At 33.7% G+C, this 144,179-nt stretch overlaps 2 long non-coding RNA genes and 6 pseudogenes across 2 annotated transcripts; 1 reads left to right on the top strand and 7 right to left on the bottom strand.

Moving 5' to 3' along the window:
- Window positions 1-23,921: 23,921 nt before the first annotated feature.
- LOC145662232 (uncharacterized) lies at window positions 23,922-40,946 on the bottom strand. The gene is made up of 2 exons (XR_014127015.1): window positions 40,593-40,946; window positions 23,922-25,520 (listed from the first exon to the last, which is right to left on the bottom strand). It is a non-coding gene; the product is annotated as an uncharacterized LOC145662232 (long non-coding RNA).
- LOC145662712 (NADH-ubiquinone oxidoreductase chain 5 pseudogene) lies at window positions 32,355-34,045 on the bottom strand (annotated as a pseudogene).
- Window positions 34,143-50,700, bottom strand: LOC145662091 (NADH-ubiquinone oxidoreductase chain 4 pseudogene; annotated as a pseudogene).
- Window positions 47,483-49,197, bottom strand: LOC145662812 (NADH-ubiquinone oxidoreductase chain 5 pseudogene; annotated as a pseudogene).
- On the bottom strand, window positions 49,222-50,636 carry LOC145662231 (NADH-ubiquinone oxidoreductase chain 4 pseudogene; annotated as a pseudogene).
- An 11,934-nt stretch (window positions 50,701-62,634) lies between the features above and the next one.
- LOC145662807 (NADH-ubiquinone oxidoreductase chain 5 pseudogene) lies at window positions 62,635-64,349 on the bottom strand (annotated as a pseudogene).
- A 69-nt stretch (window positions 64,350-64,418) lies between these two features.
- LOC145662800 (NADH-ubiquinone oxidoreductase chain 4 pseudogene) lies at window positions 64,419-65,866 on the bottom strand (annotated as a pseudogene).
- Window positions 65,867-79,987: 14,121 nt separating this feature from the next.
- Window positions 79,988-87,935, top strand: LOC145661933 (uncharacterized). Its single transcript, XR_014126909.1, has 3 exons — window positions 79,988-80,592; window positions 84,666-84,804; window positions 87,143-87,935. It is a non-coding gene; the product is annotated as an uncharacterized LOC145661933 (long non-coding RNA).
- The last annotated feature ends 56,244 nt before the right edge of the window (window positions 87,936-144,179 follow it).

The following is a 144,179-nucleotide window of genomic DNA, read 5'->3' as shown; positions in this document are numbered from 1 at the left end:
GAGAAATAAATGTAATTTTCTATTTGTTAAGGAAACCTTTCAAACAGTGATGATTTCAGGGCATGACCTGTGGGAGAATTTGAGACTCTGTCGACATAAATTTCCCCCTTCGTGGCCATAAGTTATCTTCGATCATGCTCAAAGTGGACTAATAATGTTTTATCAGTTTTCTCTCATTCATATATTGACCATTACTGGGGGAGAATCTTCTGAAATCGTCAATGCTTATAATTAGTTTTTCATTACAAATCAAAGGATAATAATGAAATATTGAACATAATATTTTGTTCTCAGCTGTGGATTTTAGATTTGCAATTCATATAATGATCCCTTCTAATGGAATTTGAGAGAAAAGTAGTTGCCAAAGTTTTATTTAAAGAAATGTTCTCAGTCCTCTGATGAAAATAGGAACACACTTTTTAAAAAACAAAAAAACTAATACTTCCTTCAGGGTTTAAACCCATAAACTTCTAATTGAAAGACGAATGACCCAAACCGCTCGACCAGTTCGTATGTTTTCAGTGCGTCTCTTTTGACTTTTGGGTAAAGTAGTTTCCTGCTTCACATTTCTTTTTGTTTATGTCGATACGACTATAAGTTTGTGCTGAATATTTGGCAGTTACAGGTCTTGCAATGCATAAAAGTCTTTTTCGTATAAATTATGTTCAATTTTACGTATTAATAATTTATATACAACAGGTTGAATCTGTGAAATGATTGGGGTTAGAGTGATCGTAAATGTTTTCATAGTTAGTAGCCTAGATATGCAAACCCGCTTAACGTGGGGATTTACTTTTGAGAAATTTGGTACGGATTTAACATTAATATCGTTCATTTTCGGTTATTTTTACATGTTCCTGTCTCTCCCATAATAGAACTAGAGGTGATACGGGTTTCGATTCTCGTCAGGAGTCGTGTGGTTCGGGTTTCACGTTAAGTCGTAGATGCACGTCTTGTATAGAGTAGTAGCTGAAAGACACGCTGAACTCTATATCACCTCACCTCGTGAGATATTCTACGTTTGCATAATTTCTAAACCACTTTTCTTTCTTTGAATCTCCTCCTTCCTCTTAGGACACGCATAGGTTCAAACCGAAACATTCTTCACGGTTGGAGGACGCAAGGCTACTGTATAATACAACCCTTATGGGACTACGGTAGTGAGTTGCGCAGTTTGAGTAGCACGCACGAATAAACCACTCTTACATTTATTATATATTTAATATAATTAATAAATCTCATATTAGGACTTACTCTGCACGTCAAACTTTTAACATATGCAACTTTTTAAATTCTGTTCTTCTTCTTCTGCTTTATTATTATTATTATTATTATTATTATTATTATTATTGCAATAGCTATATGAAGCAATTATCTCGGCCAACTTGGTTAATACACACCATTCAGCAATCGATAGTTGTAGAAATCATTCTTTTCCTGCAGAAGTTGTTAGCTCAATCGGTAGAGCGCTGATCTATGGATTCAAGGGTTGCGAGTTCGAAACTAGTCTAAGTCAATAGATTTTTTTCCTGATATAATTCTTGAAATGGAAATGTTTCTCTCTTCACCTATATCTCGTAATTCTGAATAGAGATGTTTGGATGTGAAAGATAAAGTATACTAGAATATAAGAAAGGAAGTTACTTAGTGAATCACATATACATATATTACAGATGTCGTATCTCTTTCTCTTCTCTCTACATCATGTCTGGAGATGAATGTTTTGACAATAGGTTACAAACACGATTTTAAAAATAATACGATCTGCGATATCAGTGATACATATTGTGGTGTTTAACTTAACATATAAAACAATAAATAGAAAAACTGAGAATACGAATCTTTTCGTGCACTGATGCTTCAATAACAGTGCACTGATGCTTCAAATCTGTGTCTTTTCTCCCTTCACCTATGTTAATTCCCTAGTCAAAATAAAAACTCTTCAAAATTAATCACAATTTCTTATGCAACTATCCCTTCCTTGCAGTACTGCGCGATCACATACCCGTCACAGCGATGTAAAGGCACTTTTGGCGACGAGGATACATAAAATATTATGGTTTCGTCAATCTAAATGGCTTGCATCTTATATTCAAGAAAATACTCAACGCCGTGCAAATGCTACAATTGAATTTGAAAAAGATTTCTATAAGTTATTAAATAATTCTGTATACGGAAAGACAATGAAGAATGTACGAAAACGAATTGATATAAAATTAATTAACAATGAAAAAAGTGTAAAAAATTAGTAGCGCAAAATCAGTTTCAAAATTGGGTAAAATTGGCTGATAATTTGGCATTGTTTCATATGGTAAAAAAATCTGTAACCCTAAATAAACCAATTTACGTAGGAGCGACAGTTTTAGAATTATCCAAATTAGCAATATATAACTTCCATTATAATATAATGAAACCTCAATATGGAGATAAAATTAGAATTGCGTATATGGATACTGACTCTTTCATTTACTATATTAAAACTAACAATATTTATAACGATATAAAAAATATGAATGAATATTTTGATACCTCAAATTATCCTGAAAATAATTCTTTATATAGCACAAAAAATAAACACGTTTTGGGTAAAATGAAAGACGAATTAGGTGGAGTTCCTATGATTGAATATGTGGGGTTACGAGCAAAAAATTATGCAATAAAAACTGGTGAAAATAAAGAATTGAAAAAATGTAAAGGGATCAAGAAAAATGTAGTTAAAGAACAAATTACGTTTAACGATTATAAATCATGTCTATTTGATAACGAAACGATCCACAAAACACAATTTGAAATTAAAAGCAAATACCATAATTTAACAACAAATCAGGTGACAAAATTAGCGTTAGATCCGTATGATGACAAGCGATGTATTCTTAATTGTAACATTCATACATTGCCATGGGGACATTATCAGTTACCATTGAAATATTGTAATAAGTGTAAAATGTAAAATAATTCTTTATTTTTAAAGAAAGTTTTTCAATCGAAAACAGCATAATGATAATCAATGTAAAATATGTAAATAATATTTTAGGAGAAATATATATAAATGATGTCACAATCAGTTCGAGAACAAATAGTTGCAGAATTACATAAAAGTGCAAAACGAAACTATCCTCGAATACCCGTTATAACGAAAGGGATTCGTGATTTATGGCAAGCTGATTTAGTTGAAATGAATAGTGGAAAATTGAAAGGTCTAGCAAAAATTAATCGAAATTACAAATATTTATTAACTGTGATAGATACATTCTCTAAATATGCTTGGGCTATTCCTGTGAAAAATAAAACTGGGAAAGAAATTACACAAGCATTTATAACAGTACTGAGAAAAGCAAACAAAAGCCCTAAATTTTTACAAACTGACAGGGGTCGAGAATTTTATAATTCAGAGTTTCAGAAGGCGATGAACCAAAATAACATTAAACATTATTCCACGTACAGTGATGTGAAAGCAAGTATTATTGAAAGATTTAATAGATCATTACGTAATTTAATGTGGAGAAAATTTACACTGCAGGGAAATTATAAATGGATTGGCATTCTGCCGGAATTACTATATAAATATAATAATACTATTCATTCCACTATTAAAATGAAACCTATCGACGCTATTAAAAAAGAAAATGAAAAACATCTATTGACAAACATCTATTGCAAAAAGTTTTCTGTGATAAAAAGAAAAAGTAAATTTAAGATAGGTGAATATATAAGAATTAGTAAACTTAAGCGTCCTGGTTTTGATAGAGGTTTTACACGCAATTGGAGTACAGAAATTTTTCGAATTGCTAAAGTTTTCTTCACTAATCCTTCGACATATCACTTAGTAGGCTTAAATAATAAACCTATTGAAGGAAGATTTTACGGACACGAATTACAATTAACGAAATTCCCAAAAACATATTTAATTGAAAAAGTTTTGCGAAAGAAAAATAATAAGGCCTATGTGAAATGGTTAGGTCTGCCAAAAAGTGAAAATTCTTGGATTGATTTAAAACAAACTATATTGTAAAAAAAAAGAAAAGTCAAGAATTTATAGGTGAAGCATGTCGTCACAAGTATTTCTAGTAGATTTTATAATTTCAAAAGGTGAATTTTATATTTTAAATTCTAGCAAAACTGTAAATTTTCGTTGCTTAATTAAATTGTCATCATCATCACGAGGTTTATCAGTATCACAAGTAAAAAGTATATTAAATCAAATTTGTTCTTCCACAAACGCTGTTTTTTTATGTAAAGGAGAAAAGAAAGCAAAATATTTAAAAACGCTATTTAAAATAAATGCAATATATCTGTAATAGAGATGGAATGGAAAATTCCTTTTACATGTATGGTAGCAGGTCCTACAGGTTGTGGAAAATCATATTTTATTAAAACATTTCTTGACCATTATAGTAAGTTATTTAAAAATATTGTATGGTGTTATGGTGAATGGCAACCGTTGTATGATACTCTTTCAAACTGTACGTTTAAAGAAGGTTTACCTCAAAATAATGAATTTTAAGCACACGAAGGTCCACATCTTGTCATTATTGATGATTTAATGCGTGAGTGTGACCATCGGATTGTAGATATTTTTACTAAGGGTAGCCATCGTAGAAATATAAGTGTAATATTTATAACACAGAATATTTTCCATCAACAAAAAGGAATGCGGGATATTTCGTTAAATTGTCATTATATTGTTTGTTTTAAAAATCCTAGAGACCAAGCTCAAATTAATTATCTCGCACGACAATTGTATCCAGGTAATACAAAATTTATTCAAGAAGCATATCAAGATGCAACTCGGATTGCACATGGTTATTTACTCTTTGATTTAAAACAAAATACTCCTGATGAGCAGCGAGTTCGAACAAATATCTTTCCAACAGATTCTTTTAATTATGTTTATGTACCTGTAAAAAATAATAATTGTAATATGGTTTATATTCTAACAACTATTTGTGCTTTAATAGCCGTAAAAATGATTAGTAAGGAAAATGCACATTTGTTAAAACTTTTAGCAGTCAAAACCTAAAGCACGTAAGGCAATTTTACAAAATGCAGATCCTGATTTAATTCGCTCTATTTGTGAATGTTCCTATAACGTATTACAGGGAAATGTTCCATTAAATAAAACAGAGATAAATAAGCTAAAAAATATAAAAAGGAACTGAGATATTTGGTGAAAAAAGGTCCGTCATTAAAACAAAAGAAAAAACGAATAATTATACAAAAAGGTGGTTTTCTTACTGCTTTGCTTGCACCTATTATTGGAGGTATACTATCTAGTTTAATTAAATAATTATGCAAAACGCACAAAAACTTATTTTAATCTCACCAGAAAAATTACATCATTATCAAACGATATCTAATCTTGATGATGAAATGAAAGAAATTTTAAATAATAAAAGTTTAAATGCAGAAGAAAAATGGACAAAATATAGAGAAGTCTTACAAAAATATTTAAATATAATTCAAAAACCGGCAGCAGTTACAACAACAGCAACAACTACTACTACGGAGGAAGAAGAAGAAGAGGAGGATGAGGAGTAGGAGGAGGATGATGGAATAATATTTACTCTCCCTGAAATTTGTAAACGTAAAGCAAGACCTTTATTACGTAAATTGAAACAAAATCCAAATATTCAATGGGACGATAATGGAAATGTGAATATTAATAATAAATTAATTCCAGGTGCAAATATAGTGGATTTGATATCCGATTTTGTTAGATGTCGTAAGAAAAATATTTCAGTTGCCGGCTGGAAACCTTTTGCTACATTATTAGCAAAAGCCAATATACCCTTAGAGTACATTGGTAATCCTCAACGAATAGATTATATTAGAAAACTAACAGAAGGCGAAAAAGACGAAGAAGATGGTCCTCCACCCCGTAAACGCAAATGGTGTACTTATAAGCAATAATAATAATATTCTATTGTAATCTATTGATATTTTTAAGTATATAGAAAGAAAGAAAGAAAGATGAATGAGCCCTACCTTAATTATTACATACATCAAGCAGGAGGTAATTATAACGTGTATAGAGGTACAGCATATCAAGAAGGTTATGGCATTGGTAGTTTTCTAGGAGATTTATTTCGTACTGTATTTCCTTTATTAAAACAAGGTGCAAAAACTGTTGGTAAAGAATTGATACGTACAGGAATTAATGTAGCAGGAGATGTACTAGACAATAATATACCTATTGAAGAGTCTTTGCATGATCGATGGCAAGAAGCTAAAACAAATTTAAAAAATAAAGCTCAAAATAAATTAAATCAGGTGTTGGAAGGATCTGGAAGAAGAAAAAGAAAGAAAGTTCATTTTAGTGGTGGTGGTGGTGGTCTGAAACGGTTAAAAAGATCCAAAGATATCTTTGATTGATTGATTAATTATAGAGCAAAGTGATAGTTTTTATCTCACACTTCCTAGCAATAGTTCTATGGAATATTTTCCTCAAAATACTCTTGCTTGTTATACTACTAAATTATATCAACCTATTGTACTGGAGAAGGGAGTGTGGGAAACAGCTGTTGTTGAAGTACATTATACAAGTTCATTTCAGAATGTTTCCAAATATACAAATAATATTTATTATCGTCTCATGAATACAAAAAACTGGAACATAACTCAAATCTTACCAGGCCACTATTATCATGTTGATGATATTCTATCTCAAATTAATCATAAAAGTGATATATTAAATTTACAATTAAAAGTCAAAGCATCAGTGAAACGAATTGAAGGTAATAGAGTAATAAAAGATCAAGAGAAGCATATACATGTACGCCTATCTCCTGAACTAGCCAGAATACTAGGTTTTGATCATATTCAACAAGAAGATATTGCAGTTGTTCATCATGCTCGTTATCCACCTGATTTACAAAAAGCGCTACCTACACTTATGTATATTTACAGTGATATTGTAGAACCACAAATGGTGGGTGACACTGTAGCTCCATTGTTACGTATTATAAATACAAATATTACAGAGCATGGTATTAATAATATACATATTTTTGATAATCCTCATTATGTCACTGTGCAACGTAAACAATTTGATCAAATTATTATTGATTTAAGAGATAGTACAGGTAATCCACTTCCTTTCCAATATGGCAGTGTATGTGTAAAATTACATTTTCGTAGACGTAATATGGTATTGTAAATTTTACCATGTGTGAATATTAATAGTAAGAAAAGAGAAAAATGCAGTGTGAGTGTATGAAATCAGAATTAGATTTATTTGCTGGTTTACCCACTCAAACCAGTATTATAGGTAATAAAATAGTTCCATATAAACCTGTGGCTTCAATAGCTGATAATGCACCAATAGAATTTGTAGTCCCCGGTCATGGGGATGACTATATTGACTTACCGCACACAATGTTATATGTTAAAGTAAAATTACTAAATCAGATGGTTCTAATTTAACTTCTGCCGATAAGAAAATCGGCCCTGTAAATGATTTTCTCAATTCAATGTTCAGTGAAGTGCAATTATATTTAAATAATCAAATTATTTCCTACTCTTCACATACATATCCATATCGATCGTATATTGAAAAACTACTAAATTATAATGCTGAAGCTAAAACAACGCATCTTCAAACATCAATGTGGTATAAAGATACTGCAGGGCATATGGACAGTGTGGCCGATGCTAATGTAGGATTTAAACAACGTTTTCTTCTCACTGCTTTAAGCCAGTCATTTGAATTATTGGGTTATATTCATGCTGATATTTTCAATCAGGAGAAATTTTTACTGAATGGTGTACAATTGCGTATTAAACTAATTCCAGCCAAACCTACATTTTGTCTAATGGGTGACAGAGATGCTGATGGAAAAGTTGTAATTACAGATGCAACATTGCTTGTGAAAAAGGTTGATGTACCACCAGCAGTTAAAATAGCACAAAATAAAGTATTACAAAATCCTAAATTTAGAATAAAATATCCTATAACAAAAGTGCAGGTGAAGACAGAAACTCTGCCACAAGAAATTATGGATAGTACACTTCCAGATCTGTTTTCAGGCATAGTGCCTAAACGTATTATTATTGGTTTTGTTACTAATACTGCTTTCAATGGTACTTATCAAACAAACCCATTCAATTTTCAACATTTTAGTATGTCATTTTTTACATTGTATGTTGATGGAAATCCAATGCTTTTCAAACCTTTACAACCAGATTTTGATAATAAGCTATATGTACAAGCATATTCTACGTTATTTACAGGTTCAGGTATCTATTATTCTAATCAAGGTAATAATATTTCACTCGCTGGATATCCTAATGGTTATACTCTACTGGTGTTTGATTTAACTCCTGATTCAACTCCAAGTGCTGCATTTCATACCAGTCCACAACGGCAAGGAAGTGTACGTTTAGAGGTTCATTTTAAAGAAGCACTGTCTCCTGTAACAACAATTATTTATGGTGAATTCTCTTCAGAATTAGAAATTGATTTCCAGAGAAAAATATATATTAATTAAAGAAAAAAATGTTAAATACAATTGAGCTTTATGAAGCATTACAACAAAATTTGCCTAAAGATCATTTTATTGGTGTGTATGCTGCTGATGAGTTACCTTTGTTTATTCATACATTTCCATAATTATAAACACTGATTCTAGTGATAAGCCTGGTGAACATTGGGTTGCTGTTTATATATCTAATATGTGTGTGGGAGAGTATTTCGATAGCTATGGTACAACATCATATAAGGTTTTTAAAACGAAACTGTCTGTATTATACATGGAATAATAGACGTATTCAAGGTGATTTATCTCAATTTTGTGGACATTACTATTTCCTATATTTAGCATGTCGTGCATCTGGTTATTCGTTGCACGATTTTTTAAACAAATTCTCACTCACTACTATTGATGCTAATGATATTATGCTTTATTCATTTATGAGAGTATGATGATGTTATTTTTTTAAACTCCGCCATTGCCGGTCCCAAGCCCTGGATGAGAAAGGAGGAGGGTTGGGGTATTGCTACCCCCCGTAAAAGAAAATAATCTCTGCTATGTGTTTGTAGGGGTTGAAAACGAGTACACCCCTTAAAAGGGAATGAATCTTACGTATTCTCTGGTCTGCTGTGTGTTCATTGTCTCAGTGTAATTTCTGCTATGTTAAAATAAGGGTTGGAAAAGGGAACGAGTACACCCCCCTAAAAGACCATGGGTTCAAATAGGGGTTGGAAGGGTGGAACGAGTCTTATGTATCTGCTGTGTGTTCGTAAAAACGAGTACACCCCCGCTATGTTACGTAGTCTCTGTCTGATGCGCTATGTTGAAATAGGGGTTGGAAAACGAGTACACCCCTAAAATGGAGGATGTTGTGTGTTACGTAGTCTCAGTGTAATTTCTGCTATGTTAAAATAAGGGGTGGAAAATAAACCATGCTCTGTTCTGTGTTCATAATCTCAGTGTAATTTCTGCTATGTTAAAATAAGGGTTGAAAAATAATATGCTCATAAAAGGGAACGAGTTCACCCTCTAAAAAGTGGTCATAAAAGGGAACGAGTCTTACGTATTATCTGTTGGCTGGTGCTCGTAGTCTCTGTCTGATGCGCTATGTTGAAATAGGGGTGGAAAATATGCTCATAAAAGGGAATAAATTCACCCCTAAAATGGTCTCAGTGTAATTTCTGCTATGTTGGGAAATAAACCATGTTCTTTTATTAGCTGTGCTATGTAATTTCTGCTATGTTAAAATAGGGGTTGAAAAATATGCTCATAAAAGGGAACGAGTTCACCCCTTAAAATGTGCTCATAAAAGAGAACGAGTTCACCCTTGAAAGAGTGTTCATAAATGGGAACGAATCTGTTCTGTTGTATGTTCATATTCTGCTATGTTCAAATAGGGGTTGGAAAACGAGTACACCCCCTAAAAAGTGCTCATAAAAGGGGACGAGTCTGTTCTGCTGTATGTTCATAATTTCTGCTATGTTAAAATAAGGGTTGGAAAATATGCTCATAAAAGGGAACGAGTACACCCCTAAAAATGTGCTCGTAAAAGAGAACGAATACACCCCCTAAAAAGTGCTCATAAAAGGGAATAAATTCACCCCTAAAATGGAGGTCGTAAAAGACCGTGGGCTCACGGTGTACAATGGTCATTTTCCCAGGGGCTTGTGAGTTGTTCTCTTATGCCCTATTATGAGCCAGATCGATCCATTTTCTACTACTGTTATGCGATTTTAATTGGACAAAAGAACTTCACATATGACCCTAAGAATGAGAAAGTAGTAGAATAGTTTTAGATAGTTAAATGTATTTTTTGTTTATGAGAGTTTTCCATATACGAAAGTGACAAAAATGATTAAAATATTTTGGTGAAAATAAAAATTGAAGAGTGATCGTTGATTTTCTATATAATAAATACGATGGCAAGTCATATTGAGATTTTAAATAAACTTGGAAGTCTTGAACAAAAACAAGTTATTGGATTAAGAGAATTAGAATTAAATACAGAATATAAGATTGTGAAAATGGAAAAGATTAAAACTAAGTTTGGAAAGAGCATTTTAGTTGAGTGTGAGGAGTTTAAGGTCTTTCTTCCACCTAGATTTACAAAACACTTAACAGATAAAATGATTGATGAGATCGTAAAAGATGGAATAAAAATCAAACACACTAGACTAAAAGATAATTATCCAACTGTTGAGTTTTGTATGTAAATTTTATGTAAAATTTCTGTATGTAAATGAGGATTGATTTTATGAATATTTTCATAAAACGAACATTTTCCTTATAACAAATAAGCTATGGCTAATTATTTGAATAAAAAAATGACGTTAAAGCATTGAGATTCCTTCGCATAGATGAGTTAGGAAAAGGTAATGCGTACGAGATAACATTATGGAAATTGATTCAAACACAACGTTATGGTCAAAGAGTTTTAGTACATTTAGATGAGAAATATAAGACGTTATTACCACAAAGAGATAATGATGAAACTGAGCAAGTATTGAAAGATTTAAAAAAGTATAAGCTGTTTGTTAAGTATGAGGGTTTGAAAGATTTAGATAATGGCTATAAAATACATCAGTTTTACTTTAGAAATGAATCCAAAAAATAACAAAAAAAACTTGTATTTGGCACATGCGCAGCAGTTGCTGCGAACATGGTGGCAAGCAGTATCTGTGAGTAGTTAGATATGGTTACTACGAGCGCAATTTTGGCCCTTTTCTTTGACCAGATTATTTAGGCATAAAAATTAATGAAGTTGTACTATGCGCAAAGTATTCCCATAACTACAATGTTAAAGTGAGATCGCATAGGCTTTTATGACATATAAAATCATAAAAAACTTACATCTAAAATATTACAATGGAATCCTACACAAAATATATTTACTGCATCTTAATCTCCAGTTTCTAAGCTTTCATTTGACACTTGAATCATTAAAATCCGTCAAAAATTAACTTTAAAAAGCCGATGAGAAAGAATGTATAATAAAATAGCATTTACTGGAATAGGTGATCTGTCACTGATTCATTTGAACGATTCCAGTACCAGCACAGGACCGTCAAATCCGATTCTCTTTCCTTCTCCTCACATCAACATACATATATACACATTAGCCTCTTCCTTCAACAGAACTTCTAGCTAGCAGTGGAGAGAGAGATGGCGCTCTATCTGACGTAGTCTCCTTCGGGGAGATAACGCAATACATGACGTCATTGAATCCGTGAACAAATATCTCTCGAGCCTCTTTCTCTCTTTCCTTCCCATCAGCAATCAATGATAAACTAAATGATATGCTAACTAACTAACTAAACTAACTAACTCTATGGCCTATGGAACCCGGAGGTTCAATGCCGCGTTCACAAAAGCTCTCCATTGACTTCTATCCTTAGCTAACTGAATCCAGTTTCTACTTTGTATTCCAATCTCTGCGAGATCCATCTTAATATTGTCCTCCCATCTGCGCCTAGGTCTTCCTAATGGTCGTTTTCCGATTGGTCTTCCAGTCAAGACTTTGAAAGCGTTTCTACTTTCTTCCATTCTAGCTACATGACCTGCCCACCTAAGCCTCCTAGACTTGACGACCCTAACAATGTTGGGTAAACCATATAAATTATGTAGTTCCTCGTTATGAAGTTTCCGCCATTCCCCATTCCCGTTCCTCTTGGGTCCGAATATTCGTCTCAGGATCTTGTTCTCAAGTACTTTCAGTCTATGTTCTTCCCTCAGAGTAAGTGACCATGTTTCGCAGCCATACAGAACAACAGGCATGATTATCGTTTTTTATATTTTAAGCTTCAAATTCCTCGACAGAATTCGCGACAACAAGAGATTTTGAACCGAATTCTGTATATCCAAAGGTCTTAGTTTTTATAGTCTTGATACTATAAAAACACTTATACACTTAAAACATACTTAAAATTACAAGTTCGGATATTGATAATGAAACCATAAAAACACTTATACACTTAAAACAAACTTAAAATTACAAGTTTTATTTTTGTTATTTTTTGGATTCATTTCTAAAGTAAAACTGATGTATTTTATAGCCATTATCTAAATCTTTCAAACCCTCATACTTAACAAACAGCTTATACTTTTTTAAATCTTTCAATACTTGCTCAGTTTCATCATTATCTCTTTGTGGTAATAACGTCTTATATTTCTCATCTAAATGTACTAAAACTCTTTGACCATAACGTTGTGTTTGAATCAATTTCCATAATGTTATCTCGTACGCATTACCTTTTCCTAACTCATCTATGCGAAGGAATCTCAATGCTTTAACGTCATTTTTTTATTCAAATAATTAGCCATAGCTTATTTGTTATAAGGAAAATGTTCGTTTTATGAAAATATTCATAAAATCAATCCTCATTTACATACAGAAATTTTACATAAAATTTACATACAAAACTCAACAGTTGGATAATTATCTTTTAGTCTAGTGTGTTTGATTTTTATTCCATCTTTTACGATCTCATCAATCATTTTATCTGTTAAGTGTTTTGTAAATCTAGGTGGAAGAAAGACCTTAAACTCCTCACACTCAACTAAAATGCTCTTTCCAAACTTAGTTTTAATCTTTTCCATTTTCACAATCTTATATTCTGTATTTAATTCTAATTCTCTTAATCCAATAACTTGTTTTTGTTCAAGACTTCCAAGTTTATTTAAAATCTCAATATGACTTGCCATCGTATTTATTATATAGAAAATCAACGATCACTCTTCAATTTTTATTTTCACCAAAATATTTTAATCATTTTTGTCACTTTCGTATATGGAAAACTCTCATAAACAAAAAATACATTTAACTATCTAAAACTATTCTACTACTTTCTCATTCTTAGGGTCATATGTGAAGTTCTTTTGTCCAATTAAAATCGCATAACAGTAGTAGAAAATGGATCGATCTGGCTCATAATAGGGCATAAGAGAACAACTCACAAGCCCCTGGGAAAATGACCATTGTACACCGTGAGCCCACGGTCTTTTACGACCTCCATTTTAGGGGTGAATTTATTCCCTTTTATGAGCACTTTTTAGGGGGTGTATTCGTTCTCTTTTACGAGCACATTTTTAGGGGTGTACTCGTTCCCTTTTATGAGCATATTTTCCAACCCTTATTTTAACATAGCAGAAATTATGAACATACAGCAGAACAGACTCGTCCCCTTTTATGAGCACTTTTTAGGGGGTGTACTCGTTTTCCAACCCCTATTTGAACATAGCAGAATATGAACATACAACAGAACAGATTCGTTCCCATTTATGAACACTCTTTCAAGGGTGAACTCGTTCTCTTTTATGAGCACATTTTAAGGGGTGAACTCGTTCCCTTTTATGAGCATATTTTTCAACCCCTATTTTAACATAGCAGAAATTACATAGCACAGCTAATAAAAGAACATGGTTTATTTCCCAACATAGCAGAAATTACACTGAGACCATTTTAGGGGTGAATTTATTCCCTTTTATGAGCATATTTTCCACCCCTATTTCAACATAGCGCATCAGACAGAGACTACGAGCACCAGCCAACAGATAATACGTAAGACTCGTTCCCTTTTATGACCACTTTTTAGAGGGTGAACTCGTTCCCTTTTATGAGCATATTATTTTTCAACCCTTATTTTAACATAGCAGAAATTACACTGAGATTATGAACACAGAACAGAGCATGGTTTATTTTCCACCCCTTATTTTAACATAGCAGAAATTACACTGAGACTACGTAACACACAACATCCTCCATTTTAGGGGTGTACTCGTTTTCCAACCCCTATTTCAACATAGCGCATCAGACAGAGACTACGTAACATAGCGGGGGTGTACTCGTTTTTACGAACACACAGCAGATACATAAGACTCGTTCCACCCTTCCAACCCCTATTTGAACCCATGGTCTTTTAGGGGGGTGTACTCGTTCCCTTTTCCAACCCTTATTTTAACATAGCAGAAATTACACTGAGACAATGAACACACAGCAGACCAGAGAATACGTAAGATTCATTCCCTTTTAAGGGGTGTACTCGTTTTCAACCCCTACAAACACATAGCAGAGATTATTTTCTTTTACGGGGGGTAGCAATACCCCAACCCTCCTCCTTTCTCATCCAGGGCTTGGGACCGGCAATGGCGGAGTTTAAAAAAATAACATCATCATACTCTCATAAATGAATAAAGCATAATATCATTAGCATCAATAGTAGTGAGTGAGAATTTGTTTAAAAAATCGTGCAACGAATAACCAGATGCACGACATGCTAAATATAGGAAATAGTAATGTCCACAAAATTGAGATAAATCACCTTGAATACGTCTATTATTCCATGTATAATACAGACAGTTTCGTTTTAAAAACCTTATATGATGTTGTACCATAGCTATCGAAATACTCTCCCACACACATATTAGATATATAAACAGCAACCCAATGTTCACCAGGCTTATCACTAGAATCAGTGTTTATAATTATGGAAATGTATGAATAAACAAAGGTAACTCATCAGCAGCATACACACCAATAAAATGATCTTTAGGCAAATTTTGTTGTAATGCTTCATAAAGCTCAATTGTATTTAACATTTTTTTCTTTAATTAATATATATTTTTCTCTGGAAATCAATTTCTAATTCTGAAGAGAATTCACCATAAATAATTGTTGTTACAGGAGACAGTGCTTCTTTAAAATGAACCTCTAAACGTACACTTCCTTGCCGTTGTGGACTGGTATGAAATGCAGCACTTGGAGTTGAATCAGGAGTTAAATCAAACACCAGTAGAGTATAACCATTAGGATATCCAGCGAGTGAAATATTATTACCTTGATTAGAATAATAGATACCTGAACCTGTAAATAACGTAGAATATGCTTGTACATATAGCTTATTATCAAAATCTGGTTGTAAAGGTTTGAAAAGCATTGGATTTCCATCAACATACAATGTAAAAAATGACATACTAAAATGTTGAAAATTGAATGGATTTGTTTGATAAGTACCATTGAAAGCAGTATTAGTAACAAAACCAATAATAATACGTTTAGGCACTATGCCTGAAAACAGATCTGGAAGTGTACTATCCATAATTTCTTGTGGCAGAGTTTCTGTCTTCACCTGCACTTTTGTTATAGGATATTTTATTCTAAATTTAGGATTTTGTAATACTTTATTTTGTGCTATTTTAACTGCTGGTGGTACATCAACCTTTTTCACAAGCAATGTTGCATCTGTAATTACAACTTTTCCATCAGCATCTCTGTCACCCATTAGACAAAATGTAGGTTTGGCTGGAATTAGTTTAATACGCAATTGTACACCATTCAGTAAAAATTTCTCCTGATTGAAAATATCAGCATGAATATAACCCAATAATTCAAATGACTGGCTTAAAGCAGTGAGAAGAAAACGTTGTTTAAATCCTACATTAGCATCGGCCACACTGTCCATATGCCCTGCAGTATCTTTATACCACATTGATGTTTGAAGATGCGTTGTTTTAGCTTCAGCATTATAATTTAGTAGTTTTTCAATATACGATCGATATGGATATGTATGTGAAGAGTAGGAAATAATTTGATTATTTAAATATAATTGCACTTCACTGAACATTGAATTGAGAAAATCATTTACAGGGCCGATTTTCTTATCGGCAGAAGTTAAATTAGAACCATCTGATTTAGTAATTTTACTTTAACATATAACATTGTGTGCGGTAAGTCAATATAGTCATCCCCATGACCGGGGACTACAAATTCTATTGGTGCATTATCAGCTATTGAAGCCACAGGTTTATATGGAACTATTTTATTACCTATAATACTGGTTTGAGTGGGTAAACCAGCAAATAAATCTAATTCTGATTTCATACACTCACACTGCATTTTTCTCTTTTCTTACTATTAATATTCACACATGGTAAAATTTACAATACCATATTACGTCTACGAAAATGTAATTTTACACATACACTGCCATATTGGAAAGGAAGTGGATTACCTGTACTATCTCTTAAATCAATAATAATTTGATCAAATTGTTTACGTTGCACAGTGACATAATGAGGATTATCAAAAATATGTATATTATTAATACCATGCTCTGTAATATTTGTATTTATAATACGTAACAATGGAGCTACAGTGTCACCCACCATTTGTGGTTCTACAATATCACTGTAAATATACATAAGTGTAGGTAGCGCTTTTTGTAAATCAGGTGGATAACGAGCATGATGAACAACTGCAATATCTTCTTGTTGAATATGATCAAAACCTAGTATTCTGGCTAGTTCAGGAGATAGGCGTACATGTATATGCTTCTCTTGATCTTTTATTACTCTATTACCTTCAATTCGTTTCACTGATGCTTTGACTTTTAATTGTAAATTTAATATATCACTTTTATGATTAATTTGAGATAGAATATCATCAACATGATAATAGTGGCCTGGTAAGATTTGAGTTATGTTCCAGTTTTTTGTATTCATGAGACGATAATAAATATTATTTGTATATTTGGAAACATTCTGAAATGAACTTGTATAATGTACTTCAACAACAGCTGTTTCCCACACTCCCTTCTCCAGTACAATAGGTTGATATAATTTAGTAGTATAACAAGCAAGAGTATTTTGAGGAAAATATTCCATAGAACTATTGCTAGGAAGTGTGAGATAAAAACTATCACTTTGCTCCATAATTAATCAATCAATCAAAGATATCTTTGGATCTTTTTAACCGTTTCAGACCACCACCACCACCACTAAAATGAACTTTCTTTCTTTTTCTTCTTCCAGATCCTTCCAACACCTGATTTAATTTATTTTGAGCTTTATTTTTTAAATTTGTTTTAGCTTCTTGCCATCGATCATGCAAAGACTCTTCAATAGGTATATTATTGTCTAGTACATCTCCTGCTACATTAATTCCTGTACGTATCAATTCTTTACCAACAGTTTTAGCACCTTGTTTTAATAAAGGAAATACAGTACGAAATAAACCTCCTAGAAAACTACCAATGCCATAACCTTCTTGATATGCTGTACCTCTATACACGTTATAATTACCTCCTGCTTGATGTATGTAATAATTAAGGTAGGGCTCATTCATCTTTCTTTCTTTCTTTCTATATACTTAAAAATATCAATAGATTACAATAGAATATTATTATTATTGCTTATAAGTACACCATTTGCGTTTACGGGGTGGAGGACCATCTTCTTCGTCTTTTTCGCCTTCTGTTAGTTTTCTAATATAATCTATTCGTTGAGGATTACCAATGTACTCTAAGGGTATATTGGCTTTTGCTAATAATGTAGCAAAAGGTTTCCAGCCGGCAACTGAAATATTTTTCTTACGACATCTAACAAAATCGGATATCAAATCCACTATATTTGCACCTGGAATTAATTTATTATTAATATTCACATTTCCATTATCGTCCCATTGAATATTTGGATTTTGTTTCAATTTACGTAATAAAGGTCTTGCTTTACGTTTACAAATTTCAGGGAGAGTAAATATTATTCCATCATCCTCCTCCTACTCCTCATCCTCCTCTTCTTCTTCTTCCTCCGTAGTAGTAGTTGTTGCTGTTGTTGTAACTGCTGCCGGTTTTTGAATTATATTTAAATATTTTTGTAAGACTTCTCTATATTTTGTCCATTTTTCTTCTGCATTTAAACTTTTATTATTTAAAATTTCTTTCATTTCATCATCAAGATTAGATATCGTTTGATAATGATGTAATTTTTCTGGTGAGATTAAAATAAGTTTTTGTGCGTTTTGCATAATTATTTAATTAAACTAGATAGTATACCTCCAATAATAGGTGCAAGCAAAGCAGTAAGAAAACCACCTTTTTGTATAATTATTCGTTTTTTCTTTTGTTTTAATGACGGACCTTTTTTCACCAAATATCTCAGTTCCTTTTTATATTTTTTAGCTTATTTATCTCTGTTTTATTTAATGGAACATTTCCCTGTAATACGTTATAGGAACATTCAAAAATAGAGCGAATTAAATCAGGATCTGCATTTTGTAAAATTGCCTTACGTGCTTTCGGTTTTGACTTTGCTAAAAGTTTTAACAAATGTGCATTTTCCTTACTAATCATTTTTACGGCTATTAAAGCACAAATAGTTGTTAGAATATAAACCATATTACAATTATTATTTTTTACAGGTACATAAACATAATTAAAAGAATCTGTTGGAAAGATATTTGTTCGAACTCGCTGCTCATCAGGAGTATTTTGTTTTAAATCAAAGAGTAAATAACCATGTGCAATCCGAGTTGCATCTTGATATGCTTCTTGAATAAATTTTGTATTACCTGGATACAATTGTCGTGCGAGATAATTAATTTGAGCTTGGTCTCTAGGATTTTTAAAACAAACAATATAATGACAATTTAACGAAATATCCCGCATTCCTTTTTGTTGATGGAAAATATTCTGTGTTATAAATATTACACTTATATTTCTACGATGGCTACCCTTAGTAAAAATATCTACAATCCGATGGTCACACTCACGCATTAAATCATCAATAATGACAAGATGTGGACCTTCGTGTGCATGAAATTCATTATTTTGAGGTAAACCTTCTTTAAACGTACAGTTTGAAAGAGTATCATACAACGGTTGCCATTCACCATAACACCATACAATATTTTTAAATAACTTACTATAATGGTCAAGAAATGTTTTAATAAAATATGATTTTCCACAACCTGTAGGACCTGCTACCATACATGTAAAAGGAATTTTCCATTCCATCTCTATTACAGATATATTGCATTTATTTTAAATAGCGTTTTTAAATATTTTGCTTTCTTTTCTCCTTTACATAAAAAAACAGCGTTTGTGGAAGAACAAATTTGATTTAATATACTTTTTACTTGTGATACTGATAAACCTCGTGATGATGATGACAATTTAATTAAGCAACGAAAATTTACAGTTTTGCTAGAATTTAAAATATAAAATTCACCTTTTGAAATTATAAAATCTACTAGAAATACTTGTGACGACATGCTTCACCTATAAATTCTTGACTTTTCTTTTTTTTACAATATAGTTTGTTTTAAATCAATCCAAGAATTTTCACTTTTTGGCAGACCTAACCATTTCACATAGGCCTTATTATTTTTCTTTCGCAAAACTTTTTCAATTAAATATGTTTTTGGGAATTTCGTTAATTGTAATTCGTGTCCGTAAAATCTTCCTTCAATAGGTTTATTATTTGAGCCTACTAAGTGATATGTCGAAGGATTAGTGAAGAAAACTTTAGCAATTCGAAAAATTTCTGTACTCCAATTGCGTGTAAAACCTCTATCAAAACCAGGACGCTTAAGTTTACTAATTCTTATATATTCACCTATCTTAAATTTACTTTTTCTTTTTATCACAGAAAACTTTTTGCAATAGATGTTTGTCAATAGATGTTTTTCATTTTCTTTTTTAATAGCGTCGATAGGTTTCATTTTAATAGTGGAATGAATAGTATTATTATATTTATATAGTAATTCCGGCAGAATGCCAATCCATTTATAATTTCCCTGCAGTGTAAATTTTCTCCACATTAAATTACGTAATGATCTATTAAATCTTTCAATAATACTTGCTTTCACATCACTGTACGTGGAATAATGTTTAATGTTATTTTGGTTCATCGCCTTCTGAAACTCTGAATTATAAAATTCTCGACCCCTGTCAGTTTGTAAAAATTTAGGGCTTTTGTTTGCTTTTCTCAGTACTGTTATAAATGCTTGTGTAATTTCTTTCCCAGTTTTATTTTTCACAGGAATAGCCCAAGCATATTTAGAGAATGTATCTATCACAGTTAATAAATATTTGTAATTTCGATTAATTTTTGCTAGACCTTTCAATTTTCCACTATTCATTTCAACTAAATCAGCTTGCCATAAATCACGAATCCCTTTCGTTATAACGGGTATTCGAGGATAGTTTCGTTTTGCACTTTTATGTAATTCTGCAACTATTTGTTCTCGAACTGATTGTGACATCATTTATATATATTTCTCCTAAAATATTATTTACATATTTTACATTGATTATCATTATGCTGTTTTCGATTGAAAAACTTTCTTTAAAAATAAAGAATTATTTTACATTTTACACTTATTACAATATTTCAATGGTAACTGATAATGTCCCCATGGCAATGTATGAATGTTACAATTAAGAATACATCGCTTGTCATCATACGGATCTAACGCTAATTTTGTCACCTGATTTGTTGTTAAATTATGGTATTTGCTTTTAATTTCAAATTGTGTTTTGTGGATCGTTTCGTTATCAAATAGACATGATTTATAATCGTTAAACGTAATTTGTTCTTTAACTACATTTTTCTTGATCCCTTTACATTTTTTCAATTCTTTATTTTCACCAGTTTTTATTGCATAATTTTTTGCTCGTAACCCCACATATTCAATCATAGGAACTCCACCTAATTCGTCTTTCATTTTACCCAAAACGTGTTTATTTTTTGTGCTATATAAAGAATTATTTTCAGGATAATTTGAGGTATCAAAATATTCATTCATATTTTTTATATCGTTATAAATATTGTTAGTTTTAATATAGTAAATGAAAGAGTCAGTATCCATATACGCAATTCTAATTTTATCTCCATATTGAGGTTTCATTATATTATAATGGAAGTTATATATTGCTAATTTGGATAATTCTAAAACTGTCGCTCCTACGTAAATTGGTTTATTTAGGGTTACAGATTTTTTTACCATATGAAACAATGCCAAATTATCAGCCAATTTTACCCAATTTTGAAACTGATTTTGCGCTACTAATTTTTTACACTTTTTTCATTGTTAATTAATTTTATATCAATTCGTTTTCGTACATTCTTCATTGTCTTTCCGTATACAGAATTATTTAATAACTTATAGAAATCTTTTTCAAATTCAATTGTAGCATTTGCACGGCGTTGAGTATTTTCTTGAATATAAGATGCAAGCCATTTAGATTGACGAAACCATAATATTTTATGTATCCTCGTCGCCAAAAGTGCCTTTACATCGCTGTGACGGGTATGTGAACGCGCAGTACTGCAAGGAAGGGATAGTTGCATAAGAAATTGTGATTAATTTTGAAGAGTTTTTATTTTGACTAGGGAATTAACATAGGTGAAGGGAGAAAAGACACAGATTTGAAGCATCAGTGCACTGTTATTGAAGCATCAGTGCACGAAAAGATTCGTATTCTCAGTTTTTCTATTTATTGTTTTATATGTTAAGTTAAACACCACAATATGTATCACTGATATCGCAGATCGTATTATTTTTAAAATCGTGTTTGTAACCTATTGTCAAAACATTCATCTCCAGACATGATGTAGAGAGAAGAGAAAGAGATACGACATCTGTAATATATGTATATGTGATTCACTAAGTAACTTTCTTTCTTATATTCTAGTATACTTTATCTTTCACATCCAAACATCTCTATTCAGAATTACGAGATATAGGTGAAGAGAGAAACATTTCCATTTCAAGAATTATATCAGGAAAAAAATCTATTGACTTAGACTAGTTTCGAACTCGCAACCCTTGAATCCATAGATCAGCGCTCTACCGATTGAGCTAACAACTTCTGCAGGAAAAGAATGATTTCTACAACTATCGATTGCTGAATGGTGTGTATTAACCAAGTTGGCCGAGATAATTGCTTCATATAGCTATTGCAATAATAATAATAATAATAATAATAATAATAATAATAATAATAATAATAATAATAATAATAATAATAATGCAGAAGAAGAAGAACAGAATTTAAAAAGTAAGAAATCTGTTTCAAACAAATCACAACATACTTCGCTTACTTCTTATTTGTTCCATATCTCTCCTCCTTATGAGATTTCTTACTAAATAAAACTTAGTTCTTTGGCTGAGAATAAGCATATGTTTTGAAAACATACAACAGAGCAAAGCTCTAAGAACTTATTCTCAATTTAATACACTTAAATTAAAAGAGAAATAAAAAGAAGCTTTATGCCCCCTAGAAATAAAAGATAATTAAGGGACAAGGGCAAAAAACACTTTCAAGCAAGGTATATTAATTTGTCATACCGAAACCGTGGTAACGTCCCTCGTACCCAAATAAACCCAAAAGAAATAAATACTACCTTACAAAAAAATAAAACAGAAAAAATATCATACCCTAAAAACAAAACGCTAAATAAGGCTCTCATAAACAAAATACTAGCATATTCAGCTATAAAAATAAGAGCAAATCCCCCTGCTCTATACTCAATATTAAACCCAGAGACAAGTTCTGACTCACCTTCTGCAAAATCAAAGGGAGTACGATTAGTTTCAGCTAAACAAGAAGCAAATCAAACTAATGCCAAAGGAAACGTGATTCATAAAAACCATAACTCTTCTTGATAATAACCAAAATTCAGCAATCTATATCTCTCAGCTAAAAATACAAAAGATAACAAAATTAAAGCCAAACTAACCTCATAAGAAATAGTTTGTGCTACTGCTCGGAGACCTCCTAACAAAGAATATGAAGAATTAGAAGATCAACCAGCAATTATTACAGTATACACACCCATACTCGTACAACATAAAAAAAATAATAAACCTAAAGAAAAAGTCAATATAACACTTAAATAAGGAATTCTTAATCATACTAACAAGGATAAAAACAAACTAAAAACAGGAGCTAGATAATAAGGATAATAATTAGATATAGTAGGGAAAACCTGCTCCTTAGTAAACAGCTTAATTGCATCTGCAAAAGGCTGAGGCAAGCCACAAATACCCACCTTATTAGGTCCCCGGCGATTTTGAATATATCCTAAAACCTTTCGTTCTAATAAAGTTAGAAATGCGACACCAATTAAAACACAAATAATCAAAATCAAATAAGAAACCACACCTATAATATAATCATAATACATTATTACCTGGACTCAATTCATCCATTATTAGATCCTAAATCTAATGCACTTATCTGCCAAAGTAATCCTCATTTACTTTTATTCCCTAAAAATAAATATTACTAGTACTTGGTCCTTTCGTACTAAAATACTATTGTTAATAAAGGATAGAAACCGATCTGGCTCACGTCGATCTGAACTCAGATCATGTAAGATTTCAAAGGTCGAACAGACCTATACACCAAGCTTCTGCACCTAGATAAAATCTTAATCCAACATCGAGGTCGCAATCTCTCTTGTCGATATGAACTCTCAAAAAAAATTACGCTGTTATCCCTGAGGTAACTTAGTCTAACAATCATTAATAAAGGATCATAAAAATACTTAAAAGTAATTATATAAAAAAGAGTTTATTTTATCTTCTCGTCGCCCCAACGCAACAATTAAATAGCAAATTCATTCATTGTCAACTACAAAAATTACTACCTAAATATAAAGATCTACAGGGTCTTATCGTCCTTTTAAATTATTTAAGCCTTTTCACTCAAAAGTAAAATTCAATATTACGAATAAAGACAGTCTTCCACTCGTCCAACCTTTCATACAAGCCCACAATTAAAGGACTAATGATTATGCTACCTTCGCACGGTCAAGATACCGCGGCCGTTTAAAACCTCACTGGGCAGGTCAGACCTTTTATTTTAACAAAAGGACATGTTTTTGATAAACAGGCGGAGGAAATCTTTGCCGAATTCCTTTAATCATCCTCTCTAATATACTAATAACACCATTATAAATCGCCTTAACTAATTCAAAGCAAAAGTACAGTAATAAATTAAATGTAGTAAAATATGATAAATAACTCAAATAAGTTATAACAAAATTACAAATGATGGCTACTTCTAAGCCCACATCTTTCATTTAATATAAAACCACATTATAAATAGTACAAGTAAAGAGCAAATCCCCCTTACTATTACTCACGGCAAAACTACAAAAATTAAGTCTACAACAAGTCTAGCCGCGGCTGAATTAAATTCAATTCCTGTACAACCAGATATAATGGAAACCGAAAGGCATCTCACCGCTAAAATAAAATTTACAAATAGTATACTACCTATAATACCATAATATTTTAGCTCTTTCCATTTCGGGAAATAATTATATAATAATATTATTTAGTGTTCCCTGATACAAAAGGTACAACATTCCATATCTTCTTCTCCTCAAATAAAATTTCACTTATTTAAACATTCCCTTACGGTACTAATTAACTATAATATCAACATATTAACTCTATACCCTATACAATAACATCAATTAAAGTTGATTCACTTAATTCCAATAAAAATTAAATTTATATAAATAAGTATATCCTTCAATCAAAATAATCTGAATTGCACAGAAACCTCCTCGATGTAAACGAATAGCTCAACTAACAAGCTCTATTTTGCTATCAATTCAATCTAGGCACACCTTCCGGTACACCCACTATGTTACGACTTATCTCACCTAAACAAATGAGAGCGACGGGCGATGTGTACATATCCTAGAGCCCTACTCATAATAGCAATATAACCAATATTACATTCAAATCCACCTTCATTTAAATCATTTCATAATAAAATTCGTATAAACATTCTATTGTAACCCATCTCCTCTTACCAATAAGCTGCACCTTGACCTGAAGTCTTTCTCAATAAAGATAATGAAGGTTTATGACCTCTCCTTAATACCTTCAACTACGGCGGTATACAAACTGCCAACAATAGTAAGTAAAATATATCGTGGATTGTCGATTACGGGACAGATTCCTCTGAACAGTCTAAAATACCGTCAAATCCTTTGAGTTTCAAGAACATAACTACTATTACCCAGGTATTACATTTTACATTAAAAATAATAGGGTATCTAATCCTAGTTTAACAAATAATTTCATAGCTTCAAACATAGAATTCATTATTATTAAATAATAATTTCACCTAAAAATAAAAAGACAAAATCCTATAGCTCAAACTTATAACTACACCTTAACCGTCAATACTCTTCCCTTCGGCCCCCTCGTCTCACCGCGGCAGCTGGCACGAATTTCGCCGGGTCTTACTAAACCTTAACTGTTTCAAACACTAATTAATAAACAAAACCAAGTACTGCGACCAATTATACCTCATTATTTACCTTTAAGATAAATAATACTTACTTCTTATTCAAAAGATTACATGTACAACTAGATAAACAAGAGAAGAAAAGCCAGGATAATACTTTATTATTAACTTATAACGCTAAAATAAATAATTATTAGTTATGTATTTAATCCAATTGATAAAAATTAGTATTAATTAAAACCTGTCTCCCCCTTGTCTAGGATACAATTTTGTTTTTTTCCCCCCTCAAACAAAATTGTATCCTATACAAGTATATTTATTTTCTCCTTACACATATGCTGTAAAAACTAGCATATTCTGGATACGTTAAGCTTATTAATATACCTTTAGCCGGTATCTCAGGCTAATTAAGAGGATCTAATAGATTTTCAAGTTTTAATTATTATTAATATATAATATTTCTAAATTTAATTATTATAACACAATACTCATCTATTTAAATTCTCAAATACTTTTATAAATAATTATTAAATAATAAGATGCCTGATTAAAGGATTATCGTGATAGGATAAATCAAGTATTTCAATATACTCTTATTACACCTAAAAGAATTAAACTTTCACCTTCGATATCAAAAATCAACGTGCATCATACACTAAAGCGTAGAAAGATAAGCTAAGATAAGCTAGTGGGCTCATACCCCGCATATGAAGATTACTCTTCTTTTTCTAATGCTCACTAACCCTAAAACTCTTTTATTCTCTACAACACTTGTGTTAGGAACCCTTATTTCCTTAACTTCCTCATCATGATTTGGTACTTGAATTGGTCTCGAAATTAATCTTCTATCATTCATCCCCCTAATTTCAAAGACCAACAATCAACGTCACACCGAATCTGCTTTAAAATACTTTTTAGTACAAGCCATTGCAAGATCCTTACTTTTAATAGCAATTATCTTACTCTATATAGGACTCCAAACTACATATTATTTAATCACTATTTCCTTACTTTTTAAAATAGGAGCAGCCCCTCTTCACTTCTGAATGCCCGAAGTAATAGAGGCTATACTCTGAATAGACTGCATTATTTTAATAACATGACAAAAACTAGCACCCCTCGGTCTATTATCCTACAGCTTAAATCCTACAAATCTAATCTATCTAACCTTAATCTTATCTCTAGTAGTAGGCTCAATCGGAGGCTTAAATCAAACATCACTACGCAAAATTATAGCATTTTCATCTATTAACCACACTGGATGAATACTCATGGCCCTTCTACTAAGTGACATAGCATGATCTCTCTACTTCTTATTCTACGCTTTACTTTCAATAATAGCAGTCACCCTTTTTGCAATAAACAAAATATTCCATATTAATCAAACTTTCTCTAATAAAATCATTGTAACAACAAAATTAGCTATCTTTACTAGCCTTTTATCTTTGGGAGGTCTTCCGCCATTTTTAGGATTCTTGCCTAAGTGAATCATCATTATAAAAACTGCTGAGCAAATATCATTTATTATTCTCACCCTAATAGTAATAACAGCACTAATTTCTCTTTTCTACTATATACGAATTGCCTATGCTGCTTTCATCATTAATCACTATAATCAAACATGAACATCTTTAATGAAAAAAAGCCTAGAAACATCAATTAGATCAATATTTATTATTATCTCATTAAGAGGCATAATTATTTTACCTCTAACTGTCAACATCCTTTAAACAAAGACTTTAAGTTAAAAAAACTAATGGCCTTCAAAGCTATAAATAAAAGGCAACCTTTTAGGTCTTAGTATATATTAACTACTACTCCGGAATTGCAGTCCGACATCATAAATATTGACTATAAAACCTAATAGGAGGTTTATTAACCATAAATAGATTTACAATCTACCACCTAATACTTCGGCCATCCTATTTAATTTTACTTGCAACGATGATTATTTTCTACAAATCATAAAGATATTGGTACAATATATTTGATCTTTGGGGCTTGAGCAGGAATAGTAGGAACATCATTAAGTCTTCTCATTCGAGCAGAACTTGGCCGACCAGGTAGCTTAATTGGTGACGACCAAATTTATAACGTAATTGTCACCGCTCATGCTTTCATTATAATTTTCTTCATAGTTATGCCAATTATAATTGGAGGCTTTGGTAATTGATTAGTCCCTTTAATATTAGGAGCACCCGATATGGCATTTCCTCGCCTAAACAACATAAGATTCTGATTATTACCACCTTCATTAACTCTACTATTAACAGGAAGAATTGTAGAGAGTGGTGCTGGAACCGGATGAACTGTATATCCCCCTCTTTCCAGTGCCATTGCCCACGCCGGAGCCTCCGTTGACCTTTCTATTTTCTCCCTCCATTTAGCTGGTGTATCCTCAATTCTAGGGGCCGTAAATTTTATTACAACCGTAATTAACATACGAACTCCTGGAATAACTTTAGAGCGAATACCATTATTCGTTTGATCTGTAGTAATCACTGCTGTGCTACTTCTTCTATCTCTTCCTGTATTAGCAGGAGCTATTACAATACTTCTAACTGACCGGAATCTTAATACTTCCTTTTTTGACCCTTCAGGAGGAGGAGATCCAATTTTATATCAACACCTATTTTGATTCTTTGGTCATCCTGAAGTTTACATTTTAATTCTTCCGGGATTTGGTATAATTTCACATATTGTAACCCAAGAAAGTGGTAAAAAGGAAACATTTGGCGTTTTAGGAATAATTTATGCAATACTGGCAATTGGATTCCTAGGATTTATTGTCTGGGCTCATCATATATTCACTGTTGGTATAGACGTTGATACTCGCGCCTACTTTACTGCTGCCACAATAATCATTGCTGTTCCTACAGGAATTAAGGTATTCAGATGAATTGCCACACTTCATGGAGCACAAATAACTTACTCACCTTCAATCTTATGAACTTTAGGTTTTATTTTCCTATTTACTGTTGGAGGCCTCACGGGAGTTGTATTGGCAAATTCATCCTTAGACATTGTTCTCCATGACACTTATTATGTAGTAGCACACTTTCATTATGTACTATCTATGGGTGCTGTATTTGCTATCATAGCAGGACTTATCCATTGATTCCCCCTATTCAGAGGAACAACAATAAATCCTACATGACTAAAAATTCAATTTTTAGTAATATTCATAGGAGTAAACATCACATTCTTTCCTCAACATTTCTTAGGTTTAAGTGGGATACCTCGCCGGTACTCAGATTATCCAGATGCCTACACTACATGAAATATAGTATCAAGTATTGGCTCATTCCTTTCCTTCGTCGCCGTATTAGTACTTGTAATTATTATGTGAGAAGCCTTTGCGAGAGCTCGACCAGTAGTCTTCTCGGACCAACAAACAACATCCTTAGAATGATTCCAGAACTTGCCGCCAGCAGAGCATAGTTATGCAGAACTTCCCTTATTAACAAACTTCTAAGGTGGCAGATAAGTGCGTTGGGCCTAAGCCCCAAACATAAGAATAAACATCTTCTTTAGAAATGGCCATTTGAAATCAACTAGGACTTCAAGATGCAGCGTCCCCTGTAATAGAACAAATAGTATTTTTTCATGATCATACAATACTCATTGTAACTATAATTACAGTCCTCGTAGGCTATCTACTAGCCTCTCTCCTACCAAATACATATATTAACCGTAATTTATTAGAAGGCCAAACCCTAGAAACTATTTGAACAATTTTGCCTGCTATTACACTAATCTTTATCGCCCTCCCATCTTTACGACTCTTATACTTACTAGACGAAATTCACCAGCCAGCAATTACCCTTAAAACAATTGGACACCAATGATACTGAAGTTATGAATATTCCGACTTCTCCTTAACAGAATTTGATTCTTACATGGTACCCATCAATGAAATAAATCCTAATTCATTTCGTCTTCTAGATGTAGACAATCGCATCGTATTACCTATTAATATTGACATTCGTATTCTAATTACCGCTGCTGATGTTCTTCACTCATGAGCTATGCCTGCCTTTGGCATTAAAGCAGATGCCACCCCAGGACGTTTAAATCAAGTAGCAGCTAATATTACACGCACAGGCTTATTTTTCGGTCAATGTTCAGAAATTTGTGGTGCAAATCATAGTTTCATACCAATTGTTGTTGAGGCCTGCCCTCATTCAGTATTTATTAACTGAATAACAAAAATAATACAAGAACTTTCATTAGGTGGCTGAAAGTAAGCAATGGTCTCTTAAACCAAAAAATAGTAAAGTAACAATTACTCCTAATGGAAAAATTAGTTAAATTATAACATAAGCATGTCAAGCTTAAATTACTACTTAATAGTATTTTTCTATTCCACAAATATCTCCCCTAAAATGACTCATCTTATTTATTATATTTTCCTTGTGCTACCTCTTATTTGCATCTATTATATATTTTAATTCAAACACGCCTCACCCTTCCTTAGATAGCACTAACATTAAAAAAACAACTATAAACTGAAAGTGATAACAAATCTTTTTTCAACATTTGATCCCTCTACTTCAATTATAAATATGTCATTTAATTGACTTAGAACAGTAATTGGACTTCTAATTATTCCAATCCCATTTTGATTTCTACCAGGACGTCCAAACATTTTATGAAATAAAATTACCCTAACCCTTCATAAGGAATTCAAGACTATTCTTGGTCCTACTAGTCATCAGGGAAGAACCTTCCTATTCATTTCTTTATTCTCCTTCATCCTATTTAATAATTTTATAGGTCTATTCCCTTATGTATTTACCAGCTCTAGACATTTAACTTTTACGTTAACTCTCGCCCTGCCTCTTTGAATAAGTTTCATAATCTATGGCTGAATTAACCACACTCAACATATATTTGCACATCTCGTCCCTTCTGGGACTCCGGCCCCTCTCATACCCTTTATAGTATGCATTGAAATGATTAGTAACATCATTCGACCTGGCACCCTAGCTGTTCGATTAATAGCAAATATAATTGCGGGACATCTCCTCTTAACCTTACTAGGTAATACAGGCCCTTCTTTATCTCTTTCCATACTTTCATTACTAATAATCGGACAAATTACTCTTCTAATACTAGAATCTGCTGTCGCAGTAATCCAATCATATGTATTCGCCGTTCTAGTCACACTATATTCAAGAGAAGTTACTTATGTCAGCACCACAAAATCACCCTTACCACCTTGTTGATCAAAGCCCCTGACCACTTACTGGAGCTCTAGGGGCCTTAATTACAACCACAGGTCTCACTAAGTGATTTCATCAATATGACCCTTCCCTATTTTTCCTAGGTATACTAATTACACTATTAACCATAATTCAATGATGACGGGATGTGACTCGAGAAGGAACATATCAAGGATTACACACTATGCAAGTCACATTAGGACTTCGGTGAGGCATAATCCTATTTATTATTTCTGAGGTATTCTTTTTCGTTTCATTTTTTTGGGCCTTCTTTCATAGTAGATTAGCACCAACAGTAGAAATTGGATCTTTCTGACCTCCAGCAGGCATCGTCCCATTCAACCCAATACATATTCCCTTACTCAATACGGCAATCCTACTCGCCTCAGGAGTTACTGTAACATGAGCTCATCACAGATTAATAGAAGGTAATCACACTCAAGCCACTCAAGGTCTACTACTCACAATCCTCCTTGGCCTATATTTTACTGCACTACAAGCATACGAATATTATGAAGCCCCATTCACTATTGCAGACGCTGTTTACGGCTCAACATTCTTTATAGCAACAGGCTTCCACGGTCTTCACGTTATCATTGGTTCTACATTCCTAGCCACTTGTTTATTACGTCACCTCTTATCACATTTTTCTCCTACGCACCATTTTGGATTTGAAGCTGCTGCCTGATACTGACATTTTGTAGATGTAGTGTGACTATTCCTTTATATTTCTATTTATTGATGAGGAGGTTAGCCTATTTAATATATATAGTATATTTGACTTCCAATCAAAAAGATCATTTAAATGAAATAGGCAATTAATACAGTTCTAACAACTGGTCTATTTACTATCATTATTTCCCTAATCGTTATAACTATTTCAACTCTCCTTTCCAAAAAAGTTATTAATGACCGAGAAAAAAATTCCCCTTTTGAATGTGGATTCGACCCTAAATCATCGGCCCGAATTCCTTTCTCATTACGATTCTTCCTTATTGCTGTAATCTTCCTCATCTTTGATGTAGAAATTGCCCTTCTACTCCCAATAACAATTACTATTAACAATACTAATACATTATCTTGATCTCTCGTTAGATTAACATTCCTAGTAATTCTCTTAGTGGGCCTTTATCATGAATGAAATCAAGGATCTCTAACATGAGCCGATTAATAAAATGGGATAATAGTTAAATATAATATTTGGTTTGCATCCAAAAGGTGTTGCTGTCAACTTATCTCATAAGTAGGAAGCAAACAATTGCACTCAGTTTCGACCTGAACCTTTGGTCTCTTGACCCCTGCTTGTTAGTTGAAGCCAAAAAGAGGCATTTCACTGTTAATGATACTATTGGGTATTTCTATCACCCCAACTAAGGAGATGTGAATAATCAAGAAGAAGCTGCTAACTTTATCTTTAGCGGATTGTACCGTTAACATCTCTTAATATAAATAATTATAGCCCCCTTAGTATAAATATTACATTACCTTTTCGGGGTAAAAAAGAGAGTGCTCTTCTCAGGGATTATATTTAGGGAATATAATTCTTCTTAGTATCTTCAATACTATGCTTTCAGTATAAGCTACCCAAATACACAAATATAAAGAAACAAAGGAAAATTGTAAAGATTAAAAAAATTAATAAATACATTTTAAATAAATTATCTTGTGAATGTTGAATTAATATTGAACCGTCCTTAAAACTACTATACATTCCTTGAGCACCAAGACATTCTCTCCACCCTTGATCAATATTATTATAATATGCACCCCCTATATATAAAGGTAATTTAATAATATAATTTGTTGATAAATAAGGTAAAAATCACATGCTTCCTATTATCGTAGAACTAAGATAAAATTTCATACACACTAAAGACTGCCCGATAGAATAGCTTGATAATAAAATACCAACCCACAAACCTACTACACTCACAAGTAGAGCACCCATTTTTAGATGTAAAGGTAGAACAACACAATTAACACCAGGAAAAATTAGTCAACTTAATGTCGCACCTCCTAAAATTGCTATTACTACCAATCCTAATATTCCCTTACATATCACTCAACCTTCATTATCACTAATAGAATGAATATTAGCACCTCCAAAGCCCTTTCCCGTTAAATAAAATCTTAAACGTACTGAATAACATACAGTTAGGCCTGTAGAAAAAAATAATAAGAAAAAGCTGACTACATTAATTAAAGACAAAGAAGAAATTTCCAAAATTAAGTCCTTAGAATAAAATCCAGCTAAAAATGGTATACCACATAAAGCTAAATTAGCTACATTTAAACAAGATAAAGTGAGTGGTATCTGACTTACAAGTGCTCCTATTCTACGAATATCTTGTGTATCACCCACACCATGAATAATTGCTCCCGCACATAAAAAAAGTAACGCCTTAAATAAGGCATGTGTCAATAAGTGAAAAAAAGCTAATACAGGAAATCCCATAGACAAAATTATTATTATAAGACCAAGCTGGCTTAAAGTAGATAAAGCAATAATCTTCTTTAAGTCATACTCGTAATTAGCACCAATGCCGGCCATAAACATTGTCAATCCTGATAATAAAAGCAATACATCTCCTATATAAACACTCAATAAAACATCTCTAAAACGAATTAACAAATAAACTCCAGCAGTTACAAGTGTGGAAGAGTGAACTAATGCTGATACTGGTGTAGGAGCAGCTATTGCTGCTGGTAATCACGCAGAAAAAGGGATTTGTGCACTTTTCGTTATTGCTGCCAAAATAATCAAACTAGAAATAATTACTATCTCATTTTTATTTAAAACTCTATGCAAATAAAAAACATAATTTCAACTTCCATAATTTAATATTCAAGCAATAGCTAATAAAATTGCTACGTCTCCAATACGATTAGAAAGGGCAGTCAACATACCTGCATTATAAGACCGCACATTTTCATAATAAATTACTAAACAGTATGATACTAACCCTAGCCCGTCCCAACCAAGTAGGATTCTAATTAGATTAGGGGAAACAATTAATAAAACTATTGAAAGAACAAATATTAATACGAGCATAATAAACCGATTAAGATATCGCTCGGATGCCATATACTGTTCACTGTAATAAATTACTATTCTAGAAATATAAAGTACAAATCTTATAAATATAAATGACATTCAGTCAAATAGAAAAGTTATAATAATTTTATTTCTATTAAAAGAAATAACTTCTCATTCAATAAATACACTATATCTATTAATTAAAAAACTCAAGCCCATTATGAATAAAAGAATACTTATTCTATTTAAAAAGACAAATCTAGTCATACAAATTGAAAAAGGTCAAACCATGGCCTAAGGGCAACTAAACCTTCTTTAGTTCCACAAACTAAAATTTTATTCTAAACTACTCAAGCAGTTACAGTCATAAGAATCTTGGTCCTGCAAAAAAAATTAATAAATTTAAAGGCAACCAATGTAATATCAATAATAAATATTCTCGCACACTCCCTCCTCAACAAGAATATAAATTAGAATAAGGTATTCCATGTTGGGTATATGAATATAAATATAGTCTATAAGCAGCTCTAAAAAAAGAAAGCAAAGCTAATCCTAACATACTCAATCAAGATCAACCAACAATTCTATTTAACAAACTAATTTCTCCTAATAAATTTAATGTTGGTGGTGCAGCTATATTAGCAATTCTTAATAAAAATCATCACAACCCTAAACTCGGTATAAAAGATAGTATTCCGCGATTAATTAACAGTCTTCGACTTCCTAAACGTTCATAAGAAATATTAGCAAGACAAAATAATCCTGAAGAACACAGGCCGTGAGCAATTATTAATGTAAGAGCACCTCTAAATCCTCATAGTCCCATCGTTAGTAAGCCTATCAACACTAAGCCTATATGGGCAACAGAAGAATAAGCAATTAAAGACTTTACATCAACTTGTCGTAAACATACTAATCTAACTGATCAAATACCCACAACTCTAATACCAAATCAAATTAAATTTATGCTTACAGCTACATTTTCCATAAAATACATAATACGCAATAATCCGTACCCTCCTAGCTTCAATAAAACCCCAGCCAAAATTATTGAACCACTTACAGGTGCTTCAACATGTGCTTTAGGTAGCCAAAGATGAACTAAAAATATAGGCATCTTAATTAAAAAAGCAATAACTAAAGCAAAATATCACATATAATATGTAATTCCTAAATCTATTACACTTCTCATATTAATTATTAATAAACTACCCTTAATATATTCTAAATAGAAAATACCAATCAAAAGTGGAAGTGAAGCAAACAGGGTATAAAATAATAAATATATGCCTGCCTGTACTCGTTCGGGCTGATAACCTCAGCCCAAAATTAAAAATAATGTAGGAATTAAAGAACCCTCAAAAAAAATAAAATATAAACAATCTAGAAGAAGAAAATCTCAAGTAAAGTAAAATAAGTAGTAATAAAACTAAACTAATAAAGCTTGCACTATAAAATGAACTTCTCAAGACACCTTCTCTAGCCATAATTATAAGAATAACGATTCAAATACTTAATAAAATCAATGAATAGCTCAAACTATCACTTCACAAATAATAGCCCACCTCCCAAGGAACTAATCCTATACTATTTCTTATTATAAATAAAAAACAAACTCCAATAAGACAAAACTGAACAACTCACCATAATTTAAAATTAAAACCTAAAGGTATCAAAAACAATATAAATATTAAATATTTTAGCATCGTAACACAACTAAAGAATTCAAATAATCACCTCCATGAGTTCGCACAATAGATACCAAAATTGATAGACCCAAACTACCCTCACAAACACTAAAAGTTAGAAACAATAAACAAAAATAATTTTCAACATACAGGCTACCTAAAGAATAAGATAGAAGTAAAAAACTTATCAACACAATAAATTCAAGTCTTAATAAAACCATCAATAAATGCTTACGTTGAATAACAAAACAAGCTATTCCTAAAATAACTAGAAAACAAGAAAATAAAATAAATAATATTTTCATAAGCTTTTATAGTTTAATTAAAACGTTGGTCTTGTAAACCATTAATGAACAAAATTCTAAAAGCATCAAGAGAAAGTACAAACCTATCTTTAGTCCCCAAAACTAATATTTTAATAAACTACCTCTTGAAATTAAAATAACCTGAATATTACTAATAATTTTAGTAGTTTTAAGATTCATTCTAATTCAAATATCTCACCCCCTCTCAATAGGACTAATGCTTATTATTAACACCATTACTACTTGCTTAATTATTTCAACCATAAGAGAATCCCCTTGATTTTCTTACATCCTATTTCTAGTGTTTTTAGGAGGTATATTGGTTTTATTTATTTATGTTACAAGACTAGCATCAAATGAAATATTTACTCTAACACCTAGCCTTTTCTTACTAATTTCTTTAGCTCCTCTCCTCCTAATCCTTATAATAATCATTGACCCTCTTATACTTCCAAATATAATTTCATTACCAGACCCACAGCACTACACAACTAATTATCAAGAAATTCCCGGCATAAAATTTTATATAACATCAATCTTAATAAATACTATTATATTAGCAACATATCTATTTATTACACTAATTGCAGTAGTAAAGATCACTTCACTATACCAAGGCCCTCTTCGGCCCTCTAAGTCATATGTCAACACCAATTCGCTTACATCACCCTCTTTTTAAAATTGCTAATAACGCTTTGGTAGACCTTCCAGCTCCTATCAACATTTCATATTGATGAAATTTTGGTTCTCTTCTCGGCTTATGCTTAATTATTCAAATTGCTACTGGACTATTTCTAGCAATACATTATGTATCAAGTATTGAATTAGCTTTCAACAGAGTAATTCACATCTGTCGAGATGTAAACTTTGGGTGGCTTTTACGTACTTTGCATGCTAATGGAGCATCTTTTTTTTTCATTTGTCTTTACTTACATGTTGGTCGAGGAATATACTATGGCTCTTACCTTTACCTTCATACTTGAAGAGTAGGGGTTGCCATTTTACTGCTAGTAATAGCAACTGCTTTTGTGGGTTATGTCCTACCTTGAGGTCAAATATCTTTTTGAGGAGCAACAGTTATTACGAATCTATTATCAGCTATTCCCTACTTAGGAACAATGTTAGTACAATGAATTTGAGGGGGGTTTGCTGTAGATAATGCCACTTTAAATCGATTCTTTGCCTTCCATTTTCTCTTACCTTTTATTGTAGCTGCCATGTCCATGGTACACCTCCTATTTCTCCACCAAACAGGATCTAACAACCCTCTTGGCCTTAACAGAAACCAAGATAAAATTCCCTTCCACCCCTATTTTTCGACTAAGGACACTATTGGATTTTTAACAATAATAACAGCCTTAATATTACTTACCCTTTGAAATCCTTATATACTAGGAGATCCTGAAAATTTCACCCCCGCAAATCCATTAGTCACACCAGTACATATTCAACCAGAATGATACTTCCTATTTGCTTATGCCATTCTTCGTTCCATTCCTAATAAGCTTGGGGGGGTTATTGCCTTAGTAATATCAATCCTCATTCTAATAATTATGCCATTTTTTCATACTAGAAAAATACGAGGACTACAATTTTATCCTATTAACCAAATTATATTCTGAATTATAGTTAGCACTGTAATCCTTTTAACTTGAATTGGGGCTCGACCAGTCGAAGATCCTTACATTCTAACAGGTCAAATTCTTACAGTTATCTACTTCGCTTACTTCTTATTTGTTCCATATCTCTCCTCCTTATGAGATTTCTTACTAAATAAAACTTAGTTCTTTGGCTGAGAATAAGCATATGTTTTGAAAACATACAACAGAGCAAAGCTCTAAGAACTTATTCTCAATTTAATACACTTAAATTAAAAGAGAAATAAAAAGAAGCTTTATGCCCCCTAGAAATAAAAGATAATTAAGGGACAAGGGCAAAAAACACTTTCAAGCAAGGTATATTAATTTGTCATACCGAAACCGTGGTAACGTCCCTCGTACCCAAATAAACCCAAAAGAAATAAATACTACCTTACAAAAAAATAAAACAGAAAAAATATCATACCCTAAAAACAAAACGCTAAATAAGGCTCTCATAAACAAAATACTAGCATATTCAGCTATAAAAATAAGAGCAAATCCCCCTGCTCTATACTCAATATTAAACCCAGAGACAAGTTCTGACTCACCTTCTGCAAAATCAAAGGGAGTACGATTAGTTTCAGCTAAACAAGAAGCAAATCAAACTAATGCCAAAGGAAACGTGATTCATAAAAACCATAACTCTTCTTGATAATAACCAAAATTCAGCAATCTATATCTCTCAGCTAAAAATACAAAAGATAACAAAATTAAAGCCAAACTAACCTCATAAGAAATAGTTTGTGCTACTGCTCGGAGACCTCCTAACAAAGAATATGAAGAATTGGAAGATCAACCAGCAATTATTACAGTATACACACCCATACTCGTACAACATAAAAAAAATAATAAACCTAAAGAAAAAGTCAATATAACACTTAAATAAGGAATTCTTAATCATACTAACAAGGATAAAAACAAACTAAAAACAGGAGCTAGATAATAAGGATAATAATTAGATATAGTAGGGAAAACCTGCTCCTTAGTAAACAGCTTAATTGCATCTGCAAAAGGCTGAGGCAAGCCACAAATACCCACCTTATTAGGTCCCCGGCGAATTTGAATATATCCTAAAACCTTTCGTTCTAATAAAGTTAGAAATGCGACACCAATTAAAACACAAATAATCAAAATCAAATAAGAAACCACACCTATAATATAATCATAATACATTATTACCTGGACTCAATTCATCCATTATTAGATCCTAAATCTAATGCACTTATCTGCCAAAGTAATCCTCATTTACTTTTATTCCCTAAAAATAAATATTACTAGTACTTGGTCCTTTCGTACTAAAATACTATTGTTAATAAAGGATAGAAACCGATCTGGCTCACGCCGATCTGAACTCAGATCATGTAAGATTTCAAAGGTCGAACAGACCTATACACCAAGCTTCTGCACCTAGATAAAATCTTAATCCAACATCGAGGTCGCAATCTCTCTTGTCGATATGAACTCTCAAAAAAAATTACGCTGTTATCCCTGAGGTAACTTAGTCTAACAATCATTAATAAAGGATCATAAAAATACTTAAAAGTAATTATATAAAAAAGAGTTTATTTTATCTTCTCGTCGCCCCAACGCAACAATTAAATAGCAAATTCATTCATTGTCAACTACAAAAATTACTACCTAAATATAAAGATCTACAGGGTCTTATCGTCCTTTTAAATTATTTAAGCCTTTTCACTCAAAAGTAAAATTCAATATTACGAATAAAGACAGTCTTCCACTCGTCCAACCTTTCATACAAGCCCACAATTAAAGGACTAATGATTATGCTACCTTCGCACGGTCAAGATACCGCGGCCGTTTAAAACCTCACTGGGCAGGTCAGACCTTTTATTTTAACAAAAGGACATGTTTTTGATAAACAGGCGGAGGAAATCTTTGCCGAATTCCTTTAATCATCCTCTCTAATATACTAATAACACCATTATAAATCGCCTTAACTAATTCAAAGCAAAAGTACAGTAATAAATTAAATGTAGTAAAATATGATAAATAACTCAAATAAGTTATAACAAAATTACAAATGATGGCTACTTCTAAGCCCACATCTTTCATTTAATATAAAACCACATTATAAATAGTACAAGTAAAGAGCAAATCCCCCTTACTATTACTCACGGCAAAACTACAAAAATTAAGTCTACAACAAGTCTAGCCGCGGCTGAATTAAATTCAATTCCTGTACAACCAGATATAATGGAAACCGAAAGGCATCTCACCGCTAAAATAAAATTTACAAATAGTATACTACCTATAATACCATAATATTTTAGCTCTTTCCATTTCGGGAAATAATTATATAATAATATTATTTAGTGTTCCCTGATACAAAAGGTACAACATTCCATATCTTCTTCTCCTCAAATAAAATTTCACTTATTTAAACATTCCCTTACGGTACTAATTAACTATAATATCAACATATTAACTCTATACCCTATACAATAACATCAATTAAAGTTGATTCACTTAATTCCAATAAAAATTAAATTTATATAAATAAGTATATCCTTCAATCAAAATAATCTGAATTGCACAGAAACCTCCTCGATGTAAACGAATAGCTCAACTAACAAGCTCTATTTTGCTATCAATTCAATCTAGGCACACCTTCCGGTACACCCACTATGTTACGACTTATCTCACCTAAACAAATGAGAGCGACGGGCGATGTGTACATATCCTAGAGCCCTACTCATAATAGCAATATAACCAATATTACATTCAAATCCACCTTCATTTAAATCATTTCATAATAAAATTCGTATAAACATTCTATTGTAACCCATCTCCTCTTACCAATAAGCTGCACCTTGACCTGAAGTCTTTCTCAATAAAGATAATGAAGGTTTATGACCTCTCCTTAATACCTTCAACTACGGCGGTATACAAACTGCCAACAATAGTAAGTAAAATATATCGTGGATTGTCGATTACGGGACAGATTCCTCTGAACAGTCTAAAATACCGTCAAATCCTTTGAGTTTCAAGAACATAACTACTATTACCCAGGTATTACATTTTACATTAAAAATAATAGGGTATCTAATCCTAGTTTAACAAATAATTTCATAGCTTCAAACATAGAATTCATTATTATTAAATAATAATTTCACCTAAAAATAAAAAGACAAAATCCTATAGCTCAAACTTATAACTACACCTTAACCGTCAATACTCTTCCCTTCGGCCCCCTCGTCTCACCGCGGCAGCTGGCACGAATTTCGCCGGGTCTTACTAAACCTTAACTGTTTCAAACACTAATTAATAAACAAAACCAAGTACTGCGACCAATTATACCTCATTATTTACCTTTAAGATAAATAATACTTACTTCTTATTCAAAAGATTACATGTACAACTAGATAAACAAGAGAAGAAAAGCCAGGATAATACTTTATTATTAACTTATAACGCTAAAATAAATAATTATTAGTTATGTATTTAATCCAATTGATAAAAATTAGTATTAATTAAAACCTGTCTCCCCCTTGTCTAGGATACAATTTTGTTTTTTTCCCCCCTCAAACAAAATTGTATCCTATACAAGTATATTTATTTTCTCCTTACACATATGCTGTAAAAACTAGCATATTCTGGATACGTTAAGCTTATTAATATACCTTTAGCCGGTATCTCAGGCTAATTAAGAGGATCTAATAGATTTTCAAGTTTTAATTATTATTAATATATAATATTTCTAAATTTAATTATTATAACACAATACTCATCTATTTAAATTCTCAAATACTTTTATAAATAATTATTAAATAATAAGATGCCTGATTAAAGGATTATCGTGATAGGATAAATCAAGTATTTCAATATACTCTTATTACACCTAAAAGAATTAAACTTTCACCTTCGATATCAAAAATCAACGTGCATCATACACTAAAGCGTAGAAAGATAAGCTAAGATAAGCTAGTGGGCTCATACCCCGCATATGAAGATTACTCTTCTTTTTCTAATGCTCACTAACCCTAAAACTCTTTTATTCTCTACAACACTTGTGTTAGGAACCCTTATTTCCTTAACTTCCTCATCATGATTTGGTACTTGAATTGGTCTCGAAATTAATCTTCTATCATTCATCCCCCTAATTTCAAAGACCAACAATCAACGTCACACCGAATCTGCTTTAAAATACTTTTTAGTACAAGCCATTGCAAGATCCTTACTTTTAATAGCAATTATCTTACTCTATATAGGACTCCAAACTACATATTATTTAATCACTATTTCCTTACTTTTTAAAATAGGAGCAGCCCCTCTTCACTTCTGAATGCCCGAAGTAATAGAGGCTATACTCTGAATAGACTGCATTATTTTAATAACATGACAAAAACTAGCACCCCTCGGTCTATTATCCTACAGCTTAAATCCTACAAATCTAATCTATCTAACCTTAATCTTATCTCTAGTAGTAGGCTCAATCGGAGGCTTAAATCAAACATCACTACGCAAAATTATAGCATTTTCATCTATTAACCACACTGGATGAATACTCATGGCCCTTCTACTAAGTGACATAGCATGATCTCTCTACTTCTTATTCTACGCTTTACTTTCAATAATAGCAGTCACCCTTTTTGCAATAAACAAAATATTCCATATTAATCAAACTTTCTCTAATAAAATCATTGTAACAACAAAATTAGCTATCTTTACTAGCCTTTTATCTTTGGGAGGTCTTCCGCCATTTTTAGGATTCTTGCCTAAGTGAATCATCATTATAAAAACTGCTGAGCAAATATCATTTATTATTCTCACCCTAATAGTAATAACAGCACTAATTACTCTTTTCTACTATATACGAATTGCCTATGCTGCTTTCATCATTAATCACTATAATCAAACATGAACATCTTTAATGAAAAAAAGCCTAGAAACATCAATTAGATCAATATTTATTATTATCTCATTAAGAGGCATAATTATTTTACCTCTAACTGTCAACATCCTTTAAACAAAGACTTTAAGTTAAAAAAACTAATGGCCTTCAAAGCTATAAATAAAAGGCAACCTTTTAGGTCTTAGTATATATTAACTACTACTCCGGAATTGCAGTCCGACATCATAAATATTGACTATAAAACCTAATAGGAGGTTTATTAACCATAAATAGATTTACAATCTACCACCTAATACTTCGGCCATCCTATTTAATTTTACTTGCAACGATGATTATTTTCTACAAATCATAAAGATATTGGTACAATATATTTGATCTTTGGGGCTTGAGCAGGAATAGTAGGAACATCATTAAGTCTTCTCATTCGAGCAGAACTTGGCCGACCAGGTAGCTTAATTGGTGACGACCAAATTTATAACGTAATTGTCACCGCTCATGCTTTCATTATAATTTTCTTCATAGTTATGCCAATTATAATTGGAGGCTTTGGTAATTGATTAGTCCCTTTAATATTAGGAGCACCCGATATGGCATTTCCTCGCCTAAACAACATAAGATTCTGATTATTACCACCTTCATTAACTCTACTATTAACAGGAAGAATTGTAGAGAGTGGTGCTGGAACCGGATGAACTGTATATCCCCCTCTTTCCAGTGCCATTGCCCACGCCGGAGCCTCCGTTGACCTTTCTATTTTCTCCCTCCATTTAGCTGGTGTATCCTCAATTCTAGGGGCCGTAAATTTTATTACAACCGTAATTAACATACGAACCCCTGGAATAACTTTAGAGCGAATACCATTATTCGTTTGATCTGTAGTAATCACTGCTGTGCTACTTCTTCTATCTCTTCCTGTATTAGCAGGAGCTATTACAATACTTCTAACTGACCGGAATCTTAATACTTCCTTTTTTGACCCTTCAGGAGGAGGAGATCCAATTTTATATCAACACCTATTTTGATTCTTTGGTCATCCTGAAGTTTACATTTTAATTCTTCCGGGATTTGGTATAATTTCACATATTGTAACCCAAGAAAGTGGTAAAAAGGAAACATTTGGCGTTTTAGGAATAATTTATGCAATACTGGCAATTGGATTCCTAGGATTTATTGTCTGGGCTCATCATATATTCACTGTTGGTATAGACGTTGATACTCGCGCCTACTTTACTGCTGCCACAATAATCATTGCTGTTCCTACAGGAATTAAGGTATTCAGATGAATTGCCACACTTCATGGAGCACAAATAACTTACTCACCTTCAATCTTATGAACTTTAGGTTTTATTTTCCTATTTACTGTTGGAGGCCTCACGGGAGTTGTATTGGCAAATTCATCCTTAGACATTGTTCTCCATGACACTTATTATGTAGTAGCACACTTTCATTATGTACTATCTATGGGTGCTGTATTTGCTATCATAGCAGAACTTATCCATTGATTCCCCCTATTCAGAGGAACAACAATAAATCCTACATGACTAAAAATTCAATTTTTAGTAATATTCATAGGAGTAAACATCACATTCTTTCCTCAACATTTCTTAGGTTTAAGTGGGATACCTCGCCGGTACTCAGATTATCCAGATGCCTACACTACATGAAATATAGTATCAAGTATTGGCTCATTCCTTTCCTTCGTCGCCGTATTAGTACTTGTAATTATTATGTGAGAAGCCTTTGCGAGAGCTCGACCAGTAGTCTTCTCGGACCAACAAACAACATCCTTAGAATGATTCCAGAACTTGCCGCCAGCAGAGCATAGTTATGCAGAACTTCCCTTATTAACAAACTTCTAAGGTGGCAGATAAGTGCATTGGGCCTAAGCCCCAAACATAAGAATAAACATCTTCTTTAGAAATGGCCATTTGAAATCAACTAGGACTTCAAGATGCAGCGTCCCCTGTAATAGAACAAATAGTATTTTTTCATGATCATACAATACTCATTGTAACTATAATTACAGTCCTCGTAGGCTATCTACTAGCCTCTCTCCTACCAAATACATATATTAACCGTAATTTATTAGAAGGCCAAACCCTAGAAACTATTTGAACAATTTTGCCTGCTATTACACTAATCTTTATCGCCCTCCCATCTTTACGACTCTTATACTTACTAGACGAAATTCACCAGCCAGCAATTACCCTTAAAACAATTGGACACCAATGATACTGAAGTTATGAATATTCCGACTTCTCCTTAACAGAATTTGATTCTTACATGGTACCCATCAATGAAATAAATCCTAATTCATTTCGTCTTCTAGATGTAGACAATCGCATCGTATTACCTATTAATATTGACATTCGTATTCTAATTACCGCTGCTGATGTTCTTCACTCATGAGCTATGCCTGCCTTTGGCATTAAAGCAGATGCCACCCCAGGACGTTTAAATCAAGTAGCAGCTAATATTACACGCACAGGCTTATTTTTCGGTCAATGTTCAGAAATTTGTGGTGCAAATCATAGTTTCATACCAATTGTTGTTGAGGCCTGCCCTCATTCAGTATTTATTAACTGAATAACAAAAATAATACAAGAACTTTCATTAGGTGGCTGAAAGTAAGCAATGGTCTCTTAAACCAAAAAATAGTAAAGTAACAATTACTCCTAATGGAAAAATTAGTTAAATTATAACATAAGCATGTCAAGCTTAAATTACTACTTAATAGTATTTTTCTATTCCACAAATATCTCCCCTAAAATGACTCATCTTATTTATTATATTTTCCTTGTGCTACCTCTTATTTGCATCTATTATATATTTTAATTCAAACACGCCTCACCCTTCCTTAGATAGCACTAACATTAAAAAAACAACTATAAACTGAAAGTGATAACAAATCTTTTTTCAACATTTGATCCCTCTACTTCAATTATAAATATGTCATTTAATTGACTTAGAACAGTAATTGGACTTCTAATTATTCCAATCCCATTTTGATTTCTACCAGGACGTCCAAACATTTTATGAAATAAAATTACCCTAACCCTTCATAAGGAATTCAAGACTATTCTTGGTCCTACTAGTCATCAGGGAAGAACCTTCCTATTCATTTCTTTATTCTCCTTCATCCTATTTAATAATTTTATAGGTCTATTCCCTTATGTATTTACCAGCTCTAGACATTTAACTTTTACGTTAACTCTCGCCCTGCCTCTTTGAATAAGTTTCATAATCTATGGCTGAATTAACCACACTCAACATATATTTGCACATCTCGTCCCTTCTGGGACTCCGGCCCCTCTCATACCCTTTATAGTATGCATTGAAATGATTAGTAACATCATTCGACCTGGCACCCTAGCTGTTCGATTAATAGCAAATATAATTGCGGGACATCTCCTCTTAACCTTACTAGGTAATACAGGCCCTTCTTTATCTCTTTCCATACTTTCATTACTAATAATCGGACAAATTACTCTTCTAATACTAGAATCTGCTGTCGCAGTAATCCAATCATATGTATTCGCCGTTCTAGTCACACTATATTCAAGAGAAGTTACTTATGTCAGCACCACAAAATCACCCTTACCACCTTGTTGATCAAAGCCCCTGACCACTTACTGGAGCTCTAGGGGCCTTAATTACAACCACAGGTCTCACTAAGTGATTTCATCAATATGACCCTTCCCTATTTTTCCTAGGTATACTAATTACACTATTAACCATAATTCAATGATGACGGGATGTGACTCGAGAAGGAACATATCAAGGATTACACACTATGCAAGTCACATTAGGACTTCGGTGAGGCATAATCCTATTTATTATTTCTGAGGTATTCTTTTTCGTTTCATTTTTTTGGGCCTTCTTTCATAGTAGATTAGCACCAACAGTAGAAATTGGATCTTTCTGACCTCCAGCAGGCATCGTCCCATTCAACCCAATACATATTCCCTTACTCAATACGGCAATCCTACTCGCCTCAGGAGTTACTGTAACATGAGCTCATCACAGATTAATAGAAGGTAATCACACTCAAGCCACTCAAGGTCTACTACTCACAATCCTCCTTGGCCTATATTTTACTGCACTACAAGCATACGAATATTATGAAGCCCCATTCACTATTGCAGACGCTGTTTACGGCTCAACATTCTTTATAGCAACAGGCTTCCACGGTCTTCACGTTATCATTGGTTCTACATTCCTAGCCACTTGTTTATTACGTCACCTCTTATCACATTTTTCTCCTACGCACCATTTTGGATTTGAAGCTGCTGCCTGATACTGACATTTTGTAGATGTAGTGTGACTATTCCTTTATATTTCTATTTATTGATGAGGAGGTTAGCCTATTTAATATATATAGTATATTTGACTTCCAATCAAAAAGATCATTTAAATGAAATAGGCAATTAATACAGTTCTAACAACTGGTCTATTAACTATCATTATTTCCCTAATCGTTATAACTATTTCAACTCTCCTTTCCAAAAAAGTTATTAATGACCGAGAAAAAAATTCCCCTTTTGAATGTGGATTCGACCCTAAATCATCGGCCCGAATTCCTTTCTCATTACGATTCTTCCTTATTGCTGTAATCTTCCTCATCTTTGATGTAGAAATTGCCCTTCTACTCCCAATAACAATTACTATTAACAATACTAATACATTATCTTGATCTCTCGTTAGATTAACATTCCTAGTAATTCTCTTAGTGGGCCTTTATCATGAATGAAATCAAGGATCTCTAACATGAGCCGATTAATAAAATGGGATAATAGTTAAATATAATATTTGGTTTGCATCCAAAAGGTGTTGCTGTCAACTTATCTCATAAGTAGGAAGCAAACAATTGCACTCAGTTTCGACCTGAACCTTTGGTCTCTTGACCCCTGCTTGTTAGTTGAAGCCAAAAAGAGGCATTTCACTGTTAATGATACTATTGGGTATTTCTATCACCCCAACTAAGGAGATGTGAATAATCAAGAAGAAGCTGCTAACTTTATCTTTAGCGGATTGTACCGTTAACATCTCTTAATATAAATAATTATAGCCCCCTTAGTATAAATATTACATTACCTTTTCGGGGTAAAAAAGAGAGTGCTCTTCTCAGGGATTATATTTAGGGAATATAATTCTTCTTAGTATCTTCAATACTATGCTTTCAGTATAAGCTACCCAAATACGCAAATATAAAGAAACAAAGGAAAATTGTAAAGATTAAAAAAATTAATAAATACATTTTAAATAAATTATCTTGTGAATGTTGAATTAATATTGAACCGTCCTTAAAACTACTATACATTCCTTGAGCACCAAGACATTCTCTCCACCCTTGATCAATATTATTATAATATGCACCCCCTATATATAAAGGTAATTTAATAATATAATTTGTTGATAAATAAGGTAAAAATCACATGCTTCCTATTATCGTAGAACTAAGATAAAATTTCATACACACTAAAGACTGCCCGATAGAATAGCTTGATAATAAAATACCAACCCACAAACCTACTACACTCACAAGTAGAGCACCCATTTTTAGATGTAAAGGTAGAACAACACAATTAACACCAGGAAAAATTAGTCAACTTAATGTCGCACCTCCTAAAATTGCTATTACTACCAATCCTAATATTCCCTTACATATCACTCAACCTTCATTATCACTAATAGAATGAATATTAGCACCTCCAAAGCCCTTTCCCGTTAAATAAAATCTTAAACGTACTGAATAACATACAGTTAGGCCTGTAGAAAAAAATAATAAGAAAAAGCTGACTACATTAATTAAAGACAAAGAAGAAATTTCCAAAATTAAGTCCTTAGAATAAAATCCAGCTAAAAATGGTATACCACATAAAGCTAAATTAGCTACATTTAAACAAGATAAAGTGAGTGGTATCTGACTTACAAGTGCTCCTATTCTACGAATATCTTGTGTATCACCCACACCATGAATAATTGCTCCCGCACATAAAAAAAGTAACGCCTTAAATAAGGCATGTGTCAATAAGTGAAAAAAAGCTAATACAGGAAATCCCATAGACAAAATTATTATTATAAGACCAAGCTGGCTTAAAGTAGATAAAGCAATAATCTTCTTTAAGTCATACTCGTAATTAGCACCAATGCCGGCCATAAACATTGTCAATCCTGATAATAAAAGCAATACATCTCCTATATAAACACTCAATAAAACATCTCTAAAACGAATTAACAAATAAACTCCAGCAGTTACAAGTGTGGAAGAGTGAACTAATGCTGATACTGGTGTAGGAGCAGCTATTGCTGCTGGTAATCACGCAGAAAAAGGGATTTGTGCACTTTTCGTTATTGCTGCCAAAATAATCAAACTAGAAATAATTACTATCTCATTTTTATTTAAAACTCTATGCAAATAAAAAACATAATTTCAACTTCCATAATTTAATATTCAAGCAATAGCTAATAAAATTGCTACGTCTCCAATACGATTAGAAAGGGCAGTCAACATACCTGCATTATAAGACCGCACATTTTCATAATAAATTACTAAACAGTATGATACTAACCCTAGCCCGTCCCAACCAAGTAGGATTCTAATTAGATTAGGGGAAACAATTAATAAAACTATTGAAAGAACAAATATTAATACGAGCATAATAAACCGATTAAGATATCGCTCGGATGCCATATACTGTTCACTGTAATAAATTACTATTCTAGAAATATAAAGTACAAATCTTATAAATATAAATGACATTCAGTCAAATAGAAAAGTTATAATAATTTTATTTCTATTAAAAGAAATAACTTCTCATTCAATAAATACACTATATCTATTAATTAAAAAACTCAAGCCCATTATGAATAAAAGAATACTTATTCTATTTAAAAAGACAAATCTAGTCATACAAATTGAAAAAGGTCAAACCATGGCCTAAGGGCAACTAAACCTTCTTTAGTTCCACAAACTAAAATTTTATTCTAAACTACTCAAGCAGTTACAGTCATAAGAATCTTGGTCCTGCAAAAAAAATTAATAAATTTAAAGGCAACCAATGTAATATCAATAATAAATATTCTCGCACACTCCCTCCTCAACAAGAATATAAATTAGAATAAGGTATTCCATGTTGGGTATATGAATATAAATATAGTCTATAAGCAGCTCTAAAAAAAGAAAGCAAAGCTAATCCTAACATACTCAATCAAGATCAACCAACAATTCTATTTAACAAACTAATTTCTCCTAATAAATTTAATGTTGGTGGTGCAGCTATATTAGCAATTCTTAATAAAAATCATCACAACCCTAAACTCGGTATAAAAGATAGTATTCCGCGATTAATTAACAGTCTTCGACTTCCTAAACGTTCATAAGAAATATTAGCAAGACAAAATAATCCTGAAGAACACAGGCCGTGAGCAATTATTAATGTAAGAGCACCTCTAAATCCTCATAGTCCCATCGTTAGTAAGCCTATCAACACTAAGCCTATATGGGCAACAGAAGAATAAGCAATTAAAGACTTTACATCAACTTGTCGTAAACATACTAATCTAACTGATCAAATACCCACAACTCTAATACCAAATTTAATTAAATTTATGCTTACAGCTACATTTTCCATAAAATACATAATACGCAATAATCCGTACCCTCCTAGCTTCAATAAAACCCCAGCCAAAATTATTGAACCACTTACAGGTGCTTCAACATGTGCTTTAGGTAGCCAAAGATGAACTAAAAATATAGGCATCTTAATTAAAAAAGCAATAACTAAAGCAAAATATCACATATAATATGTAATTCCTAAATCTATTACACTTCTCATATTAATTATTAATAAACTACCCTTAATATATTCTAAATAGAAAATACCAATCAAAAGTGGAAGTGAAGCAAACAGGGTATAAAATAATAAATATATGCCTGCCTGTACTCGTTCGGGCTGATAACCTCAGCCCAAAATTAAAAATAATGTAGGAATTAAAGAACCCTCAAAAAAAATAAAATATAAACAATCTAGAAGAAGAAAATCTCAAGTAAAGTAAAATAAGTAGTAATAAAACTAAACTAATAAAGCTTGCACTATAAAATGAACTTCTCAAGACACCTTCTCTAGCCATAATTATAAGAATAACGATTCAAATACTTAATAAAATCAATGAATAGCTCAAACTATCACTTCACAAATAATAGCCCACCTCCCAAGGAACTAATCCTATACTATTTCTTATTATAAATAAAAAACAAACTCCAATAAGACAAAACTGAACAACTCACCATAATTTAAAATTAAAACCTAAAGGTATCAAAAACAATATAAATATTAAATATTTTAGCATCGTAACACAACTAAAGAATTCAAATAATCACCTCCATGAGTTCGCACAATAGATACCAAAATTGATAGACCCAAACTACCCTCACAAACACTAAAAGTTAGAAACAATAAACAAAAATAATTTTCAACATACAGGCTACCTAAAGAATAAGATAGAAGTAAAAAACTTATCAACACAATAAATTCAAGTCTTAATAAAACCATCAATAAATGCTTACGTTGAATAACAAAACAAGCTATTCCTAAAATAACTAGAAAACAAGAAAATAAAATAAATAATATTTTCATAAGCTTTTATAGTTTAATTAAAACGTTGGTCTTGTAAACCATTAATGAACAAAATTCTAAAAGCATCAAGAGAAAGTACAAACCTATCTTTAGTCCCCAAAACTAATATTTTAATAAACTACCTCTTGAAATTAAAATAACCTGAATATTACTAATAATTTTAGTAGTTTTAAGATTCATTCTAATTCAAATATCTCACCCCCTCTCAATAGGACTAATGCTTATTATTAACACCATTACTACTTGCTTAATTATTTCAACCATAAGAGAATCCCCTTGATTTTCTTACATCCTATTTCTAGTGTTTTTAGGAGGTATATTGGTTTTATTTATTTATGTTACAAGACTAGCATCAAATGAAATATTTACTCTAACACCTAGCCTTTTCTTACTAATTTCTTTAGCTCCTCTCCTCCTAATCCTTATAATAATCATTGACCCTCTTATACTTCCAAATATAATTTCATTACCAGACCCACAGCACTACACAACTAATTATCAAGAAATTCCCGGCATAAAATTTTATATAACATCAATCTTAATAAATACTATTATATTAGCAACATATCTATTTATTACACTAATTGCAGTAGTAAAGATCACTTCACTATACCAAGGCCCTCTTCGGCCCTCTAAGTCATATGTCAACACCAATTCGCTTACATCACCCTCTTTTTAAAATTGCTAATAACGCTTTGGTAGACCTTCCAGCTCCTATCAACATTTCATATTGATGAAATTTTGGTTCTCTTCTCGGCTTATGCTTAATTATTCAAATTGCTACTGGACTATTTCTAGCAATACATTATGTATCAAGTATTGAATTAGCTTTCAACAGAGTAATTCACATCTGTCGAGATGTAAACTTTGGGTGGCTTTTACGTACTTTGCATGCTAATGGAGCATCTTTTTTTTTCATTTGTCTTTACTTACATGTTGGTCGAGGAATATACTATGGCTCTTACCTTTACCTTCATACTTGAAGAGTAGGGGTTGCCATTTTACTGCTAGTAATAGCAACTGCTTTTGTGGGTTATGTCCTACCTTGAGGTCAAATATCTTTTTGAGGAGCAACAGTTATTACGAATCTATTATCAGCTATTCCCTACTTAGGAACAATGTTAGTACAATGAATTTGAGGGGGGTTTGCTGTAGATAATGCCACTTTAAATCGATTCTTTGCCTTCCATTTTCTCTTACCTTTTATTGTAGCTGCCATGTCCATGGTACACCTCCTATTTCTCCACCAAACAGGATCTAACAACCCTCTTGGCCTTAACAGAAACCAAGATAAAATTCCCTTCCACCCCTATTTTTCGACTAAGGACACTATTGGATTTTTAACAATAATAACAGCCTTAATATTACTTACCCTTTGAAATCCTTATATACTAGGAGATCCTGAAAATTTCACCCCCGCAAATCCATTAGTCACACCAGTACATATTCAACCAGAATGATACTTCCTATTTGCTTATGCCATTCTTCGTTCCATTCCTAATAAGCTTGGGGGGGTTATTGCCTTAGTAATATCAATCCTCATTCTAATAATTATGCCATTTTTTCATACTAGAAAAATACGAGGACTACAATTTTATCCTATTAACCAAATTATATTCTGAATTATAGTTAGCACTGTAATCCTTTTAACTTGAATTGGGGCTCGACCAGTCGAAGATCCTTACATTCTAACAGGTCAAATTCTTACAGTTATCTACTTCGCTTACTTCTTATTTGTTCCATATCTCTCCTCCTTATGAGATTTCTTACTAAATAAAACTTAGTTCTTTGGCTGAGAATAAGCATATGTTTTGAAAACATACAACAGAGCAAAGCTCTAAGAACTTATTCTCAATTTAATACACTTAAATTAAAAGAGAAATAAAAAGAAGCTTTATGCCCCCTAGAAATAAAAGATAATTAAGGGACAAGGGCAAAAAACACTTTCAAGCAAGGTATATTAATTTGTCATACCGAAACCGTGGTAACGTCCCTCGTACCCAAATAAACCCAAAAGAAATAAATACTACCTTACAAAAAAATAAAACAGAAAAAATATCATACCCTAAAAACAAAACGCTAAATAAGGCTCTCATAAACAAAATACTAGCATATTCAGCTATAAAAATAAGAGCAAATCCCCCTGCTCTATACTCAATATTAAACCCAGAGACAAGTTCTGACTCACCTTCTGCAAAATCAAAGGGAGTACGATTAGTTTCAGCTAAACAAGAAGCAAATCAAACTAATGCCAAAGGAAACGTGATTCATAAAAACCATAACTCTTCTTGATAATAACCAAAATTCAGCAATTTATATCTCTCAGCTAAAAATACAAAAGATAACAAAATTAAAGCCAAACTAACCTCATAAGAAATAGTTTGTGCTACTGCTCGGAGACCTCCTAACAAAGAATATGAAGAATTGGAAGATCAACCAGCAATTATTACAGTATACACACCCATACTCGTACAACATAAAAAAAATAATAAACCTAAAGAAAAAGTCAATATAACACTTAAATAAGGAATTCTTAATCATACTAACAAGGATAAAAACAAACTAAAAACAGGAGCTAGATAATAAGGATAATAATTAGATATAGTAGGGAAAACCTGCTCCTTAGTAAACAGCTTAATTGCATCTGCAAAAGGCTGAGGCAAGCCACAAATACCCACCTTATTAGGTCCCCGGCGAATTTGAATATATCCTAAAACCTTTCGTTCTAATAAAGTTAGAAATGCGACACCAATTAAAACACAAATAATCAAAATCAAATAAGAAACCACACCTATAATATAATCATAATACATTATTACCTGGACTCAATTCATCCATTATTAGATCCTAAATCTAATGCACTTATCTGCCAAAGTAATCCTCATTTACTTTTATTCCCTAAAAATAAATATTACTAGTACTTGGTCCTTTCGTACTAAAATACTATTGTTAATAAAGGATAGAAACCGATCTGGCTCACGCCGATCTGAACTCAGATCATGTAAGATTTCAAAGGTCGAACAGACCTATACACCAAGCTTCTGCACCTAGATAAAATCTTAATCCAACATCGAGGTCGCAATCTCTCTTGTCGATATGAACTCTCAAAAAAAATTACGCTGTTATCCCTGAGGTAACTTAGTCTAACAATCATTAATAAAGGATCATAAAAATACTTAAAAGTAATTATATAAAAAAGAGTTTATTTTATCTTCTCGTCGCCCCAACGCAACAATTAAATAGCAAATTCATTCATTGTCAACTACAAAAATTACTACCTAAATATAAAGATCTACAGGGTCTTATCGTCCTTTTAAATTATTTAAGCCTTTTCACTCAAAAGTAAAATTCAATATTACGAATAAAGACAGTCTTCCACTCGTCCAACCTTTCATACAAGCCCACAATTAAAGGACTAATGATTATGCTACCTTCGCACGGTCAAGATACCGCGGCCGTTTAAAACCTCACTGGGCAGGTCAGACCTTTTATTTTAACAAAAGGACATGTTTTTGATAAACAGGCGGAGGAAATCTTTGCCGAATTCCTTTAATCATCCTCTCTAATATACTAATAACACCATTATAAATCGCCTTAACTAATTCAAAGCAAAAGTACAGTAATAAATTAAATGTAGTAAAATATGATAAATAACTCAAATAAGTTATAACAAAATTACAAATGATGGCTACTTCTAAGCCCACATCTTTCATTTAATATAAAACCACATTATAAATAGTACAAGTAAAGAGCAAATCCCCCTTACTATTACTCACGGCAAAACTACAAAAATTAAGTCTACAACAAGTCTAGCCGCGGCTGAATTAAATTCAATTCCTGTACAACCAGATATAATGGAAACCGAAAGGCATCTCACCGCTAAAATAAAATTTACAAATAGTATACTACCTATAATACCATAATATTTTAGCTCTTTCCATTTCGGGAAATAATTATATAATAATATTATTTAGTGTTCCCTGATACAAAAGGTACAACATTCCATATCTTCTTCTCCTCAAATAAAATTTCACTTATTTAAACATTCCCTTACGGTACTAATTAACTATAATATCAACATATTAACTCTATACCCTATACAATAACATCAATTAAAGTTGATTCACTTAATTCCAATAAAAATTAAATTTATATAAATAAGTATATCCTTCAATCAAAATAATCTGAATTGCACAGAAACCTCCTCGATGTAAACGAATAGCTCAACTAACAAGCTCTATTTTGCTATCAATTCAATCTAGGCACACCTTCCGGTACACCCACTATGTTACGACTTATCTCACCTAAACAAATGAGAGCGACGGGCGATGTGTACATATCCTAGAGCCCTACTCATAATAGCAATATAACCAATATTACATTCAAATCCACCTTCATTTAAATCATTTCATAATAAAATTCGTATAAACATTCTATTGTAACCCATCTCCTCTTACCAATAAGCTGCACCTTGACCTGAAGTCTTTCTCAATAAAGATAATGAAGGTTTATGACCTCTCCTTAATACCTTCAACTACGGCGGTATACAAACTGCCAACAATAGTAAGTAAAATATATCGTGGATTGTCGATTACGGGACAGATTCCTCTGAACAGTCTAAAATACCGTCAAATCCTTTGAGTTTCAAGAACATAACTACTATTACCCAGGTATTACATTTTACATTAAAAATAATAGGGTATCTAATCCTAGTTTAACAAATAATTTCATAGCTTCAAACATAGAATTCATTATTATTAAATAATAATTTCACCTAAAAATAAAAAGACAAAATCCTATAGCTCAAACTTATAACTACACCTTAACCGTCAATACTCTTCCCTTCGGCCCCCTCGTCTCACCGCGGCAGCTGGCACGAATTTCGCCGGGTCTTACTAAACCTTAACTGTTTCAAACACTAATTAATAAACAAAACCAAGTACTGCGACCAATTATACCTCATTATTTACCTTTAAGATAAATAATACTTACTTCTTATTCAAAAGATTACATGTACAACTAGATAAACAAGAGAAGAAAAGCCAGGATAATACTTTATTATTAACTTATAACGCTAAAATAAATAATTATTAGTTATGTATTTAATCCAATTGATAAAAATTAGTATTAATTAAAACCTGTCTCCCCCTTGTCTAGGATACAATTTTGTTTTTTTCCCCCCTCAAACAAAATTGTATCCTATACAAGTATATTTATTTTCTCCTTACACATATGCTGTAAAAACTAGCATATTCTGGATACGTTAAGCTTATTAATATACCTTTAGCCGGTATCTCAGGCTAATTAAGAGGATCTAATAGATTTTCAAGTTTTAATTATTATTAATATATAATATTTCTAAATTTAATTATTATAACACAATACTCATCTATTTAAATTCTCAAATACTTTTATAAATAATTATTAAATAATAAGATGCCTGATTAAAGGATTATCGTGATAGGATAAATCAAGTATTTCAATATACTCTTATTACACCTAAAAGAATTAAACTTTCACCTTCGATATCAAAAATCAACGTGCATCATACACTAAAGCGTAGAAAGATAAGCTAAGATAAGCTAGTGGGCTCATACCCCGCATATGAAGATTACTCTTCTTTTTCTAATGCTCACTAACCCTAAAACTCTTTTATTCTCTACAACACTTGTGTTAGGAACCCTTATTTCCTTAACTTCCTCATCATGATTTGGTACTTGAATTGGTCTCGAAATTAATCTTCTATCATTCATCCCCCTAATTTCAAAGACCAACAATCAACGTCACACCGAATCTGCTTTAAAATACTTTTTAGTACAAGCCATTGCAAGATCCTTACTTTTAATAGCAATTATCTTACTCTATATAGGACTCCAAACTACATATTATTTAATCACTATTTCCTTACTTTTTAAAATAGGAGCAGCCCCTCTTCACTTCTGAATGCCCGAAGTAATAGAGGCTATACTCTGAATAGACTGCATTATTTTAATAACATGACAAAAACTAGCACCCCTCGGTCTATTATCCTACAGCTTAAATCCTACAAATCTAATCTATCTAACCTTAATCTTATCTCTAGTAGTAGGCTCAATCGGAGGCTTAAATCAAACATCACTACGCAAAATTATAGCATTTTCATCTATTAACCACACTGGATGAATACTCATGGCCCTTCTACTAAGTGACATAGCATGATCTCTCTACTTCTTATTCTACGCTTTACTTTCAATAATAGCAGTCACCCTTTTTGCAATAAACAAAATATTCCATATTAATCAAACTTTCTCTAATAAAATCATTGTAACAACAAAATTAGCTATCTTTACTAGCCTTTTATCTTTGGGAGGTCTTCCGCCATTTTTAGGATTCTTGCCTAAGTGAATCATCATTATAAAAACTGCTGAGCAAATATCATTTATTATTCTCACCCTAATAGTAATAACAGCACTAATTACTCTTTTCTACTATATACGAATTGCCTATGCTGCTTTCATCATTAATCACTATAATCAAACATGAACATCTTTAATGAAAAAAAGCCTAGAAACATCAATTAGATCAATATTTATTATTATCTCATTAAGAGGCATAATTATTTTACCTCTAACTGTCAACATCCTTTAAACAAAGACTTTAAGTTAAAAAAACTAATGGCCTTCAAAGCTATAAATAAAAGGCAACCTTTTAGGTCTTAGTATATATTAACTACTACTCCGGAATTGCAGTCCGACATCATAAATATTGACTATAAAACCTAATAGGAGGTTTATTAACCATAAATAGATTTACAATCTACCACCTAATACTTCGGCCATCCTATTTAATTTTACTTGCAACGATGATTATTTTCTACAAATCATAAAGATATTGGTACAATATATTTGATCTTTGGGGCTTGAGCAGGAATAGTAGGAACATCATTAAGTCTTCTCATTCGAGCAGAACTTGGCCGACCAGGTAGCTTAATTGGTGACGACCAAATTTATAACGTAATTGTCACCGCTCATGCTTTCATTATAATTTTCTTCATAGTTATGCCAATTATAATTGGAGGCTTTGGTAATTGATTAGTCCCTTTAATATTAGGAGCACCCGATATGGCATTTCCTCGCCTAAACAACATAAGATTCTGATTATTACCACCTTCATTAACTCTACTATTAACAGGAAGAATTGTAGAGAGTGGTGCTGGAACCGGATGAACTGTATATCCCCCTCTTTCCAGTGCCATTGCCCACGCCGGAGCCTCCGTTGACCTTTCTATTTTCTCCCTCCATTTAGCTGGTGTATCCTCAATTCTAGGGGCCGTAAATTTTATTACAACCGTAATTAACATACGAACTCCTGGAATAACTTTAGAGCGAATACCATTATTCGTTTGATCTGTAGTAATCACTGCTGTGCTACTTCTTCTATCTCTTCCTGTATTAGCAGGAGCTATTACAATACTTCTAACTGACCGGAATCTTAATACTTCCTTTTTTGACCCTTCAGGAGGAGGAGATCCAATTTTATATCAACACCTATTTTGATTCTTTGGTCATCCTGAAGTTTACATTTTAATTCTTCCGGGATTTGGTATAATTTCACATATTGTAACCCAAGAAAGTGGTAAAAAGGAAACATTTGGCGTTTTAGGAATAATTTATGCAATACTGGCAATTGGATTCCTAGGATTTATTGTCTGGGCTCATCATATATTCACTGTTGGTATAGACGTTGATACTCGCGCCTACTTTACTGCTGCCACAATAATCATTGCTGTTCCTACAGGAATTAAGGTATTCAGATGAATTGCCACACTTCATGGAGCACAAATAACTTACTCACCTTCAATCTTATGAACTTTAGGTTTTATTTTCCTATTTACTGTTGGAGGCCTCACGGGAGTTGTATTGGCAAATTCATCCTTAGACATTGTTCTCCATGACACTTATTATGTAGTAGCACACTTTCATTATGTACTATCTATGGGTGCTGTATTTGCTATCATAGCAGAACTTATCCATTGATTCCCCCTATTCAGAGGAACAACAATAAATCCTACATGACTAAAAATTCAATTTTTAGTAATATTCATAGGAGTAAACATCACATTCTTTCCTCAACATTTCTTAGGTTTAAGTGGGATACCTCGCCGGTACTCAGATTATCCAGATGCCTACACTACATGAAATATAGTATCAAGTATTGGCTCATTCCTTTCCTTCGTCGCCGTATTAGTACTTGTAATTATTATGTGAGAAGCCTTTGCGAGAGCTCGACCAGTAGTCTTCTCGGACCAACAAACAACATCCTTAGAATGATTCCAGAACTTGCCGCCAGCAGAGCATAGTTATGCAGAACTTCCCTTATTAACAAACTTCTAAGGTGGCAGATAAGTGCATTGGGCCTAAGCCCCAAACATAAGAATAAACATCTTCTTTAGAAATGGCCATTTGAAATCAACTAGGACTTCAAGATGCAGCGTCCCCTGTAATAGAACAAATAGTATTTTTTCATGATCATACAATACTCATTGTAACTATAATTACAGTCCTCGTAGGCTATCTACTAGCCTCTCTCCTACCAAATACATATATTAACCGTAATTTATTAGAAGGCCAAACCCTAGAAACTATTTGAACAATTTTGCCTGCTATTACACTAATCTTTATCGCCCTCCCATCTTTACGACTCTTATACTTACTAGACGAAATTCACCAGCCAGCAATTACCCTTAAAACAATTGGACACCAATGATACTGAAGTTATGAATATTCCGACTTCTCCTTAACAGAATTTGATTCTTACATGGTACCCATCAATGAAATAAATCCTAATTCATTTCGTCTTCTAGATGTAGACAATCGCATCGTATTACCTATTAATATTGACATTCGTATTCTAATTACCGCTGCTGATGTTCTTCACTCATGAGCTATGCCTGCCTTTGGCATTAAAGCAGATGCCACCCCAGGACGTTTAAATCAAGTAGCAGCTAATATTACACGCACAGGCTTATTTTTCGGTCAATGTTCAGAAATTTGTGGTGCAAATCATAGTTTCATACCAATTGTTGTTGAGGCCTGCCCTCATTCAGTATTTATTAACTGAATAACAAAAATAATACAAGAACTTTCATTAGGTGGCTGAAAGTAAGCAATGGTCTCTTAAACCAAAAAATAGTAAAGTAACAATTACTCCTAATGGAAAAATTAGTTAAATTATAACATAAGCATGTCAAGCTTAAATTACTACTTAATAGTATTTTTCTATTCCACAAATATCTCCCCTAAAATGGCTCATCTTATTTATTATATTTTCCTTGTGCTACCTCTTATTTGCATCTATTATATATTTTAATTCAAACACGCCTCACCCTTCCTTAGATAGCACTAACATTAAAAAAACAACTATAAACTGAAAGTGATAACAAATCTTTTTTCAACATTTGATCCCTCTACTTCAATTATAAATATGTCATTTAATTGACTTAGAACAGTAATTGGACTTCTAATTATTCCAATCCCATTTTGATTTCTACCAGGACGTCCAAACATTTTATGAAATAAAATTACCCTAACCCTTCATAAGGAATTCAAGACTATTCTTGGTCCTACTAGTCATCAGGGAAGAACCTTCCTATTCATTTCTTTATTCTCCTTCATCCTATTTAATAATTTTATAGGTCTATTCCCTTATGTATTTACCAGCTCTAGACATTTAACTTTTACGTTAACTCTCGCCCTGCCTCTTTGAATAAGTTTCATAATCTATGGCTGAATTAACCACACTCAACATATATTTGCACATCTCGTCCCTTCTGGGACTCCGGCCCCTCTCATACCCTTTATAGTATGCATTGAAATGATTAGTAACATCATTCGACCTGGCACCCTAGCTGTTCGATTAATAGCAAATATAATTGCGGGACATCTCCTCTTAACCTTACTAGGTAATACAGGCCCTTCTTTATCTCTTTCCATACTTTCATTACTAATAATCGGACAAATTACTCTTCTAATACTAGAATCTGCTGTCGCAGTAATCCAATCATATGTATTCGCCGTTCTAGTCACACTATATTCAAGAGAAGTTACTTATGTCAGCACCACAAAATCACCCTTACCACCTTGTTGATCAAAGCCCCTGACCACTTACTGGAGCTCTAGGGGCCTTAATTACAACCACAGGTCTCACTAAGTGATTTCATCAATATGACCCTTCCCTATTTTTCCTAGGTATACTAATTACACTATTAACCATAATTCAATGATGACGGGATGTGACTCGAGAAGGAACATATCAAGGATTACACACTATGCAAGTCACATTAGGACTTCGGTGAGGCATAATCCTATTTATTATTTCTGAGGTATTCTTTTTCGTTTCATTTTTTTGGGCCTTCTTTCATAGTAGATTAGCACCAACAGTAGAAATTGGATCTTTCTGACCTCCAGCAGGCATCGTCCCATTCAACCCAATACATATTCCCTTACTCAATACGGCAATCCTACTCGCCTCAGGAGTTACTGTAACATGAGCTCATCACAGATTAATAGAAGGTAATCACACTCAAGCCACTCAAGGTCTACTACTCACAATCCTCCTTGGCCTATATTTTACTGCACTACAAGCATACGAATATTATGAAGCCCCATTCACTATTGCAGACGCTGTTTACGGCTCAACATTCTTTATAGCAACAGGCTTCCACGGTCTTCACGTTATCATTGGTTCTACATTCCTAGCCACTTGTTTATTACGTCACCTCTTATCACATTTTTCTCCTACGCACCATTTTGGATTTGAAGCTGCTGCCTGATACTGACATTTTGTAGATGTAGTGTGACTATTCCTTTATATTTCTATTTATTGATGAGGAGGTTAGCCTATTTAATATATATAGTATATTTGACTTCCAATCAAAAAGATCATTTAAATGAAATAGGCAATTAATACAGTTCTAACAACTGGTCTATTAACTATCATTATTTCCCTAATCGTTATAACTATTTCAACTCTCCTTTCCAAAAAAGTTATTAATGACCGAGAAAAAAATTCCCCTTTTGAATGTGGATTCGACCCTAAATCATCGGCCCGAATTCCTTTCTCATTACGATTCTTCCTTATTGCTGTAATCTTCCTCATCTTTGATGTAGAAATTGCCCTTCTACTCCCAATAACAATTACTATTAACAATACTAATACATTATCTTGATCTCTCGTTAGATTAACATTCCTAGTAATTCTCTTAGTGGGCCTTTATCATGAATGAAATCAAGGATCTCTAACATGAGCCGATTAATAAAATGGGATAATAGTTAAATATAATATTTGGTTTGCATCCAAAAGGTGTTGCTGTCAACTTATCTCATAAGTAGGAAGCAAACAATTGCACTCAGTTTCGACCTGAACCTTTGGTCTCTTGACCCCTGCTTGTTAGTTGAAGCCAAAAAGAGGCATTTCACTGTTAATGATACTATTGGGTATTTCTATCACCCCAACTAAGGAGATGTGAATAATCAAGAAGAAGCTGCTAACTTTATCTTTAGCGGATTGTACCGTTAACATCTCTTAATATAAATAATTATAGCCCCCTTAGTATAAATATTACATTACCTTTTCGGGGTAAAAAAGAGAGTGCTCTTCTCAGGGAGTATATTTAGGGAATATAATTCTTCTTAGTATCTTCAATACTATGCTTTCAGTATAAGCTACCCAAATACACAAATATAAAGAAACAAAGGAAAATTGTAAAGATTAAAAAAATTAATAAATACATTTTAAATAAATTATCTTGTGAATGTTGAATTAATATTGAACCGTCCTTAAAACTACTATACATTCCTTGAGCACCAAGACATTCTCTCCACCCTTGATCAATATTATTATAATATGCACCCCCTATATATAAAGGTAATTTAATAATATAATTTGTTGATAAATAAGGTAAAAATCACATGCTTCCTATTATCGTAGAACTAAGATAAAATTTCATACACACTAAAGACTGCCCGATAGAATAGCTTGATAATAAAATACCAACCCACAAACCTACTACACTCACAAGTAGAGCACCCATTTTTAGATGTAAAGGTAGAACAACACAATTAACACCAGGAAAAATTAGTCAACTTAATGTCGCACCTCCTAAAATTGCTATTACTACCAATCCTAATATTCCCTTACATATCACTCAACCTTCATTATCACTAATAGAATGAATATTAGCACCTCCAAAGCCCTTTCCCGTTAAATAAAATCTTAAACGTACTGAATAACATACAGTTAGGCCTGTAGAAAAAAATAATAAGAAAAAGCTGACTACATTAATTAAAGACAAAGAAGAAATTTCCAAAATTAAGTCCTTAGAATAAAATCCAGCTAAAAATGGTATACCACATAAAGCTAAATTAGCTACATTTAAACAAGATAAAGTGAGTGGTATCTGACTTACAAGTGCTCCTATTCTACGAATATCTTGTGTATCACCCACACCATGAATAATTGCTCCCGCACATAAAAAAAGTAACGCCTTAAATAAGGCATGTGTCAATAAGTGAAAAAAAGCTAATACAGGAAATCCCATAGACAAAATTATTATTATAAGACCAAGCTGGCTTAAAGTAGATAAAGCAATAATCTTCTTTAAGTCATACTCGTAATTAGCACCAATGCCGGCCATAAACATTGTCAATCCTGATAATAAAAGCAATACATCTCCTATATAAACACTCAATAAAACATCTCTAAAACGAATTAACAAATAAACTCCAGCAGTTACAAGTGTGGAAGAGTGAACTAATGCTGATACTGGTGTAGGAGCAGCTATTGCTGCTGGTAATCACGCAGAAAAAGGGATTTGTGCACTTTTCGTTATTGCTGCCAAAATAATCAAACTAGAAATAATTACTATCTCATTTTTATTTAAAACTCTATGCAAATAAAAAACATAATTTCAACTTCCATAATTTAATATTCAAGCAATAGCTAATAAAATTGCTACGTCTCCAATACGATTAGAAAGGGCAGTCAACATACCTGCATTATAAGACCGCACATTTTCATAATAAATTACTAAACAGTATGATACTAACCCTAGCCCGTCCCAACCAAGTAGGATTCTAATTAGATTAGGGGAAACAATTAATAAAACTATTGAAAGAACAAATATTAATACGAGCATAATAAACCGATTAAGATATCGCTCGGATGCCATATACTGTTCACTGTAATAAATTACTATTCTAGAAATATAAAGTACAAATCTTATAAATATAAATGACATTCAGTCAAATAGAAAAGTTATAATAATTTTATTTCTATTAAAAGAAATAACTTCTCATTCAATAAATACACTATATCTATTAATTAAAAAACTCAAGCCCATTATGAATAAAAGAATACTTATTCTATTTAAAAAGACAAATCTAGTCATACAAATTGAAAAAGGTCAAACCATGGCCTAAGGGCAACTAAACCTTCTTTAGTTCCACAAACTAAAATTTTATTCTAAACTACTCAAGCAGTTACAGTCATAAGAATCTTGGTCCTGCAAAAAAATTAATAAATTTAAAGGCAACCAATGTAATATCAATAATAAATATTCTCGCACACTCCCTCCTCAACAAGAATATAAATTAGAATAAGGTATTCCATGTTGGGTATATGAATATAAATATAGTCTATAAGCAGCTCTAAAAAAAGAAAGCAAAGCTAATCCTAACATACTCAATCAAGATCAACCAACAATTCTATTTAACAAACTAATTTCTCCTAATAAATTTAATGTTGGTGGTGCAGCTATATTAGCAATTCTTAATAAAAATCATCACAACCCTAAACTCGGTATAAAAGATAGTATTCCGCGATTAATTAACAGTCTTCGACTTCCTAAACGTTCATAAGAAATATTAGCAAGACAAAATAATCCTGAAGAACACAGGCCGTGAGCAATTATTAATGTAAGAGCACCTCTAAATCCTCATAGTCCCATCGTTAGTAAGCCTATCAACACTAAGCCTATATGGGCAACAGAAGAATAAGCAATTAAAGACTTTACATCAACTTGTCGTAAACATACTAATCTAACTGATCAAATACCCACAACTCTAATACCAAATCAAATTAAATTTATGCTTACAGCTACATTTTCCATAAAATACATAATACGCAATAATCCGTACCCTCCTAGCTTCAATAAAACCCCAGCCAAAATTATTGAACCACTTACAGGTGCTTCAACATGTGCTTTAGGTAGCCAAAGATGAACTAAAAATATAGGCATCTTAATTAAAAAAGCAATAACTAAAGCAAAATATCACATATAATATGTAATTCCTAAATCTATTACACTTCTCATATTAATTATTAATAAACTACCCTTAATATATTCTAAATAGAAAATACCAATCAAAAGTGGAAGTGAAGCAAACAGGGTATAAAATAATAAATATATGCCTGCCTGTACTCGTTCGGGCTGATAACCTCAGCCCAAAATTAAAAATAATGTAGGAATTAAAGAACCCTCAAAAAAAATAAAATATAAACAATCTAGAAGAAGAAAATCTCAAGTAAAGTAAAATAAGTAGTAATAAAACTAAACTAATAAAGCTTGCACTATAAAATGAACTTCTCAAGACACCTTCTCTAGCCATAATTATAAGAATAACGATTCAAATACTTAATAAAATCAATGAATAGCTCAAACTATCACTTCACAAATAATAGCCCACCTCCCAAGGAACTAATCCTATACTATTTCTTATTATAAATAAAAAACAAACTCCAATAAGACAAAACTGAACAACTCACCATAATTTAAAATTAAAACCTAAAGGTATCAAAAACAATATAAATATTAAATATTTTAGCATCGTAACACAACTAAAGAATTCAAATAATCACCTCCATGAGTTCGCACAATAGATACCAAAATTGATAGACCCAAACTACCCTCACAAACACTAAAAGTTAGAAACAATAAACAAAAATATGACATATATCATTCCTCAAAGTAACGAATACGGTAAACATTATTACAGCAGGATGAAATAGGTGTAAACTTCAGATACTACAAAATGCATTTCACTTGCTTTCCCCGCTGGTCTAGTGGCTAGCATGTGTGCCTTAGGTGTTTGGGGTCCCGGGTTCGATTCCCGGAGGTGGAATTTTAATTCTCTTAGATAGTTTTGTATACATGTTCCTGTCGTTCAAGATTAACGGAAATGATTGTAAAACATATATAACCGAGTAGAAAATAGAGACAAGTTACTCAGATACGTTCGGTGAATCAGTTAACTTAAAGAAAAGAAAAAACTGTCTAAGGCATTTGTTTGTAAATTGTAAAGAACTCCTAAAAGTTACTTCCAATCCCACCAAAGTAACATTTTTCTTTTACTTGTTCTCGAAGTTTCTATCTGTATTTCTATCGGATTCGATTAAATAGAACTTCGAATAGAGACCACGTTGAATTCATTGATTGACTAAGCCTGAAATTCTGATAAAGGTATGGCTATGATTTTATTATTATTATTATTATTATTTAAAGTACGAAGTTTCAAATGAGGCGATGCAGTATTTACGTAAACAAAATGATAATTTATTTGATAGTATTCACTAGTCCACTATCCATTTGCGAGGTTTTGCTTTGGGAAATGTAGTGTATACGACATTGAATAGTAAAAGTATTACAATAAAAATATATTATTAAAATATTGATTAAGTAATTGGAGTTAAACATACTTTCCAGTAAGAATTATATAGAGAGAGGATTTACTTTAAAGTGCGATGCAAACGAATTTTCGAGTTTTAATCTGATTAGAAATCGATAACTTACACAAGAATATTTACTTCATTAGTTCTATAAATCTTTATGTTTATCGTATTATAATTCACTTTAAAATTATGATTTTTCCGTTTCAAAACGTAGAACGAGAAATAAATGTAATTTTCTATTTGTTAAGGAAACCTTTCAAACAGTGATGATTTCAGGGCATGACCTGTGGGAGAATTTGAGACTCTGTCGACATAAATTTCCCCCTTCGTGGCCATAAGTTATCTTCGATCATGCTCAAAGTGGACTAATAATGTTTTATCAGTTTTCTCTCATTCATATATTGACCATTACTGGGGGAGAATCTTCTGAAATCGTCAATGCTTATAATTAGTTTTTCATTACAAATCAAAGGATAATAATGAAATATTGAACATAATATTTTGTTCTCAGCTGTGGATTTTAGATTTGCAATTCATATAATGATCCCTTCTAATGGAATTTGAGAGAAAAGTAGTTGCCAAAGTTTTATTTAAAGAAATGTTCTCAGTCCTCTGATGAAAATAGGAACACACTTTTTAAAAAACAAAAAAACTAATACTTCCTTCAGGGTTTAAACCCATAAACTTCTAATTGAAAGACGAATGACCCAAACCGCTCGACCAGTTCGTATGTTTTCAGTGCGTCTCTTTTGACTTTTGGGTAAAGTAGTTTCCTGCTTCACATTTCTTTTTGTTTATGTCGATACGACTATAAGTTTGTGCTGAATATTTGGCAGTTACAGGTCTTGCAATGCATAAAAGTCTTTTTCGTATAAATTATGTTCAATTTTACGTATTAATAATTTATATACAACAGGTTGAATCTGTGAAATGATTGGGGTTAGAGTGATCGTAAATGTTTTCATAGTTAGTAGCCTAGATATGCAAACCCGCTTAACGTGGGGATTTACTTTTGAGAAATTTGGTACGGATTTAACATTAATATCGTTCATTTTCGGTTATTTTTACATGTTCCTGTCTCTCCCATAATAGAACTAGAGGTGATACGGGTTTCGATTCTCGTCAGGAGTCGTGTGGTTCGGGTTTCACGTTAAGTCGTAGATGCACGTCTTGTATAGAGTAGTAGCTGAAAGACACGTTGAACTCTATATCACCTCACCTCGTGAGATATTCTACGTTTGCATAATTTCTAAACCACTTTTCTTTCTTTGAATCTCCTCCTTCCTCTTAGGACACGCATAGGTTCAAACCGAAACATTCTTCACGGTTGGAGGACGCAAGGCTACTGTATAATACAACCCTTATGGGACTACGGTAGTGAGTTGCGCAGTTTGAGTAGCACGCACGAATAAACCACTCTTACATTTATTATATATTTAATATAATTAATAAATCTCATATTAGGACTTACTCTGCACGTCAAACTTTTAACATATGCAACTTTTTAAATTCTGTTCTTCTTCTTCTGCTTTATTATTATTATTATTATTATTATTATTATTATTATTATTATTATTATTATTATTATTATTATTATTATTATTATTATTATTATTATTGCAATAGCTATATGAAGCAATTATCTCGGCCAACTTGGTTAATACACACCATTCAGCAATCGGTAGTTGTAGAAATCATTCTTTTCCTGCAGAAGTTGTTAGCTCAATCGGTAGAGCGCTGATCTATGGATTCAAGGGTTGCGAGTTCGAAACTAGTCTAAGTCAATAGATTTTTTTCCTGATATAATTCTTGAAATGGAAATGTTTCTCTCTTCACCTTTATCTCGTAATTCTGAATAGAGATGTTTGGATGTGAAAGATAAAGTATACTAGAATCTAAGAAAGAAAGGTAAATTGCATGATACCTTTCGCAATTTTTAACTATATTTTCACCTATCTAGGACGTTTCTAAAAAGTTCAGACTTCTAGACCTGCTTTTCGCTCTCTTATGTGTCCTTTAACTAATTTCTACAGTTACTTAGTGAATCACATATACATATATTACAGATGTCGTATCTCTTTCTCTTCTCTCTACATCATGTCTGGAGATGAATGTTTTGACAATAGGTTACAAACACGATTTTAAAAATGATACGATCTGCGATATCAGTGATACATATTGTGGTGTTTAACTTAACATATAAAACAATAAATAGAAAAACTGAGAATACGAATCTTTTCGTGCACTGATGCTTCAATAACAGTGCACTGATGCTTCAAATCTGTGTCTTTTCTCCCTTCACCTATGTTAATTCCCTAGTCAAAATAAAAACTCTTCAAAATTAATCACAATTTCTTATGCAACCATCCCTTCCTTGCAGTACTGCGCGATCACATACCCGTCACAGCGATGTAAAGGCACTTTTGGCGATGAGGATACTTTTACCAATATGAAACCTTGTTTTAGATAAAATTGTAATACTCTATAATGCAAGATATAATTCGATTTCGATTTAAGTGTCAATAGTAATTTTGAATATTTACCATTCGGTGGAACTTCATTAGTGGGAGCACACGGAAAATCAGAATGGTATTCGTGTAAATAATTTGGATACTCTAAGTCCACTTCTAGAAAAAATCCCCATTCACTATCCGTGGGCCAATTGATAATTGTATTTTTGTCTTGCCAATTGTCAATTTTATCCTCCCACCGAAAACCACCATATGGTAAATAGTCAATCATTGATAGTCCGTACAGATTGTTCATGTCAATATACAGTAAATAAGATTTTTCTTTTTCCGCATCAAAATCATGTACGTAAGGATTATTAGCTTTGGCATACCTTAACACAGCTTGAGTAATACCTCCGCGAATCGATTTTTCTACAAACATATACATATTGATATCTGATAAAAGTTCAAGTTCAATTTTTGTTCTATATAACATGGCTTGCCATGCCAACCCAGGTGCAGTAAAACAATTAATCGGATCAATACAAAAACATTTAAACATGTCTTTCTAAAATTCTCCAACACATCTGCTGTGAGAAGTACATCACATTTTAAATATAGATCGTGGTAGTCCCCTAAATTTTCACATTTAAACACACGCCAAATCAGTTTTGCATATTGATAATCAGTCTCGGAAATTTGTGTTCCATTCAATTTGCTACTAAACGCCTCTCTTCCAGGAAATTCAGTTTCTTTAAATGTATCTAAATTTGTTATGTATTCATAAAAATAAATTCCCTTACGGAGAATTAAAGGAAACTTTTCATCGGAAAAATATTGCTTTGTATAGACAAATTGCTCAGGTTTTAATTTTGACACCAAATTTTCGAGACTATACGGCAGGAATTTAAATAAGTCTACAAAACGTAACTCGATAGGTCTACCATTAAAATTAAAGTGCTTAGAGAATGTTATGTATTTCTCAGTGCTTTCAGCAATTACCGAAATATTTCCAGGGGTGCAACCTAATTCTTTCACAAATAAATGTGCATCATACCCAGACAAATTATGGAAGAAGACAGGGATAAAATTACTTTGACGTTTAATTTGTAAATTACAATTGTTGCACACCGTGGCAATATACTGACCAGTTAAATGGTTATGATGTTTAACTTTTCTATTGTTACTCGTATATTTACTATCGCAAACCGAGCATTCAGTGGATACGTTAAACTCCTGTAACTGAGAATTTTTTAATGGTATTAATGGTTTTTGTTGATCTAATATGTTTATGATTTTTCTTAATTCATTCTGATTTCATATAGTTGTTACTCCAACATACAATATAACCAAAACTGCATGATATATGTTGGTGAATTTGTATTGTATGAAATCCACTTTGTTTATTTATAAGTTTTAATAAACTTTCCATATCTGCAATTATTATCACATCATTCTGTAATAACAATTTCAAATTTCGAAATTTTAAAACTTCTCCTTGTTTCGGCATGTTAATTTTGGTTGGAGTGTGTTCTTTACATAGTTTGTCATGTTCATCTAATTTTGATTTGTTATAAAAAGATATTAAACATCGTCTACAAATAAATGTTTGATGACTACCTAACTGATGTCTGACTAAACCATTTAAATTTGTAATTAAACAATAATGAGAGTTTAAATATAATAAATCAATATGTTTACCTACAGCTGTGTCTTCGCTTATACGTAACGGAAAAATAGTTTCATGATCATAATTAATGCCATATATATTAATAGAAATTTGTTCCTTAGGAAATACAGAATTATACATATGTTCAAATTTGCTTATGTGTTCTATTTCGACGGGAAATTTTATATTCGTTTTTTCAAATAACGGTAATAAAGTATTAATATATTGTAAGTAATTATTCACACGATATGAATTATCTTTTGTGGGATGCAACGCAGCTAGAATACTATACATAAAACTTCTATTATCGTTATTTTGAATATTTAAAACACATTTTGTGGATAAAATCCATTGAGGCAATTTTACATAAGTTTTCTCTTTATGACTCTTCAATAACGCATTGAGATTTTTTATTAAACAATAATGAGTGTTGCAATTTTCTTCACAATACAGTAAATCTATACGATTATCTACACATGTGTTTTCGCTTATACGTAACGGGAAAATAGTTTCATGATCATAATCAATGCCATATATATTAACGGAAATTTGTTCCTTAGGAAATACAGAATTATACATATGTTCAAATTTGCTTATGTGTTCTATTTCGACGGGAAATTTTATATTCGTTTTTTCAAATAATGGTAATAAAGTATTAATATATTGTATGTAATTATTTACACGATGTGGATTATCTTTTGCGGGATGCAACGCAGCTAGAATACTATACATAAAACATCTATTATCATTATTTTGAATATTTATAACACATTTCTTTTTGGATAAAATCCATTGAGGTAATTTTATAAAAGAATAAGCGGAAAGAGGATCATATTTACTGATTTTAATTTCTAAGTGATGGTTTGGTTCAGAACATAAAGACCACCCTGATTTCTTAATTGCTCTATTTTCTTGTTCAACTAAAATTTTATTAAATAATTTTTCTATTATAGAATTCACATCTGTACTCGGTAAAATAATTTCATTACCACTATTTACAAAGAATCGACATGTTTCTAAATCTACTGGTTTTACAAAAGTTGTAGCCAAAGAAAAATTTTATTTAAAAGATGAATTATCTTGTTCCTGTTTTAATATATCTAAACAGTCTTTTCTTTTATTCTTTAAAAAACATCCACTATCCTCATTTAAATCAGTATCACATTTTAAAATATTTTTTTAAAATTCTTATTAAATAGAGTATCAGAGTTGATAGTATTTGATTTAACCTTTTTTGTTGCCATTTTTTAAAACTAACTCAAAGTTACTATAATACTTTTGAACTGAGTTTTTATAATATAATATTATTATTATTATTACAAAATGTCTTACTTACAAAAGAAAACAAAACCACACTATTAATAAACCACACTAATAATAAACCACACACACAAAAAATATCTGAACTTTACGCTTCAAATAGCAAACAGGAAATGATTACAAAAAACATGTCGGTCAGTCTTTTATACCTGTCTGACCGCATTGCGTAATATTGCGCAATAAGTATGATTCCCCTGCTGTGTTCATGCTCGGGGATTCCCCTCTTTTTTTATACCTTTCTAATTGATTGCATTACGTTCAGGGATTCCTATCGTTGAATGACAAGTTATTGTCTGTTAAAGAGAAAACTAGCTCAATGTTTTTTAAAATCCGGATGAATGACGTAATGAGAATTATCTACATATGGCGGAAGTTATTATGTAACTGATAACAAAACACGGAAGTTTCGCATTCCTCTACAATATTTAAATAATCTCTGCTATGTTCAAATATAGGTTAGAACAAGTTCACTCCTTAAAAGAATCTTTGCTATAGGGTTCGAATGTATTATCTGTTATGTTCGAAACAGATTTTGTGATTTGCTTTTGAACTAGTGATCTAGTACGTACTTCGGGTAAATCTGCACATTCTAGTGATTTTTGGCGTTTCCTTTCTGATGCAGACAAATGGCAAGGAAATGGTTCTTGAAATAATAATAGGAGGAAGTATATCGCAGTTCGAACGAATATAGAAACTTCCAATTATTCTTTTTTTTTCCCCTCTGACTGAATGAAACCCCTGCTCTTAACGACCTTTAATAAACAGCAGCTATCTTTGGTCCGCTACCTCCTTTTGTTAGCAGATATGGGATGGACTAAAATTGTAGTTTTTATTTTAAGAAAGTAAAAAAATCCCTTAATTATACGGTACATTTACGCACACACAGGCACAGTCTTTACTTGCTTCCCAATGAATTTGAGGAACATAAATAAATAAAACGTAAGTACCAGAAAATAGAGTCAATACAGACATTTTCATCTGTAACACATTTGTTGAGAACTATAATTGGATGTCACGTGCAAGTCCTCTAAACATGTTCCATTCTTTAATTTTATCCGTATAACAATCCCTGATTTCAGGAAAAATTCCGTTAACGATGTCATATGAAGTTCTACACTCTTGTACTTTATGTATGTGAGACCACATGAGAAACCAAGAGACAATACTAACAGGTTTTCTTCCACGATCAAAGTCTAAATGTGAATGTGCTGAACTGGGACTTTAATTGCGTCCCTTGTACAAAAATAACAAGTAATCCCAATGTTTAACGATGTCATATGAAGTTCTACACTCTTGTACTTTATGTATGTGAGACCACATGAGAAACCAAGAAACAATACTAACAGGTTTTCTTCCAGGATCAAAGTCTAAGTGTGAATGTGCTGAACTGGAACTTTAATTGCGTCCCTTGTACAAAAATAACAAGTAATCCCAATGTTTATTTATTTTAGTCCTTGGGGGGAGGGGGAGATGGAATCTAACCCTCGGAAGGATTTCTAAAAAAAACAAAAAAACACTGGATTCTAACTGCCACTGTTTGTTATATTTCACAAAATATGGTTGTGGTGATATGTAAATGATATTGCGTTTTCGTCAGGGCTTTCATTCTGCAGGAGAGGAGGATAATGATACTGGAGAATATTTTCTATTATCAGAGTATTGAAGGTGATTACATTTCCTCCATTCTAACTTGGCCAAGCTAGGTAACTTACATTATATATAAGGATTAACATAACCTAAAAAGCTTTTTCCATGGCAGTTTTATACTGTACCCATGCTTCTTACTTTTCGGTCTACGGGACTCTGTATTCCGAAATTTTCGACGGCTCCCAAGTAAGAACATAAGTGTACCAAACGCATAGCCTGAAAAGCCTTTATATGTGTGCGCATTTGAGACATGGGTCTACAGTTTAAAGTGGTATAACAACTACATGAGCTCCCAGCGGAAATCAAACCATGGGGTCCTGTGCTCAAGGCGTATATGCTAACCATACAAACGTGAACAAATTCACAAACACACACACACACACACACACACACATATATATATATATATATATATATATTGTTGAGTTGATATTGAGTTTATCGTCCCTTTTAGCAGCGAGGCGTGGACCTACTGATTAACGTGGAATCCGAACTAAATGAGCTCCCGCTGGGAATCGAACCCGGCCCAAGTAGCACGTAGCCAAGGGGGGGTCCGGGGGGTCCGGACCCCCCCCCTTCGAGACCAGAAATTAAAAAATTAAGGAAGGATAAAACAAAATGAAATGACGAAATGACAAAATGAAATGAAGGATCACCGTTAAAAATTAAAAAGAAAACTACAGGAAGCTTTTGCTTACTCTTTCTTATGAGGAAATTTGTATTACTTCCAATATGGTGGCGAGGTAAGCGAGATATTCTGGAAGAGTCAGGGAATTTGAAATTTCAAGAAAAGTTATGGAATTCTCAGAATTTCTGCTACTAGTCAGGGAGATTTCAAGCTTTCGAAAGCATAGTGCCGTTGTGTAACAGCGTGGACATTTTAAATCATAATTTTTTGTCATCGCATCCTTGTAGTATCCAACATGTTATTTCAAGGACAATTTTCTATTGCTCCTTTAACCTGTCATTTGGAACCGACAATAGTTGACGGAATAATAAAAACAATAATTTATGTTGAAAGAAAGTTCTCTTAGCATTTGATTCAACAAAGAAAGGAACGTATATATTGTAAAACTAGTTGAACATAAACATGCTTCGCCACAGGGGCTGTATTTGGAAGTCAACGCCTGTGGGAGTATCACCATGAATCTCAGCGACGGCAAAAACTATGGATTTGATACTAATATTTTGGGCTATTTTGGGTCATTTTGGGCTATTTTTTTTTACATGTCTCGGTATCCACCCCCCGCTGACTCCCAGCCCGTATACAATTGTAACTAAATTTGCACGTCATCGCTAATGGAAATGTCACCATTGATTTCAGCGACCGCGAAAACTATGGATTTGACACTAATGTCGATCATTTTGGATTACTTTTATGTCTTTCCCCTCCGGCGACCCCCGGCCCGGAGCCGAATAGCGTGAATTTGGAAGTTAATGCGATCCGAGTTTCACCATTGATTTCAACGACCGCGAAAATATGAATTCGACACTAATAGCTCAAGTGGTAGAGCGTTGACGTACCTACTAAACAGGCCCTGGCCGATACCTTCCCAAATCCTTTCCGTTGTTAATGTTGTTGGATAACCAGTGTAAATGGCCTCTGAGCTGTATCTGGTGATTGTTAAATAAATAAATAAATATCGGTCATTTTCTACTACTTTTACATGTTCCGGTAAACGCCCCGCTGAGACCCCCCTGGTTAGAATTTCGACAAAAACATTTAAATCTGGTCTGGAGCCTGGACCAAGGTATTCGTGACTAAAATTTGGTAACTCTCGGTCAATTTGTCTGGTTCCCAAACCGGTTCCGGTAAACGCTCTCTGAGACCCCCTGTTTAGAAATTTAAAAAAACGCTTCGTCTTGATCTGGGGCCTGAGCCAAGGTACCCTTGACCAAAATTTGGTAACTCTCGGTCCACTCATCTGGTCCCCAGGCCGCACACAGACAGACAAACACACAAACAAACTCTTTATTTTATTTATATTAGAAGATAGTTTACAAGACAGTATTGAGTAAGTACTTTTTATAATAATTGAGGTCATAACGAAAGGAAAATTGTTATATTTGAATAAACAGGAGAAGGACGTAAATATTGTAAAATCTTTTTCAATACTTTTTTTTTTATTATTTTGCTAGAAATTTCTTCATAGTTTGTTATTAAAATACTTGCCAACATATCCTCATTTTATTGTCCTAACAACCAAATATATGTTGATAGTAAAGTAGTTTAGATTGATCGTGCTCCTGGGCCTTCATAATTTCATGTCACTCTGCCCCCCCCCCCCCCCGTTACGAAATCCTAGCTAAACGAACCAATATATGTTCCAGTAAAATAGTTTAGAATGATCGAGCCGCTTTTGGGATGACCACAGTATTTCATGTCACGGACCCCCCCCTTCACGAAATCCTGGCTACGTGCCTGATTAACATAACCTAAAAAGCTTTTTCCATGGCAGTTTTATACTGTACCCATGCTTCTTACTTTTCGGTCTACGGGACTCTGTATTCCGAAATTTTCGACGGCTCCCAAGTAAGAACATAAGTGTACCAAACGCATAGCCTGAAAAGCCTTTATATGTGTGCGCATTTGAGACATGGGTCTACAGTTTAAAGTGGTATAACAACTACATGAGCTCCCAGCGGAAATCAAACCATGGGGTCCTGTGCTCAAGGCGTATATGCTAACCATACAAACGTGAACAAATTCACAAACACACACACACACACACACACACACACATATATATATATATATATATATATATATATTTATTGTTGAGTTGATATTGAGTTTATCGTCCCTTTTAGCAGCGAGGCGTGGACCTACTGATTAACGTGGAATCCGAACTAAATGAGCTCCCGCTGGGAATCGAACCCGGCCCAAGTAGCACACTTATGTCATAACAACGTCAAATGTTGGTCCTTAAATTCCAAAAGACGTCAAGCGAAGAAATATGGCGTCATTTGTTACGTTAAATAATGGTAACAAATATAACGGAGATACGACATGTGGACGTCTTTTAGGCCGCGCCTCTATTACTTCCGAATGCGATTGCGAATGCGAATTTCCCAGCACGTGTAAATAAATTAGAGAGGCCTCGACTAGTTCCGAACAGCAAATCGCGAAAACCGACGAAAAGATTCGAATGATCCCAACCTTGGGATTGTTCGTCCGAATACGTGCGAAGGAGAGTTGTCCGTAGAGGACAGCGTTGCCAGATCTAGCATAATGATGCTAGACCTAGCATAATTTGTATGTCTTTAGCATCTAGCATCTTGCTTTTAGCATCCTGCCCAAATCTAGCATAATTTCAGCAAGTTTATCAAAAAACCGTAAAACCTGGAGATGAGAAAGAAGTTGGTCGTGGGGAGAAAAAGAACGGCAGAAATGTATCTTCTTCCATTGATTCATATAGTCGGTAAACCATACAGGCAGTCTTATTTTCCGAAGTAAGTTAGAAACTTTTTTTTTTTTTTTTTTTGTGGCTCCACCCAGGGTTTTCTAATCCTTTAACTGCGAGGCATGGGCGGAGCTATGGGGGCCATTCTCCCCTCAATTTTTTTGACAACTTCACCATCTTTATTTCTGACTTCATTACCATCTTTATTCCTGAAATTAAAGGTCCGAGACCGACCAAAAATCTGCCCCCCCAGGCAGACAATTCCAAACTCCGCTTATGCTGCGAGGTAATTTTCTTTCAAAATATGTATAATAAAAAAAAACATTTTGCATTCATTTATACGATATATACGCCATTGAGTCTGGCAACGACTGCACTAGTTTAGTTGAGTTAAAGCTTTGGTGCGTGAAGTATTGAGTTCTATCCACGCATTCTTGCGCACTGCATGTTTTAAGTTACGTTATCGTATCTCAGCTTCGTTTTTTTTTTAACTCCTGAATTAGTAATTATGAGGATCTAGCATAATTTGACCGAATCAAGCATAATTTCGATCAGGTTTTGGAATAATTCCGAGCTGATCTGGCAACGCTGGTAGAGGAATTGAGCGCTACGAGAGAAATCAATTTTGTTTTGCGTGAAAGCAGACGACGTTGCAAGGTGCGGAGTAGTGATGGGCAAAACGATTCATTTCGGAGAATCGATTCATTTACTTTGATTCACTAAAATGATTCGATCATTTAATTCGTTCATATGAATTGGTCGTCCGCGCATTCCTTTTGCGCAAGTGAATTGGTTGGGATGATTCGCTCATTGAATCAGTTAGGTTTTCCGCGCATCTCTTTTGCGCAAATGAATTATTCGATCATATGAATTGAGTGGGAGTTATTCGATCATATGAATCGCTTGGGCTACTGCACTTCTTTTCTGCGCAACTTCATAAATTCCTTGTGAGAAAATGCCATCTCGTGAAATCATCTTTGCCACATGACACGGACAGCGTTGCATTGGGGTGAGTAGAGTGGCTCGGGAACTCTTAAGCTTCAGTGTAGTTATGAAGTTTTAATAATATGCTGTTGCTTTATTCCCATTGTTGTTATTTTTGCATCCTGCTTTTATATTAGAGCTTGAGACAAACACTAAAAGTGTTGCAATCTCCACGTTTTTTCTACCAACTTCAGTTTTTCGAGGAAATATTTTGTTGAAATATACTCCGTAAGATTTTCGCGGGATATGAGCAATTATAACAATTTATTTTCAACTTCTTATTGTCGTACATATTAGTATGGGGAAAAATATAGAGCTCTGTATAGGCGACATTCATGCTTTTGGTTTTCAATACAGAAAACATTATACAAGGAGTCTGTAGTTTTATATTCATTTCAAGTGGGTATTATTTGCCCAGGTCATAAACTTTGTAAAGTACACATCATGTTAATGGATTTCTTTTGTTGTTGTAAGTCAGAGTTATACCATGTAGCGTAAAGAAAATGCGGATTATTAATTAAAGTAAATTGTTATCTCGCAGTCCATTCTATTCTATCCCAGGGATCACCGTGGCTCACTGATAAAACTCTTGCCTCCTTTGCGCGGGGTCCCTGGTTTGATATACTGCTAAGTAAGTTTGTGGTGTACATCATCATGTCCGTGGGTTTTATCGGGTACTCCCCTTTCCTTCCACACTCTCATTCCAACTATTCTTCCATCATCGTTTACTTGCCTTAATCATTCGTTTTCCTTAGGCTAATGGACATAAACAAGGAACGTTAAACTGCAATATTTCTACTTTATTCTATTATATTCTAAAATATGTTCTATTTTTATTCTTGACTGGAAAAGATACTGATCTTCGAGATAGAGAAAAGGAGGGAGTTTACACATGAACATATATTTAATACTATTGTGATAATTTCAAAAGATTTAGCTCGGGGAGACATTGAATAAACGCAAAATGAAATGAAATTTTAAAGTTTTACGTTCCATGATTATCGTGTAGACTAAAGGAAACGATAATGATGAGAATGAATGAAATGGTGAAATGAAGGAAGTGAGCGAAAACAAGAGAACCCCGAGAAAAGCCACACATATGGTGTTTGTCCACCATAAATCCCATTTGGCGCAAATAGAAAACCAGGGACCCCATCCATCAGAAGTGAACGCATTACCACTGAGCCACTACTACTTCAATAAGCAAGAGATGAACATATATTTGCGAAAATACTGTTAACCCCAATTGAACCCAATCTGAGAAATGCCCCGGGAGAAACTTCTTGGCCTGGCGAATTTTCTCCCCGGCCACCCCTGTTATCATCAGTGTTTGTCTACATTTCTAAGAGAAAATCGTCAGTTTGTTAAATTTCAGTTGAGTTGATTTTCAGTTTAACGTCCAGTTCAGCAGCGAGGCTATATGAGGCGTGGACCTACTGATTAACATGAAATCCGAACCACATTAGCTTCCGCCGGGAATCGATCCCGTGTCTCCCACATCTTGTTTACATGGAAGCTCAAAAAACTATTTGTGTCTTCCTGTATGTTTCAATAGAAGTAAAGTGAAAAGTAGGTACCACTAAGCTTCGTTCCATGTGGACAAGTGTTTTTACTGAAAGATGCAATACACTGTCTTCCCAGAAAGAATCTTTATTCGTCTTACTACATTTTTAAAGTCAATTTTGTACAGTACAAATAATTTACAGTGCACTTTTTCTGTGTAAGTACTGTATATACGTTGAATATAATATAGTACTTCGAGTTGACTATAAAACATTAAAATTGACCTTTTTGGCTACTGGAGTTCAAAGTAATGAAAATAATTTTATTCAATGCACATGCAGTATCTTAATAAAATGGATAAATGCTCATCAAGAGTATGTTCAAATTAACTACGAGATCGTATTATATCTAATTGAGCAACACTGCCAGTACTTCACGACAAGAAGCAAGCAACAAGAAAGTTTATTCTGAAAGTAATCTAACAACGCGGCTTCCTTTCTACCTAGGAAACAACCCTACCACGCAGATAGAAAAAAAAAAAAAGTCGCACACATCTACAAAAGCAGGAAGAAAAGACGCGCGTATGGTTTTCTTTCTTTTTCACTCCCCGTGAACTGCAAGCGCATTTGCAGAAGCAACCTCACCAATTGTCTCACACAAGCTGGCAGCTTGTGATTCTCAATTCATTTCGATCACAGCAAACAATTCAGTGAGAAGTACAAATGATTCATTAGAAGAGTCGATTCATTTGTGAAAAGAATCATAATTCATTTGATTCACGCCATGATTCGTTCATAATGATCGAATCGTTCATGATCGACACAACACTAGTGCGGAGATAAAATAAAAATGAAGATGGAAGTAGATGCTTGTTCATGCTTTAATGAATTGTGCTTTTGATAAAGTTGTGGAATCAAGCTTATCCAGACAAACGACAGGTCGCGAACAAATTATGGGCAGATATAAGCAAGGAACTTGGCGTGGAAGGTATGTATATATTTCTTTGTTTTGTCTTTAAAATATGAAGATTTAATTAATACATGAACCCCAACTTTTTTTTCAATTTATATTTCCTTTTTGTACCTCAAGTGATGATTTCAGGAATATACGTAATTATTGACAAATATGTTTGAAATAGCAAAAACGGGTTTCTTTTACTCATGGAGAAAAGTTTCTTAGAAAGTTGATTGATTCTGTAATCTCTAATTAATTAGGTTATAGTTAAGGAGCCGTACTTCCCATTTAGGGGAGGACGAGAAACGTCATACTTTCAGGAATTATTCATTGACTATCTAGGATGTTAAAAAGTAGGTAATAGACTGAGTTCTTGCCCTTGTACTTAGGGTGTTTAGGTAGTGCAACAGTAAGATGTATCCTCGTGCACGGGAGATGAGAAGTAGCTGTTCTTAACTATTACCTCTAATTTTATTTAGTTAATTTATTTTAAAGTGAAAATAGTAGCGGTTACCACGAAAGCACTACAAGACACGCTCCAACTGTGCATCGATCAGTAGGGCCCTTTGAAAAAATATAGTAGAGTAGCGTAAGATAAAGTAGAGTAAGATATAAATAAGTAGGGTAGGGTAGAGGTTAGCTTAAGGTTAGGTAAGTTTTGATCCATTTTCATAAAATTATTAATGTGTAATTTCTCCTTTCTGAGTGAGTATACCTGCTGGAGCGGGCGTTGTAAATTAACCCGTGCATAAAATACAAACCAGTTTGTGCTAGGTGGCCACTGAAAAGCACAAGTGCTATCTAACTGAGACAGGGCAGGAGTGCAGCACGAAAACCCGAGTGACAAGAGTGCGTTCGTAGGGAGCAGGCGCGTCAGCGACGGGGGTTATGCGCATAAACGATGATAGTGGAATAACACACTAACAGGCAGTTATTCCGAAGTTGGTCGCCCGCCTAGGTTTTGGCTAAAAGTGTAATAATTGGTTCCTTTCTTTACCAAAGTTTTACATTTAATTCACATAATAATGCCGAGTGACCGTTAGCGAGTGGAGATGGAGTAGTGCCCCGCAGGGCACGTTGTTTTCTGTTTTTATTACAGTTAAATGGGAAGAGGGACCTGTGTTCTAGAAAATTGCTGCCTTGTTCGTTATGTCACTTACCGTTACAGTAAACAATATATCTTTCTCCACGTTTCTTTATAGTTATTTGCTTACCACATTCTCTACAATTTATTTTTAGGTTTATTGAGCCATGACTTACTTACTTTTAATGGCTTTTCCTGATTATCACCAACAATGTTTTCAAAAACAAATGCTCATTACTTTCCCATAATCCTACCATGAAGTAACCTTGTGCCAAGTAGTTCCCTCCGCTTGACAAATAGTTCCATGCTTAAAACCGTTTATATAAGAAAATAAACACAACTTTCGCTTTCCTTATACATTATGAAGCACACGAACAAGCAAATATATTTCTTGCCGGTAAATTTTCAAAATTTTACTAGATACGGACGACCAACTTTGGAACTTAACCCCACTAACACATACAATGCTTTCACTGTTACTCAAGATTCATTTCAATATACTGTGCAGTGTGCACTGACAGTAATTACTTATATTCACACTGTCATTCCGTATGGAGCGGGCATGTCAGCGACGGTGGATATGCACGTAACCGTGGGTAGTGCAAAGATTTTATATCCCATACAACTATGCCTTACATCTAATATAGCTTTACTTCACTCCTGTGGTTATGAGAAATGACAAATGAGTGATTATGAGAAATGAGTGAAATAGTGGAATGAAGAAAGTGGGAGGAAACGGGAGACACCCTAGAAAACCCATGAGCACGGTGTTTGTCCACCACAAAGTCCACACGGCGCGAGCTGGGATCAAACCAAGGACCCCAAGCACCGGAGGTGAACGCTCTACCACTGAGCCACCGCGCCTCCTGGAAACACAAAGAACACTTCAATTTCATGTAATTTATGACTTATTGATAATATTTCTGCTATCCATCACTGGTTATCATATATGTATGTAACAAAAGTTCATTTTTGCAGATTTCTTAAATCTACACTTTGAATTGCAGAAGCTCGATTTTGGGAAAAGCTTGAAGTTAGTCCATGATGACCCGTTACTGCAATAAAAGCCAAAGATGACTTCGGTAAATACCAGTTACCGGTCGCACACTTTCCCACTTTTTTTTGGGGGGGGGGTTAATTGTCGAATTCGGTTCTTGACAACAAGACGAGAGTAATACCCGGAGTTGGTACTTGCACGATACTCACGAATTCTTCTGCAGGTTTATGGGCCGCGGTGGCTCAGTGGTAGAGCGTTCACCTCTGGTGCTTGGGGTCCTGGGTTCGATCCCAGCCCCCGCCAAGTTAACTTTGTGGTGGACAAACACCGTGTGCGTGGGTTTTTTCGGGGTTCTCCCGTTTCCTCCCACTTTCTTCATTCCACCATTTCATTCATTAGTCATCATCACCGTCTCCTTTAGCCTAACCGGCATAAAAGTGGGACGTAAAACTCCAATATTTCATTTCATTTTTTTTTTCTTTGTTTTCACATGGTTCTTCAACAGGGTACAGGTTTCCAGAAGAGAATAAGAGAAGTGAATATAAATGTTTTTTGACTATCGACAAGATTTCATTTCATTTTCATTTCTCTTCTGCAGGTTTAATACTGTGAATGTGTTTTTCGTTTTGCCATGTTGCCATATCCTTATCCCCCCTCTCCCCAATATGTCGCAGAGACCCTTACCACGGCCGGTTTCACTGAAAAGCCACTGCTTTATCGGACCTGTCTGCGTTTTGGACATTTGAAAGCAATTTTTAAATTGGAATGCAGCACCATCAGAAATCACTGAAACGGTTTGGTAAATTGTAGACACTTATTTTCACGTATTCGAACCTTTTTCTATAACTTATATTTTCGCTTTTCTTCGACTATTTCTAGAATCTTATTCATGGCTATGAGTACGGGCCGAATCGTGTGTTTTGTCGTCGCTTATTACAGCAAATTCTCAGTTGTTTCATAATAATATATCACTCCCGTAAAGAAAGAGATTTGCTCGTTTCTCCAGTGATCACTCTGAACTTCCCTTTGCAAAATAACAGTCCAGTTTAAGCGAAGTCCACATGCAGTAAAATAGAATTTGTATCTTGAAATTTTACACGATGCTTTGCGGTAGCATTTTTTTACACTTTCTTTGTTGCACTTTCATTGTTTTCACTATTGCCAACTGTGACTTCAAAGTTAACGAAAGTTCGCTAACTTCAAATGGCAGTAGTTCGTTCATGAAGCATTGGTCGAGAATGCTATTTGGTGTGTTTATTATTCATGTACAGTTGAACCATCTGACAAAATTTAAGAATTTTAAATTTTGATGTTTTTGAGAAAATGGCGATTTTTGAAAATTTGCCGATTTCTCGAATTTTTTGCGATAAAACGGTTGCACACAGAAGCGATACTTTTTTTGGGGGGGGGGAAGCGGGTAACTACGTCTTACCAACCGTGAAAACGGAATTTAAAATTCGAACCGGAAGTGCTTAAAAAAAAGCACAAACTTCGACTTTTCACATAAACTTACGTTCATTTGTTACTTTATGTACAAATAGATACGCATGCGCAAAACAAGCTGAAATAAACTATAGTTTATTCATATCCCTATGTACATACCACAACAAGAATTATAACTCTACATGTCTCCATAGCTGAATTGTGGGGCTCCGAATTTGACCATTTTCCATGTTTTCTACAATTCATGAATTGTACTTCCCGTCCTTGATGGCCCATTACTTGGCGGGAATTTTTTTTCCGACAAAAAAAAGGTCCCAAAATTAAAACATGTTTAGTTCCTATAAATAAAAGTTTGAACAATATCTGAGATGGTGATGGTACAATTTTATTTTTTATTTATTTATTTATTTTTTTTTTTGCCTGAATTGAAATGGAAGGCACCAGATATCTAATAAGAACATCTAATTTAAGTTAAAAACAACTGAAGTTTCTCATTAATTTTTACTTACTATAAAGATGTGACTTAAAATTTGTAAAATACTGTACATATTTTAATTTTTTCATTTTCTTTTTCTATAATAGATTATTAAAACACATGGTACAAAACATAAGAAATGTTTATTAAGTATTGACCTGTTCCGAGAGATCAGAAAAAATGAATACGAGCTGGTTTTGGAATGAAAATGGTGTTTTTTATGCTATGTATTGGATAGTTTAGGAAGTGAGTATTTATTGAATGTTTTATTATTATTATTATTATTCGATATGCCCATTAAACCATATAGTTGAGACTATTGTATTAATAGAAAGTTGAGACTATAATATTAATAAACTTTCATAGAAATAGGCACTAACTATACATTTAAATAGGAAGAATGGGTCAAATAAAATTTACTGTAGGCAGCCAATGACACCCCAAAATAAACAAACTTTTGTTCTTTATAATATATCGAACGTGAAGGAACGACATTGGTTGATTTGGCGCTTTATTGATGCATTTCGAAGGAAAAAAGAGAAGCAGGGCACGAGGCAATGCTTCGAGAAGACGATCCGCCCAAGAAAAGGAGAAAATTCCCGACTAGAGCTCACGTCGTGGTTCGGATTCCCCGTTAATCAGTAGGTTCACGTTTTGTATAGCCTCGCTGTTTACGGAACGTTAAACTCAAAATCAACTGAACTGAAAGAAGAAAATATATTCAAGCTGATGAAAGAATTCGCCGTGCAGAATTTTGAAACTGTTGACATTGCAGAATAATGCTGGATTTGGCCCATAATTCCGTCATGGTAATTGTAACATAAGAGAAGTAAATTATTCAATAGGTATATTAGATTTCACTGTTTACTTCTTGTTTCACTGTTGTTTCCTTTCCAATTATCTGTGTTGCAAATACGTAGTAATAAGCAGTAATGCAGTGTTATGAATTGCTATGAAGTTATGAATATCCTTTACGTTAGAGATATTGTAAAGATAACTTCACAGAAGTTTACTTTGGGGTGTTGCAGGATGCCTACAGCAAATTTTATTTTAGCCCAATACAGATTAATGCTGAAAAAAAGTTCTGCAGTCCATTATCTCCGATTTTCCTGAAATTAGGATATATCATTCTAAAAACAAAATAATTAGACCCGTTTTTCTGCATTATACAAAAAATAGAACTAAATTAAGCATTTGTTGCAACTGAGATTTTTAATGACTGCCATAGGACTATAACGTAAGGAAAATTTAGAGTTTTGAAGATGACATTTTAAAGAAAATTTGCATCAAATTTAACCTTTCCGAACTTCTTAATTTTAGGTTGTGCAGTTTTTTTTTAAAGAGTTTTAGTGATATTAGTGCCTATTTTTAAGGCTTTTAGTACGTAATCATCCGGTTTCTATTTTTGAAATGCATTATAACCCATTTAAGTAGATTAACCTATTTAGATATACGGCTTTGCGTCCAAACGTCCTGCTCCGGTATCACAAGGTGGTATAGGAGCAGAGGGCTGGTGTTATTTATCACTAGTCTTTAAGATATATATAAGTGAGCATAGTGAGAAAGACCACATATAGTTCTACCTTATTAATTTATACAGTATGGTGCTAAATTCGGTGTACAAAAGCAGAGGGGTGATTCCTTAGGATTCTAAAACATGTATTTTTAGATAGAGCACATACTAGTTCCTAAGTGAAGTCTTGACCCGACTTTGGTAGGTCCCATAGTTTTGGAGCTGTGGACCTTTAGAATTGATTTTTTTTTCACGTTTTCGGCAGCCTATAACACGTGAACGATGGGCTTTTCACCCTAAGTTTATTGGAACTTTTTTGTTTGTTTTACTCTCAGGAAACACTCCTCTGCTTTTGTACGACGAATTTAGCGCCATACTGTAAGTATCGTTAAAAAAATGTAAATATTAAGCTACCCTTAATCTGCACTTATCTCTATTATTTTATGGCAGGCATGCAAATAGCAGAGTTGGGATTAGGGCGCCAGAGTCCAGCGGGCAAGCTCTGTGTCGGTTTTCTACATTATTTATTTACAAATACTGAACAAAAATTCAGAATAAATTAAGTCTTTTAAAAGTTTTTTTTCTTTTTAACTGTTTAAAGTGAGCTTATCTTCTTTATCTCTTAAGTCGAAGCTGGAAATATAAACCACCGAATGATTTCTGTGTATGAACTCTGTCAAACTCGTAACCTAGCTGAGTTACTTTCCTTCCTTCGCTCAGTAATACTCATGCATCTACAGTTTCCATTTTCATCCTAAGTTAAGTTTATTGTGTTCTGTAATATCATTATTTTAAGTTTGGATCATAGTTTCAATTCTATATCTACAATATAACTTTATTCAGCGTACCAAATTTGAGTGACAGTTATTAAGATATTTAGTATATAACTTCCAAAAGTATAGGAAACAATGTTTTAGTATTTTGGATAGCCTGAGGTAAGATATATATATATATTTAAAAAACGCATAAAACGCTTCGTTTGACTTAACCTTGATTCTGAGATATCTTTCGTTTTTAAATTTTGCCACACATGCTACAAATAGTAATTTTACAACAATTGCTTTATTTTAGGAGTCCACTTCGTTTGGAGGCTATCAACCGAGATGATTTCAAGATACGCCACACACAGGTACTACATAGACGGTACCAAATTTGACTGTAAGTAAGGATGAATCCCAGAAAAAGGAAGAAAGTGTTGTGACTCACCTAGCATTTCAAAGTGTCTTCCTATGTGATGAACTATCATCAGCCTTCCATTATTAGCGCGCGGCTTGCTCAATTTGCAGATTCGACGAAAAACGTTTTATATAGAGAGAGTTTGGCATAGAGACATTTAGTGTAGGAAGCCCAAAATTCATAGCGTCAACATAACACCAATTTAAAAGTCTAGACTGAAGGTGTAATTAATTCTTATTGACTGTGATTTTTTTTATTGGCGTAGCTCGCTTCGTGTGATGCGTATGGTACTCATTTAAGTTAATTTGCGTGCATATTATGTTTAGTTTTAATTTATGGCAGTTAAATTACACTTCAGACTCTAAAGTAATGTATAATATACGTACTTCGTATCGTTAAATATATTCTTAGATGAAGGTGACAGAGAACTTTTCAAGAAATAGTTTAATTTATTTTGTATGTGTTGAGGGGAAGGGGGACGTAAGTAAACGCATGATTCTGCTGCTTGGTTTTCGGTGATTGGTACAGTCATCTTCTGAACTACAATACTAGGGTGTGGGGAAGAGTTTGTAAGGTGCAACTCTGTTCGAGCTTTTCTTACAAAGTAAGAGTTTTTTTTTAAATGTTATATAACACTTGTTAAAATTGATATACTGATGAGGTGTATATACTTTTCAAACTATTATAATGTACGGTATGCAATTAGTATACTTAAATTAATATAGACTTTTTGTTTATGTATTCACATTAAATATATTGTGTACTACAAATGTATACTTAATGTAAAATTAAGTAATTATTACTGTAATTATTCTCAATAAATCTACAGGATTTTATTTTATGTATTCTCTTTTAAAGGTTCATTCCTTTATTTGGCTTTCGGTTTGTTATGTAATCATAAGTAATGTAGGATGGTGGAATTTAGATCATTTTAAGGATAATTTCTCTATTATATACGATAACTCAAGGAAATAATCGATTGTATATCGCATCAAATATTTACATGATATAAACTAAGTTATTTTCCCCATTTATCATCTATAAATCTTACCACCAGTGGGGTTCTGTAGTATAGACACTGGTTGCCCAAGTACTTCACAAGTTGCGGTATAGTCAATGCGGTCTGGTTGATTTTCTCTAAATATTTTCTGTGATGTACCGAAAATATTCACTAAATATTTTTTGTCGTGTATAGAAAATATTTTTTGGTATGAGTGGAAAATATTTTAAAATTATTATTTTACAGAACATTAATTTTTGTTAAAAATGGATTAGAAATCTTCAGAAAACATTTGAACTAAGTACCCAATACATTGTAAAAATATTTAGAAAACATTTCTTTATTTTAGACAAATGATTTTCAGTGTTATTGGCAAATGATTTTAAAATATTCCATGTGAAACATTTTAAAAACCATCCCGTTAACATTGTATAAAACGTTTCAAATACATTTTCAGTAATGTGTGGAAATGGTACAGAAAACATTCTTTGGAAAACTTTTCTAACGGCGTATAAAATATTTCTACAACGTTTTTAAGTATATTGCGAAAATATTTTCAGTATTATTTGGAAAATGTTTTCAACAACATATGGAATATATTTCCTTAAGGGAAGTAGGATACATTTTTTGAAGGAAAATGATGGTACGTTTTAGAAACGTTTTGAAAATATTTCATTCCTGTGTGGGATATTTGAGGACGTCCATGACGCAGGAAAGATTGGCTCATCTGCTGTTATTGCATATGTGTAGCGACCAGACTTAAACGACATTGTAACTGAATTCATATCAAAGACAAGCGAAAGAAAAGATACTATTGGTCAATTTTGTAAATGTAGAAATAAATGTAGAATTACATAAGTGAAAATATTATGCGTATTATAACATATTATTTAAATTACAAAACAGCACTTAAAATTCAATATAAACTTGAATTATTTCTTATTAATTGTGTCGTACCTTATTAGTGTAAAGTGAATATAATGAAATTAGTAAGAGAGGTGAATGTAATAACAAGCTGGATATACTGAAGTAAGTGTAGTAAAATACAAATAACTCTGGATAATTAGTGTAATTGAATTTTCTATATAAATTTTATGAAGTCTTTAGTAAAAATTCAATTTTTTCATTTCTGGTACGAAGTCAAGTAAATAGAAAAAATATATTTTCTTATTTTTTACTTAATTATGTAGCCTGTTTTATAATGTACAAGTTACTTTCTACTACAAAGTGCTACAAAGTTTGTAGTTCTAAATAGCAATTTCTAATATTACAGTGTACTGCAACATCAAAACTGGCTTTTTAAATATATAATTTTAATTTCCTCGTTTCCAAGTGATTTAAGTAGCTTTAAGATTCTTTAATAGTGTCCGTGTGACCACATCCATTACAGTTAAACATATGCACCAGTATATAAAATGGTAAAAAAAAAAATGTACTTACAAATAGTCATTGTGAACAGTACAAATTTTACAATTTTATATGTTTTTAATTCTGATTTCAGCGGTTGAAAATTTCTGCACAAAACCACCAGACCAAAATCCAGCACAAAACTGACACGGGATTAATTAATCTAAAGATGTAAACTAAGATGCCTCTAATAGATGGAAATTTCACTCTCACGAAACTGTTTACGGCTTCATTATATTATTATTATTATTATTATTAACCAATCAAATTATTGTTACATTACAAACATATATTCGTATTATCTTACCTATGTTACATTCCCGTGTCTATTTTCAAAACAGTAGTTTGCCCCCCCAGCTGAAAAATACTTCCGACGCCACTGATTATATGTAATTATTTCATTGCGAAATTCACTTGCATTGTCGTAGAAATTGTTTCAAAGGGTAACATTTGCAGTTTGTAAGTGGAGATTTAATTTACGAGAACTTTTCTTACACGTACAACAACACATTCTGACGTATGCCATAAAATTGACTGTGCCAAATACACAAATAAATTGTGCTAATTGGCCACTAAAAGGTAGGAAACTATCTAACTGAATCAGGGCAGTAATACAGTAGGAGGCCCACGCAGGCTTACAGGCGCGTCAGCGATGGAGGATACTTGCAAAAGCTAGGAGTGCAAAAAAAGGACAATGTTTAGCAGAAGGGGTCCAGCCATTTTTCTAAAAAACGTAACAATTTTGGTAATTTGTGTTCACATTACGTTAGTTTAGGTCAGTTTATGTTAGGTTAATTTTGGTTATGTGTGGTTACTTTATGTAAGATGATAATGTAGGGTCCAAAATAGTTTTCGAAAATATTACACAACTTCCATTATTTATATCAATATTAAGTTAATTCAAGTTATTTTAGGTTAGATTTGGTTAGGTTATGTTAATTTTAAGTACTTGCATCTACCATTTCTCCTGTAAATTTTGTATTTTTTACGTATTTCTGGACCCCTTCTGCTAAACATTGACCCCCACAAAATCACATAGGCTAGGTGAGAACGCTTGTAACTTTACTTGTAAATATAAGGTATACAGACTTTCTAAATTAAAAAAAAAAATGTAATATCCTACACAGTCTTATTTCATATGCATTCGTTCATTTTAACCGTAAAGTTACCACTTTTTATGATGGACTGTTCTTAATAAGTAACTATGGCCTTTCTGGTACAGGTTAGGTCCAAGATATTGCAGCTAAACTTAGGTAATTATGCTAGGTTTAATTTCAATATTGTTGTACTACTCTCCGGCACTTAACCTCAATTACCGGTATTCGTGCAGAAAGTAGCTTGCTAGTTTCCGCAAATATAAGCCAGAACTACTTAAAATTTAAAATTACGGATAATATCTTTCCGTTTCACTATGGAGAGTTACCTTGTTGGAGAAATGCTACTTTTTCTCCGAACAGTATTGACCAATTCGCAAGTTCCGACACATATACAGGTAGTTTTAACACTGTGTATCGGGCACTGGCTGTACGATAATTTCTTGGTAATAAGATATTTTGTGTAAGAGAAATTCATGTGAGTATTCATACATATGAAATATAATGGGACTTGTTGAAGTGATAATAATAGATTCATAAGTGTAACTATAGTCTTCTAAATATAAATAGAACTTCCCTATGTTGTACGGAAATACAGTGTCAGTTGATATTAATATCTAATGCATTCCTCTTTCGTGTACACATATACAATCACTCATTTTTACCACAAAAGTGTCGTTTTGTAGGCATCTCGTAAAGTTGTATTGTATGACGGCTGTAAATGTTGCCTTTTGCATGAAATCAGCTCGTGGTGCCTTAAAAACATATTTTATAAGTGAGTTTTTGTCGATTAAGAATAAGGTTCCAGCTGGGAAATTTTTTGGACAAAATTTATTCAGAAGAAATGGCTGCTGTCTTAGGAACTCATATAACAGTGATATATGTTAAAACCATTAGATAAAAATTAACATAATACATCATTACCATGTATTCCTTGAGAGGAGCAGGGCCCACTTCCCACTAAGTACGAAACGAATTTCGCTTCTTTGGCATGGAGAACCCGGGTTTTGAGTCTCAACGAGAACTCTTGTGGTTCGAATGCCACGTTCAGTCGTAGTTCCGCGTTTCATACAGCCTGGCTGTTGAACGGGACGCTAAACTTAAATCTAATACAATCCGTTCCAACGAAACTAATTCCTTGTGTAAACTTTCTTATTAGGAGTATGAAGTCGGAAATAGAGTTACAAATCTTATAGCAATACAGAAAAAAAATTATTCGTAATTTTACAAAGGATTTCCTTCTTTCTACTAGGGTATGATATTGTGTCTGGATCAGCTAAATCGAAAAATTCTGTTTTGCAAGATGTTTTGTGTGCAAAGTGTAAAAGAATAGTAAGAAATGGTATTTTATGTGATATATGTGATCGATGGAATCACTTTAGGTGTGTAGACATACAAGAAGGCGAAATTCCTGATGAAAATAGCGAGTGGCAGTGTCCAAAGTGTCTAAACAACGAAAACACAACACGCGCGGGACAATGTTTAGACAAAAAAGGTCTGCAAAAATGCTTTAAATGCCAGCGAGTGGTTAAAAATGGAAAACAATGCGTAATATGTGAAGGAATGGCTCATTTTGGTAAGTGTAGCGGACTACAAAAAGGAAACTGTCCTGAAATCTGGGCATGTGAAAAGTGTAGGAACAGTAGTGAAACAAATGAAAATCAGAGTAATAATTCACTATATTCTGATCGAATACATTATATTTCCAAACTTAACAATGAAGTACAGTCACTAAGAGCAATAGTAAAGTGTCTACAAGATGATATTCACATTCTGCGACAAAATAAATCAGGTATAAATAGCAATCCCTATAATAGCAGTGAAAGTGCAAAGTACCATTATTTTGACGATACCGGTAGACCTACCTTAGTTTCGACTCAATCGCAATACATGTATAGTGAAGTGGTTAAGGGCAGAGCTGATCGAGCGAGTATTTCTCCGACGACAAGAAGTAATACCTACTGGTCACCAAGCGTAAGTAGACAAAATAGGTCAAATAGTGTAAAAGGCAATCCCGGAAAAAGTGATCAACAGAAAGATTGTATAAGGGAAACAAGTTATTTAAACTCTAGTGATGTGTTGCAAAAAATCAATCTCATCCTTCCGCTAATAAAGTGAAAATGCCTAGACAAACAAAGGCACATAAAATAAACAGTAGTAGTGACACACTAATAGATTCATCTGTGTTATGTACAAATAGATTTATTGTTCTAGCATCACTTGAAACAGACAATATGTGTAACACGGTATCTGAAATGGAAACGGAAAATAACCAGGCAATGAAACCCCTAAGGTGTTTTGATACGACCACAATAAAGAAAAACTGTATAAGGGATAAACAGAATGGTCCTCCCCAAGTCTTAATATATGCTGATAGTCACGGAAGAAGGTTGGCTAGTAAGGTGCGGGAAATTTTACAGCACAAAATAGCAGTGCAAGGGTTCATTAAACCAGGAGCAAAAACTAGTGATGTGTTATCTGGTGTTAATTGTGAAACTGTAGATAAGATGGAAAACTATGTAATATTGTTTAGTGGTACTAATGATGTAGCATACAATGAAGGAGATAAAGTAATTAAGAAAATTAGAAGTAAACTCTCAAAAGTAAAATATTCTAAAGTCATAGTAGTTAATGTACCTCATAGGTTTGACCTCATAAAAGAATCGTGTGTTAATGTAGCCGTCAAAGACGTAAATACAAAGCTAAAATATCTCTGTGATCATTTTAGAAATGTTGTACTACTAGATGTAAGTAACTTTAAAAGAGAAATGTACACAAAACATGGCATGCACTTTAATCAAAGGGGTAAAAATTACATCTGTCAAAAAATTTGTAAAATAATTGGCGATGATTTACATACAAAGTCTAAATTTAAAGCACCAATTTCAATGCCATGGAAAATACAGGGAAACTGACTTTCCCCGACCCCGTGAGTATGAGTAATACTACCTGGGGCCGGGTGAAAACCTCAAATATAACAAAGCCTGTTGATTTTACTGATATAAATGGTTTAATAAAAGTTAAAACTAACGGTAGCTGGATTCAAAACTGCAGCACGGATATAGGTATGCAAGCTCTACTCCTATTGCACTTAAACATACAATCCATAAGGAATAAGCTTGCTGAACTTGAAACATTTTTAGACCTCTTTCCTTGTGAAATACTCTGTGTGAATGAACACTGGCTCACGCCTGATGAGAAGTATATGTACCTACCAACGGGATATGAGGTAACAACCATTTTCTGTAGTGAAACATCAATACATGGTGGTGTAAGTATTTATGTTAAAAAGGAATTATTAATTGAATATACTGTTCTTAATCTACACCAATTTTGCATCAATCAAAATTTTGAAGTAGTTGGTATTTTATTTAAAAGTATAGGAATAATAATTGTGTCTGTATACCGAACTCCTAAATCAGATGTGGATGTTTTCCTCAATGCCTGGGAAAAATTAGATAACTATCTCAGTAAGTACAAAAATTACAAATTATTTTATGTAGGGGATATAAATATTAATATTTTACAAAATACACATGCAAAAGCAATGCTTTGTAATGTCCTTCGGTCTCATAATTTCTACTATATTAATGACGAACCTACAAGGGAATTAGCATGCTTAGATAATATTATCACCAATGAAAAAAAGAATAGCGTATCATGTGGCACTGTACAGCCTTTACTGTCTGACCATGAAGGAGTATGGCTTTTGTTTCCAGTGAAATCACAAAAGACTCGAAACTACTGCGTTACCAAGAAAATTAGATTATTAGGTGAGACTAATGTAAAAAATCTAAGGTCTAGGTTAAGAGAAACTGACTGGAATAATCTTCTTGTAGAAAGTAGTGGCATCACAGAAGCCTTTAAAAACTCCCTGGCTACATTAAAAGAATATTTAAATGAGTGCTGTCCAGAAAAGACAAAAAATATTAATGTTTGTTTAAATAAACCTACTAAGAGAACTCCAAAGTGGTATACGCGAGAGCTTGAAACACATAGGAATAGAGTAATTACTTTATATGACATAGCTAAGACGACGAAATCAACAAGAGATCAAGAAAAGTTTAAAGCTGCTAAAAGAATGTACAGAAAAGAAATCAAGGTTGCAAAGATTGCAGCAAATGAGAAATGGATTAATAGTTCAAAAAATAAATGCTCTGCAGCTTGGTCAATAATAAACAAAGAAATTGGAAACAATGTTACAAAAGATAGAACATCTATACCTCCAAGTGAATTTAATAAATACTTTATAAATATGAGTAACTTTGAGATTAATGACGATTCCACGGAAAATACGGGTAACAAAATAGATTTTAGTAGTATGCTACCATTACAATGTGAAAATAAAATTAGGTCTCACTTTCAGTGGAACTTCGCAAATGCCAGAACTGTTTACTCAATTGTCAATAAATTGAAAGTATCCAGTAGCGAAGACTGGTATGGACTTTCTAATAACTTATTGAAAAAAAATTTTGACTTAATAATAGAACCTTTGGTTTAACTACTAAATTGGATGCTCTTTGAGGGAATTTTTCCAGATTGCCTAAAATATACTATAACTGTACCAGTACATAAAAAGGGTGATAAAAATGAGGTTAAAAACTATCGTCCAATCTCTTTAGTACCGATAGTTTCGAAAGTTTTTGAACAATGCATCAAAGATCAACTATCAACCTTCTTTGAAGAGAATGAGCTTTTTCATTCCTCGCAATTTGGATTTAGAAAAGGTCGTTCCACAGTTAAAGCTGTTGAAAATATAGTATCACAAGTATTAGACTGTTTTGAAAATAATATGAATGTTTGTGCAACAGTATTAGATTTAACTAAAGCTTTCGATACAGTGTCACATGATATACTCCTTTCAAAATTGCATTATTATGGGGTTAGAGAAAAAGAACTGTCTCTGATTAAATCTTATCTCAGTAACAGAAAACAGGCTGTTCGCGTTGGTAATTCAATTTCAGAATTTTTGCACGTAACAACTGGTGTACCACAGGGAAGTGTCCTGGGGCCATTTCTTTTTCTAGTTTACGTTAATGATTTTCCAAGTTTTCTTCTTTTTAGCAGTGTTTTGTATGCTGATGATACAACTGTCTTAACCATGGATAAAAATTTAAAAAATATTCAAGCTAAAAACACTCAAATGTTAGAAGCGTGTTCAGTATGGCTAAATTGTAATAGGCTGCTATTAAATGAATCAAAGACGGATGTTTTGTATTTTCATCTTAATAAGAACATACATGATTTGAATGAGTGTCATTCTGTAAAATTGTTAGGAATCCACTTGGATCCAAAGTTAAACTGGAACATACATACTGAAAATCTATGTAGAAGACTATCTAGAGTTATATATTTATTACGTAAACTAAAAACTGTTGTTAGTGAAAAAATACTTCTGCCAGCTTATTATGCTTTCTTTCATTCTCTATTGCTCTACGGTATATTATTATGGGGTAATTCAACTGGTGCTCAAACCGTTTTTAAATGGCAAAAAAAGGCAATAAGGGTGTTAAAGGGACTACGTGATAATGACTCTTGCAGACCTTTCTTTAAAGAGATGCAAATCATGACAGTGCCCTCAATGTATATCTATAGCTGTCTCATGTATATTAAAGAAAACTTGGAAAATATCAGTACCCGAAATAAAATTCATTGCTATGACACAAGATACGGAGACGACCTCGATACACCATATTTCAGGTTAAATAAAACACAAAAGAGTTATAAATACACTGCGATGAAGATTTATAATCTTCTACCTACAGAAATTCGTGGTATGTGTAATAGAAACTTCGAGAAACACTGTAAATCTTGGCTCATTGAAACAGCTGTGTATAGCGTTTTAGAATTTGAGAAAGAGTTAAAAAATAAAAAGTGACTAGTTATGTGCTTATATATTCAATATATATATTTTGTATAATCTCTTGACGTTGTCTATTGCAACAAATGTTGTTTAACGACAATAAAAATATTCTATTCTATTCTATTCTATTCTATAGATATGCGTTGGGACGATTTGTTTCGTAACACAGTGGGAAGCGAAAAGACGGACTGGGCTTATGCAAACAGGAGGTCAAGTACTATCTTTAGTTTCTGTGGCTTGAAATACATCGGGAAAATGGAAAATGAAGTGAAATCTTTAAGTTTAACGTCCTACGGTTATGCCGGTTAGGCTAAAGGAGACGGTGATAGTGAGAAATGAGTGAAATCAGGAATGAAGAAAGTGGGAGGAAACGGGAGAACCCGAGAAAACCCACGGACACGGTGTTTGTCCACCACAAAGTCCACACGACGCGAGCTGGGATCGAACCAGGAACTCCAAGCACCGGAGGAGAACGCTCTACCACTGAGCCACCGTGCCCCGATTGGGGAAATGGATATAAGGTTCTGGGCTTTATATTATACAGAGCCCAACAGAAAAATGTATGCACTGTTTAAAAAAATCTTAATTACATTTAATTATTCAAATATGTGTTACAAACCTTCAGGTAAGCATATGTTTACAGTAGGTGTTCAAAATGTTGGATGTTGACAGCCAGACAACCTAATAGAACGAGTGGTCAATGTATCAATGGAGATCGATGCACATGCCTCTGTAATCTCCTGGCGAAGAGTCTCGAACTTGCGTGGCTTACTTCGATACACTTCATCTTTCACAGTTCCCCACAATAAGTCCATAGGATCTGGCGAACGGGAGGGAACACAATAGGCTCTCTTCGTCCAATCCAATGTCCCTGCAGATTGTCATCCAGGAAAGCACGTATTTCTAGGTTGTAGTTGGGTGGGGTCCTGTCGTGTTGGTAGAAGACCTCATCTCATGAAGCCCACGCACTTGGTAGAATTAATGTACGTAAAAACCATACTACGACATACTTAAATTTCAGAACAATTGTCAATATCAGTATCCTGATACAGGATGACAAAGAGTATAACTTTTTCTAGCAGTCTCTGTGGGTTGCACCGCTTTATGGAGTACACGGTTAGTTGGTTGATTTTGCATTTTGAGTATCCTTAATATTAAAGCGATATAAAACGTGGCTCTACAGCTTAACGAGAAAACGGAACTACTTGATTTGAATTGTCACCGGAAATTTAACCTGTATTTCTAGTCAAAGACAACATGCTGCATGTATAGTTGTGAGAGTATCAAGTGATAATGGTTACATTGTTACTTATCCCGCATCGATTTTGCGGTTTGTAGCTTATATGGAAAAGTCCCTTAGACATTAATTTTTTCGTATAATTTTTGCTCAGGATCCGTAGTAATGGCTAGAGCATGCAAATTTTTTGAACATTGTACAGGATCCGATTCTCAGCGGGAGAGCATTCAATGCATTATAATAGTTTAGTCTCCATCTTGATCTGTAGATTCACGTCTTAGGTCTCACTCCTAAAAGAGCACACTAAACTTCGAGAAAGAAAGATGTGTATATGAAGCGTTCCTGATAACGCGGTCGGATTCAACATCAGGTTCTTTTTAATTATTATTTACCCATAGTATTATTATTAAGTATCCTGTCTTTTCGCAGATCGTGGGACCAACGATTTTTCTTTTATTTTAATTTTATATTTGGGCCTGTAAATGTTTCTTCCGCGTTTCTCAATCTTCTGCTTCCTCTTTCAACTCCAAATATTTTCTTCTATCTCTCAAACCATGGATCAGCTCTATTCTTCTTCCTATCTCTCGGTTTGCTTCCATCTTTGCTTCTATGGCGGAATGAAGAAGGAAATTTGTTCGCAATATATGTAGAATCCATTTGGCCTTCCTTCGAAGAATGCTGGCTAGAAGCGTTCTCTTCTATCCGTTTTGAAAAATCTTCGTTTGTTATTCTTTTATCCATTTTATATTCTCCATCGTCCTCCAACACTACACTTCGAAGCACTCTAAACATTTGTTGTCGAAATTCCGTAATGTCCAAGTCTCTGAACAATGCAGTCCAATGTTCCATATATACCTAGTACTTGACTTTTTCCCGGAGCAGAACCCATTTGGGAGCGAGATTAAGTAAATAGCTTAGGGTACTTAAATGGGTTATAATGCATTTCATAACTAGAACTCGGATATTTACGCACTAATAGCCTTGAAAATAGGCACTAATATCAAAAAACTGTCGCTAAGGAAAAAAACAAGCTGAACAAATTTAAAAAGTCAGAAAGGTGAAATTTGACCCCAGTTTTCTTTAAAAAGCCATCTTCAAAAACTCTTAAATTTTCGTTACGTTATAAATCCCTACGTTAAATTCGCTAAATGTCTTAGTTGCACCAAATGCTTGGTTGAGTTTTAGTAAGTTTTTGTATAATCCAGAAAGAAAAGAATACGGGTCTAATTGTTTTTTTTCTGGAAAGGTATGTTTTAATTTAAGGAAAATCGGAGACCATGACCTGCAGAAATTATTTTCAGTATAAAGTTCTAGCCTCAAAACGGTTATCGGACTGCGTGGTTTAAAAAGTTGTAATTAAAAAGCTGTGGTAAAAAGGCATTCATCTCCGATCTGATATGGGGCCGCGGTGGCTCAGTGGTAGAGCGTTCACCCGGCTTCGATCCCGACTCCCGCCAAGTGAACTTTGTTGTGGATAAACACCGTGTGCATGGGTTTCCTCGGGGTTCTCTCCTTTCCTCGGGGTTCTCTCCTTTCCTCCAACTTCATTCCACCATTTCATTCATTTTTCATTATCACCGTCTCCTTTAGCCGAGGCGGCATAAACGTGGGACGTAAAACAAAGATTTCATTTCATTTTTCCGATCTGATGGTATATATTCTTCCTAAGTGACAAAATTTTCTAAGCCATCCTTTTAGAATCCATTTACCTACATTATACTTGGATCGGAGGGTAAGAATCGCAGCACTTAAGTGTTTTTATTTATTTATTTCTAGTTTGTTACAAAATATGTCATATCATGCAAATACACGTTATTCTTCCATTGTATTCCAATCCTTCTATGAAATAAAGCTTCTTAAAATGGATGCAAGACGATTACAGAATGGTTGTGCGATAGTAAGTTTTATATGGACTGTTCTTCCTATTTCAATGTATAGTTAGTGCCTATTTTTATGAAATCTGAAATAACTTTCTATTGATACACTAGAGTCCCAACTATGAAGCCTAATGGGCAGATCGAATAACAAAAAAACATTCAATAAATACTCACTTCCAGAATCATGCTCTCTTATTCGTAACTTATGACATCTTTGTACAGGCCAGTATTTAATAAACATTTCTTATGTTTTAAACATGCGTTTTAATAACTTGTTATAGAGAAAGAAAATGCAAAAATGAAAATATGTACAGTATTGTATCTATTTTAAGACGAGTTTTATGTCTAACTCAAAAAATCAAGTACAGGGTGTAGTATGAATGTATAGTGATACCTTTAAAATAACTAAACATTAAAGAAAAACATCCTTTTTTTTCAATAAATTACATGTCTTTATTACATATGTGTTAATTTATTAAAAAAAGACATTCTTTCAAAACTAAGCCGCATAATTACGGAGACCAGATCCCCGCGACCCAGATAGTCGAGAGTCTGCTGCAGTTTCTTTTCATTCTTTTCAAGTGGTAGAGGCAAGTTGTACATGATGTGCAGAAATTGTGTTCAAGATGTTACCTTTAGTTTATGCAAAATTGTGAAAATTTTTCGAAATTATGTGCTTTTTTCATATTTTAGTGCTCAAACATCGGGCACTAGTGTTGGAATACATTATAACATACTGTATGTACGTACATAAACCTAAAATTTATAAAATTTCACTTGTAATACATTTTCTTTTCCTTCTTTGTTTTGAAGCCGCCATTTGTGGATGAACTAACTTACAGTTTCTACTTAAAATTGAGAGTGGTGCCGCCTCATGATGGAATGGCTAACACACCTTGCTTAAATTACAAGTGAGTGTACTTGCTCCGGACACAACTCTGATCAGTGGTTGTAATCGTATACCTTACACAGTAGAACCCGTCTGGTATAGCCTTGCTGCTGAAAAGAAATGTTAAACTTCTACAAACTAACAAATTAAGAAAGAATCTATACATGGTATTGTTTTATTTGAGAGTAGAGAATTTCTGCATGTATTACTAAGTAAAACTAAAAATTAATATTTTTTACAGATGTAAGAAGAGAAACATATTTACAAAGGAGCTAGCAAATCATCTTGTGCATAGATAACTGCTTCGAAGAATATTAATACGTGGTACTTTATGGATATTAATTTTCAGTACTAATCAGTACTCAGTGGTTTTAGTGATAAAGGCTCTTCAACTCCAAGAGTAGATGCTGTTCCCTCTTCCATTAAAACTTCTCGTCCTTATGTGGATCATATCGAAATTGTCGGAGAATAAAAGCGTCTAGGATCCATAAAATGTGTTCCTTGACTTTATCTCAAATATATTTGTTTTTGTTTTATCTGATCGTTGGATGACTAATCTGCGTGTCAAAATACAAATTATTTTCTATGCAGTAGTTCTATTGATCATTGAGTGTTAACTATTTCTTTGTTTACCTCTCCGTGAATACGTTACTAATTTTTCTTTCCACATTTTAACATTTTCATATACCATTATTTTCTGATTAGATTATGGATTGTTTTAATTGTTTGCAATGTTTTGTAGGTGAATCGCAGAGCAAAAATTGTCACGTTCTTAACGCGTTGTAAGAAGCAGAAAATGGAGACCGTTTCAGCTGTTGTTCGAAGAAGTGCTTTTGTGCAAGTAAATGGGATATTTAATAAACAATATGGTAAACTACATTTTCAAGCAAGACATAAATATTATAAATTTAAATTAGTTAATATATATGATGGACAGATATCCGTTAAACTATTTTTTTTATAATAATTATGTCGGTGTCAGGATTAGGAATTTATTAATAAATTTTTAACTGGGGAAGTTTCCACCTCATCCTAGCATTTGCACTAACTGGTATCAAATTTCTCAAGTATCTCACAATGACTAGGCTAAAAGACTTCTTTTGACAACAAACTTCAACCTGGCAGAAGATATTGCAGTACCAGTTCTTTTTCTTCCTTTTGTAAGAGCTTTCTTAGATTAAGTGATAAAAATTATTGCTCATTTGATGTCATCTGTTTATGGTTTATTGCAGTTTGTTTATGTTTAGGTAAATAACTAAACAAGTAGCTTCCGTTGTATGTGATTTTCAAATTTTTTTTAAAAAAGAGAAAAAACCTTAATTATTAGAAACTCTAGGTATGTTCTGAGTTTAGAAATAAGAAATCAGTCATATTGAGATTATACGTCTGAAATGACATAAATAGTTTTCTATGATGTAAAATATATATCAAACATCCTGTGGTTGGTTAAATGGAAAGCAATGAATTTGGTAAATGCACTAGTTAAAAGTGTTATTCTTAAAAAGAAAAAGAAAACGGCTGCTTTACCTGGCTAATGTGTGTGAACTCATTTTATTTCTTCATTTATTTATTTTTGTGTATATGTTACTTTTTCATCTGGTTCTTCTAGGATATTTTTCTTGGAAGGAGATTGAAACGTTACAGTATTCTTAAGAAACCGATGAATGATGCTCACCGAGAAGATCTCTTAAAATTGTGTGTGCGTGTGTGTTAGAATAACTGGAATTGTTAGAAATGTATGATTTGCACACGCTTCGCAGAGAAAATGGAGGCAGTTGGATATCATTGTGTGGTGCTTGCAATCAGTTCTTTCATCCATTTTGATATCTTGCTGCGGTCTGTTGATATCGTCGAATTTTTCCAAGCTGATTTGGAAGTTTGTTAATCAATTCATCTATTTTTTCTTCCTAGTTAATTGGTTTGTATGTAAATGAATATTACCATCAGTAAATATGTATTTACATCTTTTGGAGCACTGTGTGTCACGTATGTATAGAGTCAACAGAGGTCTCATCGTGTATTGTAAATAATAACGTAACATCCTCATATAAGTGGCGAACTGGTATATGTGAATTTCCTCAGAGACACAATGATCAACGAAAAGGATAGGTAAAATGCCAAATATTTGATGTTAAACTTATTTTAGAATATTATCAAAACTATTTTTGCATATACTGAAATGACCATTTTGTTTGAGGTGAACAAGGTAAAATTATAGATGTCTAATATTTCTTAGCGTGGGTGCACATCAGGGAAAAGTGTAGTGACAACACAAAACTACTAACTTGTCTTATATTCATTTAGCTGAAATTTGAAATGCAAATGTAATTGAACTACAGTAAATTGTAAATTAAAATAAATTATTTGCATTGTTAGGTGAATAACAAGTAAGTCTAATAGACTATGATAGGAGAACAATAGGAATAAATGTGGAGCTTTTAATAAACGCTTTCAGGAACATGAATTTAAAAATAAATGCAAAGAAAACTAAATACGTGGAAATTCGCCGGGATCGTAATACTACAAATTATGGATACGTCAATATATCAAATAATACTGAAGACGAAGTGATACTTTCAAATATGGTGAGATTCAAAGCTAAACCAACTTTTCTTATCAGCAGTAAAACTGTCATATGATTGTTAGCGGCCACGTGCCGTTTGTCAACCAGTTGGATGTTGCCGGTATTACAAAAGCTTAGCCGCTATCCCTGTCGCCAGGGCAAACAATGAAGTCTCGAACTATTCTTTCTCTGAGTGTTGCAAATCAATAAGCAGATACATAAAACCAGAATAACCATTTAAAATAGGGATAAAATACGTACAGGTCATTCAACAAGTAATTTGCTCTCCTATAATAATAATAATAATAATAATAATAATGTGGTGAATACATTAATAATTGGCAGGTTAGATAGTATAAGTGTATAAGGGCATCGACTTAAGAATCTCTTGAGTTGCTTAAAAACCAGACTTCCGTGTATACATACGCACATTGCTCTATAGACGTCGCAACCAGGAAATATGGTAAAACTTCAGAGTCAGATACAAGGAAGTCTTGCTACAAGGAAGTCACCTACGAGGTAATTGCATTGATAGGAATTCAGAGGATTGCAAGAAATACGGAAGGTAGTTTTCGACCTGCAGATAGAGCTCGAGGAGGACAGTCTCGACTAAACTCCCGTTTCGGAAAGATCCCGCGATTTGACATCCAAGTCTGTATATTCTTAGTGATTATAATCTGGACACTTCCATACCAAGACCGAAGTACTTCAAAGGCAATCAGGTTAGTAGTTTCTCTTAAGATGTCTAAATTAAGCAATTAATAACAAAACCGAACGATCTTTAGCTTCAACTAAAGTCAATTAAATTAACTTAAGCTTAAACTATAAACCCAACACTTTACGAATGAAATAGGAAAATAGATAGCAGCCACACTGCCCATGCGAAGCCCTAAGCCGTTTTTTAATTTAATTGTTATTGTTATTGTTGTTGTTGTCTAATTATTCAAGAATAAATTATTTAATGATATACTGTATGTTAAGTGTATTTATTTAGCTGGTTGTCTGGTTCGCTATCATCGAACCCAGATTGACCGAATTACGGTAATGTCAGCATCGAATGATTAATTACGATCATAAATCATTAACACCGAACCAGACACCACATGGTGGCCAGTGAGTGTTTTTTGTTAAACGGGTTTAGGACCACATGATGGCCAGTAAGGTTCTTTTCTTTGAAGGTGGCAGAATGTGTTTAATTACAGTATAGTGGGTAGTAACCCTGCTTGTTAAGTGAGAGAACGGGGCTCGATTCCCTGTCAGAGACACATAATATAATGGCCAATATAAGTTTTAAAGGTTTTTTGTAGTACGAAAAAAAAAAAGTAATTACACAAGTTAAAACTAAATAATCATACAATTTAATATGGGCAAAAGCTACTTTCTATTTTCTTTTAATTATAAGCAATTTTATTGACGGAAAGAATATAACCATAATGCTAAGGTATGCGACATTATTCATTATTATTTTACATGAAAGCGCAATGTTTTACTCAGGTTAGTCTGTGCGACATATTTATAAGTCAGCATTTTTGGCGTAGTTCAGCTTGTTAACAGGAAATGAAATGACCTTGCAGTTCGAATGCTGCATAATGTTAACGTCCGTTTGTGACATTACTCTTATTTGAAAAAAAAATGGAGAAAAAAGAATAACGTTGTGTGAATTTTAGAAATGTTTGCGTAATTAAGACTTAAAGTATAGCCAGGCCAAAATTATTTACACAGTACGTTAAAAAAAAAAAAAAAAAAAACAAATATATATATATATTAGTTATAATCTATGAGCAGCCTGAATTTAAGGCAATTAGGGGACGAATTGGGTAATTTATTGGACGAAATTGGGCGACGTGCAACACCGGTCCTAGTTCGACAGCAGCGTCAACAACAACACGTGAGGTCACAAACTTCTGATAGAAGCCCCTATAATCTAAGATCCAGAGCGCAACGAGGAGAGATGAGTTTTCTTAGTACAGACGATACCGACGATCAGATGAGATGTAGACGCCACCCGTCCGTTAGCAGCGATCAGGGACGTTCGTCATCCGACCAAGACAGCCCAGAGAGAGATTTTGAGCGGCGGCGCAGTAGGCGACAACGTGACCCACAGAATGAAAACAGACGACAGGATGACCCGCAGAATGAGAACAGACGACAGGATGACCCGCAGAATGAAAACAGACGACAGGACCAAGGAGCACAAAATGATGGCGAGAATGATGGAACAGGAGAAAATCAGCAGCGTGGAAGAGATCATAGTCCAAGGAGGGAGAATAGGACGACGGTAATTCATGTACACACCAATAATACACCTAAATTTGACATAAAACAGGATTGTATTGAAAAGTTTTTCGTAACATTCGAGGACTTTATACGGGAAAACGATTATTCGGAACGCAAGGCTAAACACATGTTACCTGCCTGTTTTGTAGGTAAAGCGCAAGGTTGGGTAAAGAATTTAATTAAGCGCAATAATTTAAATGCACTACCGTATAAGAACTTTAAGAGAGAAATTATAAAGTTTTTTCTTGATCCTAAGACGAGTGCGGATCCTATTATCAAAATTACTAATAGGACACAGGGGAAACACGAAAGTGCGAAGTTTTACTTATATGACAAATTAGCGTTAATAGATAAATATGCTAGGCATATATCTCCCCAAACGGCAGTGTCAATGTTAGCATGTGGCTTAAGGGCCAAAATAGTAGAAAAGTTAGGGAATAAGAAGTTTAGGTCCCCAGAACAACTTATTGATGCGGTTACAGACATAGAGAACGCGCTTGTAAAGGTGAAGATGGCGAGAAAGATGGAGAAGAAGAGGTCAACCGTGAAGAATAGCAAGAAAAACAATAGAAAGAAGATAATGAGGGATTCTTCAACATCAAGTTCGTCAGAGGACAGCTCTGAGGATGATGATAGTACTGATAGAAACGAATCTACATTCAGTTCCACTACGGATTCTGAGTCGGAGACATCTGAAATTGAAAGGAGGTGGAAACTTAAAATGAAGAAACAGAAGAAACAGACAGGAAGAGAAAAGTCCATGACCAGACCAACGATGAAGCCAGGGAAAGAGGACACCCCTAAGAAAAGGAACAAGAGGGATGAACTTCGTGACCTATCTAAGAAGTTAGAACAACTTACGTTGAGTATGTCACATGATACTCAGGTGCCGAAAGAGGACACTTCCCGCCAAGTTCATCAAGGTAACCAACCAGCATTCAGTGCGAGGGGACAGCAGCAAAAATCTACCTTTCGAGGAAGAGGTGGAAATTTCAGAGGTCGTGGTGGTAATGCTAGTAAATTTGATGGTCAACAACAATTTCAGAACTCGACCCCGAGAGGAAGAGGAAATTTCGGTGGACGCAATAACGCTATGAGAAATTTTAATGGAAGAGGAAATTACAATGGGAACTGGAATGGAAGACAACCGTCTAATTGGAACAGAAGACCGAATAATTTTAATGGTAGGCAAGCATATGGTACAGGACAATTACAACAACAGACGCAGCGCATACCAAACTTTTACCCTCAACAACAACAACAGGCGTTACTTAACCCCAATGCTCCTAACTTTGTTCCGAATGTAGGGCAAGTATGTTCAAAATGTTTTATGCCTAATCATTTGGCGGAGAACTGTTTACAGCCAAATTTAAACTGAATAATACTGGATGTCGTGGCGGTGATCTTCCAGGTGGACAATATGTTAACCGCCATACTAATGGGAAACGAACACAGGTTCCTACATGTTCAGAGACAATACCAGAAGCACACAACCAAGTAAATAAGATAGGATTAGTCCAACAAAATAAAGATAAAAATAGAATGGCGACAAATAGATATAAATTAAACAAACGAAAACAAATTCAAGTACCTATATATATCACAGGCAATATAGTTAGATTACAAGTTCAGATTGATACCTTAAATACTAATAGTATTTTAGACAGTGCGTCAACATTATCTTTAGTTGATAAGAAAATTTTGCCAAAGAATGTGGTATTAAGGCCTTTGGAAACTCAAATTAAAGGAATTGGAGATACAGTTCTTAACCTATCTAATGCTGTGAATTTAAAGTTTAAAATTGGTTCAAATGAGTTTTATCACTGTTTTCGAGTAGTCGAAGGAGTCGGTTTTGACATGTTGTTGGGTGTAGATTTTCTAATGGCGGCAAATGCGAATATAAATTTTCAAGATAAAATAGTACACTTAATGGTACAACCCAGGAGGTCCATCAAATTGGCACAACAACAAGAACGAACGCTACATTTAGTGTCTACAACCGTAGGAGAACATTTAAACATGAAGTTGGAGCCACAGCTACTAACACCTAGAAGAATTTGGATCCCACCAAGGTCGAAGATTTTAATTCCACTGAAACCAATGTACACCAGGGAAAATCAAGATCTCTTGTTGGAACCCGAAGATGATGTTTTGAAAGAGAAGGGTATAGAGATACCAGTGTGTTTAGTGTCTAGGAAGCATCCATGTGTGGAAATTGTGAATCCAACCCCTGAGAGTGTAAAATTAAAGAAAAATTTCAAGATTGGAGCTGTGCAATCCATTCACCTACTACAGGAGAAGAAAGAAGAAGAAGAAGAAGACCCCTCGAAGGAGTATTTGGAAGAAGACAGGAAATTATTTGACCCAAAAAGAATTAAAATTGGAAGTGTAGCCAAAAAGGAGATTAGAAAACAAATTTTGGATCTTTGTTATGAATATGCTAATGTTTTTAATTGGAATCCAGACAGAATTGGGACCATACCGAACTATGAACACAAAATACCATTGCAGTCAGACGAACCTTTTTGTATACGTCAATACGCTATTCCGGAGGCTGCGAAACAACAAGTAACTGAACAGATTGAACAATTATTAAAACAGGGAGTACTGGAACCTTCCCAGAGTTTATACAACTCTCCAACGTTATTTTTGAAGAAGAAGGACAGTAATCAATGGCGACTAGTTACGGATCTTCGTCGATTGAATGAACGCGTTATTTTTTCATCTATAAATCTGCAACCTATTCCTCAAATAGTAGCAAAAGCATCCGGTCATAAATTCTATTCACAGTGTGACGTAAAATCTGCTTATTTCCACGTGTCTCTTGCTAAAGAGTCTAGACCATGTACAGCATTCCACATTCCACACTTAGGATCATTTCAGTATTGCAAGATACCACAGGGCTATCGACTCAGTCCTCAAATATATGCTAGATTGATGTTTATAACCTTCCAGGGTATGTCAGAAGATGTAATGACTCATTATATGGACGATATATTGGCTTACACTGACGATCAACAAAGAATGGTGGAAGTTCTACGTGAAATTTTCCAGCGTTTACAGTGCATGAGAATTAGGTTATCTTTAGACAAGTGTGCCTTCTTGCAAAGAAGCATAGTAGCGTTAGGCTATAAAATTGACCAGCATGGTTACGCCATTTGTGACAGGATTAAGAAATCAGTGGAAGAATGTGCACCTCCAAACACCATTAAAAAGTTACGCTCATGGTTAGGATTGACTAGCTATTGTAGAAAATATGTAAAAGACTACGCGAAAATTGTGCAACCTTTCCAGCCATTGCTTAAGAGAGGAGCGAAATTTTATTGGAATGATGAGAGACAACAGGCTTTTGAGACCCTGAAAAGGGCAATAGCGAATGCACCAACACTAGCACCATACGACCCTGAAAAGCCATTGTTATTAGTGACCGACGGTTCAATGTCCGGAATAGGAGGAATTCTTTATATTGCAGAAGATGAGACATTGAAGGAGCTTAGTGTATTGTCATATTTTTCAAGAACATTAACGAAAGCAGAACGTAATCTTACCATTTTGGAAATTGAAGCGCTTAGTCTCATCTCTTGTCTCAAAGCTTTTCGTTATCATCTTTTGGGTAGACATTTTTATGTAAAATTGGATAGCAGGGCGCTATTTTTCATTAAACAAGCGAAAAATTTAACAGCAAAACTAGCTAGGTGGAATATGTATATTTCAGAATATGAGTTTACTCCTATTCTTGTAAAAAGTCATCAGAATGAAAGCGATTACCTATCCAGGGAAACAAGAACAAAACCCCACAAGGGAGATTTTAATGTAGGGAAAGATGACGATTATGACATGTGTTTATTTTCACTGGAACCGGAATTAGATTTGGCAACATTGCAAAAGGAGGACCCGTGGTGTGGACCCATATATAAGAAGCTTAAGGACCATCAAGACAATCCGGAAGAAGTTGAAATTACGAGGGAGTGCTTAGCATATAAACTTGAAAATGGAATTTTGTATAGGCAAGCGAAGTATGCAAATATCACGAAATTGTTAACATGCATACCAGAGAAACTATATCCAAAAGTTTTTCAATACTACCATGTAAACCCTGAATCTGGCGCGCACTTCTCGTTAACCAAGATCTATCCAAGAGTTGTTGCAAAAATATATTTTCCCAAGATGCGGAAAATATTAGCTAAAATGATTGGAAACTGTGAGGAATGTGCATTAAATAAGAAGGTATCCTCGTCGCCATAAGTGCCTTTACATCGCAGTGACGGGTATGTGACCGCGCAGTACTCCAAGGAAGGGATGGTTGTATAAGAATTTGTGATTAATTTTGAAGAGTTTTTATTTTGACTAGGGAATTAACATAGGTGAAGGGAGTAAAAACACAGATTTGAAGCATCAGTTCACTGTTATTGAAGCATCAGTGCACGAAAAGATTCGTATTCTCAGTTTTTCTATTTATTGTTTTATATGTTAAGTTAAACACCACAATATGTATCACTGATATCGCAGATCGTATTAATTTTTAAAATCGTGTTTGTAACCTATTGTCAAAACATTCATCTCCAGACATGATGTAGAGAGAAGAGAAAGAGATACGTCATCTGTAATATATGTATATGTGATTCACTAAGTAACTGTAGAAATTAGTTAAAGGACACATAAGAGAGCGAAAAGGAGGTCTAGAAGTCTGAACTTTTTAGAGACGTCCTAGATAGGTGAAAATATAGTTAAAAATTGCAAAGGGTATCATGTAATTTACATTTCTTTTCTTATATTCTAGTATACTTTTTCTTTCACATCCAAACATCTCTATTCAGAATTATGAGATAAAGGTGAAGAGAGAAACATTTCCATTTCAAGAATTATATCAGGAAAAAAAATCGTTTGACTCAGACTAGACTCGAACTCGCAAACCTTGAATCCATGGCTCAGCGCTCTACCGATTGAGCTAACAACTTCTGTTGGAAAAGCCTGATTTCTACAACTACCGGTTGCTGAATGGTGTGTATTAACCAAGTTTGCCGATATAATTGCTTCATATAGCTATTGCAATAATAATAATAATAATAATAATAATAATAATAATAATAATAATAATAATAATAATAAAGCAGAAGAAGAAGAAGAAGAAGAAGAAGAACAGAATTTAAAAAGTCGCATATGTTAAAAGTTTGACGTGCAGAGTAAGTCCTAATGTGAGATTTTATTATTTATATATAATAAATGTAAGCGTGGTTTGTTCGTGCGTGCTACTCAAACTGCGCAACTCACTACCTAGTCCCATAAGGGTAGGTACAGTAGCCTTGCGTCCTCCAACCGTGAAGAATATTTGGGTTTGAGCCTATGCGTGTCCTAAGAGGAAGGAAGAGATTGAAAGAAAGAAAAGTGGTTTAGAAATTATGCAAACGTAGAATATCTCACGAGGTGAGGTGATATAGAGTTCAGCGTGTCTTTCAGCTACTACTCTATACAAGACGTGCATCTACGACTTAACGTGGAACCAGAACCACACGACTCCTGACGGGAATCGAAACCCGTATCACCTCTAGTTCTATTATGGGAGACACAGGAACATGTAAAAATACTCGAAAATGAACGATATTAATGTTAAATCCATAGCTTTTGAATACATGAATTATGTATGATACCCTCTATATCGTTCACATCAAAGTTTAGCATTATCGGCATGGAGGTTTAATGGGAGGGGTGAAAATTAAAAATTCCTAATTGAAAGATATGAGTGTCTATTCAATAGCTTTTGGGGTCGCTGAAATGAATAATTACACTCCCGATACTATTAAAGCCCAAAGCTTTACTCTTTCGTTAGCAGGAAGTTTATTCATTTACTTAACTCAGGACACCTTAAAGTTAAGGATATGAAACTCGATGCATATATTTCTAATTCAAAATTATTATATACGTATTGTAGCTTAGACTTCTAAGGAGGGGAAGGGACAATTTACGCAATGATTTCCTTCACATTCGAATAAACTACTGCCCCATGATATTGCGAAAACTCATTTCAAGTGGTGTCATTGCTAATAGTTTTCCGTATTTGTTTATATCCCTAAATAACAGTACGGTATCTCATTTTTCCTGTGACGGGAGCAACACCTAAGCGAGCATTCAGTAAAGTAAATGCCATTAAAATCTATATTCATAGCACAGTGGTGCAAATAAAGTTGAGCTCTTTGGCAATCTTTTGCATGGGAAGCGAATAAAGCCACCACTTTGGAAAAGTAGCTAATGAATTTCTCTCCGAAAAATCTCACCCGCACATTTATTTTACAGGTGGTGGTTTATAGCTATACTTAAGTTTGTTGAAATTGCTCCAGTGAGGCGAGACACTGAAGTCATTCGTAATAAGGGGGGAAGGGACATGTAAAAGTAGTCAAATATGAACAATATTAGTATCGAAATCATAGTTTTCGTGGTCGCAGATGAATAGTGACGCTGTCGATGTTGCTTAGGTACACCTTGTCTCAAAAAGGTTGAGCGCATTCTTTATTGCTGTTTCGAGGCAAAAATTTTCTAAGTCCAACTTCGGGTATCTTCGGGAAAAAGTAAACCAGGTTCGAACCTCGAAGCCAACCTTTGCAATCGGGAAAAATCTTGCAGATGTGTTTTTCTTCTTTTAAATATAATAAGACTTGTTACCAATTATATATAAAAAAGCAACATTGATTGAAATACTTAATGATACAATATTTCGAAACTGTATTAATGCCAGCACATGCTTGTTTGTCATTTTGCTCTCCATACTTAATGGAATATTTAGATACGTAAACGAATCTTTCCATTTGTAAAAGAATGGTGAAAGTTAAGACATAAAACATTATTCTCTCCTGAGTACTAAAATAAGAGTCAAAGTAGAACAAAAACAGCGTTTGCAGTGGATATGAATGTAATTATTATCTTAAATACCGTTATATATCGCTAGAAGTACTAATCGTGGAGCGCTTGTGTTAGCTCAGTGATACGCCGCTGGATTTCAAATCGTAAGGTCGAGGGTTCGCTTCCGATCTGAGTCAATGTTTTTTTATGAAATTCTATGTTCTGCAATGCATGAAAAATTATATAAAATAATTACATTAAAATACGTTAGTTGTATATATATAACATATAATCATTGCAGAACATAGTGATTATTATGTTTAAAATATAACAGGTGTTCACAGTACGTTGGTATTCTATGATAAATGTGAATGTTAAATACAAATTAAGAAAATAATATCATCTCAATAAATAAATTATGTAGTGTATTTATTTGCAGCTATTTGTCATATAGGGGTTACTTCTGAACATTCGTATTGCAGCATGTCATTGATATTCTTGAAAAATTATCCGAGGCATAAAAAGAGGGTATAAACAGAGAATCCAAAGTCGGAACGCTCCCAAGAAATTCATGAACCCCAAAGGTCACGTGAGCAGACTGGAATTGTCCTTATGAAGCATGCCACAGCAGAAGGTCTTTACATAGATTTTCAATTCAATACCTGATATATGCTTTTGCAATGTGGAAGTGGTGATGCCTTTGGTCGCTCTCTCTCACTTTCTCGCTCGCTCACTCTGTATTTATATATATGAAAGTGGATGTATGTGTGTGTTTCGACATAATTCTGATATGTCTAGAGCAATTTTAACCATATTTCTTACAATCTGGAAAAGAGTACTGTCGGGATATATACCAAAAATGCTAGAAAAGGATCGATATTAGTATCGAATCCATAGTTTCGTGGTCGCTTAGGTAAACAGTTCTACTTTCAATTCAAGTCCAATTAAGCTCCCATTAGCACCCAGGGTGGTTACATAGCGACAAAAAATATCGAAATCAACCAATATTAGAGTCGAAGCGTAAGTTTTCAGTGCCGCATTTCCCATTAGTCCAACTAGGCCCGTAACATATTTGAAGAGTGCAAAGTTTAAAATTTTAATTTTTTCGTATGAAAAAGTTAAAAAAATCGAGAGCAAATATACTATTTCATGAGCAGTCCTCTTTTACTATTCTAATATATTTAATGATAGCGTAAGAAATCTGAAAATAATTCAGAACATGTTTACCATTTATTTTTTGTTACGTAATTGTAGCTGTAGCATCTAGTGAGTGGTATTTAACTGCAATAAATTCACTAATTAAGCATATTCGAATTAAGTTTTATTTGTAAGTTAGGGATCAAGGGACGGAGAAATGTGTAGTTATTGGGGTCGCCGAGAGCAAAAGTGCGTAGGGACGCCGAGCTTCTAAATGCAGCACTGTTCGCTGAATTAATTAGTAGAAATTTTAATGCCATTTAAGACCAAATTTAGTCCTAGCAGTGGCAGTATCCGTTTGCTGTCCTAGGAGGAATGAAAGGGACTGGATTTCAAAACGCCGCTGGATTTCAAATCGTAAGGTCGAGGGTTCGCTTCCGATCTGAGTCAATGTTTTTTTTATGAAATTCTTTTTTCCGCAATGCGTGAAAAATTATATAAAATAATTACATTAAAATACGTCAGCTGTATATATATAACATACAATCATTGCAGAACAAAGTGATTATTATGTTTAAAATATAACAGGTGATCACAGTACGTTGGTATTCTATGCTATATGTGAATGTTAAATACAAATTAAGAAAATAATATCATTGCAATGAATAAATTATGTAGTGTATTTATTTGGAGCTATTTGTCATCGGAAGTTACTTCTGAATTTTCTCATTACAGCAAGTGATTTACGCTTTCTGAAGGGTAAAGAGACCATTCAGGTATAAACATAAATTATTATACAAACTCCAATCTTCGTTACAGACACAAAACTCCCGATCCCCAAAACTATGTAAACAGGAAATTTACGAACACGAAGTCATGTCTAAGAGACTTATTTATACTCGAGAAAGAAAGCAGAATAGGATTTCTTTCCAAAGGATTTCAGTTCAATAATCTGCAAGGCTTTTGTATATGGATGTGGTCCCTTTCTCTCCGCCAATATATATAAAGTAAAAGCGATCGATATTAGTGTCGAATCCATAGTTCTCGTTGTTGCAGAAATTAATAATTACAACTCCGAAAGCGTTAAAGTCCAAATTTAACTCTCATCGTAAAGCTCCTTTGTGGTTAAGCGTATAGCGTACACGCTTTCGGTGTGGGAGACCCAGATTCGGCCCCCAGCGAGAGCTCATGTAGTTCGCGTTAATTAGTAGGTCTACGTCTCATATAGCCTCACTGCTGACGGGACGTTAAACTCAAAATCAATTCAATTGGTTCAAAACCCATTATTATGGCGGGCGATAAAGGATGAAAAATAAAATGTCTCAAGTGATTGAGATTAGTGTGAAATCCATAGTTTGAGTTCGTGACACTGTTACAAACACAATATCATTTAATGCCACGTTTTGGTATGAGCGACTATGCCTCCTGGATTTTGAATTTACAGGAGCAACATCAAAAGCATTGCTCACACAGCTCTAAATGTTTTGATGTATGTATACGTGTATATTCCAGCGAAACTCCGGAATGTCTGGAGCAACTTTTACCTAACATGGGAGACATATTACTTTCAATCTAAGGAAAAAAATATTGTGGAATTCAGATACCTCAAGGGATTGAAGTTGGGAAGAGTGGCATGTAAAAATAGTGTAAAATGACTGATTGTAGAGTGTTATCCATTGTTTTCTCGGTCGTTGAGATGAGTAGTGAGGCACTCAATGGCATTATATCCAAATTCATCCTCATCTTTACAGGATGAGGGGCTTGAAGATATGATTAATAAAATGAAAACACATGAAAATTTTCATTCACAACATGAAAATTTTAGATGTCATGTTAGCAGTTATTACAGCAACATACTTCACACTACAACCTTTCCCTTACTCCTGTTGTTCGGCCATGTTGTTTTCAGGCGTTTACGTTTTTCTGAATATCTCAGCATTATTTGTTCTATCAAAATGAAAATTGCGGAATAAATCTCTATTTCAAATTTCCTTTAGAAATAAGAAGCTACTGAGTCATAATGTTATATGAATCACTTTTACTCTTCTAATAGAAACAAACCCTTGACCCCCAAGCGTTACCGGACCAAATGTTCTTTGGACGAAATGTGCTTTGAACTAAACATCCCTGGACGAAATGTCCTTTGGACCAATTCTCCTTTGGACGAAATGTCCTTTGGACCAATTGTATTTTAGACGAAATGTCATTTGGACGAATTGTCCTTTGGACCAAATGTCTTTGGATTAAATGTCTCTGGACGAAATGTTCTTTGGACGAAATATCTTTGGACTAAAAGGGTGGCCACCGGGTGGGCCAGTGTGAGTCACGGTGAGTGGTGTTTCGCAGTAGGTCACGTCCTTTTGACCCACGATCCACTGATCCACTCACAAATCTTGACCCATTTCACCCACTTACCAACCGACCCACTGACCCACTCCATCTTTGATTTTAACATGTCTTGTTTCATTTAAAAGACGAAACATACATCCACATAATTTTTTCATCGATTGCGAAGGTTGGCTTAATATCATAATTGTAATGGTAATTTGTTCTTAAGGTGAGAAATTGATATGATTAAAAAGCCCATCTAGACGTGGGTACAAATTACCTTCCAAAGTTATTAGAAACGCTTTCTCACCCCGAAAACTATGAATTCGACAAATATTTAAGTAATTTTTGAGATTTTATTTTTAGCTCTCCCAGGCCATCATCCTGTGAAGATGGGGATGAATTTGGATGTAACCTCCATTTGGAGCATCACTATCCATCTCAACGACCGAGCAAATTATGGATAAAACACTAAGATCAGTCGTTTTACATTATTTTTACATGTCACACCTCCCAACTTCCATAACTTCATACTACTACAATATTTTCTTCTTTGATTGAAAGTAATATGTCCCCCAAGTTTGGTAAAGGTTGTCCCAGACATTCCAGAACTACGCTCTCCTTATTAGATGTGCTGGGGGATCTTACTCTTACTGGAAGTTGAACTTAAACTTAAAGGTCATCAGAACTGCTCCCAATGAACTTGGCGACCACGAAAGATATGGGTTGTATACTAACATTGGTTATTTTCAATTATTTCTACATGTCAAATTTCACAAACTCCTTCATTGTGTTAATGAGGGCTTAACTTACATGGCATCTGAAGTTCCAATCTTTACCTAAGAGACCCCCAAAATTATAGATTCGACACTAATGTAGGTCTTTTTTTATAATTTTGATGTCAGTCCCTTTCATTCCTCCTAGGACAGCAAACGGATACTGCCACTGCTAGGACTAAATTTGGTCTTAAATGGCATTAAAATTTCTACCAATTAATTCAGCGAACAGTGCTGCATTTAGAAGCTCGGCGTCCCTACGCACTTTTGCTCTCGGCGCCCCCAATAACTACACATTTCTCCGTCCCTTGATCCCTAACTTACAAATAAAACTTAATTCGAATATGCTTAATTAGTGAATTTATTGCAGTTAAATACCACTCACTAGATGCTACAGCTACAATTACGTAACAAAAAATAAATGGTAAACATGTTCTGAATTATTTTCAGATTTCTTACGCTATCATTAAATATATTAGAATAGTAAAAGAGGACTGCTCATGAAATAGTATATTTGCTCTCGATTTTTTTAACTTTTTCATACGAAAAAATTAAAATTTTAAACTTTGCACTCTTCAAATATGTTACGGGCCTAGTTGGACTAATGGGAAATGCGGCACTGAAAACTTACGCTTCGACTCTAATATTGGTTGATTTCGATATTTTTTGTCGCTATGTAACCACCCTGGGTGCTAATGGGAGCTTAATTGGACTTGAATTGAAAGTAGAACTGTTTACCTAAGCGACCACGAAACTATGGATTCGATACTAATATCGATCCTTTTCTAGCATTTTTGGTATATATCCCGACAGTACTCTTTTCCAGATTGTAAGAAATATGGTTAAAATTGCTCTAGACATATCAGAATTATGTCGAAACACACACATACATCCACTTTCATATATATAAATATAGAGTGAGCGAGCGAGAAAGTGAGAGAGAGCGACCAAAGGCATCACCACTTCCACATTGCAAAAGCATATATCAGGTATTGAATTGAAAATCTATGTAAAGACCTTCTGCTGTGGCATGCTTCATAAGGACAATTCCAGTCTGCTCACGTGACCTTTGGGGTTCATGAATTTCTTGCGAGCGTTCCGACTTTGGATTCTCTGTTTATACCCTCTTTTTATGCCTCGGATAATTTTTCAAGAATATCAATGACATGCTGCAATACGAATGTTCAGAAGTAACCCCTATATGACAAATAGCTGCAAATAAATACACTACATAATTTATTTATTGAGATGATATTATTTTCTTAATTTGTATTTAACATTCACATTTATCATAGAATGCCAACGTACTGTGAACACCTGTTATATTTTAAACATAATAATCACTATGTTCTGCAATGATTATATGTTATATATATACAACTAACGTATTTTAATGTAATTATTTTATATAATTTTTCATGCATTGCAGAACATAGAATTTCATAAAAAAAACATTGACTCAGATCGGAAGCGAACCCTCGACCTTACGATTTGAAATCCAGCGGCGTATCACTGAGCTAACACAAGCGCTCCACGATTAGTACTTCTAGCGATATATAACGGTATTTAAGATAATAATTACATTCATATCCACTGCAAACGCTGTTTTTGTTCTACTTTGACTCTTATTTTAGTACTCAGGAGAGAATAATGTTTTATGTCTTAACTTTCACCATTCTTTTACAAATGGAAAGATTCGTTTACGTATCTAAATATTCCATTAAGTATGGAGAGCAAAATGACAAACAAGCATGTGCTGGCATTAATACAGTTTCGAAATATTGTATCATTAAGTATTTCAATCAATGTTGCTTTTTTATATATAATTGGTAACAAGTCTTATTATATTTAAAAGAAGAAAAACACATCTGCAAGATTTTTCCCGATTGCAAAGGTTGGCTTCGAGGTTCGAACCTGGTTTACTTTTTCCCGAAGATACCCGAAGTTGGACTTAGAAAATTTTTGCCTCGAAACAGCAATAAAGAATGCGCTCAACCTTTTTGAGACAAGGTGTACCTAAGCAACATCGACAGCGTCACTATTCATCTGCGACCACGAAAACTATGATTTCGATACTAATATTGTTCATATTTGACTACTTTTACATGTCCCTTCCCCCCTTATTACGAATGACTTCAGTGTCTCGCCTCACTGGAGCAATTTCAACAAACTTAAGTATAGCTATAAACCACCACCTGTAAAATAAATGTGCGGGTGAGATTTTTCGGAGAGAAATTCATTAGCTACTTTTCCAAAGTGGTGGCTTTATTCGCTTCCCATGCAAAAGATTGCCAAAGAGCTCAACTTTATTTGCACCACTGTGCTATGAATATAGATTTTAATGGCATTTACTTTACTGAATGCTCGCTTAGGTGTTGCTCCCGTCACAGGAAAAATGAGATACCGTACTGTTATAAATGAGTAGGGATATAAACAAATACGGAAAACTATTAGCAATGACACCACTTGAAATGAGTTTTCGCAATATCATGGGGCAGTAGTTTATTCGAATGTGAAGGAAATCATTGCGTAAATTGTCCCTTCCCCTCCTTAGAAGTCTAAGCTACAATACGTATATAATAATTTTGAATTAGAAATATATGCATCGAGTTTCATATCCTTAACTTTAAGGTGTCCTGAGTTAAGTAAATGAATAAACTTCCTGCTAACGAAAGAGTAAAGCTTTGGGCTTTAATAGTATCGGGAGTGTAATTATTCATTTCAGCGACCCCAAAAGCTATTGAATAGACACTCATATCTTTCAATTAGGAATTTTTAATTTTCACCCCTCCCATTAAACCTCCATGCCGATAATGCTAAACTTTGATGTGAACGATATAGAGGGTATCATACATAATTCATGTACTCAAAAGCTATGGATTTAACATTAATATCGTTCATTTTCGAGTATTTTTACATGTTCCTGTGTCTCCCATAATAGAACTAGAGGTGATACGGGTTTCGATTCCCGTCAGGAGTCGTGTGGTTCTGGTTCCACGTTAAGTCGTAGATGCACGTCTTGTATAGAGTAGTAGCTGAAAGACACGCTGAACTCTATATCACCTCACCTCGTGAGATATTCTACGTTTGCATAATTTCTAAACCACTTTTCTTTCTTTCAATCTCTTCCTTCCTCTTAGGACACGCATAGGCTCAAACCCAAATATTCTTCACGGTTGGAGGACGCAAGGCTACTGTACCTACCCTTATGGGACTAGGTAGTGAGTTGCGCAGTTTGAGTAGCACGCACGAACAAACCACGCTTACATTTATTATATATAAATAATAAAATCTCACATTAGGACTTACTCTGCACGTCAAACTTTTAACATATGCGACTTTTTAAATTCTGTTCTTCTTCTTCTTCTTCTTCTGCTTTATTATTATTATTATTATTATTATTATTATTATTATTATTATTATTATTATTATTGTAATAGCTATATGAAGCAATTATATCAGCAAACTTGGTTAATACACACCATTCAGCAACCGGTAGTTGTAGAAATCAGGCTTTTCCAACAGAAGTTGTTAGCTCAATCGGTAGAGCGCTGAGCCATGGATTCAAGGTTTGCGAGTTCGAGTCTAGTCTGAGTCAAACGATTTTTTTTCCTGATATAATTCTTGAAATGGAAATGTTTCTCTCTTCACCTTTATCTCATAATTCTGAATAGAGATGTTTGGATGTGAAAGAAAAAGTATACTAGAATATAAGAAAAGAAAGGTAAATTACATGATACCCTTTGCAATTTTTAACTATATTTTCACCTATCTAGAACGTCTCTAAAAAGTTCAGACTTCTAGACCTCCTTTTCGCTCTCTTATGTGTCCTTTAACTAATTTCTACAGTTACTTAGTGAATCACATATACATATATTACAGATGACGTATCTCTTTCTCTTCTCTCTACATCATGTCTGGAGATGAATGTTTTGACAATAGGTTACAAACACGATTTTAAAAATTAATACGATCTGCGATATCAGTGATACATATTGTGGTGTTTAACTTAACATATAAAACAATAAATAGAAAAACTGAGAATACGAATCTTTTCGTGCACTGATGCTTCAATAACAGTGAACTGATGCTTCAAATCTGTGTTTTTACTCCCTTCACCTATGTTAATTCACTAGTCAAAATAAAAACTCTTCAAAATTAATCACAAATTCTTATACAACCATCCCTTCCTTGGAGTACTGCGCGGTCACATACCCGTCACTGCGATGTAAAGGCACTTATGGCGACGAGGATACATAGAAAACCTAAGTTAATTCCAGGCGTTAGAGTATCTACAAATCCTTTTAGTCATATACATCTAGACGAGTTCGGACCACTAAAGACCGACCATAAATTTCGCCATGTGTTAGTTGTAGTAGATGTTGCAACGAGGTTCCTTATTCTTATACCTATTAAAGATATTACGGGTAACGAAATTGCTGAAGCACTTTACCAGCATGTAATTTTAAGATACGGCATATCGGATACGGTTAACCTAGACCGCCTTCGTGGCCATACAAGCAAGATTCTAGAAGAATTGTCAAATCGTTTAGGGTTCAAATTGGTATTTGGCCCGACAGCATACCACGAAAGTCAAAGTTTAGCAGAAAAATTTTCAAAAACTGCTCAGGATATAATGCGATGCTATTTGGACGATGAAGGCTCTAATTGGACTAAAATCCTTCCAACCATCGCCATGGCTATAAATTGTTCGAAACATTCACGAACAAAGTATTCAGCTTTTGAACTTCTTCATGGATATCAACCGAAACAAGCACAGGATGTTGAATTTCACACTCGAATTGAATATCTTGAAAACGAAAGCCGTATTGAGCATATGAAAATAATCAGAGATCTTGTGAAGGGACGATTATTGAAAGATTTTGAAAAACGTAAAGCTAAACATGGGAAAGATCAACATGACCATATTAAAGTTGGGAGTATAGTAAGAATACTCGACGTTCACAGAAAGTTCAATCAACCCGACGTTTTTGCGCACAAGTACAATCAGAAGGGGAGAGTTTTGTCATTTAAGAATCCCAACGTTGTTGAAGTTGAATTTTTGGATGGTCAAAAGAAAGGGAAAACCGACTGCATCGACGTTCGACGAATCAAAGTAATGCCCAATACTAATTAATTAATTAAAAAAAAAAAAAAAGCTTGAAATTTTACAATTATTTCTATCCGCTGTTTGAGGCTGTGGACTTGGACTTCGCTAACCAAATGTAGGCTGCTTATGGCAATGGATGTGAAATAATTGCTGGCGACCGTACGAAAGTACGTAAAATTTCAACATGAAAAAAAAAAAAAACTCATAACTGGATTAATTATCAGATATTTAAGTATTACTAAATAGATAAGATAGTATACTACAATAGATAAGATTAGCAAATTAACGTACGAATACGAGCTTCGTACACTGATATAGACCTATATTTCGTTTCAGACTATGGCACGATTGATCCACATTATTATACTAATTTCGATCTCAGCAATACACGCCGAGGATGACATACAAGTTCCTCATCTTATATTTGAAGAACTAGGAATTTCGATGTCGGAACGTGGACTAGTGGCTATGGCTAATGAATATTTGTACCAACCAATGGTAATACATATTGATTACTTTCATTCTAGTCTTCATTCAAATGCATGTGAAGTCCATGCGGACCATTACGCAACTTCAGGACTATACGAACAGGATAGACAACTAAGAACGGAAATAGAAGCGTCAATTCCCTGCCATTTAATAATAAATGCAGAGAATAATCATTGTCCGGCACGAACAAAGAGAAATATACTTTCAGCTATATTCTCACTAGGAGGAATTGCGTGGTCAGCTTATAATTCTTATGAAATTCATAAAATTAATGGTGTACTTGATCACTTAGCCAGTAATCAGAGACATTTAATTAATTTATCGCACGAAATGGTTTTAAAATTCAATCAACAAATTCAAATAACAAAGGGTATTGTTATGAAAGTTTCTTCGGCTTTACATACACTTAAGAACAAATTAACGCTAGACATGTGTAAAATGAAAGCTGAACTAATATCAATGTCAATGGATATAGTACATAGTGTTCATAACTTACAAGTACGAGAATTGCTACACGCACTATTTAGAAACGAAATCAATAATCACATTTTATCAATAGGAGATGCCGAGAAATTAATTCAAGAAACTGATCAGCTAAAAGAATCAGCATTTAAACACGATCTTGGGTTACTATTTACAACTACTGAAGCGCATATAATTCAATATAATGCTAAGTTTGATTTATTGGCTGTAATTTTGAAAATTCCAATTCTTTCTGTTGAAAATTTGCATAAGTTATATTTTATTTCAAATTTAGGATTTCTTTCAAATAACAAAATTCTTAAATATACGATTCCACAACAAGTGTTTAGGTTTAATGACAAAATCTACGAACTAGTGGATTCCAAATGTCAATGGAAGTCAATGCTATTTCTATGTGATAATACTAAGCAAAATGATTATAAATTATCCCGATGTTTATCAGACATAATATCTAACAAAACTACTAATAGCTGCGAAATGTTGATATCTTTAACGAAAAATGAATTTATTTATGAATATACTGAGTCAGGTTTATTATATAGTTCACTCCAAACAGGAACTATTTTATCAAAGGGTGAGAAAAATAAATTAAGCAAAACTAAGATTACTCCCGCTATGAATCGTTCACATTTCATTGCTTATCAAGACTTTACGACTATCATTACGGATTCAGTTCTATTACAATCAAGAAAGACGCTTAATATTCATTATAAGTTACTCACCGTTAACTTTACGATATTAAAAGAATCAATGCCAGATAATTTTACCCAGGAATTGGATAAATATGTATCTCAACTAGATGTTTTGAAGCTTAAGGATAGCAACGTATATCATATGATTTCTTCCCATAAACCATCAGTTATTGCACTAGTGATACTAGTGTCTATACTACTGATATTAACACTTTTAGTGATATTCGCATGGTATCAAATACGTAAACTTTCTAAGCAAATTGCTCTGATACAAACTACACAAGCGTCTGACGTACGAGATAGTTGAAAAAAAAAAAAAAAGCATGGCTTTAGTATATAATTACTATGTCTATTAGAGTTCATATATGTACGCCCTATACTAACAACCCCGTAACTATATAACTTAATTATCGAAATTATTTATTATCCGACTACGGTTAGAGAGGCCTTCCACAATGATATATCTATTGGTGAAGGGGTATTTACATAAGGCAGACTTTGAACAGCCGAGTTTACTGCGGCTGTATAATATAACAGTATTAAAACAGGTCGACTTAAAACCCGATCTATTTTTTTCTCAAAAGTATGCCTTAGGTAAATGCAGAACTAACATTGGGTTACTTTACTGTCTTTCATACTCCTTTAGCTAGAAACAGAATCGACATAATCGGAATAAGTTTATGATTACACAAGAAACTGGTTACTTACAGTACAACGCACACATATTTAACACGCCTCAATATTACCCAGTGCTACAAATCTTACAGCATAAACAGATGTCACTTGATGAATCACGTAACTTACCTAGAAGAGAAAAAGAAAAAGAATACATTATATTAGTACTTTTGTGGCTTAATAAATGGCTTATATTAGTATAGAAAGACAGAAACTGTTAGTAAATAAGCTTTATACATTAAGCTATTTCAAAGAATTTATATTTATATATGTATAGGAGACTTCTAATGCCTTGTTTAAAGAACCAAGTATTGTAAAAATTAAATGTAAACAACAATGAATTATTTACTTCATAGACAAGAAACGAATAGAAATAGAAGATGAATAATTAGAAGAAAATGCAATGTCCTCTGCATTCTGAGATTAAAAGTGAAAAAGTTGTAAACAATTTTTCTTTCCTTTGAATCTCAGTTTGGCCTTGGAACCAGCCTTAATAAAATATATATTTAGAATTCAATAGACAACCTGATATAGGTGCGACCTATATTACAGATGTCATATCAAATCCCAAGTACATATTTATTAATGGGGTCATTCCATTGCAGACTTACCTGTTGGAAGCCGGTTTTTCTGATGGAATTACGATCCATATACAACATTGAAACTTTACGCACGGCAGTCAAAGACTACCATAAGTGTTTAAGAATTCTTATATGCATCTTGATCATTTATGAGCAGAGCTTGTAATATTCAGGATACATTTGAATTTTATACGAGATTATTATAAAATAGTTGCTAAGACATTTTTATGGCTTTGTAAATTTATTTACATATTTACGTACAAAGCGAAGATATTAAGACGCGATTTATTTATTTTCAGATATCATGAACAACTTCGAAACAGCAGTGATTAGTTGTATAACTACGTTACTTTTTATTCTTCTTATTACGTCTATTTATATCATTTACAAGGCATGCAAGAAAAGTGAGAAAAACAAGCTCAGTAATAATCAGCGAGTTACAGCCGAAACACCTGAATATGAACTGTCTGCAACAACGATATCAAATAATGGCCAAAAAGTTCACAAAAGTACACAGACTGTTCCTAAAATTAATTCAAATACACAAGTGACAAGTTCCTCAGTAACGAATGCGAACATCATTGGCATACACCAAGATAGTGCAAGGAAGAAACGCGAGTGTGTACCAACATCGGTCATGCGGGAAAAACATTCATTTGAAGCTCGCACGAATAATACTAAACATTTTCTCGACGATACCAATACATGCGAACAAATATGTCTCGATTTACGTATAGTCTAAATGAAAATAGGTCGTAAAGAGTTATTTAAAAACATTTTTATGAAAAAGAAAGTAACTTTTAGTATTTATTGTATGACTAATAATGTTAATTAAACCAGTAAATATCTTTTGTAAATATACTATAATCGACATTTAACTTTTAGTGCAAGGGTAAATTATATAATGCACGGCGTATTTTATACTTTAGATTTGTACGATATTATTCATATATTTAATAAATTTAAAGCGTATATTTAATGAACTTACTGATTGTTATTACTGAATTTACTGAGTTTACTTATTGTTATTTTCCTATGGTATTTTAAATTATTAAAAGTTGAAGCTAATTATCATGGTTTTGTCTATGACATTTCAAGATAGACTACTAATACTGACCGTTAGTGTGTGTGGATGTTCTGTGTTTGTGTCAATGATTTTGAACTAGTTTTATTTCTACAAATGAACTACTATCATATTTATTATTAAACATACTAAGAAACTAAATCAAATAAGTGTATATGAAGTGCGTATTCTACAATGATTAATGAACCAAGTTGCATATACGGAATTCAACGCCATCTTGGCATATCTACGCAGAGTTTTAACCAGTGATCGTCGTCTGGGCTCTACAGTAATAGTAATTATCTACATTACCGTTTTATTTTTCGTTTTGAACACTATGAATTTTAAATAACACTACACCATTGCAAGAACAAAAACACACAAATAACACGAATCACAACGATTCACCGTCACTGTTCACGTCCAAGCAACTCTCGATCCTGTGTTGCCAGTGCCATACAGACGAAAATCATAGTTGCAAAAATACTTTGAACAATACATATGTGCAACTTTACAGAACAATGTAAATACGCAATCTATGCCTAGTGAATACATTCGAAAATTATCGAACCAGTGACTTTCTAGAAATAATAAAGGAACACTAATGACATTTATTACCCGATAATATAAACTTACCATCTTAATCTTGGATAATTGTTTTTACGTCCATGGCACAGACCTATTATATCCTTCCAGAAGAAGAAGCCAATTTGTTATTGTGATGCCCATCCATTAATCACTCAAAATCGCCTAACCATCCTTTTGAACACTTCAACACGGCAATAGGATTTAGACTATCTACCCGGAGTTTTATCAATTATTTCATGATCAATTTATGGAACTTCACTATATTCAAAACAAACTATATCCATTCTTTTTGTGATTGCATTCAAGGGGGGCTCAACAACGGAGTACCGCCCCTCAATATACTTTCGATACGACGTCCGGAAGCCATCCTTCATCAAACTGTGAGAAGAAATCTTTCAGCGTTACGACTGCTAGTTTGTGTTAGTGCTGATTCAGTGTTTTTCTTTTTTTCTCAAAGTGTTTAATTACGGATGCGTACATCCTTAGTGATTCTCTACATCGAGTTATCGTTACGTAAGCAGCGAAGAGTGAATCTGATGAGGTGCATAAATTTCAGTTTGTGTTTTAATAAAGTCGATACATATATATCGTTATCTACTCGCTACACGAGTTCCCAGTACTTACTAAATATGCAAACGTAAGAAGTTTACAGTTGCAACCGACATCTGTTAAAAAAAAAAAAGTAATACTGCTTCGTTTAGATTTTTTTTTCTGTGTTCTTACTGACACATTTTAGGTAGTCTTCATGGCTTACCTACATCATTATGATTTTAATGGTAACTTTTCCATATATTAAAAAAAAAAAAAGACATAAAACTAGATACACTTTAATAAAGAACCGAAAACTATTCATGATCAATAATCAACTTTACTATTATGTTTTCGTATACACATTGCATTTGTATTTTTTTTGTATATTTTATTATGTTGTGATTAATTATTTCTGTTACAGGGTGATCCATAATTGTAGTTCTATGTTTTGTAAATAAACCGGATTATCATCCGATTTATTTTCTAAAGGGCAGGCAGTGTGGTGAATACATTAATAATTGGCAGGTTAGATAGTATAAGTGTATAAGGGCATCGACTTAAGAATCTCTTGAGTTGCTTAAAAACCAGACTTCCGTGTATACATACGCACATTGCTCTATAGACGTCGCAACCAGGAAATATGGTAAAACTTCAGAGTCAGATACAAGGAAGTCTTGCTACAAGGAAGTCACCTACGAGGTAATTGCATTGATAGGAATTCAGAGGATTGCAAGAAATACGGAAGGTAGTTTTCGACCTGCAGATAGAGCTCGAGAAGGACAGTCTCGACTAAACTCCCGTTTCGGAAAGATCCCGCGATTTGACATCCAAGTCTGTATATTCTTAGTGATTATAATCTGGACACTTCCATACCAAGACCGAAGTACTTCAAAGGCAATCAGGTTAGTAGTTTCTCTTAAGATGTCTAAATTAAGCAATTAATAACAAAACCGAACGATCTTTAGCTTCAACTAAAGTCAATTAAATTAACTTAAGCTTAAACTATAAACCCAACACTTTACGAATGAAATAGGAAAATAGATAGCAGCCACACTGCCCATGCGAAGCCCTAAGCCGTTTTTTAATTTAATTGTTATTGTTATTGTTGTTGTTGTCTAATTATTCAAGAATAAATTATTTAATGATATACTGTATGTTAAGTGTATTTATTTAGCTGGTTGTCTGGTTCGCTATCATCGAACCCAGATTGACCGAATTACGGTAATGTCAGCATCGAATGATTAATTACGATCATAAATCATTAACACCGAACCAGACACCACAATAATAATAATAATAATAATAATAATAATAATAATAATAATAATAATAATAATAATAATAATATAGTAGTTTTTACGCCCGAGCCGTTTCGGGCTACTGTGCATTTTCGGTAATGCTCGGAAAATAGAATCGATTCTGGACCGCCTGTTGGACCGATATTGTATTTTTATCCGTATGAATCGGATTAGGATTAGGATTTAGATTTCTAAGCTTTCAGCATCTAAGACCATTTAGCCCTTCACGTTTGAGGGATGACGTCCCTCGGCGAGCATACAATCCGGGGAAAGAAAAGGAAGAAGGATGAGGGAAGGAAGGAAGCGGCCTGGGACCTGTAAGTTAGGTACCACCCCGGCATTTGCCTGGTGTGAATGAGGAAAACCCAGGAAAACCTCATTCACGGTGGCTGGCCTGAAAAAGCGTTTTACACTTTATCGACCGAGGGCCCCCACCAGGAATCGAACCCGGGACCCGTATGAATCGGGTTTGCCCGATTGAACCGTACTTGAATGGGGTTGGCCTGATAACCCCGTTTTTATTAAAACAAACTTATTCTGTCAAGATTATAAATGATGTGTTGTTTCACTTTATTATCGTAACATAAATTGTTCTTACTATCATGCACGAACTCATAACGAGTCTATCGGGTCAAACGGTCCAAACAGGCCAAACGGGTTTATCAGGTCTAAAGATCGAGTAAACCAAACACAAGGGGTATCGTGCGGGTACTGTTTACCCGAAAAGTTCAAGCACTAATTATAGGTTAAAATCGTACTTAAGAGCTCTAATTGTTTGCATTCACTTTTTCTTTTTTTTTCTTTTTTTAATTTGCCGACCAACGAATTTTCGGACACATAAATATAAATGCTCAAATCTAAATTATTGCATTATATTATTGCAATGAGCATGAACGTGATTTACTATTAGGAGTTAGCGTAATGCACTAATGTTAGTCTTTTATAAATAGGATTATTATTATTATTATTATTATTATTATTATTATTATTATTATTATTATTATTATTATTATTATTATTATTTCTTGTTTATGCCCTTCATGCCAAAGTAGGGACACGCCTCAGGGGTTCTCTAATATTCCCACGAGACGACATACCTAAATTGACATCTGTGCATCTGTGTAGTCTTTGAAGAAGCGGGAAAACTATATTACTGTGTTCATATTCCCAACTCCATTCTTTAAAACATCAAGTTAAAAGTACTGTATTTTGTTTCCAACTGGAACACTTGATTATACACTGAAGTTACATCTACCTAGGTAATCATTATATATATGCGGATCCAAGGGGGAGATAAGGGGCTATAGCCCCCCTTGACGCTCAGGTTTACACTGGATAAAATGGGCTTCAATTCTGCTTTGCACTGGATAAAACGGCAAATTATGGTTTAGCCCCTCCCTTGATCATATCCTGGATCCGCCACTGTATATATATATATCCATGAAAACAAAACTTTCACAATTACGTTGATATTAGTTTAATTAGTTTAACTAATAACTATACCAGTGACGTATTCTGGGTTAACTTATCATTATTATTATTATTATTATTATTATTATTATTATTATTATTATTATTATTATTATTTGACAGGCCCGTGAATAATACTATAATGACAATTTAAACTTATTTTTAAAAAAAAAAGAAATGGCGTAAAAAGCATTCTATTAAGTATAAAGTTCCTCATATTTATTAATGTATGCGGGATCTGAATAATAAAGCTATCATTACTAATTTCCTGTGTGTACTATCCTACTTCGCAGTTTGTCCAGTTTTTATACACGTGATGCATCACATTAGAATGAAACTGATCAATTGTTCACCTGCCTAACTATATCATAAAGTGATAAATAATGTTCTTATGAGCAGAGCAAACAAACACTCAGAATCTTTATTAAGCCTACTGCTAATATTATTATTAGCAATAATAATAACTAAATTCCTTGCGCAACAGCCCTTAGGAGGCCTGGACTTATGGCACTGATGACTGTGGGATGATGTATTGTCAGCACATCGGCTATCCTCGCCTTTAATGCTAGCTTCATAGACTGCAGTTCGCTACTTTTTTCTTTCAAGTGGCTTCCAAATTCAGGGGTATAGAAGCAAAATCTGCTAAATCAATTTTTCATTTTTGTCAGGAAACGAAGAAAAAATGACGCCTGTATGTTTCAGAATTGTTGATTTTTTTTAATGGTCAACAGATGAGTCAAATCTACCACTAAAAAAAAAAAAAATCAATAATTCTGAAACATAAGGGCATCACTTTGTCTTCGTTCCCTAACAAAATTGAAAATATGGATTTAACAGGGTTTGCTTCTATTCCCCTGAATTGTCCTCACGAGGCTGGGTGAACGCTGCAACGCCAACACAATCTGGTGACTACGAATGGTCACACTTATCTTTCCTCTGACCAGACCCGGCACTGCTTAACTTCGCTGATCTCACGGGTAGGGATATTCCAGTGTAGGTAGGGCGTTAGTAGTAAAATAATAAATGCATATTGAAATAGTGAGGAAATTTGCAAGGAAATATAAGGAAGTGCTAAACTGACTCCCTGGAGCTACGGTTCATGACGGATTGTGCCTAACCAATGGCGCGTTGCAATAACCATCGAGAGCTCCTCCGTGGCTAAGCGGCTAGCGTACGCGGCTTTGGCGTGGGAGACCCGGGTTCGATTCCCGGCGGGAGCTCATGTGGTTCGGATTTCACGTTAATCAGTAGGTCCACGTCTCATATAGCCTCGCTGCTGAACGGGACAAAAAACTCAAAATCAACTCAACTCAACTCAACAACAACCATCGGCCACACACTGAAAATATTCGAGATAGGAAGATATCGGCTTTTAAACTGTGTTGCTATTTCTTTACGAAGTGCTCGAAGTGGGAGATCTAAAGAAGTATATTATGCATACCCCCCCCTCTTCTATTTAGATCATTGCCTTTACGTCACTTATGGAGGAAACATAATGCAAAGGCTTAGATCGGGAGTAGAGAAGTTTTGCTCTATTCGGTAATATTTACATGCTTCCCGACATAGTTTACATCAAAGTAATTTGTATTTTAAGCTAAACAAGTAGAATAAAATAGCTTTAATCTATTTCATATGACGTGGGCTGATTGCAAAGCCTAGTAAAAGCTACGGATGCTAGACGGAGGAACCGCAGTACAATGCTACTACGATAACCGTAGTGGGGTTAGCCATACTGACAGCTGAAAAAAGTTCAATGTGAGTTCCATGTTTTTCTTTACTTGAGAGATATCACGTTGTATCTTATAATAATTATTAAATATGTTAAAAGGTCTAGTGAATTCAGTTTTCACAAAACTCACACTAGTGTTTGTTTAAGTATTTTACACTTGGTTAGTTCATTCTGTATATGATCAGTAAGAGGAAATCATAGGTATTACGTGTCTTAATTTAACATGCTGTGCTTAAATTAATGTTTTGCTATATTTGACAGCACTTGATGTTGCTTAGGCTCAAAGAGTAATGATAAGACTCATTCAGTTTTCAATTTTAAATGGATTTTATATTCTTTGTTCTAATTCTTGTTGAATAATCATTCTGCTTACAGGTTTGTGCAATTCCTTTATACTTCAGAGCTTTTGATTCCTCTTTGGTGTTTTGGTCAGAGAGGATAAAAGCAAGAGATGAAAAACATGTAAACGTTAGATGGAAAAAAAAGGAACACACAACTACAGTAGAGCAGTGGTAGCGACACTTTGCCAAAACCAAAAATGACATGTCAAATGATGGAAACGCGCATTGCAATATTTTTGTTCGTTAATAGAAGGTCACCAATTCATGTTAGTCTTTTCATTGTTATGCAACGCTGTACAAATTTTGTAATTACTGCTTCCCAGTCGTTACATAACCATACCCTTTCTAAATTTAATTTTGTTTTTGTTAAATGAATAAATAAATGTTAAAAATAATATTTCTCCTTTATTTTTAGCCCCCAATTAAATGTTTGAATCTACTGTCGTGTGTTGAATTTGTTTTAAATGTTTCGACAGACGTGACACCGGAGTTTCCGGTTTGGCATCTCTAATGTGCTTCTTCACACGGACTTTCAGCACTCTTTTAGTCTTGTTAATCTAACGCTCATGGTAACTGCATTTTATTTCGTATATACGTCATTTATCGTTGGGATATGTTAATAGCTCTTAAATTGAGTGATGGTCTTCTCTAAGATTTGGGAGTGCTTCAAAACTATATAGAAACCGTGCTATGTAAAACTCTTTCTTAGCACTGTTGCCAATGCATAAAAAATAGATAATCCCACTTGTAATTGATTCCAGTTTCAGGTTTATTGAAACGTGGACTCCTTCCAACTTAGTTGTTCGAACTTCTTAATAACTAGCTAAAATACTGTTTTTCGCACTGAGGGGGGTTGGGGATAAGGTATATACAATATATTATTTTTGAAGGCAAACAAATGAGTCAAATAGATAAGGAAGAGTCGCCCCTCTCGATACGAAAGAAATACACTGTTGCTCTTGTCAGTTCCCGAACTAATTGCTTTATCCCTTTTTGCCTAAACTTAAGTTCAAATGTCGTAAGGACTGTTGTCATTCAGCTTAGCAATCTTAAAAACTATGGATTCAAATCGGTCATTTTGGACGTGACTTTTCAGAGTCCCCAACCCTCTATGATGATGGGTGCTGAAGTTTGATTTGAATGACATCCGGAGTGTTACTATTGATCTCAGCGACGGCAGAAAGTACTAATTTGACAATAATATTCTTTATCCCATTCATTATAATCTTTTGTTCAGATTTCCCAGTGACGAAATTTGATAAAAGGGGCTTCACAGGTAATTAGATCTGCTGAAGGAATGTCTGTGTACAAAAATTTGGTGCTCCAAGTCACTCCTCTCTATGCGAAAACTGAGATCACACATTATTTTAAAGACGGAACTGAATACTGATTCATACTACCAAGCTTCAACAAATGATCAGTTTGTATCTGTAATAAGATTCCAAAGAGGTTAGTCGATTGGCAAGTTAGTAAAAATTTCCAAATATTTGCTTTAGTGATTGCAGAATAAATAGATTTATAATGAATATATTGAGTGTAGGCTTATGATGAACATTAGTAACGAACTTATTCTTGTGTCTCCTTACTTTGAGATTTGAATAAGTAAGTTTGCCTTTCCATTTTATACTATTTTAAATTACTTTATAAAACACATTTTTCTGACCAGAACAAAATGAATTATTTAATAACTATACGATTTTTGTTACAGTTTCAAGGACCTAACATCCTCTTCATCAGACATTGGGAAAAGACAGATGACAGCAAATCTTATATCTTCCTCAGACGTTAGTTAGCATTTTCATTTATATAATTTTAATTGTTTTTATATATATAAAATTTAAATTTGTAATATGTAACAATATCATATAATTACATTGTTAATACATGTTTTGTCAATGCAATTTTACAATTCTATTGATCTTTATATAAAATAAAATAAAATAACAGAAATTTGGAAATATTCAAATTGCACTAATAGTCTTATGCATTTTTCTTTTCTATCACTTCTAATAATTTCTCCCATTGTTTATGTATATTTATATCACTTGTCCAGTTCTTGTTCTTTCTTTATTCTTCTCGCTTCCTTCCACTTCCTAATAATCTTTCTTTTTTCTCTTTCTAAACCTCTAGCCCCTTCCCAATCTATCCTATGTCCCGTTTCTTTCACATGTTTGTAAATAGCATTATTTTCTCTTTTCATTCGAACATCATCTTTATGTTGTTTCAATCTGCCCATGAGCCTTTTTCCCGTCTCCCCTATGTATTTCATGTCACACACACTACATTTCACTTCATAGATAACTCCTCCTTCTTCCTTCTCTATATTCCTTTCCCTCCTTTTCTTTTTCTTCCTTATACACCTCAACAACATTTCTCCTCCTTTTCTATATGTCTTAATACCTCCTTCTCATTATTATTATTATATCATTATATATATAAAAACAACAATTAAAATTATATAAATGAAAATGCTAACTAACGGCTGAGGAAGATATAAGATTTGTTGTCATCTGTCTTTTCCCAATGTCTGATGAAGAGGACGTTAGGTCCTTGAAACTGTAACAAAAATAGTATAGTTATTAAATAATTCATTTTGTTCTGGTCAGAAAAATGTGTTTTATAATGTTATTGTGATTATCCAGAACCATAGAGTATATTTAAATTACTATGTACACTATTCATTTTTGCAGTGAAAAATTAACCTGTGTATTTGTAGAAGAAAACTATGTGTAGTCGACGTATCTGTAATAGCGTACCGTACCAATACCACAAATACCCATTGTTTCAACATGTTTCTTTCAAAGTATGGCGTGCCAAATTGGCGAACAAAAATGATAGTGGATTCCCCATAGCTGAACCTTTGACCTATTGGTAAATAAGACCTTCAAAGGAGAAAATATTATGTATTAAACAACTTTCAAGGAGCTTGAGCATTTCCTTCAACTCAAAGGAACTGCGATCTTGTTATACAAAATGGCTGTTACAGATTTCAAAGAAATGGATGGGCGTACGGTATAGCGAGGTTGTGGAGTTCGAAACCTTGGCCGAAATATTTTAGAATTTCTTAAAGAGGGGATTATGATTTATTATGATTTGAGTACAATAAACCATGTTATTCCTTTCTTATGTTAAGGGCAAGTTAATTATTGATCATTACAGTTTCTAATAAAATATAATCATACTCATGTGTGTATTTTGTATTCAATTCAAAAATCGATTATACCTTGGTATCGTTCATCAGATTTATTTATTTATTGTAATCATAGACACTACCTAAGTAGAATTCTTGGTCTTTTATAATTGTTTTAGGCATAATAATTTGAATGACGCATGACCCGGTTGACACTAGAAAATATTGTCCTAGCTTTTCTAAGTATTCTTTCGAAAATTTCTATCAATCGTGGTGTAGTTTCACAGTATTCCAAAAGTCCACGGCGTGATTTAATTATTCTATGTGTTAAGACAAACGCAATAATATATGAGTCATACAACTTTCGCTCTCTTTTGTTTCAATAGTAAACTTACTTCAGTAAGACTCAAATGCTATATTTTCGTAATTAAAAATTAAAATTCCATATATTTATGTAAAATATGTGACAAAAGTAATCAGAATATTTTAAGTATTTAGTCAATCTGTATAAAATGTTCTATTTAATTTTGCCAACACATTGTTTAATTTAGGGATTATGGAAGTAAGGAATATATATTCTATTGAAAATTCACAATCATTGTAATACCCAACCTAAGTCATATAGGAGCAAGTCACTGCCTAAATACTATGGGCCTTATGCAGAGACGTTTTGAAGGATGACTAGTGCCATACTAAAGAGTTCGATTAACATATGTTTGCTGCTGTAGTCAGGCCTTTAGCATGGCTCTAATCATACTTCAAAATGACTCTGCATAAGGTGGAATATAACTTTTCCTCAAACTCCTCCCAAATAAAATTTCATCACACGCCACTGGGTGCATTTTGACTAGCATCAATTGATGTCATTTTCGATATGGTTGGCATTAACTAGATTATAAATTTGTTGTTTCAATTCATAGTCATTCTTCGCGCAGTGTATAAGAGGAATAATCAGATCTTTTGAAATATTAAACTAACCATTGTGCTACTTTGTACATGGTATGAAGTTGTCCTGATTTAATAGGTCTGAGAAGAATACCACCTTCGTGAATTTCTGGTAGGCTATAAATGATGGGTAATCTAAGGTTAGAAATTTTTAGAGGTTTACCTGTTGCATCATCTAAAATATCTAACCAAACAATGATAACCTCGTATTATTATTAACCATTACTTTTGTAAAGGGTTAGACTCTTATCTGATACACAAACTACCTTGCACTTTATCTAAAACCTTCCTCTTGTACATTTATCTTGGTATAATTACATATGTTATCTTTGTCACCCTTTATACACCTATTGTTATGTTGTGTTAACCATTTCCTAAAGTCAGTCATAAGCCTAGAGTAAAAGCTTTTATTTATTTATTTTTTGTCTTCTGTCGTTACGTAGAGAATACTTAAACAAGTATGTATTGCGGCAATACAATCATATCCAAACTTTTCTCTCTCATTTTGGTCTAAGGAGGCAAGGTGGCTCAGTGCTAGAGCACTTTCCTCTGGTGCGTAGGGTTCCTGGTTCGATCCCTCGCAAAGTAAGTTTGTGATGACATCGTGTCCATGAGTTTTCTCGGGGTATTCCAGTTTTTTCCCACAATATCATTGCACCGATTCTTCCATTATGATTCACTTGCCTTAATCATCTGTTTCTCTTGGCCTAAAGGGCATACTCATGGGACGTTGAACTGAAAGATTGAATTTAATTTTTCATTGTGGTCTAACATTTCAACAACCGTTTTTCCAGATAAAATAAATTTCATCGAAGGTTTGTTGGGGTTAGGACTGGGTCTAAGGCCTATTCTAAACAATTGTTTGAATTTCTGATGTCCCTGTACGTACTTAAATTCTGGTTCTGTTATTAGATTATGTTCCATCTACCTCTTTTTTTTCAATTTTTAACCGGTATTCTCTTTCATTTATGAGAGGAGAATAACCACAGATTTTAAATAATGTTCAGGTTCGGGCCAGAGGAGCTATTGAGACCGAAGTTTTTCATGACACGCCACAACAACTCCAACTAACTGTGTGGCTGAGCACATTATCTCCTGGAATAATGCGCCATTGCACGGAAACTTCTGGGCCATACAATCTACATGATCCCCTAAAATGATGATGTAACCATGGGCAGTGACACGACCGGTAATGTTAGTAGAGGACCCACTGAAAACCGCGGATCATACCTTTCTTTGGGCGTCCGCTATACATAAACACAGCCCGTAATTTGAATGATGCCTCGTCTGTCTACATCACACGTTTCTAGTCCCCAGCGGTCCATATTGTGTCTTCGTTACACCATTGACATCGTGGTAAAGTCTTATTGTCCCGTATCAGCGATTTTGCTCCTGCCATCCAACCATGTAATATGTCCATGTCGGAAGTCGCGGCGGACTATGATTGTCGACACAGGCTGTGCGAGGTGCTGCTTGAATTCCTCCGTGACATGCTGTAGTCACACGATAATTCTGGCCGTCATCATAAAACGTTTCCATTTCTTCATAGATCTTCGCTTTCATTCTCTCCATTTCTAGGAACTTTATGACTACTCGATATTCCACTTTTGACATTTCGACATTTTCACTACATTCAGACGTCATATTTTAAGAAGTTTTTAACCTAAAATGATAGTTCGTAATTAGTCTCATGATATATCGGGTCATTTCGTTCATAACTTTCATGTAAACAGCTACAATATTCTATACGAGGACAAAATATTATTGACTAACCTTCGTATGTTCCAGCATAACTCTGAAACTCCTTGAGCAATTCCAACTAAATATACCTTCTCTTCTGGAAAAAGTGCTTTGGTGGTAAGTCCCCTATTTTCCCCAGAGAGGGCTGAAGGATGACACGTAAAAGTAATCTAAACAATTCTTATTAGTGTCAAATCCATAGCTTCCGGGGCCGCTGAGATAAATAGTGACACTTTCGATTCTATTTAGGTCCAAGTTCAGTTCCCATCAACAGGGAGGAGAAGGGGTGAAAAATAAGATGTCTAAAATGGCTGGGATTAGTATCGAATCCATAGACTAGACAGGGTTTTTGCAACATGTCTGAAAATAGGCGGAAGTATCAGTTTTACATCCTACAGACTAGCATATACAAAGATTACAATAGTCTAAATTTTATAGTCCATTTTAAAATACATTTGATACTGGGATCTTTTATGTAAATGAGCTATTTCTACTTAATTGTCTGTCTGTTAACAGAACGATTATTCTAAACTAAACTTCAAAGCACTATTTTATACAATGGGAAGATAAACTACTAATACCAGTGTCATATTCTGTAGATATAATGCAAACACAATGTCTGTGTATTACAATTACTACTGGAAAATTGGTGGAGATTCGAAGATTATATTGCTAGGAATACGGGAATAATTTGTTGTTTGCTTTGCTTCTAGGGGATTAGGGCGAATGAGTCACACCTAACTGTGAAAGATTAGCCTTTGAGAATACTTACACATCACAACATAATAATGTTTCGTACGGTCAATTAGTAAATTCACATAAAGTAGTGCATACTATTTCTACATATAAAAAGGGCCGAACGAAAAATTTAGAGCCATGGGCAGTTTGGCTGAAAATTCAATTCCTACACTCATGTCCAAAACGATTGTCGCATATCTATAACTGTCTTCTTGTAAGATTATAATTTAATAATAATTTTGGAGGGTATTTTTAATACTTGTACTATATGTATAATTGGGAAATGTATATCTGAGGTAAATTACATAGGAAAAGAATTATAAATACGAAAATTAGAATGAGTAAAACAAAATGTTGCTAAATGGACAAGAAAGTTTAATTTTCGTTTTAGTGTTCTTATTTACTGCTCTTTTGACATGAAATTTGCCACATACATGTATTTGCCGATTATACACATACTCACATTATAAGAAATACCGGGCGAATTTGTTATCAAATTATATTCCTACATCATATTTATAGATATGCGACAATAATTTTGGACATGAGGGTACATTCGCAACTAGACTTTAACTGAAAAGCTGGGATCTTTGATGTACAGAAATGATGGTAAATTCATCATAATATACAAAAAAATATGTTATCAAGGTATATAGGATCACATGGTGTGAGACTACTGCTGGTAGAGAAAATGAAACGCACTACAGTAGAGAAAAACAATAAATTTTAAAAACATTTGTTAAGTTTACAATGTTAAGGTTGTATATTAGGTGCACATTTTGGTTTAGTACCAACACAGACACATGAAAACATTCATTCTGAGACTTTTATTGTAAAAATGTCTTTTAAAATAGCGCAGCTTAATGGACTAATTGACATTGAAATATTGATCAAAATTATAATTTAGAATATCATTTAAATTTCTATTTAGTACAGGAAACCAGTTTAACTAACTGTCGAAAATCAAGATATTTATCGATTTATATTCAAACTTTAACATTCTGAGAATGTATCTCTAGTTTATTACATTCTGCATTGTCTTATATGCAATATGAATGCATTTCCAAATAAGATCCTATAGTTAAATAACATTAGTAACAAAATTAATTTATAATTTTCCGCCGAATTCCAACTCACTTCTGTCACACGAAAACCTTACGTGTTACGAACTTTTTATTGTCATTTTCCTTTTCACGAGGGTCAATTTAGTTCAAGTAACCTACTTTCGTGTATGTGACACAAAAAGTTTAAATTTGTTGGCTTGTGTACTTTTCGGGCTCGCTAACATGACTGGGGACAGACCCGATGAGTTTAAGCCCAAGTTTAGTCAACATGGGCATCTCAGCCCAGGAATTAACAAAGGCAACTTCGAAGGCGTTATTCGTCGTTATTTATTCTACGTAGTTTCTTTGACAGGCTAAACGCGAAGCGTTGTAATATATATACAGGGTGTTAATGAACCATACCGACAAACTGTAAGAGGTGATTCCTCACATCAAAATAAGAGAAAAACTTTATATGGATCTATAGGGAAAAGTGCAGTTTCAGAGCTAAGGCTGTCCAAAATTACGAAAAAAGGGAAATTTTAAGATGCCCTATTTCCAATTCGAAAAACTAAGGATGGTGGTCCTTATCAGCGTAAAGAAAGTCAGGCATACGCAGTATAAAAATGCACATTTCATTAATGTTCAATGTATGTACAGAGTATCCCTGCAGGGTGAAATTCCCAAACATGCCATCAACCAAATTTTGAGATATGCTCTGACTTTATGATTGGTCCAAAGTAGGCAAACGATAAGACTTGATAGAAGTGAACACGGAATCCTTTGGTGCGATGTTGGAAATGTTAAGGATCGTCAGCAGCATAGTCTCTCGTACTCGGGAAAACGCATGCTGCGGTGTTTTGTTTCACGCTTATAAGGGAAGAAAAGAGAATACCATGACGAAATACATCGCAGCACACGTTATTCCGAAGACAAAAGAACATGAAGGTACCGGTTCCTAACACTTCTGACTTCCCTCCAAATATTGGGTGTCCATTGTTGTCAAGGCTTACCTCTTGTCTACTTTGGACCCTCCAAGAAATCATAGTATATTTCAAAACTCTATTGAGAGCATATCTGAGAATTACACCCTGTAGGGAATACTCTATATAACTATTGAAAATTGATGAAATATGCACTTTTGGATTGTATATGCGTGGCTTTCTTTACGCTGATAAGAACTACCATAAACAGTTTCTGGAATTTGAAATAGGGCCTGTTGAAATTTAGCTTTTTCCTGATTTTGGGCAGCCCTAGCTCTGAAATTAAGCACTTTTCGCCATAGGTCAATTTGAACTTTTATTTTGATGTGGGGAATCATCTCTTACAGTTTGGCGGTATAGTTCATTAACACTCTGTATATATATTACAGCATAACTCATGAACGCCTGTAGCAATTTAAACCAAACTTGGATATAAATTTGCAATCTGCAAATGAATATTGAGAGGCTAGGATCCTAGGAGGGAAGAGGTGGCATAAAAATAATCCAAAACTGCCTATATTCGTGTCGAATCCAGAATTTTCTGGGTCGCTGATGCGAATAGTGATACTCGAGATGCCGTTTAAGTTTACTCCCATCGGTAAGGAGGTGAGAAGGGATGAAAATTACTAACATTAGTGTCGAATCCAGTTTTCTGGATCGCCGAGATGAATAATGATATTCACGATATTGTTTAAGTTCAAGTTCACACACATCAATTTATAAGTGAAGAGTGATAATGTGAGATTAGTGTCAAATCCATAGTTTTTGGATCGAAAACATGACTGACCCATTTGAAATTGCTTTTAGAAAACACTTATACACCTCAAGCTGGATTATTATCAATTTGATTAAAGCATTTTACTAAGAGATAGAGTGTTTCAAATTTATGTCAAAAGTAGAGTATCTTGTGGATTTTTTCACACTTTCATTGAAATGCGTATCCTAAAGAGTTACTCAATATTTTCCATAAATCTATACTTTCGATAGAAGAATAAACACATTAGCCGGCAGTCACATTAAAAGCAAACAGCATGCAATTGGTGCATTCTACTTCTGTTCATTGGTGTGGGAGACCTGGGTTCAATTCTCGGCGGGAGTTCATGTGGTTTGGATTCCACGTTAATCAGTAGGTCCACGTCTAATATAGCCTCGCTGCTGAACGTGACAAACTCAAAATCACCTCACTTCCCTTACACGGCAAATAATGGTAACCAAGCGAGTAATGGGTACAAATTGCCCGCACGAACTTGGCTTATCCAAACCACATCAACTGACGACGTAATCCAATTTTACGCGAACTAAGTATTTGTTCATTTCGAGAGTGCATAGGCACACTTTTAAATCACACCACATGTAGAACACTAGCAATATAGTCACTATCACATTTTCCATATGAAAATCATCATACTTCGATACCATGTTGAAAATGCGCGAAGGCTTGGATGTCAAATACTGTTGAGTACCGTGTTAAAGAACTCGCATGTTCAGAAGTAGTAAGATTCTACAAACAACTATAAGGTTCGAGACAAACTGTAATCGGATAGCGCTATATCTGGACTATAAACCTGAGTGTTGGCCAACGGTTGGCTTCTACTTGTGATCTGTTTTTCAGCGGTTCTCCGACATTGATGATGACCGATTCGCCACAGTTGTTAGTAGTAGAAAAATGGGGCTTCTGCGCCACTGACCCTCTACCCACTTTCTCAGTCCCGCCTGAAGCAGACAATGAATTTCCCAGTGCCGCCTGACACACTATGCCGGGGGACAGGGGGGGGATATGAGAAATTGAGTCCTCTGTGATAGGGGTGTATTCGTTCCCTTTTATGAGTAATTTTTAGGGGGTGTATTCATTCCCTTTTATGAGCACATTTTAGGATTCAACCCATATTTTAACATAACGAACATAGAAGAGCTAATAACCAATATTTAACATAGCACAGAACACATAGCAGACGTGGGGGTGTATTCGTTCTCTTTTATGAGCATATTTTTCCAACCCCTATTTTAACATAACAGATTCGTTCCACCCCTAATTGAACACATAAGACTACGTAACATAGCAGAGGTGTACTCGTTCTCTTTTCCAACCCCTTTCCAGCCCTTATTTTAACATAGCAAAATTTTCCACCCCTATTTGAATATAGTCCATTTTAGGAGTGTATTCATTCCCTTTTAGGTGTGGACTCGTTCTCTTTGATGACCACCTTTTTCCACCCCTAGCAGAACAGATAATACAGGGGTGGACCCGTTCAACCCTATTTTAACTACGAACATAGCATAGATTACAACCCCTATTTGAACATAGCAGGGGGTGCACTCGTTCCCTTTTACGACCTCCATACAACCCCTATTTGAACATAGCAGGCGTGCACTCGTTCCCTTTTACGACCTCCATTTTAAGGGGTGGCCTCGTTCCAACCCCTATGTCAAAGGTCAAATACTTAAAACCTAATAAATCGAAAACGGAGCCACAAATTGAGGTGCTGTTTCCACATTTAGTCAGTAGTTGATGACCAATCACTAAATGTGGAAACTCCACCTCAATAAGTTGCTTCATTTACGAGTGATCGGGTTTTAAGTATTTGACCTTTGACCTCGGTGGTCAGTACTTTTGGAACATGTAGTATTTGATGACCAATGACTAAATGTGGAAACAGCTACTCAATATGTGGCTCCGTTTTCGAGTTTGACCTGTGACTTCGATGGTCAGTACTTTTGGGGTTTGAAAACCGTATACCCCTAGCTGTACCAGTGAGCGAACAATTGTCAATTATTTGAAATTTTTGGCAAAAAATGGTCCACCCCTGTAGTGGCAATGTTAAATTTTTCGACGTCGAAATCCAGGAGTGATATTGTCTTATGTTGGGACCCAGGGTTCCGAAGCTACTAGCGCTGTTGGTAATTATAAATCAGCCCAACAGATGGGAGTAAATTACAGACAGAAAATAATGGTTGATGGTTTTGCTAATAGATGGCATTGCCGGCAGATAGGAGAAAAGAATGATTAATAATTCTGCTACATATCTTTTTATTCAGAGATTTTTTTCCAATTGTGGCGCAATTGGTAAAGGCAGCAATCTAAAGAGCAGAGATTTGGCTGATAACGTAGGTTCGAATCCTGTTCGGAGCCGTAATATTTTATAACTTTGGCCGGGTTATAAAAGATTACATCTCCATAGATTGTTGAATAGAAAACTCTATCTCTCAATTGGGAGATGAAGAGCTCCAATGCCGTGCCATGGCAGGGGGTTTCAATTTCATAGTTGCAACCTGGCCCCCAGGCAATCATTTCCCAGTTATGAGAGATAGCGTTTCTCCGAGAGGAGTTTTGCAAAAATTTACAATAAATAATTATTATTATAAGTTATTAGGAAAAAAGACATTTTATTATAGTATAGTTAGAAAATCCATTTACAAAAAATACGGGACAGAGAGAGCGGCTTTGATTCAGTAGAAATGCTATAAACATTGCTTTCAATATAACGTAAACGTTATTACAGAAGACACTATTTGGATTTCTTAGTGATCTACAGTGAATGATTGTTGATCATTATAAAACGGAGCGTTAAAAAAACACTACTTGGCGTTCTGTAGTTGGAAGCCCCAATTAAGATAAAAAAGCAAACATTACTTGGTGATCTACAGCGAATGATTGTTGATCGTTGTAAAAAAAAACAGCGAGCGTTAAGAATAATACGTTATTAAAAACACTATTTGGTATTCTACAGTTGGAAGAGTTCCAATCAAGATAAAACAGCAAACATTAACGATAAAATATGGATTCAAAGCAACAATGTGGTATGTGTAACAATTGGATTACAAAGAAACATTATGGCAGACATATGAAACGTATTCATTCATTATCATCATCAAGTAATATTGTGAAAAGACAAAAAGCTAATCAGGTTGTAAAGACTGCATTCGAGTGTACCCTTAGAACTTATATTTTACCAGGTGAAAATACTGAATACTATTTATGTGACACACCAACGTTTTTAAAGCGTATTAAGTCGCAATGTGA

The sequence above is a fragment of the Thermobia domestica genome, chromosome 10 (genome assembly GCF_964235325.1).
Source record: "Thermobia domestica chromosome 10, izTheDome1.hap1.1, whole genome shotgun sequence".
NCBI classification, from domain to species: domain Eukaryota; kingdom Metazoa; phylum Arthropoda; class Insecta; order Zygentoma; family Lepismatidae; genus Thermobia; species Thermobia domestica.
Note: the sequence above shows the minus strand (reverse complement) of the source record. Positions and strands in the feature narration are given on the sequence as shown.